Below are 144,179 nucleotides of genomic sequence, written 5' to 3' on the forward strand. Positions count from 1 at the left end.
CATTCCTGCAGGATTTCAGGCTGACTGCATGCATGAAGGCATAAAGCCTCCAAAGTTGTAATAAGAATGCTTTAAAAATAATAGACAGACATAAATCCTAAATCCAAAGGTCCATGTGTAGTGGGGATCTACCAGCATGTTGGAGAGGAATGAAGTCCATGTCCTCTCTGGATCAGGAGGTCAGAGTCAGCAATAAGAGTCCTTCTAAAACTGAAGGAATGAATGATGCAGACCTTCTTAACGGTGCATTAACATGATTTTTCTGAAAACTCTCCCCTCTGAAGGTCAGACGGTGTCAGAGATCATCTGAAACACAGAAACATGAGGAAGGCCCCTGGTCCTGGACCAGATGTGTGGTTCTGGACTTAGACCAGTGTAGCCGTGTCCTCCAGCTTCTCTTCCAGTTATCCAGGGACCCTAATGTTGTAGCCTCATGCTCCTCTCTTGTTTGCTGATTATTCATCAGCTTTGACAGCATGCAGCCTCCCTTTAAACAGAGAGAATGATCCATGATTCTACCCTGCCTCATCAGTTAGTCCTGAGGATTATCAGTTTCTGACCAACAGAACTCAGAGGCTGGCCCAGTCCCAGTGTCCACACTCACACACTCACTGACTTTGAGGCTGAGTCCATGAGGGCTTAGGGCTGTCCCACTGTCAGATCATAAAGAGCATGAGGGATCTCTTCATGCACCCTTTCTGTGAGCGGGCATCTCTGCAGACTTAGCGAGAGGGAATTACCCATAGTTCATTGCATTGTGACGTATGACAGGGGAATGCCCGCTAGCAAATCTTACAACAGTGAAGTGAAAACAGCGAAATTGTAAACCAAAAACATGGAAAGTGCAAAAAAAGAAGTATTTTCTTGTAAAATATGTTAAACAGCCTTCAGAACAGGTCTGTAGGTGAGGCATGCTTGTTTTTATCTTTGTTTTAAACTCTGCGTGATGCCGACTGTCAACAAAAACAAAGGGCTGTCCCATTCCTGCTTCATCAGCCTCATTCACTCCCTTTCCAGGATCAGTCCGTTAGTCCATAAGGGCTCAGGGTTCAGGGTTCAGGGTTCAGGGTTCAGAGATTCAGCTTCTGTCTGTAAACAACCATTAATCAGACTCCCTAACTACATCCACAGGCTCACCACAAGGGGGCGTCCTTCCCCCTCCTCTTTATCAGGGACACTGAGGAGAGCAGCTACCATGTTAGAGTCTGTGATGACACAGCTCTGCTGTCCCTGCTCCAAGGCCCAGAGTCAGACCACAGAAAGACTCTACCTCATTTTATTTCTATGTCATGAAAACTTTAGATTTAAAGCGAGGCTGTCAAGATTCATCTAGTTAATCTCAATTAATCAAGGTCCAGCATTAGTGCACTCCTGTTTCTAAATCAGGACGAATCGTCTGCTTTACTGTCTCAGTGGAAGTCAAAGTCATCTGAACCTTTTTAATGATTTTTTATTTAATTTTCAACCATAACAAGTTCCTTTTTCTGCGATCTTCTGTCTACCAATGACAACTGTCCATATTTAAACAGGAAGTCAGTTAGCTCTAGTTTAAGACGGGGGAAAATAAAAAATGACACAAAACAGTTGAAAATGCAAAATAGTGGAATTTTAAAATGCAATAAAAACAGTGTAATTAATCGCAATTATACTGAAATTCTGTGATTAATCAGATTAATCGGGCTTAAACCTGTTGATGCCCAGATTAAAAATCATTAAAAACTGAGGAGCTGATCGCTGTCTGCAGACGTGAGGGAGAAACGTGGAGAGTTCATCATTCACAGTGAAAATGTTGAGGTTGTTGGGTCACTCCAGTATTTGGCCATGTATTTAGATATTTACTGTCAGGAGGGGGCGACAGAGAGCTAAGCTCTGAATCGTTTCTCAGTCCTGCCATATCTTTTATTCAGAGTCTTCTTGTTTTTCTGCTGGTTTCACAGCCTCTCAGTGAAGCACAGAATCTGGTCTAAGATTTTTGGTGTGAATCAGAGAGATCTGGATCCTCTTAGCAGATCCTTCATAAGGCTGAGAGTTTTCTGGCTTCTTCTGGTCATGTCCTTTAGACTGAATGTTCTCTCTATCCATCAGGACACCGTTGTGATTTGACCTGTCTGTAAAAGCGTCATCTAAAATCCTTCATTCCCTCTGCAGTCAGGGCACTAGAAGCTCCTCAGGTTTCTGTTTTATATCTCTAACGTAATTTTAAGTTAATATGGAATATAACAAAACCAGATTAAGCTATTTAAAAAAATATGTAGTCTTGTGTCATCTTGCATTTTGACTATCTTTGTGCAATCTGAAGATGAGGATTTTCCTCATGTGCTGCACTGAACTGAAGTCAGTGATTCAGGTAAAATTCCTCTCTGAAAGATTCTTTTTGCACTGTAGTAAAATACCACAGAATTTATTAACCCAAATATTACACTTAACTTTTGAAGCAGTTATTCATATTTTAGCATACATTATTGCTAGTATTAGTGCATACTATTAAAATATTGATTGAGAATCGCATACAAGACCCAAATGACATGTTAAATAATACTGATAGCAAATTACAACACTTAAAAGCCATTTTTTACTTGGTTGGCTGGTAAAAAATTTCACTTGCCGGTGAAAAAGTTAGTTTTGGACCCTGTCCTCCAGTCATCCATGAGTGTAATGTTGAATGAAACGTTTTGAGAAAAAAGGGCCTAAAGCTTATTAACCTGTTGATTACAAGAAGAAAAAGGGCTGGGCAATTCATACAAAAATCCTATTTGATCCTTTTAAGCTGAATGGTGAAATGATGTAACTGGCACACTCTAAAAATAAATTCAAGGGCCGAGTTAATGTAACAGTTATACTGAGTTTTCTTACTTAATAAAATCAATGGACATCATTATTCTGAGTATTTGGGTTGAAATGATCAATATTCTTGAGTTAAACCCAAACATGAATCTTTGAGTGAAATCTACAAATTTTAAATAAGGTAATTTTATTAACTCATTGAGTGCCATTGACATAGATAAACATCAAAGTGTTTTTCGGTGGCTGGCACAAGAGGGCGCTCTCACGCTCCCTGTGGGTAATTTTGGGGCTTCTGGGATATGTAGTCAGAACAGTCGGGTATGTAGATCAAAGCCACTGAGATCAGAGCAGGAAGTGGAGACGCTGGAATGGAGGTAATCTAAGCTAAAAGTTCTAAAATATTCAGTATCGGCACAAAATGCCCCCCAAAAAACTGAGGGATCAAGTGGCCAGTTTTGCCAGCAGACGCTGGAAGAAACTTTAAACTTTAGCGTGAGAAATCAGTAACTCGCTGAAACTGATAGCGAGTCCACCATCAGCGCGTTTATTCATCTGCCTCGGCCGGCCAAGAGGCTAAAGAACGCCGCCAGGTCTCCCCCGTGCGTCTGAGAAGAAGGCATCCACTGGCCATCTGGATGCATACAGCGACGACACTTCAGAGACGGACTTTTCAGACCCAGACTCTGAGGAGTGGCTGCCGAGTGAGCGGCGCGGATCTTGTTCCCTGTCCCAGAGCGATGGAGGTAAGTTAACGTCAGGAACCCACTGATTATTCAGACAGATTTATCAGTGAAACCATCACTCATGATCCTGTGATTTCAGGAGCAGACCTGAGAGAAGAGCGAGCCCCACGCAGTTCTACAACACCGTCTGTTGGCAGAAAAAGAGGCAAGAACAAAAAAATCTATATTATAGATTAAATATTATATATAAAACATATCATAGATTATATTACTTCTATAATTTACAGGCAGTGCCAGGGGACACACAAGCAGGAGAGCATGTAGGCGTATTGGGGGGTCCCATGGCAGCCGTCCAGTTGTATTTTGCTGCATTTTGTATTTATGTTTATTTTACAATAAAATAACATTTGTAATACATTTTCAGATGTCTTTTATGTCATTGAAGGCAAAATTATAACTTTCCCAAAAATGCATTTTTCTCAGCTTTCTATAAAAAAGTGTTCTTTGTGGTGAAACTAGCCTCTATTCAACCTCAGATAAATGAAGAACGGAACAAGCTGCAAACAAACATTTTCTCCATGATGAAACAGAGAGATTCTTCTTTCATTTGAGCTATTTGGTGTTTTCAGAGTCACAGTACAAAATATTCTGTGGGTCTTGAAAGATGACTCAAAAGGGCTAAAAATGCTGGCACAAGCCACTTTCCATTTTATAAAAGGGCTGGCACTCAATGAGTTAAAGTGATTGATGACTTGACCAACAGATTAAATTGTTTAAATATCTTTAATAATTTCTGTGTGTTTCGTTGATATATTTGAGTATACACTATGAAAGGTTCTCAGTTTTATGAACAAAAAATGTCAGACAGTTCTAATCAACATTATCAGTGACTTAACTATTCTACCTAAAATAAGTGGGGAGGAAGCGAGTGAGTGAAGTTTTTCTCCAACGGTTCTGATTCAAACGGAGCAGTTTTGCAGGAACAGCTACTCTCAGTCTGACCAAACTTAACACTACAACAAGACTGCAAAGAACTTTTAAACAGTATTATATTTTTACATACACAGCAGTTACAGAAGCAACAACTAAACACACTGTATGGCCAACCAGCTGGAGGCTGTTAAAAAAGGGATTGTTTTAAATAAAAAACCCAAAAGAACTATTTTAGCTCTATTTTTCTGAGTTGATGAACACCTTTTAAGTTTTAGGTAAACAGTACTCAGCCATTGTAATTGTTTTTTGTCCCATGGTCTGGGCATTAGACACGTTTGTACCATGAGTGAGGACACTAACTCAGGGAGTTAATTTCTACCTGTAGGGGGCAGGTAGGATATGCAGTAAATGGTAAACTGAAGATGATGAAAGAGAACTTCATCATTCAAAATGCACTTTTCCCTAACTGTGCTCTGAAGTCATATAAGTTGGACTACATTGGGAGGCCGTAATATTCCACATTAAAATATGTGATAGAAAAAAGGATAAATGTAGTTGATGTTGAACACATAGCTTTATGAAAACATCCCAACATAAACCTACGAGTAATTTTTACTCAAAAAAATCCATTTCTACCACCTAAAAACTTTGAGTACATTAACTCAATTTATGTAGACATAACTGAAACTGTAAGTTAGATTTACTCATTTTTGACGATTTGTTTTACTTAATTCCAAGATTTCAAGACTTTGAAATCTAATCAACATTTTTGAGTGTATTATTTTTTCACTGATTTTATTAAGTAAAGGGCAGTAATATTTTTAGAGTGCATTTATATACAACAGTTATCACCATTCACTGACAGAGAAGTTTTGGTCCACATTACCCAGACTGAGGTTATTATTATTTAACTGAAGAAGGGCAGATTTATCTAAAAAGGAGCATTATTCAAGATATTTCTACATTCCTCAGGCTGAAATATTAAATGTAAATATCTCATAATTCTAAATGGTTTGCTTCACATTTTCATCATAAATACATATTTCTGCAGTGATTACCTGGGAGGATGCTCAGCAGGGCAACGTTGCTTCTTCCTGAAGGTTGTTGTGATCCAGGTCTGTGAGGAGGAAAGAGACAAAGAGGAGTAAATAAGACACCTCAGTGATGGACACATGCAGCAGGTTTATCAGGAAAAAGAAGCCAAGAGGAAATAGTTTCAACATCTATGGTTGATTTTATTGTGACTCTGAGGATTAATGATCCCAGTAGTGACTGTGGCTCTGACACATAGAAACCTGCAGCAGCATGATAAAGAAGTCTGCTCAGTGGCCTCAGAGATTAAATCACTTACTTCTAATAGTCAGATCCATTTAAGATGCCATCCCAGGAGTCTGGTCTGCCTTTGTTTTTTACCATTAACATATTATTTGTTGTTTTTCTATTACCTTGACCGGTTTGGACAGCTAACTTCCTGCAATCTTCCTCAGAAGACTGAAGTAAAAATACAGAGAGAACTGAGAGCACAGGTATGATCACACTACCTCTCTGAAAGTCATGTGACAAATCATATGTAGGAGAAACAGGAAGATCCTTCAGCACGAACAGGAACAGACACCAAAAAAACGTGAGAAAGAAACCTCTACAAGGTGCACACGACCTGTCACAGAAAAGGCTGAACAGCAAAACCTGAAACTGTTCCTGACCACTGCAAAAAGCTAAAATATAAATAAAATCACAACATGGACAGGGAAACACCAAGGTCAGAGAGGTCAGAGGGTAAGAAGTACCACTGATGGATCAGAGAGACCATAGAGCTGTGGAAACATGTGGAAACCAGCCGACAGGACTGTGAACCAGGAGACGAGGGCAGGGTTGGGCAGGTGTGAGCTGAGGTGACTGTGGTATCGTAGCGTCTGCAGCGCTCTGGTGTTAGTCCCTACCAGGTAGGCTGTAGCTGACAGGAGATCATCTTCAGTGAAGAATAAACTCATCCATCATCTCCCTTTGCTTTCTCTGACACTCTGAGCTGTTCTATAGAGGCATCTGACATTAATGTTTACTTAACGTCATGAACGAGGCTCATCCTTGAGTCACACATGGACCTGAGAAACATTTCATGGGTTATAAACAAGTTTAATAAACGTCACTCTGATAATGGTCAGAGATCACACACACAGATGTAGAGAGGAGGAGAGGCCGTACTGAGAGCTGAGAAGTGTGTGTGATAGAAGTCAAGGTGAGCAGGTAAAGTTGTTTGTGATCGGACCCCCAATAAGTCAGAATGCTGTTATATGTGTGTGTAATGTTCTAACAGTAATCTGATTCTGAACAGGCTAATGAGCAGATACAGTCATGGATGAAACTATTGGCACCCCTGGAATTTTTCCAGAAAATTCACCATTTCTCCCAGAAATTGTTGCAATCAACAAATGTTTTTGGTTTACACGTGTTTATTGCCTTTATGTGCATTGGAACAACACAAAAAATCTGAAGAAAAAGACAAAATTGACATAATTTTACACAAAACTCAAAAAATGGGCCAGACAAAATGATTGTCCCCCTTTTAAAACTGTGGGTAAATCATTTTATTTCCAGCATGTGATGCTCATTTAAACTCACCTGTGGCAGTAACAGGTGCTGCAATCTAGAAATCACACCTGAAGCCAGTTAGAATGTCTAAAAGTTGACTCAGCCTTTGTGTTGTGTGTCTGTGTGTGTCACACCAAGCATGGAGAAGAGACAGAAGAGCCCAGAACTGTCTGAGGACTTAAGAAGCAAAACTGTGGAAAAATCTGAACAATCTCAAGGTTAAAGACCATCTCCAGAGATCCTGAGATTCCTTTGTCCACTGTGTGTAATATAATCTTGAAGTTTATAACCATGGAGCTGTGGCTAATCTCCCTGGACGTGGACAGAAGAGAAAAACTGACAAAAGAATGCAACGCAGGATAGTTGGAATGGTGGATAAACATCCTCAGTCAACTTCCACACAGATTCAGGCTGTCCTGCAGACTCAGGGTGCAAAAGTGTCAGCTGGGACCATACGTGGTCATCTGAATGAGATGAAGCGCTATGGCAGGAGACCCAGGAGAACCCCACTGCTGACAAAGAGACAGAAAAAAGCCAGACTGGAGTTTGCAAAAATGTTCCTGAGTAAGCCTCAATCCTTCTGGGAGAACATTTAGTGGACAGATGAGACTAAGGTAGAGCTTTTTGGAAAAGCACGTCATTCTACTGTTTACAGAAAACAGAATGAGGCCTACAAAGAAAAGAACACAGTACCTACAGTCAAACATGGAGGAGCTTCAAGGATGTTTTGGGGTTGATTTGCTGCCTCTGGCACTGGGTGCCTTGACTGTCTGCATTGAATCATGAAATCTGAGACTATCAAAAGATTTTGGGCCGCAATGTAGGGCCTAGTGTCAGAAAGCTGGGTCTGGGTCAGAGGTCATGGGTGTTCCAGCAGGACAATGACCCCAAACATACCTCAGAAAGCACCAAGAAATGGTTGGAGACAAAGCTGGAGAGTTCTGAAGTGGCCAGCAATGAGTCCAGATCTAAATCCCATTGAACACCTATGGAGAGATCTCAGAACTGCTGTTGAAGAAGCACCCTTCAAATCTGAGAGACCTGGAGCAGTTTGGAGAAGAAGAGTGGTCCAAAATTCCAGCTGAGAGGAGTAAGAAGCTTGTTGATGGTTATAGGAAGAGATTGGTTTCAGTTATTATTTCCCAAGGGTGTGAAACCAAATATTAAGTTGAGGGTGACAATACTTTGGTCCGGCCCATTTTTTGAGTTTGGTGTAAAATTATGTCAGTGTTGTCTTTGTCCTTCGGATTTTTTGTGTTGTTCCCATGAACATAAAGGCAATAAACACATGTATACCAAAACATTTGTAATTGCAACAATTTCTGGGAGAAATGGTGAATTTTCTGGAGAAATTCCAGGGGTGCCAATATTTTCATCCATGACTGTCTCTTAGATCAGTGGTTCCTTACTGGTCTGGTTTTGGGACCCACCATCACTCCTTAAGAACAAGCCGCAACCCAAATCAAGGACACTTTTTCAACTTCTCAAATTTATTTAATGAAAAGATAATGCTGGTTGAGCCTGTATCATTGGATACATAGTTAACAGCACTGTTTTAATAATTCAGTCAGTAACACTTCACAACCCTTGAGCTTGAGGATGGTAATAGAGGCACTTTAGTAATAGCCTATTTTCACAGATTTAACAGTGCTTCATGCAAAAATATGACATAAAACAGTGCAACTACTGAGAAATGTCAGAATCCTCAACAATGTGTCCCTTTAGCCGAGTCCTCACATACTGAATATTTAACTAACACAGCACTATTAGAACTATTCAGTCACCTATTTAAGCAACTACTGATGGGTATCAAAAACACCCAGAATTATGTAGCTTTAGCTGAGAATACCCACTTACTGAACATAAAACAACCAGCAATGCATTGTTAAAAATATTACCTTCACTAGCAGTTTATATCTACAAACTCAAAATAAATTGAGCAAAAGTGCAACTAGCTACAGCTCAAGAATAGCTTCAAGTAAAAAAAATCTTGAGATTACCTTATCAGTGGGTAAATACTGATCAACTTTATGCTATGAAGAAAATTAAGCAGCACTCACTTAAACCTGAGATTTAATGCTGACATAATGGAGCTGAGTTGGGGGAATTAATGGGAGAACTGGGGATGTTTGTTGCTGCTGACTAGAGTCTCAAAGCACTGGGTTATGGAGGACAAAGCAGCTCTGAGGTCATGCTCAGTGTCCAGTCTGTTTCTGTGCTTTGTCTTCAGCTGGACCAGAGATAGGTAGTGCTGAATGGTAGGAGGATTGTTACTGCTTCAGTAGCCAGGGAAGGATACTCTTCCATCACAGTGCTGCAGCAGAACTGGGAGAGGCTTACCTCCCTAAATTTCTTTTTCCGTGTGCGGTAACATGACAGCTCCACCAGCTGACTCTCTTCGTTGCTTGGCAACATGACGCTCTCTGTGTTGCTACCAAAGGTGTCCCATATCCAGTCGTCTTCTCTCCATTGCTCAAGAAAGTAGTCATTAAAGCGCTCCTGTAGTTTATTCAGATGTGCCGTGATCGTTTTCTTCATGAGAGAAACTGCTCCTGCACACACGTCTCACATAAACCAGTAAAGCTGCTTTGTTTAAGTCCACTGATTCGTCCATTTGTAATGTAAAATGACCGCTTGCATTAATACAAGCAGTGGTCTTCGTCTGCTTATAGTGTCATTTGACAGAGGTATAGTTTTGAGTTTATGCGCTGCAGCTTGGTCCAGCACCTCTCTCACCATGTCCAGTGCTGCAGGTAAAATTAGGTCCTCTGCGATGGTGTGGGGCTTTTTTGACTTAACAATATGATGTAGCACCCGCTAAGAAGTGCGAAGTGCTTGTTCTTACTTCTGGCATGAAGAAGTAAGGCACTTTTGCGATGTCCTCGGGTCCTGAAGTCGTCTGCGAAAGTGAATAAATGTCGCTTTAGTTTTGACGGCTTCATACTTTCATGAGCCAGCACCTCGCTGCACACAACACATTCAGGTTTTTGTCCTCCTTTGTTCTCAATGTAAGAAAATCCAAATTTCATGTAGTCGGGGTCGTCCTGTGCTTTGCCATGCTGGATTAGCATGAAAACAAACTTCGCAGGTCTTCCTCTGCTGTGAAATGCATCTGTGAGTGAGTGTCAATTATCATTACAATGCATTACCGCCACCTACTGGAACGGAGTGGGAATAGACAGACAGCTGCAAAACCTCCCCTTCAAAATAAAAGCACTGCATCCATTTTATTCTAGAATCTTTTTTTTCCCCAGGCAAAGGCCCGCGAACCACTTTTGGGCCATGACCTACCAGTTAAGAACCACTGTCTTAGATGACTGATCCTACACTGTCCTATCTGTTTGATGTTAATGCTGTTTGCATGAGGAAATAGCTACATAAATGACAAAGCTCAACTTAAAACTGAAGATTTACATTTAATGACACAAGATAATTTCAGATGACACTAATCTTACTACTACAGTTGGAGAGCTTTCTGTCTGTATTAACATATGTCTGTATATACAGAGCTTAACAAATGTATTAGCCCAGCTGTCATCTCTGTCAGAGACCATCCAGCATCATGAAGTGCTTTAATGAGGACTCTTTCATTTTCAGTCAGCTCTCCACGTTTTACCATTTTGAACAGGAATGAGGAATTTCAAACTGAATTTAACCAAATGTGAGCCGGCTCACTGGGCTTCTCTGAGAAGTCAGAAATGAATCAAGCATAACATTCAAGCACTAAAACTCATTTTTCTCTTCAGGAATGACAGTAAATAACTATAATCTGACACATTAATGTAGTTAATTAATGTTCTTTACTATTTTTTCAGTTTTTCTGTAAATCAGTAAATTGTAAAATTCATGGATAACAATAATAATTCTATTCTAGCATTAAAAATATCATTTGGGTTAAAGAGCTTCTACATATTGGTGTATTAACCATTGCAGAAACATCTAAATGATGTTGGTAATTACCAATGCTGTTAATTTAGGACAGCTGTGGCAGAAACCTGACTGTGGTTAGGGTTAGGGTGGGCTAATACATTTGTTAAGCTCTGTATATCTCGATTTGCAAACCTCCCTGTTGCTCTAATTCTCATTCATACCTCTCAGAGGGTTCTTGGATATACTGGGCCAAAACTGGAATTATGACAACATCAAAAAATGTATAGAGTTAAAAAAAAAACCTCCAAAATTGCATTATTTAAGCTTCAGGTTAGTCCCCCTCAGGTCACCATCCACTGATAAAGCTGCCGTGCTGACTTACAGTGAGCATATTGCGTCACTTCCTGTCTCCTGTGTCTCTCTCTGCCAACACGTACATATACTTAACAACACGCTGTATTTTTCAAGATCCCGAAAATCAGTAATGTTTTAGCTTATCGATACTGCTATTGAGTCTCGCAGGCTCCATGATGTAATGCTATTTTAAGATATACCTGGTGTAAAAATATACATCAGTTCTTGCAGGGAGGGAACATAAACTAAAAGCACATCAGTACTGTTCATCACAATAAACCAGAATGAACCTTCAACTGTGGGCTCAGACTCCGCCTGTGCTACTAATGGACACTCATAACAACGTCTTCAACTGCTCCAAGACAGTCTTCTTCTTCATGTGCTCAGATAAATGCAGAAAGCTGCTCCCAAACCTTACAAGCCCAGTTTGGTAAAAATATTAACCCAGTTTAGAAATCTGTGCCAGAATCATAAGAATTGAAGTTAATTAGCCAATTTTACGAGCTGTAGGATCAAAAATATGGCGCGTTCAGGTAACCTCAGTAAATTTGATGACTGTATCCTATATGGTATGATATGTTCAAATGTCCCATACAAAATAGGAAAATTCAGTTTTTGACGAGAAACTTCAGTAAATGTAGCACGAATATGAGGACATTGTTTGTATTTGAGGGATATAAAATAGATGTTACAGACTAAATCAGGACATTTTAACTCAAACACAACTCAGTTTTTACCACTTCTATAGTAAGTCTTAGTCCTCATTTTGTCTTTACTCTAAATTATAGAAAAGTATCATTAGTGTTATTGATAAGGAGTATCGATAACAGTATCAATATTAATAAAAATTAACAATCCCCATCCCTAATGATGACTTATACTTACATCTGAAAGTACAAATCAGACTATAACCCAAAATTATGTATAATTTAAAGACAACACAAATACAACCCTTAGGGTATAAAACAGGATATACAGAAATAATCCATCATCTTTGGATGGCAGTGTTTGCTTTAAAGGTCTAATAGAGAAGTCAGCATTACATCAGTCTGTTTTATTCAGAAAAAGACAAGAACTCAGCGCTGTATGTTCACCTTTCTGAAACAAACTAGCAAAAAAACTCTGTTTAAAAATCCCCCCACATGAAGGTTTAGGAGGGGGAACCCCAGCTTAAAAAGTGAATCTCAGACCCCGATGTAAACGCACCGAATGGAGGAAATGTTAACATAGCCACAGTTTGTATGAAACGGCTGTTTCAGGAAACGAAACATGGACATTATTTCGTCTGCACGCTGCAGATAAGGAGAGGAAAGGGCTCTAATATCACCAGAACTGACACAGAGAGGGTTAAAACTCAGAGACAGAGCGATGATCAGCTGATTGACATCAAACCTTAGAGAGACAATGAAAGAGGGAACGAGAAAAATGTGATGAGAGCAGAAAGATTCATGTCATTCATGAGACCTGATCTACCTGCAGATCTACCTGGGTCACACGCTGGGATTACACCTACGCACACACAATAAACTCTCATTAGTGAAGAGGACTGGTCTGACCTGCTCATAGACCTCTATCAGGCTGGTTACACAGAGGAGGCGGAGCTTCATCTCTCTTTCTGATTGGTTCCCATATTCCTTTACAGTAATAATTTGACCCACAGATCAGCTGATTTGGGACTGAAGGATCTTTCTGATTAATTCCCTGTTTGTCCTGATCAATGGAACACAGACAATGATGTTCGATGATAACATGAGAACATCCAATCAGATCAGAGATCATTCTACAGAGACGACCCCTCAGGAGCAGACTGATGCTCTCTCAGCGTGTAAAGACAGCATCATTCCTACTCTTTATCTACTTTATTAGTGGGGATGCTGACTAAGCATCCACACTATTGATATCCACATCGGCCATCTTGTTTATTAGTGGGGATGCTGACTGTGAGGTGTCCAGCATGGTTTGTGGTCCCTGTCCCAGATATGATTTATTATAATCAGTGTGTTGGAGCAGTAGTTCTGTTGCTAGCCTCCTAGCTAACATTTTCCTCCTTTTGGTGCTGAGAAAACATCTTAATACTTTTTTTTGCTACGCTTGAATATTCACTGCTGACACAACTCTAAAATGTGAGATTTGGAGTGTTATTTTCTGCCCCATCAAATCAAAGACAAATTTCTCCCTCTTTATACAAAAGCAGTTTGTTAGTTTCTGAGTCATTGTTTGATTAGAAAAGATCTCACAGACGGTCAAAGGGGACTCCTGCTGTGTGTTTAAGGGTTTCTGTGGTTCTGACTCGATGACCAGTAAGCAGAATAAAAGTCTGACTTCTACCCTCCTGGTTTTGGCTCCAGGATCTGTCCTCTAATCAGAAGTGAAACTGATATATCAGATCCATTTGTTGGAGACTGTCCCAGTAAACTTTGCACCCAAACGAAGACGCCAGCTCAAACTCAAAAGGAGGAAGTACAGGAACTAAACCAGGATCAACAGTGTGGTTAGATCTGACAGGTCCAGAACTGTCAAACTATTTGTTCATACATTTATACCAAGGTTTACACTTCAAATACAGGAGTTCAGTTTAAGGCTGAACTCATATTGACTGACCTTTGACCTGGGACAGGTTGAGCTGCAGTAGCTCTTTTTTGGAGGTCTAATGTTCAGACAGCTTTGTTAGACATTCATGCTGATTATTTCATTTGACAGCAGAGATCTTAAGGTTTCAGTTTTCATTCCACCCTGTCCCATGTTTCCTGACCTTAAGGAGGTAAAAACCGGCTCATCTTGCCCCACTCTCCCTTACCTGCTCATTCCTCATGCTGCTCCCTGCCTGCCCTCCTCCTCCTCCTCCTCTTCCTCCGTCCTCAGGCTCCATGATCCTGCTCAGCTCGGCTGCAGCTGGAGTCCGGTCTGAGAGATGAGGGTCACCTTCCTGTAGCTTCGCTCACGTTCTCTTTAACTCCACCCACACAGCCTTGAGGGTGTGGTTGGGAGCTGACTGTCCCAGTGACTCCACTTCCCTCCCACAGGTCCATTCCTCTCATTCTGATGGAGGCAGAAAAACACAGTTTAGTCTCATGTTATGACCCAGAATGCACCGATAGTTTAATATTTGTATCCACCATTATCAGCCATCGGCCAAGGAGTATGGCAACAGACCAACCAATCAAAGGAGGCATTTTCACTGGGCAGATGAACTCTTCTATTCTGCTCTTTAAAGGAGACATACTTTGCTTGTTTTTCTGTTTCATTATGTCAATCTTAGATACCTATGGAGTAAAACTGCATGATTTGCAGGTCATAAAGTGCTTTCTGTGCCTCACGATGGCGTTTGCAAAATCCTCATTTACAGCCTCTGCCTGAAACGCTCCGTTTCAGCGCTGTCTCTTTAAGAGTCGCCGACCCCACGTGCCCACTGTCCTCTGATTGGCCAGTTCTGTGAAAGCTTTTGGGGGCAGACCCATGGGCAGGACCTGCGTGTAGTGCACCAGGGCTGTATGTTCACTTTTTTCGCCCATAGCGCTGGTGCTACAGAGGTCGACAATCTTGTAGCACAGAACAAAAAACCTGTAGCACAATACAAATGTTTCTTATAGCTCCAAAACCAACACGTAAACAAAATATATGCGTAGTAAGTGAATGCAGTTGAAAAACGACACCAAAACGGCCTAAACTACAGCTATCAGTTAATGTCTAACGAAGCAAACAGCCAATCACAGAGAAGAGAGACGCTGACGGTTCATTTCCACATTTGGACACAAAACAAAAGCAACCTGCAGGAAACTGACTAACTTTATAGGAGTGTGGTGCTTGAGGATGATTATAACAATGTGATCTGGAAATCAGACCCTGAGATCAGACAGAGGAGAAAGTGAGCTCCAGTCATGCTGCTGTTTGCTGTAATTCTTTTGCTTGTATTCATCATTTTTTTACTTTTGGCAGGACCAACAGACAGCTGATCTTTGTCTGTGTTCATCCTATTTACTTAAACATTAATGTGCTCTAGAGACTGAAGTTTGTTTCCTTGTTCATCCTTAAACTGTGTTTCAAGGACTGAAGTGTTAGGTCTTAACTATATTTATATACTGGTATTGATATCAGCTAAATTTCATTTGTAAACATCCACATATTTTATAAACCCCAATATTGTGCATTTCTAGTCAAACTAAGAAACATAGTAAAGTTTGATGTTCTTATGTGGGCCTTTTTGATGGATTTCTTGCAGGCCAATTCAAAAGGACCAAAGGCCACAGTTGGCCCATGGGCCATAGTTTGGATACCCCTTATTTATTTACTGATACTCAGTAATAGGAAAGCATGTCTAACATCATCAGAAATTCATTAAACACTGTTAGAGTCTGGTCCATACTGTAGTATCACACTGGGGTCTGATGTTTATAGAGCTGGTGTAAATGAACAGATCCTTCTTTTCTCTGTAACAGTGTCATGATAACAACAGTAGCCTACTAGTGGAGTTAAATGGCAAGTAAAACAAAAAAAATCTGTCAGCAAAATGTGGTCGGCATGTTTAAGAGGAGCGCTGCTCTAATCCCAAGTTTTTTATTAAGACACGTAGGCTAGACGATGTTCAAACAAATATCTGCTCGCTTACTTCTCCGTTCTCCTCGTCCTTTCCATTTATGCACGCATGGTCGCAGTGAGTTAGCCGTCAGTGACAGGACAGAGCGCTCAGTGTGCTCTAACTTCTGATTAAAGGTTAATGTATAAACTGATGCATTTTCTCTTAACTAATATCGTAGCTGTTGTGTGGTTAACAAGCCATCACGCGTCTGAATGTCACACACAGGTCTGATATGACACGGACAGACAGGCAGCAGTGTGACGGAGAGATGAGGGAGAGAGACAGGATCAGTACAGCCCCACACTGCACACATTTTATGTTTCTTGTTAGGGTAAAGACACGGCCCTGAGCCTGCCCCGTCTGTATGAGCTGCGGAGTGTGGTCGCTGGAGCGCCAGACGCAGAGGATTACGCACGGCGAGAGGAAAAAACATTCTGCTTGAATTAAAATCAGCCAGAAATATAAAATAAATGGGCTGGGCATGAATTTCATGTTTCAAATCAAAGTGGAATGAAGTTTTAGGGGCAACAAGTCAAACCTAAAGTCTTATCTGCACGTCTGGCATTCAGGCACCTCTCTCACTTTGTCATAGCACCTGTGTGATGAGGAGTGAAGACCTCCTAGCACAGACACATTTTCTTGTAGCATTTGTGACTTATACACTGCCTGGCCAAAAAAAAAGTCGCCACCTGGATTTAACTAAGCAAACAGGTACGAGCCTCCTATTGGATAATTACTGCATGGGCTACAAGTCATTTACCCCCAGCTGATGCCATGAGTTACTTCTCATTTCTTAAACAATGGATTTTTTCTTCCCTAATGGCACGGGCATATTCCAGGATGACAAAGCCAGGATTCATCGGGCTCAGACTGTGACAGAGTGGTTCAGGGAGCGTGAGACATCATTTTCACACATGGATTGGCCACCACAGAGTCCAGACCTTAACCCCATGGAGAATCTTTGGGATGTGATGGAGAAGGCTTTGCGCAGTGGTCAGACTCTCCCATCATCAATATTAAAACTAATGCAACCCTGGATGGAAATAAATCTGTGACATTGCAGAAGCTTATCGAAACAACGCCACAGCGAATGCGTGCTGTAATCACAGCTAAAGGCGGTCCAACCACATGTTAGAGTGTGTGACCTTGTTTTGGTGGCGACTCTTTTCTGGCCAGGCAGTGTATGTCGTACTGTACAGCCCTGTGCACTGTTTTCAAACTCCGCCTCTCCATTCCCTAACCCTAACCCGTGTTTTAAATACGTCCATACGTATTATACCCGAGTCAGACCCGGAGACTTTGGTGAATGAACAGGAGGAAAACCAGCATCGGCAAAGAACGGCACAAGACGTCTCAGTGTGGTAAATGTGACTCAGTAATATGTTTATATGTAGAAATGTAGTCATTTACATATCAGCACAAAATGCTTTGCTAACTCAGTCTCACTATAATAAAGATACCTGCAAAAAAACAACAGTGTTTGATGGACTGATTTACCCCGTACAGCCTTGAATATCAAGTGACATAGCTTAGGTTATCTGTGCAGCTGATTGGGGAGGGGGCAGGGGTGTTTATCAGGCCGATGATTCCCTAAAAAACTTTATTTAAAAGACAGATATTAACATTTCTAAATTCTCTGCATGGTTTGATCTAAAATGATTTTTCACTCTGACAGCGTTTTTCTTGTGCAATGGCCCGCTGATTTTCACATTATTTATCAATCATTAATATTAATTATTTCTTCATATCCAATGAATCATCTGTTGACAAACTACATCCCAGAAACAGCATGAGTTCAGAGAGCTGCAGCTGTCCCACACACAGCCTAAAACGGCCTGTAGCGTGGCGCTTCTTTGGTCTGATCTTTACTGTGTGGCGTTGCTCACTAAGTGAATACAATGTTGAGAATTTCCACCACAAGTTCTGTCCTCCTTATTTCAGTTATTGCCTCGGTCTGTGGAAAGTGTGTGACAATGCCGACTGAGGCTGAAAATGTTTGCTGCCACCCTCACCTTTTTATTTTGAAGTACAATGAAAATCTGATTCTGCAGAGGTTAAACTTAAAGGGGACATTTTATTCAAAAGGTCACCTTTTCAGGCTCTGCTAACAGAAGTATGTGACCCTGGCCTGTCCACAATCCCCTCAAGCACCAGAATTCTGGATTTAGGCTGTTAGAAAGTTTTGCACCTCTTTCCTGGCTGGGTTTGATGTGGGCGGGGCTAATATGACATCATGAACCCCGCCCCTCTAACACTCCAATCTAAAACCACAGAGCAGCTCATCTCAGTCCAGTCTGTTGTTAGCTGATGTCTCTGCCTTTATTGAAAGTTAACAGAAAGTTTTGAATATTTCATATTTAAAAACATTAATCTGATGCATTTTGAGAGAAAAATCAAGCAGAATTACAAGACAGTATGAATGTATAATAAAGTATCTATACATGGTCACATTATGCTCTATAAGAAATGAGACTGACAACTCCTCTCATGAAATGCACAACAGCACAACTTTAATGTAGTCGCTCAGATGTGCAGATGGCCTTTCAGTACGATCATTACGTACAGACCCTGACCATGACAAACCTCAGACCACACCTATGTATGACAGGCTGTATGCTAACCAGCCAGGCCTCTCCATACAGCTCACTGTGCATCAGTGTTTCCAGATACAGCTGATAGTTTACAGCACAAAACTTGTCCAAAAACCGCCAGAATGCACCAAAAAAACGCCCGATAATCAACACTTAGTGCTTTTTCTCCTGACGTATGTACAAAACTGCATTAAAGTCCACTGACAGCCTAAGTACACCAGAATAACTCCTACAACGACAAGCAACAACAGCTCAACAACATAACAGAACTAATCTGTACACTTCATCTCATCATACTGCAACTGGTCAGGGTTAAACACACACGCCACTTTCAGAGAGATAAATAGACTCATCACAATTATCATAGTTTACAGGAGACAGACATGACTGTATGATCTCACCTTTACATGCTGAGGGTTTCTCCTTTAACACCGATGAAGAGCACAGAAACATCTGATCCTAACAGCTGTCTACATCGGCGTGTGTGGCGACTGGGTGTGCAGTTCAATAACATCAGGCTAACTCAGGACTGCTCTCACCAGAATGTTTAGCTAGCTATAATGTATAATACTGAAGTGTTGGACTTTTTACTTCATCAGGACTCCACTCCTCCTGTACAACAGGACGTTTACCAGCTTTGTATAAGTGCTAACTCACTGCAGGCGACTGTGGGCCGTAGCCAACGCCAAAGACAACAAAACTTGCCGTCTTTATGGAGTTTAGCTCTCTTGCAGACACACACATAAAAACACACACGGCACAGCCGTCTCTCGCTCACGCGCTCCCTCCACTGAAGTGGACAGGAAACTCAGAGAGACTGACAGGCTTCAGCGCTGCTGTAAGTTTGATACGTTCAATGTTTGTATCGAATTCAAGGCCCCCTTCAGGTGCAGTTCACCGATAATCTCTGGTATACCTCTATGCCCCCCCTCCCACGTAGGTCACCTATTTTGGTTTCAAAATGGCGCATTTCGCCAAAAGGTGAGTGAATTTCATGCCTGGTTAGCGTAGCATGGGTTCCCTCAGCGTCGAGCCAATGGGATATTTCAACGGGTTTTTGGATTATTGCTGAAAAAGCTCTGTGTTCAACAGAAGTTTATAAAACGTACACGATTTGTTCATAAAGATAATCTTCACAAATTGATAAGCATCATATCTTTGGGGTGTAACGGTACAGAAACATTTCGGTTCGGTACGTACCTCGGTTTTAGAGTCACGGTTCGGTACGTTTTCGGTACGGTGATTGCAGCGGATAAATACATTTTAATTCTTTAATTAAATTGTACTAAAATAAATAGGCTGAATAAATTACATTTAAATTATAAACAATGCTGCGACCTCCCTCCAAAAGTTCCTCAATGATTAAAAACATTAATAAATAAAGACATTTTTGAATAACTAGGTTATTTCCACTGGTATACTGACACACTTATACCCACTCTTTAAACACTAACTTAAATGCATCATCACACAACCACAAGTCAGCTTGTTAAGTATGCAAATTAGCGTCTCTTTTTGCCGATTTCAACATGGACTTCAGCACTGGACTACTTCTTTAACCAGTGGGACCTACTAACAAGTTTGGAGAAGCTTTCACAGCCCATCTTAGAGGATAAAGAGGTTAAAGCTGTGAAATCTGAGGATAACTTTACCTGTGACACAGCTGCAGAGTCCCTCTCTCCTGAGGCTGATAGTTGAAGGTAAAGTTAAAATGACTCACAGAGCCAGAGCACCATCACTATACGGGGATTTCAATGAAGCCGGCGGCTCTTCTAACTCCACACGCGCCATCACTCTTCTTCGTTTGTTTTGTAACTGCTCCTTCTTCTGTAATAACGGTTGCTGGCAGCTTTTAGGCTCACTGCCGCCTCCTGGATTGAAGTGAGAACTCCACTTTTTTTTAATCCTCACTCAGACGTTTTTGTCGTATTACTGCGTGCACCAAACCGTGACGGCTGTACCGTGACGGTACGGGACGAAAACAAATACCTTGATCAGCGTTGATAGCAGGGCACTGTGCTGTCTTTTATAAGCTTCCACAATAAAACAGCTTGACTGAGTGATGGACAAGAGTCTCAGCAGTCAGTTACTGAGGATGAGATCAGCTGATGGAACCAGGACTAGTTTTCTGTCTGTTACCTGGTCAGAGGTGAGTCTCTCTCCTTCACACAGCTCTCCTCTGTCACTCATGGATCATCTGCTGCTCTGCTGAGAGGAAGGACTGGAGTGACGGTGCAGTTTAACAAGCCTGGGCAGCTTCATACGCTCCTGTATGACACATGACAGCAGCATGATTATCAGTTTACATTTTCTCAAAGGGAAAACTCTATCTGAGGCATCAAACAGCATCCAAACAGCCAGATAATATACATCCATAAATGTAGAAGTGTGAAAAGTCTGTCATCTCCCATCAATAAGGGTGGTTCCACACCCATAAGGTCTGCCCTGACCATAACACCGACACGGTCCAACCTGCACCGAATGATCCGGATCAGAACATTCATTTATAAATATCAATATATCAGATATCAGAGAAACACTGTATAATGTATAATGTAATTATAATACACTCATTTCAGTTTGATTCTGTCATTTTGTTGGTCAAAAAAACTCACTGACCTTAACCCTTAACCCTCCTCGGACATTTCTGGCCATTTTTCTCAACTTTTTTTATTTAAACTTGTGATCATTTTGTCAGTTTTACAGCTTGTGGCATTCATTTTTACAGGAACTTGTCTTTCTGGTTTGATTTTTGAAATCCAACATGTTTAACTCTAAAATGTCATTCAGACTCTCTCAGTGAATTTACAACCCTCTGGACACCTTTGAGCATAAATGTACATGTGCAGAAAAACTGCTATTAAATCAGCATACATCAGTGTTGTTTTACTTTTTTCATAAATCTCTTCAACAACTTCAGACCTGCTCAAAACTACCAAACATTCAACAATTCTCAGAATTTTAACCCTTTAAAACTCACACAAAACTCTCCATAATATAACGGGCAAAAATACCAGAATGTGGTGCATGGTCCTACAATGAGGAAACGGTTGAATCTGGTGGAATACGGTAAAAATGTCAAAGTTCACTAGACTTCTTCACACTGAAATGCTGACATTAAAGAATGCATGATTTTATACTGCAGTGACAGTGAGATTAAAAAACCTGGTTTTAATGGAAGTCAATGGAGGCATTTTAGCCTCCGAGATGTAAAGAGGGTACAGTCCTTAACAAATGTATCAGCCCAGCTGTCATCTCTGTCAGAGACCATCCAGCATCATGAAGTGCTTTAATGCAGACTCTTTCATTTTCAGTCAGCTCTCCACGTTTTACCATTTTGAACAGGAATGAGGAATTTCAAACTGAATTCACCCAAATGTGAGCCGGCTCACTGGGCTTCTCTGAGAAGTCAGAAATGAATCAAGCATAACATTCAACCACTAAAACTCATTTTTGTCTTCAGGAATGACAGTAAATAACTATAATCTGACACATTCATCAGAAATATTAATGTGCTTTACTATTTTTTCAGGGGTTTTTTGTAAATCAGTCAATGTGAAAATTCATGGATAACAATAATAATTCTATTTTAGCATTAAAATATCATCTGGGTTAAAGAGCTTCTACATGTTGGTGTATTAACCATTGCAGAAACATAAATGATGTTGGTAATTACCAATGCTGTTAATTTAGGGCAGCTGTGGCAGAAACCTGACTGTGGTTAGGGTTAGGGTGGGCTGATACATTTAAGCTCTGTATATGATAAATGATTGGTGCCAAACAAAGACTGGTATATAATTAAGAAACTGTGTGATTGGACAGAATGATGTCCAGCATTAGACAGGCCCCTCTTTATGTTTTAAATTGACTTCAGAGGTGCAGGTGGGCTTAAAGGGTACGCTCACCCTAAATCAAATCAATGTTGTTGGTAATCTGGGACCCATCCAAGACTCTCGTCACCCGCCCTAAGTAATGAATAAAGATGAGTTTGAGTTAAATCTAACAACTTTAGATGTGAACAGGAGGAAAGGGTTGGGGTCCTAACCGTTAGCTAGCTCCAGTGTTACAGAGGTTAAACTGTCATCCAGAAGGTTAAAGTTCACAAATGTGGTTAAAAGTTCCAACAGAAACTTTTCTGGAGCGTCACTGATGAACTACGGTGGCCTAACAAGCTAACACTAGCGGACATTTATGGCGCGACTCACCTTTCACCTGAGAAACTCATTAAAGAGCAGCACTTCTCCATCCGGCCGCTTCATGCTGACTACTGCAGCTAACGGTCCTACTACTTCCGGTTGGCCCTTCAGAATAAGAGCCCAGTAGTGGACGTACGGCGGAAGACTTTTACTGTGACAGCCGGGCAGTTTATCAATTATGACAGGAAACTTTCTCATGATGTAACCTGTGGTTTAACAAGCTGACATGGAATTAAAAAGAGTCAAGCAAAAATAAAAAGTTACATTATTTTGAATAAGGGTAAAATCATGGCTAAAATATTTACTCTACATTATCACTCTATGGCCTGTTAAGATGTGTTTGATTGAAATGGCTTAGATTTCAGTAAATATGACCTGATGCTGCAAACTCAACACATGACCATTTTCACTTCTTTACAGCCTAAAAAATGTTTAGAAACTCTGTTGGACATAATAGTGTGGAACAGTGTATTTTTGGCAATATAAAATGTTTTAACCTCCATCTGACACAATACAAAAATAACTATAATGATAAATAAATAATAGTTGTATGCAAGTGAAAAAAAAAGAATTTATAATTATAAAACTCTCTTTATGGTAGCAGTATTAGTTTACCAGGGTGTTTAGTTGATTTCCACGTATTTTTCTACATTTTTACCATATTTACTCATATCAACTCAGAAAGTGTCAAAAATGACTCACAAAGGAAATCCTTGAACACATTCATGATGAACAAACACTTAATGTTTCATATTTACAGCAACAGATGAACAGAGGTTTTGATTTGATAAAAAATTAGTCCATTAGCTCACACTGCCTTCATTTTGCTACTCGCACCATAAAACCACAAATCAACCTTTTGGTTGAGCATGTTTTTAAAAAATTATAACATATGTAAAATACGTTTTTTTATGGTATCAAGTAATATAAGTATGTTCAGGAAGGCCTAACACCATCCTATGTATAAAAGTATTCCTACCTTTCAAATATTCACCAAAAACAGTAAAAATATCTTTAATGATTTTCATGGTTGTGACTTCCTGGTTGGAGAGGAAATGAAGAAGCAGACCACTGACAGACACAGTGACACCTGGTGGGTTTTTAGTATAACATACCTCAACCAAGTGGTAGAGTTCGCTCAGTTAGGCTGAGTTAGGTTGTGCACTCCTCTCATTGAAATGTAGGGACTCTAAACCACATGGTGGAGCAGGCATTAAAGGGTTAAGAGAGCCACTTACAGCACAAATGAATTAAAATGTGTTTCTTTGATAAGAGTGGTTATTGTTCAGGTTGATCATAAAATACCACAGTTTAACTTTACAGTTAAACTCAGTGGATCGGTCAGAGGTCAGAGGTCATTCACCTGTTTACTGTTCCCTGACTCCCTGTCAGATCTAGAACCAGCTCCCTCTGTGGTGAAGGCTCATAATCTGTGGACAGGTGAGTGAAGCTGGAGCTCAGGTGACCCCTGTTAGACGTGTGCGTGTTCAGACAGTCATAATTAGGAGGACTCCAGGATCTGGATCAGTCCTGGATGTGTGGGACTGGTTTTAGCTGCAGCGGTCTCACACAGGTGTATTTTCTGGAATCATACCTGAGTTTTATCAGGACAGCCCAACCTGGACGACTGAAGATCTTCATGGATGAACATCTGCTGCCCCCTGCTGGCTGGGAGTTACCACTGAACCTTCAGGAGAAGACCGGCAGGATGTGGTCCACCAAAACAAGATCCTCAGAGTCAGAACGCTGAATTTAAAACAAAACCATCAGTTTAATCAGAGAATCAACCAGCTTTAGAGGAACAGGTCTTTACATCTGTGATTTAATGATGCTGCTGAAAAAGCAGAAAAACAGCAGAAAAGAGCTCAGACACCAGGGATGTATCAGTGTAGGCCTCTTTACACCTGATACCGCTTCACCTCCATAGTCTGCATCCACCAGACCGCTCTGACCCTCTAACGTGGTCTCTGACTCTGGACCAGTATCTCTACATGCTGATCAGAATGAATGGGAGCCAATAAGCCTCCAGCTAAGAGGCTAGGTGCCTCTTTAACAGCTTTTCTCCCTCATCCTGTCATAAACATGCTTCAGAGAACACCGCTGTCTGAACAGGAGGATTCTGGGACTTTTTCATGGTAAATTAAACTTGAAGGATCACAGGTAGGGCTTATGGCAAAAATCAAAATCACAATTTAACTTTTTACCTCGATTATGATTGATGAATGATTATTCCACCCCCAACCGCTGTCTCTGTTCTGAAAATACGTCTTTACTACTTATTGATTAAAATAATTGAAATCAAACCAACAGCTGAAAAGATTTTTTTTGTAAAAAGTCCAGTTTTCCAAGAAATTAGAAGATAACTTGTATTTCTTGCTAACCAAACTCCTTATTTTTATCCTGTTGTATAAAAGGTAGAAAATAACTGAGCTGCTCATATAGCAGTCAGCTCCATGTTTGAGTTTTAGTGGACTAAATCAGAATGAGAGAATGACCAGAGCTACTTCCTCTTAGGTTTACAGCAGGCTACACGGCTCGCAGCACCTGTCTACCTCTCACCTGACTACACAGACAGTAGTTTGTTTTTAGAGGGGTACATTAGAAGAGAGAAGTACAAGAGACAAAAACTGAAATAACTGACACAGCAGGTTTATGTCGGTTAGAGGCTCTAAATGTGGGTTTAGATTAATCTCTAGACATGCAGGCGCTCCATGCAGACACTGTAGCTGCCATGAAATAAAGTATTTGCCCCCTTTCTGATGTTTTTGAATATTAATCACACTTATATGTTTCTGATCATCAAACCACTTTTAATATCTCAAAGAAAACCCAAGGGAATGAAAATCCAACCCTACCTGTGCCTGTGTGAAAACATAACCACCCCCCCGTGAAATCATGAGTTAACTGTGATTAATCACAGTTCTCTGTAAGCTGAGTTCAGTTTCTCTGTCCACACCCAGGCCCGATTACCTCCAGATGAGCTGAAAGCTGTTAAAGTGAAGTCGGTGAAACGCATCACGCCACCATCCAAAGAAATTCAAGAACACGAGAAACAAAGAGACTGACATCTATCAGTCTGGAAAAGGTTACAAAGGGTTTTATTTAAAATTCCATGAAGGTTAAAAACCTGAACGGTCTGTAAAGAGGACCAGCCAGGTTACTGAACATCAGTAAAGCTTCATGTCAGAGCTGAGCTTCAGAGCCTCCTAAGTCCTTTCCTATTCACTTTTCCTCAACCCCGACAAAAGACGTCACAAGGTCAAGGAAAGGAGGGAGTAAGAGGACAGGAAAGGAGGGAGTAAGAGGACAGGAAAGGAGAACTGTGGTGATTAAAGAACCTGACTGCTCTTTCCCTAGGCGGATGTTACGGACGTGACGTGTTTTATTTGTGCAAAAACTACAATTTAACGTTGATGGACTACAAAATTCTCATCCACCACTTGGTGTGTCCTCTGTGTTATGTGCTGTGAATGAGACACTAAAACGTCAGAGATATGAGCTCATTAAGATTTTGATATCCTAAAGTCTCTTCAGGAAGAGGACCTGTGAACATCTAGACCAGCAGAAACCTCTCTCTTAATCTGAACTTTCTGCTAAGTCACTACGACTAGATGAATTCACATTGAATTGTTTTGTTTTATTCCCTACCTATCCATTTTCTCTTTTATTCTCTCGTCTGTTAATTTTATTACAGAGTCTTCTCTGGTTGTTTTTCTTTCAGCTCCTCATGTTTAAAGCTCTATAAACCTGGTATTCCTGTAATTATGATGATAGACATAGCCTAATATTCACCATACAGCAACATGCTGACTCTATCACTTTAGTTGGTTGTGATTAACAAATGTTTATTACTTTTACTTTAATATTTCAAAATAGCAAAACAAAGTTTAAAATACTGACTGATCACTTTACTATTTGAATAAAATGGAAATGAGAAGAAATGAAATTGTGATCATGAGTTGAATGATAAAGTTTTCATGTCTAATATTCCTCTGTTCATCCCTACTGCCTTGTTTATCACATGGATTATACGTTTGACTGAATTTAATGCTTTAAATCGGGGCTAGTAAAGTTACAGTCAAGTTATTCAGCTGTTCTGATGAGCGGTCAACAGGTGTGTCACTTTAAATGAAGTTTACGCAAAGCATTGTGGGTCATCTTTTCATCTCTCCTTTGGTAAAGGATGCTCCAGTGTTTCCTTGGCTAAAGGAGAGAATAAAAGAAATAATGAAGCTCCTTTCCTTTTCAGGTGGAGAATTTGAACGGCCTTTATCATGGCCGACACTGAAATGCTTCCGGGTCGTTTCACTCAGTTAGGAACCTTCCTAAGCAAGATGGACTATTCCAACGGACCCCTGGATTCTCTAACATCCCTCAGGACCAGGAAAGACCCCTCAGGATCAGGATCAGTACCCTCAGGATCAGGACCAGTAAAGGTCCCTCAGATCTCAAACACCAGGACTCAGTTCAGGTTCATTTACAGTTTATTAGTTTATTAAAAAAGAAACGGCAGCAGCGGCAAACAAAAATACAAAAACAGAAAAATAAAATGTGGTGAGACGGAGCGGACGCTGCCGAGGGCTGAGACCGGTACTACTGTTCACACGGACGCACATGGTTTCTGTACGACGGGGCACACACGGTGAGGTAGGAGGGGCTAAAACTAAGGACTACGCCCCCTCCACCCTAAAAACGAATGAGACCACGACTCCAGAACTAACCAGAACTGCTGGCTGCAGCTGGATCCAAGTCTGATATGGAGGGAGGGTTCAGGCAGCCATGATTTTACACAACATAGGGACGCTTCTGAGCATGTGCAGACGCATTGATGCACCGTGTTCAAAACCAGACCACACACCGACTCTTAACGGGTTCCATTTACCTCAAACAGAGATCATTCTAGCGGGAGCAGGAGTCCAGAAGAACTTCAGAGTCTTTCCATAAAGGTTTCACTGGCAGGTTTTTGGGTTTAGTTACTTTCTAATACCACCTTAAGAGTTCAGGTCTAGCTTCATAAAGGTTAACTGTATTCAAGAGTGCTTTAAAAATCTTCAAATGTTTAACCAACGCTGGAGGAAGAACAGAAACACTGGTTTATGTTCACCTCCACACTAAACATGAGAAACATTTCACCTTAAATCTCCTGAAACATTAACCAAGTCTCAAACCTTCCTCACTAAACATGGGACACTTTTCCAACAATTCCACATAAAATGGTGAAAATGGCAATGTCTCCGGCCTGGAGCCTGAGGAAAACTACAGACGATCATTTTAAACATGGAGAGAGAGAGAGAGAGCGCCGTCTGAAGGGCACCAAAATATGAGTGAAGCGGGACAGAACCCTGCAGCTTTACCCTCTATAACGTTTTTATCCAATCAGAGAGCAGCAGCATATTTGCCACTCTAAGCTCTGGGTGATCCAGACTAGCTGTTGTTACTGTGGAATATTCCGGTCTTTCTATGATTTAAGTCAAACGTCTGAAATCTCCTGAACTTTCCGGCCGTGATGGCGTGGAGAGCGGGACAGGTCTGTAGTTAGATGCTGAAGTAGCGTGAGGTTTACCGTGCTCTCGTCTGAGGGAGGTTGGCGCTGAACACGTGGCGTAGAATCGGTGTGTGGTTTGGTTTTAGAACGGCGCAGACTCACCAACACTAACGATACTAACAAGATCATTTATTCCTGATTAAACTTCCTGTTGAAGCAGAAGTCCTCCTGCTCTCACCTTTGACCCTCCAAGTGTCAGAACTCTGTCAGAACGTTTTTAAATTTAACGCTCCTTTTTACAGTCATTCAAACCGTCATTTTAAGGGGCGGGGCTTGAAGTGGACGAGCTTCCTCTCACTGGTCAAATCTGCTGCTGTGGTGTCACACATGTCCAGGTCACGTTCCTATGACTGTACATGCGTGGTGGGGGCGGAGCTTTAAAGTAAACATGAACCTACAGACGAGCAGAGCAAACTGTCCCGTGTTTTTTGGGAGGGTTAGAGCGAGTAAACAGCAGCTCTGCAGACGTGGCGTGATGAAGAGCGCCGCCGTGTTCATGTCTGCATGGAGCTATCGATGCGTGCAGAGGACGAGAACGAACAAAAACCCCAGAAGAAGAAGAGGACGACTCAAACCAGCAGACTCTGCTGAGAGACCACGGCACAATTAATCACCACGGCAACGCACTTTGACCCCGAGGACGTGAAACCCTTTAAATACTGTCAGAACGAGAAAATGAGAAAAACAAGAAGAGTCTTTAAAAGGTTGCTGCAGACGACCGCCACACTCCCACTAACGCATCCGGTACTCCGACGTCTTGGACATCTCACAGAGCTGACCCTTGAAGTCGATGTCGACGGTGAAGTCCAGGTCTCTCTGTGGAAACACAAACACCGTTACCATGGAGACGACAGGTTAAAGACGCCACCAGGACTGATCTAAGGACAGCGGCTCACGTTGTTCTTGACGTTTGGCTTCATGCTGATGGTGCCAAAGATCTCCTCTCCTGTCTTCACGGTCAGGTAATCGTCCAGGTAGAACACCGTCTGCTTCCAGTGAGTGTACGGAGACTCTGGGCCTGAGAGGGAAAAAACAGAGCTGCTGAGAACAGATCAGACAAAAACAGAGCTGCTGAGAGCAGATCAGACAAAAACAGAGCTGCTGAGAGCAGATCAGACAAAAACAGAGCTGCTGAGAGCAGATCAGACAAAAACAGAGCTGCTGAGAGCAGATCAGACAAAAACAGAGCTGCTGAGAACAGATCAGACAAAAACAGAGCTGCTGAGAACAGATCAGACAAAAACAGAGCTGCTGAGAGCAGATCAGACAAAAACAGAGCTGCTGAGAGCAGATCAGACAAAAACAGAGCTGCTGAGAGCAGATCAGACAAAAACAGAGCTGCTGAGAGCAGATCAGACAAAAACAGAGCTGCTGAGAACAGATCAGACAAAAACAGAGCTGCTGAGAGCAGATCAGACAAAAACAGAGCTGCTGAGAACAGATCAGACAAAAACAGAGCTGCTGAGAACAGATCAGACAAAAACAGAGCTGCTGAGAACAGATCAGGACCCTCATTCCTCATGTCCAACCTCTGCTCATCTTCAGACATTTTTATTTAGTCTTTAAAAGCCTTTCAGTCACATTTGAGGCTACCCGCTACAGTTTTAGTCAACCAAAACTCAACATTTTAGTCTCCTTTATTCATCCTAAAGAAAACTAGAGCTGCAACTAATGATTATTTTTTCTGTTGACTAATCTATCAGTAAGTTTTCCGATTAGTGGATTAATCACGGTTGTTTGTCGAACTATTTTGGATCCCCATTTTACGTAAATAGTAGCTGTTCTCCTGCCTTGCAGGTTACAAATAACTAAAGGATGGCTTTCTTTAAAGTGATCGCTATGTCCATAAAAGTAAATAAAGCAAAAAGCCCATCCAAAGTCCAAAAGTACAAATAAAGCTTAAAGTCAACCAATCAAACTTCCAGCCCAAGTGGCTGAACAGGTTATCATTTCTTTGAACTGCAGCGCAGGAACAACATGTCAGCGTGTTCTGGTGTGAGGCTGGCTCTCTTCTTTGAGTAGTAACAGACGGATGAGTTTTTACCGGCCGGAATTTGATTTTACCAATATCAGAAACAATAACACGATGCATCCACACTTGAATTTCCGTGTCGACTCATTTTTATAGTCGACACAAACAATTATGGCGACATTCGCTGCAGCCCTAAAGAAAACTAAACTTAGATTTAGTCAGCACAGATCTATCTTCAGCTAGTCCTGAATCAAATATGAGACACACCCTCTGATTGGCTCCCCCGCTCCTGCCTGAGGCGCCGTGGTCGGCACTGTAAAACCTACACCCTAGAGGTACTCAGTGTGACCTTGAATGTGCTTAGGCGTGTGCTGTGTTCACTGACTGGTGGAGAATCCGGTCCTCTTGTGGCAGCGGGTGAACTCGATGTTGAAGTACGTGACCAGAGCGTGGATGTAGTCGTTCCTCTTCACCTGCAGGCAGAACGGCGAGGTGAAGGTGAGGTCGTCCGCCTTCACCGTGTAGATGTCCACCTCCTGAGCACAAAGGGTCAGAGAAAAGATCAGTAAAAGACCACAGAGTCCGTTATCAAAGAGAGATGAACACCAGGATCCACACACCTTGATGAGACAGGCGCTGCTGACCAGCTGTTTGGGATCGACCACGTCCACCAGGGGCTCCTTAATCGCCACCTCCTTAATGCAGGACATGTCGAAGCCGTACACGTTCTCCCACCCTGACAGACATCATCGAAACAAACATGGAGGACGATCAGAGATTCTGACATGTACAACAGCTCTGAAGAGGTTAAAGGTCAGAATAATCCAGAGGAGGCTCAGACACCTGACTAGACTCAGTTAAAACGACTAGACCGGTCCATTTAAAGAGTTAAAAACGACTAGACCGGTCCATTTAAAGAGTTAAAAACGACTAGACCGGTCCATTTAAAGAGTTAAAACGACTAGACCGGTCCATTTAAAGAGTTAAAACGACTAGACCGGTCCATTTAAAGAGTTAAAAATGACTAGACCGGTCCATTTAAAGAGTTAAAACGACTAGACCGGTCCATTTAAAGAGTTAAAAATGACTAGACCGGTCCATTTAAAGAGTTAAAACGACTAGACCGGTCCATTTAAAGAGTTAAAAATGACTAGACCGGTCCATTTAAAGAGTTAAAACGACTAGACCGGTCCATTTAAAGAGTTAAAACGACTAGACCGGTCCATTTAAAGAGTTAAAACGACTAGACGGGTCCATTTAAAGAGTTAAAAATGACTAGACGGGTCCATTTAAAGAGTTAAAACGACTAGACCGGTCCATTTAAAGAGTTAAAACGACTAGACCGGTCCATTTAAAGAGTTAAAACGACTAGACCGGTCCATTTAAAGAGTTAAAACGACTAGACCGGTCCATTTAAAGAGTTAAAACGACTAGACCGGTCCATTTAAAGAGTTAAAAATGACTAGACCGGTCCATTTAAAGAGTTAAAACGACTAGACCGGTCCATTTAAAGAGTTAAAAATGACTAGACCGGTCCATTTAAAGAGTTAAAACGACTAGACCGGTCCATTTAAAGAGTTAAAAATGACTAGACCGGTCCATTTAAAGAGTTAAAACGACTAGACCGGTCCATTTAAAGAGTTAAAACGACTAGACCGGTCCATTTAAAGAGTTAAAACGACTAGACGGGTCCATTTAAAGAGTTAAAAATGACTAGACGGGTCCATTTAAAGAGTCTCCTGATGTGTGACGTTGGCCTTCCTCTAGGAAGGGTTCAAACTACAGGAGCCTCAGAAATCTCAGATATTCTTGATCCTTGATGCTGCAGCTTTGTCAGGACTTATTTATACGGTCTGAAAGGACAGCAGCAGAATCAGACATCAGATACTGAATAGTTCCTCACTTGAGGAAAGTCCTGGTCTAGTCTGAGCTCTCTTCTGTTCTCATGAGTGAAGGGTTCTGCTGCATTAGTCTGACTCAGTGTTCCTAAACCAAAGAGCCAAACACCCTAACACCTTCACAATCTAAGTGGTGAAAGGTGGCAAAAACAGGTTAAAGTGGCAAAGAATATAAGTGAAAGGTAGCAAAAATGGTCAAACAGCAGCAAAAAAGCTATAAAAAATTGGGGGAAAAGGGGCAAAATAGTCATACAATGGACAAAAAGGGTGAAAAGTACAAAAACTTGAGTTACAGGTGGTCAAAAAGCAGAAAAAAATGAGTAAAAAGTGACTAAAACAGGCAGAAAAGGTGAGGAAAAGGCATTTAATGGCATTAGGAAGCTTGAACAGGTGAAAACTTGCAAAGAAGCAGAAGAAAAGTGGCTAAAACAGATGAAAAAGGGCAAAAATAGGATCAAAGTGGTAAAAATGGGCTAAAAGTAGCAGAAATGGATTAAAAAATGCAAAAACATAAAAAAGGTAAATAATTGCAATGGAAATCTACACAGAACTTTAATTTGACCTGCTGATTAAGTTACTATCACTGAGAGAACAAAAGGACTTCCTCATTTGCGTCATAAACATCAGTCAGGATGTGATTTTACACGTGGATGTGTCTGAAAATGTTGGAAATAAAAAAGCGGATTTTCAAAAAAATAAAACTGATTTCCTAGGGCCCTACATTACCTAACAACTGTTAAAATAAAAACAGCATTTAAAACATTTGGTATTAAAATCACAGTAGGAAACTCTACTACTGTAATCCAGAGGGCGTCGTCTTCCTCTCAACAGAGGATCTGTTAATCCTGCACTGTGATTGGCTGATACCAAGTCCTAAATGTTGACCTTCAGGGCTCTCTGCCAGCGTCCTCCTACAGCAGATTCACCCAGGATTAGACGCTGACTCAGTGTTTGAGGTCAGACGGGATCTTTAACCATGACTACGACTTTCTGGAGTCTAAATATAGCCACTCTGTGACCTTTGACCTCAGTGCTGGTAGTGTTCTAAGTGCAGAACTGTCCTCTACAGTCTTCCTACAGAAGAACGCCAGCCCAGTAGAAGTGTCACGGTTGATCTGAGCGGTGTTAATAACCCAGGCTGGGCTGAAGGACTCACAGTGGATCTTGTAATCCTTGTACTGCCGGTCCTCGATGGCCGTGACGTAGAGAGTCGCTCTGTCTGGGAAGATGAGTCCGTCTGGTTTCTGTGGAAGGAGATGAGGGGAGACTCAGATCACTGAAAACACTCTTACACACACTAGAGCAGGTCCAGTTCTATCCTGGTCTGGCAGATGTGGGCTTTCAGGGCTCATCAGCACCTTTACCCCCTCTAGTACTTGGTAGGGAACAGTCAAGGCCACATCCAGGACACCCCTGACCTGCCTACAGGAAGTCCAACATGTTTGATCTACAGTCTGTTACAGCACATGGGTGAGGTGGACCAATGAGAGCACAGAGCATTGGTGAGGTGGACCAATGAGAGCGCAGAGCATCGGTGAGGTGGACCAATGAGAGCTCAGAAAGACCTGCACGTGCAAAGTCACAAATGTAAACAAACCAAATGTTGAAGAGACAGAACGAGGTCGGAGCTTGGAGATGGACCAATGAGGCAGCGGAAGGCCCGTCCAGGACAGCATCCCTGCTAGGGTGGGGGGTCATGGAGGAGGGGTGCATGGTGGCCAAGTCCATACACCTGTAGTCTAACAGAGCGGTGATACGTACTAAACCTCATTTTACAGCAGGATGGGAGCTTCTTAGAGCAGGTAGAACTCAGAGCTAGGCTGTAGTTCAGTGATGTTTGGACAAGGATGACAAAAGTAGAGCAGAGTGAATAATCATGAGCAGATAAATTAACCAGAGGAGGGGTGAGAGAAAAACATCAGATAGTGGTATCACAGCGCAATACTATATCAGTATCTTATTAATGAATAATCACTTCTATGGTGCGGTAGTTTTGTGGTGGAATTTTGCGCCCTGACCGCTAGCTGGCAGCAGACGCCGCTATATCTGACTCCTCCCTCTCCTCTGTTTAAACCAGACCACGCCAGACGGCGGCTCGTGCTCAGCAGAGCGGCTGCTGCTGTGCTCACAGCTGACGTGTGCACTCATGTTGGCTTCTAAAACGTTCAAGAACAAACTCAGACAGGAGTCCAGTCGTTGGTAACAAATGCCACGCCAGAGTGAAAAACAGACAAATCTGAGAGTTAGCATCATAGCCATAGCATTACAGCTAATGGCTAACATAAGACAAGCCCGCTGAAGCTAACACTAGTTTTTACTCCTGCAACCAGAATTACAGTCAGTACTTGGTTTTATTTATTAGTCTTACTAAGACATGGGATCATCTACATAAAAATCTCCTCATTACCACTGCATCATTAAAAATTAAACACTGACAGACAAAAGCACAGACGTACCAGCCACTTGTCCCTGGCGTAGATGACTGTGTTGAGCATGGACTCGTAGAAGAGACAGTAGCCCATCCATTCAGATATGATGATGTCTACTCTGTCCACAGGAAGCTCCACCTCCTCCACCTTCCCCTTAATGATGGTCACCACTGAAACACAGCAGAAGACCATCAGAACCTCCATCACCGACCCTGGAACCATGAGACAGCATCTCTGAACAACCACTCACCATCATCCAGCTTGTTAGCCTTCACGATCTTCACAGCGTAGTCTGAGATGCTGCTGCACTCGATCTGTGGACAAACAAAGCTTTAACACAGGACCTTTACTGACACACAGACAGGAGTTAACTAGCCTTAACTAGAGCTTTAACACAGGACCTTTACTGACACACAGACAGGAGTTAACTAGCCTTAACTAGAGCTTTAACACAGGACCTTTACTGACACACAGACAGGAGTTAACTAGCCTTAACTAGAGCTTTAACACAGGACCTTTACTGACACACAGACAGGAGTTAACTAGCCTTAACTAGAGCTTTAACACAGGACCTTTACTGACACACAGACAGGAGTTAACTAGCCTTAACTAGAGCTTTAACACAGGACCTTTACTGACACACAGATAGGAGTTAACTAGCCTTAACTAGAGCTTTAACACAGGACCTTTACTGACACACAGACAGGAGTTAACTAGCCTTAACTAGAGCTTTAACACAGGACCTTTACTGACACACAGATAGGAGTTAACTAGCCTTAACTAGAGCTTTAACACAGGACCTTTACTGACACACAGATAGGAGTTAACTAGCCTTAACTAGAGCTTTAACACAGGACCTTTACTGACACACAGATAGGAGTTAACTAGCCTTAACTAGAGCTTTAACACAGGACCTTTACTGACACACAGACAGGAGTTAACTAGCCTTAACTAGAGCTTTAACACAGGACCTTTACTGACACACAGACAGGAGTTAACTAGCCTTAACTAGAGCTTTAACACAGGACCTTTACTGACACACAGACAGGAGTTAACTAGCCTTAACTAGAGCTTTAACACAGGACCTTTACTGACACACAGATAGGAGTTAACTAGCCTTAACTAGAGCTTTAACACAGGACCTTTACTGACACACAGACAGGAGTTAACTAGCCTTAACTAGAGCTTTAACACAGGACCTTTACTGACACACAGATAGGAGTTAACTAGCCTTAACTAGAGCTTTAACACAGGACCTTTACTGACACACAGATAGGAGTTAACTAGCCTTAACTAGAGCTTTAACACAGGACCTTTACTGACACACAGATAGGAGTTAACTAGCCTTAACTAGAGCTTTAACACAGGACCTTTACTGACACACAGACAGGAGTTAACTAGCCTTAACTAGAGCTTTAACACAGGACCTTTACTGACACACAGATAGGAGTTAACTAGCCTTAACTAAAGCTTTAACACAGGACCTTTACTGACACACAGACAGGAGTTAACTAGCCTTAACTAGAGCTTTAACACAGGACCTTTACTGACACACAGATAGGAGTTAACTAGCCTTAACTAAAGCTTTAACACAGGACCTTTACTGACACACAGACAGGAGTTAACTAGCCTTAACTAGAGCTTTAACACAGGACTTAAATGAACATCCCCGTTCACGGCCAGGCTGTTAGGTGCCGGTCAGTAGCAGGTCTGAAGTAAACAAAGAGAAATAATCCGCCGCACACTGAGATAGCCGTTAACTTAAACTTTAGCATGAGTGAACAACCCGTTTCGCCTGTAGCTCATAGATCCTGAACTGAATACCACTGAACCATATGACCTCAAAGAAGCAGAGATTTGAGCTGTTTTTCTGAGATTTACTGATGATTTGTCTTTTCTCCTCTATAGGTGATTCAGAGCCATAGGGGGAGATGAAACAGGTTCCCTAACCTTCAGTAATTTCCCCGCTCTAATCAGTGAGAGGGACAGCTGCTGCGTTCTGTTTACTAATAGTTGAGAGTTAATATGAACTAATGTACTTTTCTGTAACTTGGTTTAACCCAGGACCTTTAACCTAAGACAGATTGATTTAGAGTTTCTCACCCCTATAACCTTCTTGGCTCCAGCTTTAGCGGCGAACATGCAGAGGATCCCCGTCCCACTGCCCACGTCCAGGACCACCTTGTCTTTGAACAGGTGTTTGTTGTGGAACATGGAGTTGCGGTACGTCAGGGTACGGACTTCATCCTTCAGCATCTCCTACAGGAACAGCAGCTGAGGGTTAGCAACGGTTGAATCTTTAATATTTCTGATAAATGGAGCTGGTTTCAGAGTGGATCAGAGTACCTCGTGGATGCCGAAATGGGCGTATGAGTCAAAGTAGTAGTCCTTTGACGTCATGTCCTCGGCCGCAGGCTTGGCTGAGCTCTCCCCCTGAGAAACCTCAACAGAGACCGACAGGTTACAAACAGACATGTATGAACACACCAGCTTTAAAACGAGATCTGATTCAGACCCCATAAAAAAAAAATCACAGAATGTGCCTTTTCTTTGACCTTGAAACTGCCACCAGTGTTTCTCAGCAGGGATGGAGATGACGCCCTCTAACTCATCTCTACCTGTTTCATTACGTTCTTGGACTAAAGAGACTAGACCCTCATGATGAACCTGAAGTCAGACGTGTGTGTTGTATTATCCTGGTACAGGCCATCATGTCTGATTAGTGACGTACTAATGCATCAGTATCAGCCCTGATTCTCAGTCAGAGCATCACTAGTCCTGCTGCACGTCTGCCCTAAACTCCACATCCAGAGGCAGACGGGACATTTTAAAAAACACATAAGATGGTTTTCTGTTTGAGGTTTCGTCCCCAGTGTTTAATGCAGGAATCTAAAGAGAAACTTTTAAAGTAGCACCATCTACCGCTCCCTGTCAGCCATGGAGAAGGCCTGACTCATGCTCTACCCCGAACACTCCCCGCCTACAACCAGGTCTGATACCAGGGAGGACACCGCTGCAGCTCAGACCAGGGCTCTGTAAGGCTCTGTAAGGCTCTGTAAGGCTCTGTAAGGCTCTGTAAGGCTCTGTAGGACCCTGTAGGACCCTGTGGAGCACACAGCGGTTAAATGTCTGCTGTGATCACATGCTGTTAAACCCTCAGAGAAACACCTACGGACTCATCAAGAGGTTAAAATGACTGTTAATCCCCGATAAGACCTCAGGGCCAGCCGGCCTTAAACCAAAACCAGAGTCAGGGCTGTCACCAGACCAGAACCCTAAAGACTGGAGCTAGACTGCATTGGTTAGATGGAGCAGATGTATTTCTGTATTTCTCTAAGTCTCGGTTGAAAACATGAGCTGTTCATTCTAAAAATGTCTGTAGTTTGGCTTTTCAAAGACAGTGTTGGGTGATTTCTGTTCAGTAGCCTGTGTTTTATGATTTAATCTGTTATTAGAAATACTCTCAGTGTCAAAGGGGACTAAACCTTGAAGAACCAATCAGACAAACCCTAGGAAATCTTCTACTCAGCGGCTAAATCCCTGCTTCTGGATTCTTAGATGAAAACCTCCTCAGTCCCCATCCTCTAAACTGTACAGAGCACCAGTGCTGAGGTCGGGATGGACACCAGGCCAGAACGGCTTTAGATTTTTATATGTTTTTATTTTAGTTTAAATAATAAAGCCCTAGTTTGTTTAGCTTTTATTTTGCACAGATGCTCCACTTTAGTTTTAGTGTTAGATTTTTCAGGAATACGGGATACCTGTCAGCAACGAGACTAGGGCTGGGCAAATAATCCAAAATGAGATTAAGTCACAATATGGCTGCTGCAGTTTTCACATCACAGAAGGTATATTATTTCTTTGACCTGAAATTTGTGTCAGAACATCAGTTTGAAACTTATTTAAACATTTGTGAACCAAGTACATCATAAACAGCTGACAGGTTTTCCCTTTTTCCCCTGAAAAGAATTAAAATATCCTGACATGGTCAAATCTGACATTTAACTAAAGTGACTCCTGTCAAATCAGACATGAAACCAATGATACAGGCCGTCAGGATTAACACATGGACATGTTTTTGGGTTCTGTTTTATACCGCAGAAGCCAGAATTAAAGCGAGCTGATGTTTTACATAAAGATTAAAATTATGCACTGACATTAGCCTTATCACAAACAGGTTAAAACGTAAAGTCCACCTTGGTCTGTGGCTAAACTTTAGGGGTGCAACGATTCATCGATCTGGATCGATTCAGTCAAATCGACTCAAAGTATAATAATCAATATCCATCAACATTTAAACCTTATGCTTTCATTCTGAAAGCCCCCCCCCCCCCCGGTTATGACAGTTGCGCCCAGCCACGAGTCACCATGCTGAAGAAACACTGTATTTAAAACTGAAAACTGCAGCATTTTAAAGTCAAACACAAGCGTTTGTTCACTTTGTTAAAGAAAGTTTTTTCAATGTCTCAAACATTTGGCAATAAAATTCTCAAAACGTATCAACATTGTGTTTATTACCTTTCCATACTGTGGTAAGTGGGTTCACAATATCGTCTGATATCGATCGCAGGCCTCTAAATCCAATCGTGGCAGACTTTGTGATATCGGCAAATATCGAACCGTTGTTCTGAGAATCGCTATCGTATCAGGATGAAACTGGTGGTTTACACCCCTACTACACTTCTGCTCCTAATGTGGATCAGACTGAATGAAACCACACCATCAGATCAGGGACAGGTCTGTGAACGCAGCGCTGGGCCAGGAGACGGTCAGACTGATTTTATCATTAACCTTACACCTTTGGCTCGGTCCTAACGCCCGCGGCTGAGCTAGCAGGTACTGCCGCTTCGTTTTAACGTAGCTAGGATGGTGATTTTTAGGTGACTTTTAAGATCCATCAAGGACTTCTTTCCACTCTTCGGGACCTTTGTGGGGTAAATTCTACACACACTGTGGTGTTATCCTCCCCGTCAATACTGAATAACCCCACCGTAGTGTTAGCCTGTTAGCACAGAGGCTGCTTCCTCTTCTTCTCTGGTGCTTTATAGCTTTATATAACGCCTTTACTATCGGTGGATTTTATAGGTTAATATTTTATCAATAGGATAATAAAAATATGTAAAATATATGCAATATCAGCCAATAACTTATCGTTACAGATAATTATTGAGCTTGTCTAATTTAAATATCAGTATTGGTAACAGCTAAAATAAATTAAACCTGAATGTTCCCTCTGCTGCCATCAACAAGAAATCCAAGGAAATTTAGTTTAAAACAACAGCTTTAGTTAGTTTTCATTTCTGTTATGCTCAGATTTTAGTTTCAGTTAACTAAAATTATTTTTCACATAGTTTTAGTTAAATAGATTTAGTCAAATAATTTTAGTTAAATGGGTTTAGTTAAATATTTTCAGTTAAATATTTTCAGTTAACTAGGTTTAGTTAACTAGGTTTAGTTAACTAGGTTTAGTTAACTAGGTTTAGTTAACTAGGTTTAGTTAACTAGGTTTAGTTAAATAGGTTTAGTTAACTAGGTTTAGTTAAATAGGTTTAGTTAAATAGGTTTAGTTAAATATTTTTAGTTAAATAGGTTTAGTTAACTATTTTCAGTTACATAGCTTTAGTTAACTATTTTTAGTTAAATAGGTTTAGTTAACTATTTTTAGTTAAATAGGTTTAGTTAAATAGGTTTAGTTAACTATTTTTAGTTAAATAGGTTTAGTTAAATATTTTTAGTTAACTAGGTTTAGTTAACTAGGTTTAGTTAACTAGGTTTAGTTAAATAGGTTTAGTTAACTATTTTTAGTTAAATAGGTTTAGTTAAATAGGTTTAGTTAAATATTTTTAGTTAAATAGGTTTAGTTAAATATTTTTAGTTAAATAGGTTTAGTTAAATATTTTCAGTTACATAGCTTTAGTTAACTATTTTTAGTTAAATAGGTTTAGTTAACTATTTTTAGTTAAATAGGTTTAGTTAAATAGGTTTAGTTAACTATTTTTAGTTAAATAGGTTTAGTTAAATATTTTTAGTTAAATAGATTTAGTTAAATATTTTTAGTTAAATAGGTTTAGTTAACCATTTTTAGTTAAATAGGTTTAGTTAAATATTTTCAGTTAAATAGGTTTAGTTAACTATTTTTAGTTAAATAGGTTTAGTTAAATATTTTCAGTTACATAGGTTTAGTTAAATATTTTCAGTTAAAAAGGTTTAGTTAAATATTTCCAGTTAAAAAGGTTTAGTTAAATATTTCCAGTTAAATAGGTTTAGTTAACTATTTTTAGTTAAATAGGTTTAGTTAACTATTTTTAGTTAAATAGGTTTAGTTAAATATTTTTAGTTAAATAGGTTTAGTTAACTATTTTTAGTTAAATAGGTTTAGTTAAATAGGTTTAGTTAAATATTTCCAGTTAAATAGGTTTAGTTAACCATTTTTAGTTAAATAGGTTTAGTTAAATATTTCCAGTTAAATAGGTTTAGTTAAATATTTTTAGTTAAATAGGTTTAGTTAAATATTTTCAGTTAAAAAGGTTTAGTTAAATATTTCCAGTTAAATAGGTTTAGTTAACTATTTTTAGTTAAATAGGTTTAGTTAAATATTTTTAGTTAAATAGGTTTAGTTAACCATTTTTAGTTAAATAGGTTTAGTTAAATATTTTTAGTTAAATAGGTTTAGTTAAATATTTTCAGTTAAAAAGGTTTAGTTAAATATTTCCAGTTAAATAGGTTTAGTTAACTATTTTTAGTTAAATAGGTTTAGTTAAATATTTTCAGTTAAAAAGGTTTAGTTAACTATTTTTAGTTAGTCTTAGTGGAGACAGAAACCTCTTTATCTCAAACATTTTTCTGCATTTCCATAGTTCAGGACAGTTTACCGGTTCACTTTAAAGGCTCTCTCTCCTTTAACACACCTATTTAATGACAGGTGTGTCGTTTTTTAAAGCATTTAAGCCCCCTCTCCTACTAAAACCCTGCTTATAGAGTTTTCAACCACGTGGTACCGAAACTGTATCGATTCATCGAGCATTAGTACCGAGTTAGCCTTAGTTACCCAGAGACCGTTAGATTCAGTAATAGCTGATCATTTCTGTGGTAATCGTGACTGCTCTGTTTAATCAGATATAGATCTGGTTAATGATGCTAGTCACCGTGGGAGCAGTTGTCCATTTATGTAGCATCAGCAGCTAACTGCTGCTAACAGTGTAAGCAGACGGAGAATGAGGCAGCATCCACGCTAGCCTCACATGCTAAGATGCTAACACGTTCGTCTCCATGCGGTCCAGCGGGCTGATGAGACTGAGCCGGCCGCCTTTACCCCGGAGAACAGGGCTAGTCTGCGGTCTGCTCCTGTTTAACAGTTTATTGCTGTAGACAGAGATAAAGACAACAGTAATGAAGTCTACGTTAACTCCGAGCTTTGCTGGGTTTTAATGAATGAGCGGCAGACTCAGCACTCTAAAGTTAAAATGGATGATCTCCATTTTCTGTCCACGTAACGCCACAAAGACTGAAGTTGGCTCGGTTTAAACCTTCACAGATGTTCTGCGGAGCCGTTTAAACAAACATGTTAACATCTGAAAGGATAAATAACAGCAGTTCACCGTGGTTCCCATCCTCAGCCCTTACCTCCATCCTCTCTGCTGGTGCCGCCATTTCGGTCTCCTGCTTCACTCTGAGGCTCGCGATCTTCAAAGATCACACCACGTCCCGCCCACGACAGCCAGCAATTACTTCTGATTGGACGGCCGGAAAACAGCGCCTGCTCATTGGCCCACTGTGCTCCGTCACTGATCTGAATATTTCACTGCAAACTTTTTAATTAAATCCTGTCTTTATGTTTGATCAACGCGAGATAATAATAAAATAAAATCAACCATATCAGAAATGTTTCATTGACTGAATCAGCCTCATACAGCTAAAAACGACCTTTATATCTGAACGGAAAGACGTCAGAGGAGAGCTACTGCTTTCAGGTAACCAGGGAATATCAGGATCACACAAACACTGAGCTTTAAAACACTCAGGTTTCAGACTGGACAGAGATCCTTAAAGAGCCAATTACATTTAGTTTTTAAAAATGTCATAGCGTAGCCTGAGATGAATCAATAGAATAAAAATGAAAAATATTAATAAAGAGCATCAGGCTTTGTTTTACTGAGTTTTCCTTTGAAAAACATGTACAATTAGCAGCTTTATTACCCCAAAATAACAAGATGAATGAGCCAGGGGGTAAAAAACAACTAAATGTACCAATAACAACATCAGAATGGAGTACAACAATAATATGGCTTTTTTTCCTAAGAACCTTCTTTAATGTCGAAGTGTAGAGTGTGTAGTGTCTGCAGTCTCAGCTCTGAGTCTGTGTGGATAGGTCTCAGTCTCTGAGTCTGTGTGGAAAGGTCTCAGTCTCTGAGTCTGTGTGGATAGGTCTCAGTCTCTGAGTCTGTGTGGATAGGTCTCAGTCTCTGAGTCTGTGGGGCGAGGTCTCTGTCTCTGTGGGTCTGTGTGGATAGGTCTCAGTCTCTGAGTCTGTGTGGATAGGTCTCAGTCTCTGAGTCTGTGTGGATAGGTCTCAGTCTCTGAGTCTGTGTGGATAGGTCTCAGTCTCTGAGTCTGTGTGGATAGGTCTCAGTCTCTGAGTCTGTGTGGATAGGTCTCAGTCTCTCTGAGTCTGTGTGGATAGGTCTCAGTCTCTGAGTCTGTGTGGATAGGTCTCAGTCTCTGAGTCTGTGTGGATAGGTCTCAGTCTCTCTGAGTCTGTGTGGATAGGTCTCAGTCTCTGAGTCTGTGTGGATAGGTCTCAGTCTCTCTGAGTCTGTGTGGATAGGTCTCAGTCTCTCTGAGTCTGTGTGGATAGGTCTCAGTCTCTCTGAGTCTGTGTGGATAGGTCTCAGTCTCTGAGTCTGTGTGGATAGGTCTCAGTCTCTGAGTCTGTGTGGAAAGGTCTCAGTCTCTGAGTCTGTGTGGAAAGGTCTCAGTCTCTGAGTCTGTGTGGATAGGTCTCAGTCAGGATCAGACATCTGCACTCTGGAATTTTACTCCATTCTTCTTAATAAACTGATCAAGCTCTGTCAGGTTGATCAGGGATCAGGTTTGAACAGTCCTTTTCAAGGCTGCCGAGAAGCATCCCCACAGCACGATGCTGCCTAGAGGCATCCCCACAGCACGATGCTGCCTAGAGGCATCCCCACAGCACGATGCTGCCTAGAGGCATCCCCATGGCACAATGCTGATGAGAAGCATCCCCACACCATGATGCTGCTGAGAAGCATCCCCAAGCATTATGCTGCTGAGAAGCATCCCCACAGCACAATGTTGCAGAGAAGTATTCCCACAGCATGATGCTGCCACCACACTGCTCCTTAGATTACCTTTAACATTATAATGATCGAGGAGTAAAGTTATTATTTACATTTACTCAATTGACTGTAACTGAGTAGTGCTTTTGCACTTTTGGAGCACTTTGATAAATCAGGACTTTTACTTCTACTTCAGACAGTTCTACCCGGAGGAACTGTTCTTTTACAGACAGTTCTACCCGGAGGAACTGTTCTTTTACAGACAGTTCTACCCGGAGGAACTGTTCTTTTACCGACAGTTCTACCCGGAGGAACTGTTCTTTTACAGACAGTTCTACCCGGAGGAACTGTTTTTTTACAGACAGTTCTACCCGGAGGAACTGTTCTTTTACAGACAGTTCTACCCGGAGGAACTGTTCTTTTACAGACAGTTCTACCCGGAGGAACTGTTCTTTTACAGACAGTTCTACCCGGAGGAACTGTTCTTTTACAGACAGGTCTACCCGGAGGAACTGTACTTTTACCGACAGTTCTACCCAGGGGAACTGTTCTTTTACAGACAGGTCTACCCGGAGGAACTGTTCTTTTACCGACAGTTCTACCCAGGGGAACTGTCCTTTTACCGACTGTTCTACCCGGAGGAACTGTTCTTTTACAGACAGTTCTACCCGGAGGAACTGTTCTTTTACAGACAGTTCTACCCGGAGGAACTGTTCTTTTACCGACAGTTCTACCCAGGGGAACTGTTCTTTTACTGACAGTTCTACCCGGAGGAACTGTACTTTTACCGACAGTTCTACCCAGGGGAACTGTTCTTTTACAGACAGGTCTACCCGGAGGAACTGTTCTTTTACCGACAGTTCTACCCAGGGGAACTGTCCTTTTACCGACTGTTCTACCCGGAGGAACTGTTCTTTAGCAGACAGTTCTACCGGGAGGAACTGTTCTTTTACCGACAGTTCTACCCGGAGGAACTGTTCTTTTACCGACAGTTCTACCCGGAGGAACTGTTCTTTTACAGACAGTTCTACCCGGAGGAACTGTTCTTTTACCGACAGTTCTACCCAGGGGAACTGTCCGTTTACTGACTGTTCTTGCCGGAGGAACTGTTCTTTAGCAGACAGTTCTACCGGGAGGAACTGTTCTTTTACCGACAGTTCTACCCGGAGGAACTGTTCTTTTACCGACAGTTCTACCCAGAGGAACTGTTCTTTTACCCACAGTTCTACCCAGGGGAACTGTTCTTTTACCGACTGTTCTACCCGGAGAAACTGTTCTATTACCAACAGTTCTACCCAGAGGAACTGTTCTTTTACAGACAGTTCTACCCGGAGAAACTATTCTTTTACCGACAGTTCTACCCGGAGGAACTGTTCTTTTACAGACAGGTCTACCCGGAGGAACTGTACTTTTACCGACAGTTCTACCCAGGGGAACTGTTCTTTTACAGACAGGTCTACCCGGAGGAACTGTTCTTTTACCGACAGTTCTACCCAGGGGAACTGTCCTTTTACCGACAGTTCTACCCGGAGGAACTGTTCTTTAGCAGACAGTTCTACCGGGAGGAACTGTTCTTTTACCGACAGTTCTACCCGGAGGAACTGTTCTTTTACAGACAGTTCTACCCGGAGGAACTGTTCTTTTACAGACAGTTCTACCCGGAGGAACTGTTCTTTTACCGACAGTTCTACCCAGGGGAACTGTTCTTTTACTGACAGGTCTACCCGGAGGAACTGTACTTTTACAGACAGTTCTACCCAGGGGAACTGTTCTTTTACAGACAGGTCTACCCAGAGGAACTGTTCTTTTACCGACAGTTCTACCCAGGGGAACTGTTCTTTTACAGACAGGTCTACCCGGAGGAACTGTCCTTTTACCGACTGTTCTACCCAGGGGAACTGTTCTTTTACAGACAGGTCTACCCGGAGGAACTGTCCTTTTACCGACTGTTCTACCCGGAGGAACTGTTCTTTTACCTACAGTTCTACCCGGAGGAACTGTTCTTTTACCGACAGTTCTACCCGGAGGAACTGTTCTTTTACCGACAGTTCTACCCAGGGGAACTGTCCTTTTACTGACTGTTCTACCCGGAGGAACTGTTCTTTAGCAGACAGTTCTACCGGGAGGAACTGTTCTTTTACCGACAGTTCTACCCGGAGGAACTGTTCTTTTACCGACAGTTCTACCCGGAGGAACTGTTCTTTTACCCACAGTTCTACCCAGGGGAACTGTTCTTTTACCGACTGTTCTACCCGGAGCAACTGTTCTATTACCAACAGTTCTACCCGGAGGAACTGTTCTTTTAGCGACAGTTCTACCCAGAGGAACTGTTCTATTACAGACAGTTCTACCCGGAGAAACTGTTCTTTTACCGACAGTTCTACCCGGAGGAACTGTTCTTTTACAGACAGGTCTACCCGGAGGAACTGTACTTTTACCGACAGTTCTACCCAGGGGAACTGTTCTTTTACAGACAGGTCTACCCGGAGGAACTGTTCTTTTACCGACAGTTCTACCCAGGGGAACTGTCCTTTTACCGACTGTTCTACCCGGAGGAACTGTTCTTTTACAGACAGTTCTACCCGGAGGAACTGTTCTTTTACCGACAGTTCTACCCAGGGGAACTGTCCTTTTACTGACTGTTCTACCCGGAGGAACTGTTCTTTAGCAGACAGTTCTACCGGGAGGAACTGTTCTTTTACCGACAGTTCTACCCGGAGGAACTGTTCTTTTACCGACAGTTCTACCCGGAGGAACTGTTCTTTTACCCACAGTTCTACCCAGGGGAACTGTTCTTTTACCGACTGTTCTACCCGGAGCAACTGTTCTATTACCAACAGTTCTACCCGGAGGAACTGTTCTTTTAGCGACAGTTCTACCCAGAGGAACTGTTCTATTACAGACAGTTCTACCCGGAGGAACTGTTCTTTTACCGACAGTTCTACCCAGGGGAACTGTCCTTTTACCGACTGTTCTACCCGGAGGAACTGTTCTTTTACAGACAGTTCTACCCGGAGGAACTGTTCTTTTACAGACAGTTCTACCCGGAGGAACTGTTCTTTTACCGACAGTTCTACCCAGGGGAACTGTTCTTTTACTGACAGTTCTACCCGGAGGAACTGTACTTTTACCGACAGTTCTACCCAGGGGAACTGTTCTTTTACAGACAGGTCTACCCGGAGGAACTGTTCTTTTACCGACAGTTCTACCCAGGGGAACTGTCCTTTTACCGACTGTTCTACCCGGAGGAACTGTTCTTTAGCAGACAGTTCTACCGGGAGGAACTGTTCTTTTACCGACAGTTCTACCCGGAGGAACTGTTCTTTTACCGACAGTTCTACCCGGAGGAACTGTTCTTTTACAGACAGTTCTACCCGGAGGAACTGTTCTTTTACCGACAGTTCTACCCAGGGGAACTGTCCTTTTACTGACTGTTCTTGCCGGAGGAACTGTTCTTTAGCAGACAGTTCTACCGGGAGGAACTGTTCTTTTACCGACAGTTCTACCCGGAGGAACTGTTCTTTTACCGACAGTTCTACCCAGAGGAACTGTTCTTTTACCGACAGTTCTACCCAGGGGAACTGTCCTTTTACCGACTGTTCTACCCGGAGGAACTGTTCTTTAGCAGACAGTTCTACCGGGAGGAACTGTTCTTTTACCGACAGTTCTACCCGGAGGAACTGTTCTTTTACAGACAGTTCTACCCGGAGGAACTGTTCTTTTACAGACAGTTCTACCCGGAGGAACTGTTCTTTTACCGACAGTTCTACCCAGGGGAACTGTTCTTTTACTGACAGGTCTACCCGGAGGAACTGTACTTTTACCGACAGTTCTACCCAGGGGAACTGTTCTTTTACAGACAGGTCTACCCGGAGGAACTGTTCTTTTACCGACAGTTCTAACCAGGGGAACTGTTCTTTTACAGACAGGTCTACCCGGAGGAACTGTCCTTTTACCGACTGTTCTACCCGGAGGAACTGTTCTTTTACCTACAGTTCTACCCGGAGGAACTGTTCTTTTACCGACAGTTCTACCCGGAGGAACTGTTCTTTTACAGACAGTTCTACCCGGAGGAACTGTTCTTTTACCGACAGTTCTACCCAGGGGAACTGTCCTTTTACTGACTGTTCTACCCGGATGAACTGTTCTTTAGCAGACAGTTCTACCGGGAGGAACTGTTCTTTTACCGACAGTTCTACCCAGGGGAACTGTTCTTTTACCGACTGTTCTACCTGGAGGAACTGTTCTGTTACAGACAGTTCTACCCGGAGGAACTGTTTTTTTACAGACATTTCTACCCGGAGGAACTGTTCTTTTACCGACAGTTCTACCCAGGGGAACTGTTCTTTTACCGACTGTTCTACCCGGAGGAACTGTTCTTTAGCAGACAGTTCTACCGGGAGGAACTGTTCTTTTACCGACAGTTCTACCCGGAGGAACTGTTCTTTTACCGACAGTTCTACCCAGGGGAACTGTTCTTTTACCGACTGTTCTACCCGGAGGAACTGTTCTTTTACGGACAGTTCTACCCGGAGGAACTATTCTATTACAGACAGTTCTACCCGGAGGAACTGTTCTTTTACCGACTGTTCTACCCGGAGGAACTGTTCTTTTACAGACAGTTCTACCCGGAGGAACTGTTCTTTTACAGACAGGTCTACCCGGAGGAACTGTTCTTTTACTGACAGTTCTACTCAGGGGAACTGTTCTTTTACAGACAGTTCTACCCAGGGGAACTGTTCTTTTACAGACAGTTCTACCCAGGGGAACTGTTCTTTTACTGACAGTTCTACCCAGAGGAACTGTTCTTTCACTGGAGTATTACACTCCTGTAGATTTTTCTCTTCTGTTGACTCTACAGCAGAGAGAGGATATTTCCACCTCCATCAACACTGATGGTGTTTACATGTTTTTGGATTTTCTCTGGTGTTCAGCGAGGCTGCTCGGGTTCTTTTCTCATGTTTCTGCTGGACTGTTGTTTTCAACGTGACAGACTTTTGCTCCATGAGTGAAGTCATCCACTGAGTTAGGGTTCCTGTCTGTGACTTTAGGTGCTCCTAAAGGACTCATAGTCCAGCATTTTCACAGAATATCCTTAGAGGAGACCCACCCTACCACTGTCAGATATTCAACACTTTATCATGTAGTTCAACTAAAGAGCCAGTGTAGATGCTTTTAAAGTGTTCTTCTAACTCTATATGAGTTGAATTGACACTGTCAATTTTTCTGTGTATTTGACTTAATTATAGAAGTGTGACTTACCTGAGCAACCTGGCTGGAGATCTATTCTCTGATTGTTCTTTTCAATAAGGAAAGATCAGATTTTTCTGTAAAACTCCCCAGCATCTACTCAGTACTTAGTACTTTAAATAAACTTTAAATGAAACATGTTTTACTTTAATTAGAGTAGATGTATAGACTAGTGCCTCTACTTTTACTTAAGTTAGTTTTAACCAGGCAACTGGACTTTTACTGGGGTACAATGCTCCTGTACATTTTCCACATTAATATCATGACGGTAATAGATGTAATGCTGTTTATAAGAGTTTAACTCCAAGATTCATATATTACAGTAATGTTCCTGTAATCTGCCTATCACTGTTTATCTATCAGCCTCCTCTGTGACTGACTCAGTTAATTAGGCCGTTATGATAACAGCTGAACTTAGACATTTATAGTAATGATAATAACGATATTAGTAATATTATTATTATTATAGTAAAGATAATAATGATAATAGATGTAAGGCCAACTATTATGGTTAAACTTTAACAGCAGAATATTAAACTAAAGCCCCTCTTATCTGTTTATCAGCCTCCTCTGTGACCGGCTCCCCTAATTAGGCCGTTATGATAACAGCTGAACTCCAGTTCGACCAATCAGCGCACAGCTGCAATCCACAGATGGAGAGGAGCGTGCGCGTGCCCGGGTACGTGGCGCGCGGTCCCGCTGTAGGTTCTTGTGTCACGAGCCTTATCCGAGCCGCGGTGGAGGCTGGAGAATTAACACGGGACATCTGATTTAGCACGTTTAACCTGCGCAGGTGTTAACCTTCATATCGATGTTCGGCAGGTAACTCTGTCCGCGGACTGTTTCCGGTCTCACGGTGATGAATTACAACGTTTGAATGATAGCGCTAGCCAGCTAGCTAGCTAGCTGTTGAGCTAGCTTTACGGTGCGTGACTCGGAGTAACTCAAACGATAAAATACCGGACATTATTTCCACTAACGCATCAACCTGAGCGGATTCCTTCTAGAAACATCCACGCAGCGTGTCTGTGAACCCGAAGCTACTCAGTGCTGGAGGTGTTAGCGCGTAGCTGCTAATCCTAGCCTGATAAGGATTGAATGAAATAACGTTAGCTTGTCATAGCAGCGGAAACGAGCCAGTTAACGGGACAACTTACCGAGTAACCCTAACCCGAGATACCGACACCAGCTAATCTAGTACAGGCTAACCGAGCTAGCCACCCACTGACTCACCGAGCTAACGGTCACTCAGTCCGCTTCATCCGGCTGAAGAGAGCTGCTACACGGCAGGGCGGCCCTCAGCAGCCCGGGGAGAGAGGCTGACCACCGGGCCACCTTACCGGATCTAACCGAGCAGAGAGGCTGACCACCGGGCCACCTTACCGGATCTAACCGAGCAGAGAGGCTGACCACCGGGCCACCTTACCGGATCTAACCGAGCTGAAACCACCGATCCGCCAACATGCCGGCTGTGTCGAAGGGAGACGGAATGCGCGGCTTGGCCGTGTTCATCTCGGACATCAGAAACTGTGAGTCTGATTTCTCCTCTGTCATTACCGCCATTCTGACTGCTGGCTCTGACCTGACTGCCCTCATAAGAGCTGACTTTACCCCTGCAGACTGGCCTGAAGATGGGTACCTAATACATGGGTGCTGTCACCAGAACAGTCGGTTATAACATTACTGTTGCTGTAATAGTCGGTTATAACATTACTGTTGCTGTAATAGTCGGTTATAACATTACTGTTGCTGTAATAGTCGGTTATAACATTACTGTTGCTGTAATAGTCGGTTATAACATTACTGTTGCTGTAATAGTCGGTTATAACATTACTGTTGCTGTAATATTCGGTTATAACATTACTGTTGCTGTAATAGTCGGTTATAACATTACTGTTGCTGTAATAGTCGGTTATAACATTACTGTTGCTGTAATAGTCGGTTATAACATTACTGTTGCTGTAATAGTCAGTTATAACATTACTGTTGCTGTAATAGTCAGTTAAAATGGTGCTAAAGTCAGTTATAACATTACTATTGCTGTAATAGTCGGTTATAACATTACTGTTGCTGTAATAGTCAGTTATAACATTACTGTTGCTGTAATAGTCAGTTAAAACGGTGCTAAAGTCAGTTATAACATTACTGTTGCTGTAATAGTCGGTTATAACATTACTGTGGCTGTAATAGTCGGTTATAACATTACTGTTGCTGTAATAGTCGGTTATAACATTACTGTTGCTGTAATAGTCGGTTATAACATTACTGTTGCTGTAATAGTCGGTTATAACATTACTGTTGCTGTAATAGTCGGTTATAACATTACTGTTGCTGTAATATTCGGTTATAACATTACTGTTGCTGTAATAGTGGGTTATAACATTACTGTTGCTGTAATAGTCGGTTATAACATTACTGTTGCTGTAATAGTCGGTTATAACATTACTGTTGCTGTAATAGTCGGTTATAACATTACTGTTGCTGTAATAGTCGGTTATAACATTACTGTTGCTGTAATATTCGGTTATAACATTACTGTTGCTGTAATAGTCGGTTATAACATTACTGTTGCTGTAATAGTCGGTTATAACATTACTGTTGCTGTAATAGTCGGTTATAACATTACTGTTGCTGTAATAGTCAGTTATAACATTACTGTTGCTGTAATAGTCAGTTAAAACGATACTTTTCCTATAATAGTCAGTTAAAACGGTGCTAAAGTCAGTTAAAACATTACTGTTGCTGTAATAGTCGGTTATAACATTACTGTTGCTGTAATAGTCGGTTATAACATTACTGTTGCTGTAATACTCGGTTATAACATTAATGTTGCTGTAATAGTCAGTTATAACATTACTGTTCCTGTAATAGTCGGTTATAACATTACTGTTGCTGTAATAGTCAGCTATAACATTACTGTTGCTGTAATAGTCGGTTATAACATTACTGTTGCTGTAATAGTCAGCTATAACATTACTGTTGCTGTAATAGTCAGTTAAAACGGTGCTAAAGTCAGTTATAACATTACTGTTGCTGTCATAGTCGGTTATAACATTACTGTTGCTGTAATAGTCGGTTATAACATTACTGTTGCTGTAATAGTCGGTTATAACATTACTGTTGCTGTAATAGTCGGTTATAACATTACTGTTGCTGTAATAGTCGGTTATAACATTACTGTTGCTGTAATAGTCAGTTATAACATTACTGTTGCTGTAATAGTCAGTTATAACATTACTGTTGCTGTAATAGTCAGTTAAAACGATACTTTTCCTATGATAGTCAGTTAAAACGGTGCTAAAGTCAGTTAAAACATTACTGTTGCTGTAATAGTCGGTTATAACATTACTGTTGCTGTAATAGTCGGTTATAACATTACTGTTGCTGTAATAGTCGGTTATAACATTACTGTTGATGTAATAGTCGGTTATAACATTACTGTTGCTGTAATAGTCAGTTATAACATTACTGTTCCTGTAATAGTCGGTTATAACATTACTGTTGCTGTAATAGTCAGCTATAACATTACTGTTGCTGTAATAGTCGGTTATAACATTACTGTTGCTGTAATAGTCAGTTAAAACGGTGCTAAAGTCAGTTATAACATTACTGTTGCTGTAATAGTCAGCTATAACATTACTGTTGCTGTAATAGTCAGTTAAAACGGTGCTAAAGTCAGTTATAACATTACTGTTGCTGTAATAGTCAGTTAAAACGGTGCTAAAGTCAGTTATAACATTACTGTTGCTGTCATAGTCGGTTATAACATTACTGTTGCTGTAATAGTCGGTTATAACATTACTGTTGCTGTAATAGTCGGTTATAACATTACTGTTGCTGTAATAGTCAGTTATAACATTACTGTTCCTGTAATAGTCGGTTATAACATTACTGTTGCTGTAATAGTCAGTTAAAACGATACTTTTCCTATAATAGTCAGTTAAAACGGTGCTAAAGTCAGTTAAAACATTACTGTTGCTGTAATAGTCGGTTATAACATTACTGTTGCTGTAATAGTCGGTTATAACATTACTGTTGCTGTAATACTCGGTTATAACATTAATGTTGCTGTAATAGTCAGTTATAACATTACTGTTCCTGTAATAGTCGGTTATAACATTACTGTTGCTGTAATAGTCAGCTATAACATTACTGTTGCTGTAATAGTCGGTTATAACATTACTGTTGCTGTAATAGTCAGCTATAACATTACTGTTGCTGTAATAGTCAGTTAAAACGGTGCTAAAGTCAGTTATAACATTACTGTTGCTGTCATAGTCGGTTATAACATTACTGTTGCTGTAATAGTCGGTTATAACATTACTGTTGCTGTAATAGTCGGTTATAACATTACTGTTGCTGTAATAGTCGGTTATAACATTACTGTTGCTGTAATAGTCGGTTATAACATTACTGTTGCTGTAATAGTCGGTTATAACATTACTGTTGCTGTAATAGTCGGTTATAACATTACTGTTGCTGTAATAGTCAGTTAAAACGATACTTTTCCTATAAAAGTCAGTTAAAACGGTGCTAAAGTCAGTTAAAACATTACTGTTGCTGTAATAGTCGGTTATAACATTACTGTTGCTGTAATAGTCGGTTATAACATTACTGTTGCTGTAATAGTCGGTTATAACATTACTGTTGATGTAATAGTCGGTTATAACATTACTGTTGCTGTAATAGTCAGTTATAACATTACTGTTCCTGTAATAGTCGGTTATAACATTACTGTTGCTGTAATAGTCAGCTATAACATTACTGTTGCTGTAATAGTCGGTTATAACATTACTGTTGCTGTAATAGTCAGTTAAAACGGTGCTAAAGTCAGTTATAACATTACTGTTGCTGTAATAGTCAGCTATAACATTACTGTTGCTGTAATAGTCAGTTAAAACGGTGCTAAAGTCAGTTATAACATTACTGTTGCTGTAATAGTCGGCTATAACATTACTGTTGCTGTAATAGTCAGTTAAAACGGTGCTAAAGTCAGTTATAACATTACTGTTGCTGTCATAGTCGGTTATAACATTACTGTTGCTGTAATAGTCGGTTATAACATTACTGTTGCTGTAATAGTCGGTTATAACATTACTGTTGCTGTAATAGTCAGTTATAACATTACTGTTGCTGTAATAGTCAGTTAAAATGGTGCTAAAGTCAGTTATAACATTACTGTTGCTGTAATAGTCGGTTATAACATTACTGTTGCTGGAATAGTCAGTTAAAACGGTGCTAAAGTCAGTTATAACATTACTGTTGCTGTAATAGTCAGCTATAACATTACTGTTGCTGTAATAGTCGGTTATAACATTACTGTTGCTGGAATAGTCAGTTAAAACGGTGCTAAAGTCAGTTATAACATTACTGTTGCTGTAATAGTCAGCTATAACATTACTGTTGCTGTAATAGTCAGTTAAAACGGTGCTAAAGTCAGTTATAACATTACTGTTGCTGTAATAGTCGGCTATAACATTACTGTTGCTGTAATAGTCAGTTAAAACGGTGCTAAAGTCAGTTATAACATTACTGTTGCTGTCATAGTCGGTTATAACATTACTGTTGCTGTAATAGTCGGTTATAACATTACTGTTGCTGTAATAGTCGGTTATAACATTACTGTTGCTGTAATAGTCAGTTATAACATTACTGTTGCTGTAATAGTCAGTTATAACATTACTGTTCCTGTAATAGTCGGTTATAACATTACTGTTGCTGTAATAGTCAGCTATAACATTACTGTTGCTGTAATAGTCGGTTATAACATTACTGTTGCTGTAATAGTCAGCTATAACATTACTGTTGCTGTAATAGTCAGTTAAAATGGTGCTAAAGTCAGTTATAACATTACTATTGCTGTAATAGTCGGTTATAACATTACTGTTGCTGTAATTGTCAGTTATAACATTACTGTTGCTGTAATAGTCAGTTAAAACGGTGCTAAAGTCAGTTATAACATTACTGTTGCTGTAATAGTCGGTTATAACATTACTGTTCCTGTAATAGTCGGTTATAACATTACTGTTGCTGTAATAGTCAGTTAAAACGATACTTTTCCTATAATAGTCAGTTAAAACGGTGCTAAAGTCAGTTAAAACATTACTGTTGCTGTAATAGTCAGTTAAAACATTACTGTTGCTGTAATAGTCAGTTATAACATTACTGTTCCTGTAATAGTCGGTTATAACATTACTGTTGCTGTAATAGTCGGTTATAACATTACTGTTGCTGTAATAGTCGGTTATAACATTACTGTTGCTGTAATAGTCAGTTATAACATTACTGTTGCTGTAATAGTCAGTTAAAACGGTGCTAAAGTCAGTTAAAACATTACTGTTGCCATAATAGTGGGTTATAACATTACTGTTGCTGTAATAGTCGGTTATAACATTACTGTTGCTGTAATGGTCAGTTAAAACGGTGCTGAAGTCGGTTATAACATTACTGTTGCTGTAATAGTCGGTTATAACATTACTGTTGCTGTAATAGTCGGTTATAACATTACTGTTGCTGTAATAGTCGGTTATAACATTACTGTTGCTGTAATAGTCGGTTATAACATTACTGTTGCTGTAATAGTCGGTTATAACATTACTGTTGCTGTAATAGTCAGTTAAAACGGTGCTGAAGTCGGTTATAACATTACTGTTGCTGTAATAGTCGGTTATAACATTACTGTTGCTGTAATAGTCGGTTATAACATTACTGTTGCTGTCATAGTCGGTTATAACATTACTGTTGCTGTAATAGTCAGTTATAACATTACTGTTCCTGTAATAGTCAGTTAAAACGATACTTTTCCTATAATAGTCAGTTAAAACGGTGCTAAAGTCAGTTAAAACATTACTGTTGCTGTAATAGTCGGTTATAACATTACTGTTGCTGTAATAGTCGGTTATAACATTACTGTTGCTGTAATAGTCGGTTATAACATTACTGTTGCTGTAATAGTCGGTTATAACATTACTGTTGATGTAATAGTCGGTTATAACATTACTGTTGCTGTAATAGTCAGTTATAACATTACTGTTCCTGTAATAGTCGGTTATAACATTACTGTTGCTGTAATAGTCAGCTATAACATTACTGTTGCTGTAATAGTCGGTTATAACATTACTGTTGCTGTAATAGTCAGCTATAACATTACTGTTGCTGTAATAGTCAGTTAAAACAGTGCTAAAGTCAGTTATAACATTACTGTTGCTGTAATAGTCAGCTATAACATTACTGTTGCTGTAATAGTCAGTTAAAACGGTGCTAAAGTCAGTTAAAACATTACTGTTGCTGTAATAGTCGGTTATAACATTACTGTTGCTGTAATAGTCGGTTATAACATTACTGTTGCTGTAATAGTCGGTTATAACATTACTGTTGCTGTAATAGTCGGTTATAACATTACTGTTGCTGTAATAGTCGGTTATAACATTACTGTTGCTGTAATAGTCAGTTAAAACGGTGCTAAAGTCAGTTAAAACATTACTGTTGCTGTAATAGTCAGTTAAAACATTACTGTTGCTGTAATAGTCAGTTATAACATTACTGTTCCTGTAATAGTCGGTTATAACATTACTGTTTCTGTAATAGTCAGTTAAAACGATACTTTTCCTATAATAGTCAGTTAAAACGGTGCTAAAGTCAGTTAAAACATTACTGTTGCTGTAATAGTCAGTTAAAACATTACTGTTGCTGTAATAGTCAGTTATAACATTACTGTTCCTGTAATAGTCGGTTATAACATTACTGTTGCTGTAATAGTCGGTTATAACATTACTGTTGCTGTAATAGTCGGTTATAACATTACTGTTGCTGTAATAGTCGGTTATAACATTACTGTTGCTGTAATAGTCAGTTATAACATTACTGTTGCTGTAATAGTCAGTTATAACATTACTGTTCCTGTAATAGTCAGTTAAAACGATACTTTTCCTATAATAGTCAGTTAAAACGGTGCTAAAGTCAGTTAAAACATTACTGTTGCTGTAATAGTCGGTTATAACATTACTGTTGCTGTAATAGTCGGTTATAACATAACTGTTCCTGTAATAGTCAGTTATAACATTACTGTTCCTGTAATAGTCAGTTAAAACGAAACTTTTCCTATAATAGTCAGTTAAAACGGTGCTAAAGTCAGTTAAAACATTACTGTTGCTGTAATAGTCGGTTATAACATTACTGTTGCTGTAATAGTCGGTTATAACATTACTGTTGCTGTAATAGTCGGTTATAACATTACTGTTGCTGTAATAGTCGGTTATAACATTACTGTTGCTGTAATAGTCGGTTATAACATTACTGTTGCTGTAATAGTCAGTTAAAACGGTGCTAAAGTCAGTTATAACATTACTGTTGCTGTAATAGTCGGTTATAACATTACTGTTGCTGTAATAGTCAGTTATAACATTACTGTTGCTGTAATAGTCAGTTAAAACGGTGCTAAAGTCAGTTATAACATTACTGTTGCTGTAATAGTCAGCTATAACATTACTGTTGCTGTAATAGTCAGTTAAAACGGTGCTAAAGTCAGTTATAACATTACTGTTGCTGTCATAGTCGGTTATAACATTACTGTTGCTGTAATAGTCGGTTATAACATTACTGTTCCTGTAATAGTCGGTTATAACATTACTGTTTCTGTAATAGTCAGTTAAAACGATACTTTTCCTATAATAGTCAGTTAAAACGGTGCTAAAGTCAGTTAAAACATTACTGTTGCTGTAATAGTCAGTTAAAACATTACTGTTGCTGTAATAGTCAGTTATAACATTACTGTTCCTGTAATAGTCGGTTATAACATTACTGTTGCTGTAATAGTCGGTTATAACATTACTGTTGCTGTAATAGTCGGTTATAACATTACTGTTGCTGTAATAGTCGGTTATAACATTACTGTTGCTGTAATAGTCGGTTATAACATTACTGTTGCTGTAATAGTCAGTTAAAACGGTGCTAAAGTCAGTTAAAACATTACTGTTGCCATAATAGTGGGTTATAACATTACTGTTGCTGTAATAGTCGGTTATAACATTACTGTTGCTGTAATAGTCGGTTATAACATTACTGTTGCTGTAATAGTCGGTTATAACATTACTGTTCCTGTAATAGTCAGTTATAACATTACTGTTCCTGTAATAGTCAGTTAAAACGATACTTTTCCTATAATAGTCAGTTAAAACGGTGCTAAAGTCAGTTAAAACATTACTGTTGCTATAATAGTCAGTTAAAACGGTGCTAAAGTCAGTTAAAACATTACTGTTGCTGTAATAGTCGGTTATAACATTACTGTTGCTGTAATAGTCGGTTATAACATTACTGTTGCTGTAATAGTCAGTTAAAACGATACTTTTCCTATAATAGTCAGTTAAAACGGTGCTAAAGTCAGTTAAAACATTACTGCTGCTGTAATAGTCGATTATAAAATTACTGTTGATGTAATAGTCGGTTGTAACATTACTGTTCCTGTAATAGTCGGTTATAACATTACTGTTGCTGTAATAGTCAGCTATAACATTACTGTTGCTGTAATAGTCGGTTATAACATTACTGTTGCTGTAATAGTCAGCTATAACATTACTGTTGCTGTAATAGTCAGTTAAAACGGTGCTAAAGTCAGTTATAACATTACTGTTGCTGTAATAGTCGGTTATAACATTACTTTTGATGTAATAGTCGGTTATAACATTACTGTTGCTGTAATAGTCAGTTATAACATTACTGTTGCTGTAATAGTCAGTTATAACATTACTGTTGCTGTAATAGTCGGTTATAACATTACTGTTGCTGTAATAGTCGGTTATAACATTATTGTTGCTGTAATAGTCGGTTATAACATTACTGTTGCTGTAATAGTCGGTTATAACATTACTGTTGCTGTAATAGTCGGTTATAACATTACTGTTGCTGTAATAGTCGGTTATAACATTACTGTTGCTGTAATAGTCGGTTATAACATTACTGTTGCTGTAATAGTCGGTTATAACATTACTGTTGCTGTAATAGTCAGTTAAAACGGTGCTAAAGTCAGTTATAACATTACTGTTGCTGTAATAGTCGGTTATAACATTACTGTTGCTGTAATAGTCAGTTATAACATTACTGTTGCTGTAATAGTCAGTTAAAACGGTGCTAAAGTCAGTTATAACATTACTGGTGCTGTAATAGTCGGTTATAACATTACTGTTGCTGTAATAGTCAGTTAAAACATTACTGTTCCTGTAATAGTCGGTTATAACATTACTGTTGCTGTAATAGTCAGTTAAAACGATACTTTTCCTATAATAGTCAGTTAAAACGGTGCTAAAGTCAGTTAAAACATTACTGTTGCTGTAATAGTCAGTTAAAACATTACTGTTGCTGTAATAGTCGGTTATAACATTACTGTTGCTGTAATAGTCAGTTATAACATTACTGTTCCTGTAATAGTCAATTATAACATTACTGTTGCTGTAATAGTCGGTTATAACATTACTGTTGCTGTAATAGTCGGTTATAACATTACTGTTGCTGTAATAGTCAGTTATAACATTACTGTTGCTGTAATAGTCAGTTAAAACGGTGCTAAAGTCAGTTAAAACATTACTGTTGCCATAATAGTGGGTTATAACATTACTGTTGCTGTAATAGTCGGTTATAACATTACTGTTGCTGTAATAGTCGGTTATAACATTACTGTTGCTGTAATAGTCAGTTAAAACGGTGCTGAAGTCAGTTATAACATTACTGTTCCTGTAATAGTCGGTTATAACATTACTGTTGCTGTAATAGTCGGTTATAACATTACTGTTGCTGTAATAGTCAGTTAAAACGGTGCTTAAGTCAGTTATAACATTACTGTTGCTGTAATAGTCGGTTATAACATTACTGTTGCTGTAATAGTCGGTTATAACATTACTGTTCCTGTAATAGTCAGTTAAAATGGTGCTAAAGTCAGTTAAAACATTACTGTTGCTGTAATAGTCAGTTAAAACATTACTGTTGCTGTAATAGTCGGTTATAACATTACTGTTGCTGTAATAGTCGGTTATAACATTACTGTTGCTGTAATAGTCAGTTATAACATTACTGTTGCTGTAATAGTCAGCTATAACATTACTGTTGCTGTAATAGTCAGTTATAACATTACTGTTGCTATAATAGTCAGTTAAAACGGTGCTTAAGTCAGTTATAACATTACTGTTGCTGTAATAGTCGGTTATAACATTACTGTTGCTGTAATAGTCAGTTATAACATTACTGTTGCTGTAAAAGTCAGTTATAACATTACTGTTGCTGTAATAGTCAGTTATAACATTACTGTTGCCATAATAGTGGGTTATAACATTACTGTTGCTGTAATAGTCAGCTATAACATTACTGTTGCTGTAATAGTCAGTTAAAACGATACTTTTCCTATAATTGTCAGTTAAAACGGTGCTAAAGTCAGTTAAAACATTACTGTTGCTGTAATAGTCAGTTAAAACATTACTGTTGCTGTAATAGTTGGTTATAACATTACTGTTGCTGTAATAGTCAGTTATAACATTACTGTTCCTGTAATAGTCGGTTATAACATTACTGTTGCTGTAATAGTGGGTTATAACATTACTGTTGCTGTAATAGTCGGTTATAACATTACTGTTGCTGTAATAGTCGGTTATAACATTACTGTTGCTGTAATAGTCAGTTATAACATTACTGTTGCTGTAATAGTCAGTTATAACATTACTGTTGCTGTAATAGTCAGTTATAACATTACTGTTGCCATAATAGTGGGTTATAACATTACTGTTGCTGTAATAGTCAGTTATAACATTACTGTTCCTGTAATAGTCAGCTATAACATTACTGTTGCTGTAATAGTCAGTTAAAACGATACTTTTCCTATAATAGTCAGTTAAAACGGTGCTAAAGTCAGTTAAAACATTACTGTTGCTGTAATAGTCAGTTAAAACATTACTGTTGCTGTAATAGTCGGTTATAACATTACTGTTGCTGTAATAGTCAGTTATAACATTACTGTTGCTGTAATAGTCGGTTATAACATTACTGTTGCTGTAATAGTCGGTTATAACATTACTGTTGCTGTAATAGTCGGTTATAACATTACTGTTGCTGTAATAGTCGGTTATAACATTACTGTTGCTGTAATAGTCGGTTATAACATTACTGTTCCTGTAATAGTCAGTTAAAACGGTGCTAAAGTCAGTTAAAACATTACTGTTGCCATAATAGTGGGTTATAACATTACTGTTGCTGTAATAGTCGGTTATAACATTACTGTTGCTGTAATAGTCGGTTATAACATTACTGTTGCTGTAATAGTCAGTTAAAACGGTGCTGAAGTCAGTTATAACATTACTGTTCCTGTAATAGTCGGTTATAACATTACTGTTGCTGTAATAGTCGGTTATAACATTACTGTTGCTGTAATAGTCAGTTAAAACGGTGCTTAAGTCAGTTATAACATTACTGTTGCTGTAATAGTCGGTTATAACATTACTGTTGCTGTAATAGTCGGTTATAACATTACTGTTGCTATAATAGTCAGTTAAAACAGTGCTAAAGTCAGTTATAACATTACTGTTGCTGTAATAGTCGGTTATAACATTACTGTTGCTGTAATAGTCGGTTATAACATTACTGTTGCTGTAATAGTCAGTTAAAACGATACTTTTCCTATAATAGTCAGTTAAAACGGAGCTAAAGTCAGTTAAAACATTACTGTTGCTGTAATAGTCAGTTAAAACGATACTTTTCCTATAATAGTCAGTTAAAACGGTGCTAAAGTCAGTTAAAACATTACTGTTGCTGTAATAGTCAGTTAAAACATTACTGTTGCCGTAATAGTCAGTTAAAACGGTGCTAAAGTCAGTTATAACATTACTGTTGCTGTAATAGTCAGTTAAAACATTACTGTTGCTGTAATAGTCGGTTATAACATTACTGTTGCTGTAATAGTCAGTTATAACATTACTGTTGCTATAATAGTCAGTTATAACATTACTGTTGCTGTAATAGTCAGTTAAAACGGTGCTAAAGTCAGTTATAACATTACTGTTGCTGTAATAGTCAGTTATAACATTACTGTTGCTGTAATAGTCAGTTATAACATTACTGTTGCTGTAATAGTCAGTTATAACATTACTGTTGCTGTAATAGTCAGTTATAACATTACTGTTGCTATAATAGTCAGTTAAAATGGTGCTAAAGTCAGTTAAAACATTACTGTTGCCATAATAGTGGGTTATAACATTACTGTTGCTGTAATAGTCAGTTATAACATTACAGTTGCTATAATAGTCAGTTAAAACGGTGCTAAAGTCAGTTAAAACATTACTGTTGCCATAATAGTGGGTTATAACATTACTGTTGCTGTAATAGTCAGTTATAACATTACTGTTCCTGTAATAGTCAGTTATAACATTACTGTTCCTGTAATAGTCAGTTAAAACAGTGCTAAAGTCAGTTAAAACATTACTGTTGCCATAATAGTGGGTTATAACATTACTGTTGCTGTAATAGTCAGTTATAACATTACTGTTCCTGTAATAGTCAGTTATAACATTACTGTTGCTATAATAGTCAGTTAAAACAGTGCTAAAGTCAGTTAAAACATTACTGTTGCCATAATAGTGGGTTATAACATTACTGTTGCTGTAATAGTCAGTTATAACATTACTGTTCTTGTAATAGTCAGTTATAACATTACTGTTGCTATAATAGTCAGTTAAAACAGTGCTAAAGTCAGTTAAAACATTACTGTTGCTGTAATAGTCAGTTATAACATTACTGTTGCTGTAATAGTCAGTTATAACATTACTGTTCCTGTAATAGTCAGTTATAACATTACTGTTCCTGTAATAGTCAGTTAAAACGGTGCTTAAGTCAGTTATAACATTACTGTTGCTGTAATAGTCAGTTATAACATTACTGTTCCTGTAATGGTCAGTTATAACATTACTGTTGCTATGATAGTCAGTTTAAACGGTGCTATATCTTTAATTGTAGTCAGTTAAAACATTAATATTCCTATTATTATAGTCAGTTGAAACAGTACTATTCCTATAATAGTTGGTTAAAACGGTGCTAAAGTCAGTTATAACATTACTGTTCCTATATAAGTCAGTTTAAATGGTGCTATATCTTTTATTAAAGTCAGTTTAAACATTACTATTCCTACTATAACACAGTCAGTTAGAATGGTGCTTAAGTCAGTGAAAACGGTACTATTCCTATTAAAGTTGGTTAAACATTACTATTCCTACAGTCAGTTGAAACGGTACTATTCCTATTACAGTCAGTTCAAACATTATTATTTCTATTATTACAGTCAGTTAAAACGGTACTATTCCTATTAGAGTCAGTTGAAACGGTACTATTTCTATCATTACAGTCAGTTAAGACGGTACTATTTCTATTTTTAAAGTCAGTTGAAACAGTACTATTTCTATTATTACAGTCAGTTAAAACGGTACTATTTCTATTATTACAGTCAGTTAAGATGGTACTATTTCTTTTTTTAAAGTCAGTTGAAACGGTAGTATTTCTATTATTACAGTCAGTTAAAACGGTACTATTTCTATTATTAAAGTCAGTTAAAACGGGACTATTTCTATCATTACAGTCAGTTGAACCGGTACTATATCTATTATTAAAGTCAGTTGAACCGGTACTATTTCTATTATTACAGTCAGTTAAAACGGTACTTTTTCTATTATTACAGTCAGTTAAAACGGTACTATTTCTATTATTACAGTCAGTTAAAACGGTACTATTTCTATCATTACAGTCAGTAAAGAAGGTACTATTTCTATTTTTAAAGTCAGTTGAAACGGTACTATTTCTATTATTACAGTCAGTTAAAACGGTACTATTTCTAATATTAAAGTCAGTTGAACCGGTACTATTTCTATTATTAAAGTCAGTTGAAACGGTACTATTTCTATTATTACAGTCAGGTTAAAACGGGACTATTTCTATTATTACAGTCAGTTAAGACGGTACTATTTCTATTTTTAAAGTCAGTTGAAACGGTACTATTTCTATTATTACAGTCAGTTAAAACGGTACTATTTCTATTTTTAAAGTCAGTTAAAACGGGACTATTTCTATCATTACAGTCAGTTGAACCGGTACTATTTCTATTATTAAAGTCAGTAGAAACGGTACAATTTCTATTTTTAAAGTCAGTTGAAACGGTACTATTTCTATTATTACAGTCAGTTAAAATGGTACTATTTCTATTATTACAGTCAGTTAAAACGGTACTATTTCTATCATTACAGTCAGTTAAGACAGTACTATTTCTTTTTTTAAAGTCAGTTGAAACGGTACTATTTTTATTATTAAAGTCAGTTAAAACGGTACTATTTCTATTATTAAAGTCAGTTGAAACGGTACTATTTCTACTATTAAAGTCAGTTGAACCGGTACTATTTCTATTATTACAGTCAGTTAAAACGGGACTATTTCTATCATTACAGTCAGTTGAACCGATACTATTTCTATTATTAAAGTCAGTTGAAACGGTACTATTTCTAATTTTACAGTCAGTTGAAAAGGAACTATTTCTATTATTACAGTCAGTTAAAACAGAACTATTTCTATTATTACAGTCAGTTGAACTGGTACTATTTCTATTATTAAAGTCAGTTAAAACGGGACTATTTCTATCATTACAGTCAGTCGAACCGGTACTATTTCTATTATTAAAGTCGGTTAAAACAGGACTATTCCTATTAAAGTCAGTTCAAACATTACTATTTCTATCATTACAGTCAGTTAAGACGGTACTATTTCTATTTTTAAAGTCAGTTCAAACATTCCTATTTCTATTATTACAGTCAGTTGAAACGTTACTATTTCTTTTATTAAAGTCAGTTGAAATTGTACTATTTCTATTATTAAAGTCATTTGAACTGGTACTATTTCTATCATTACAGTCAGTTGAACCGGTACTATTTCTATTATTAAAGTCAGTTGAACCGGTACTATTTCTATTATTACAGTCAGTTAAAACGGTACTATTTCTATTATTACAGTCAGTTGAAACGGTACTATTTCTATAATTAAAGTCAGATAAAATGGGACTATTCCTCTTAAAGTCAGTTCAAACATTACTATTTCTATTATTACAGTCAGTTGAAATGGTACTATTTCTATTATTACAGTCAGTTGAAACGGTTCTATTTCTTTTATTAAAGTCAGTTGAACTGGTACTATTTCTATTATTACAGTCAGTTAAAACGGGACTATTTCTATCATTACAGTACGTTGAAATGGTACTATTTCTATTATTAAAGTCAGTTGAACCGGTACTATTCCTATTATTAAAGTCAGTTAAAACGAGACTATTTCTATCATTACAGTCAGTTGAAATGGTACTATTTCTATTATTAAAGTCAGTTGAACCGGTACTATTTCTATTATTACAGTCAGTTAAAACGATACTATTTCTATTATTACAGTCAGTTAAAACGGTACTATTCCTATTATTAAAGTCAGTTAAAACGAGACTATTTCTATCATTACAGTCAGTTGAAACGGTACTATTTCTATTATTAAAGTCAGTTGAAACGGTACTATTTCTATTATTAAAGTCAGCTGAACCGGTACTATTTCTATTATTACAGTCAGTTAAAACGGTACTATTTCTATTATTACAGTCAGTTAAAACGGTACTATTCCTATTAAAGTCAGTTCAAACATTACTATTTCTATTATTACAGTCAGTTCAAACGGTACTATTTCTATTATTAAAGTCAGTTGAACCGGTACTATTTCTATTATTACAGACAGTTGAACCGGTACTATTTCTATTATTACAGTCAGTTAAAACATTACTATTTCTATTATTAAAGTCAGATAAAACGGGACTATTCCTATTAAAGTCAGTTCCAACATTACTATTTCAATTATTACAGTCAGTTGAAACGGTACTATTTCTATTATTACAGTCAGTTGAAATGGTACTATTTCTATTATTACAGTCAGTTAAAACGGTTCTATTTCTATTATTAAAGTCAGTTGAACTGGTACTATTTCTATTATTAAAGTCAGTTAAAATGGGACTATTTCTATCATTACAGTCAGTTGAGACGGTACTATTTCTATTTTTAAAGTCAGTTGAAATGGTACTATTTCTATTATTACAGTCAGTTAAAACGGTACTATTTCTATTATTACAGTCAGTTGAAACGGTACTATATCTATTATTACAGTCAGTTAAAACGGTACTATTTCTGTTATTACAGTCAGCTCAAACGGTACTATTTCTATTATTAAAGTCAGTTGAAATAGTACTATTGCTATTATTAAAGTCAGTTGAAACGGTACTATTTCTATTATTACAGTCAGTTAAAACGGTACTATTTCTATTATTAAAGTCAGTTGAAATTGTACTATTTCTATTATTAAAGTCAGTTGAACCGGTACTATTTCTATCATTACAGTCAGTTGAACCGGTACTATTTCTCTAATTACAGTCAATTAAAATGGTACTATTTCTATTATTAAAGTCAGTTGAAATTGTACTATTTCTATTATTAAAGTCAGTTGAACCGGTACTATTTCTATTATTAAAGTCAGTTGAAATTGTACTATTTCTATTATTAAAGTCAGTTGAACCGGTACTATTTCTATTATTAAAGTCATTTGAACCGGTACTATTTCTATTATTAAAGTCAGTTGAACCGGTACTATTTCTATTATTAAAGTCATTTGAACCGGTACTATTTCTATTATTAAAGTCAGTTAAAACGGGACTATTTCTATCATTACAGTCAGTTGAACCGGGACTATTTCTATTATTAAAGTCAGTTGAAACGGTACTATTTCTATTATTATAGTCAGTTGAAACGGTACTATTCCTACTAAAGTCAGTTCAAACATTACTATTTCTATTATTACAGTCAGTTGAAACGGTACTATTTCTATTATTACAGTCAGTTAAAACGGTACTATTTCTATTATTAAAGTCAGTTGAAACGGTACTATTTCTATTATTAAAGTCAGTAGAAACGGTACTATTTCTCTTATTAAAGTCAGTTAAAACGGTACTATTTCTATTATTAAAGTCAGTTGAAACGGTACTATTTCTATTATTACAGTCAGTTAAAACGGTACTATTTCTATTATTAAAGTCAGTTGAAACAGTACTATTTCTATTATTAAAGTCAGTTGAAACGGTACTATTTCTATTATTAAAGTCAGTTAAAACGGGACTATTTCTATCATTACAGTCAGTTGAACCGGTACTATTTCTATTATTAAAGTCAGTTGAAACGGTACTATTTCTATTATTACAGTCAGTTAAAACGGTACTATTTCTATTATTAAAGTCAGTTGAAACAGTACTATTTCTATTATTAAAGTCAGTTGAAACGGTACTATTTCTATTATTAAAGTCAGTTAAAACGGGACTATTTCTATCATTACAGTCAGTTGAACCGGTACTATTTCTATTATTAAAGTCAGTTGAAACGGTACTATTTCTATTATTATAGTCAGTTAAAACGGTACTATTCTTACTAAAGTCAGTTCAAACATTACTATTTCTATTATTACAGTCAGTTGAAACGGTACTATTTCTATTATTAAAGTCAGTTGAAACAGTTCTATTTCTATTTTTCTAGTCACATTACATTTCTTCCCTGTCATTTTCCATTCTGACTGACTCATCTCATTCTGCTGATGTTAACTCTTCTGACGATAACATGCCTTATATTTGGACACTTTTATTTGGTTAAAACAGTACCTTTTCTATCATTTAAAAGATGGTAATGTGTAAAGTACCAACAAATTCAAAAACAATATTTTTACTGTTATATTTATGCTGAAAATAAAAAAACATCATTCAGAACTGGAAGTAAATTTTTTGCACAATGTCTAAACTGCACAACAACATTGTCGGTGTTTTTTAACTGTACCCTGTCTAGGGGGAAAACATGGGACAGAAAAAGGACAGACGAGTCTGACAGCCTTTATTTGACATGAATAAAGGTACAAATTCCTGGTTTAACAAAGACCTTGGCCAGTCTTGGCATGGAAATGTTCCCGAGGTTTAACCAACAGTTGGCATCATAATAAAACAAATTACAGAAGTTTCCAGAAGGATTTTTTACTACCTACATCTACATTTTCAAACAAGAACTGTGAAGATAAATAGAGCATGTTTAGACAGTATGCAGGAGTTTAGCTACAGTTGTTGATAGTTAAAAACACTTAAATGATGCAGTACTGGAGTCTAGAAGTTCTGTTGTTAAAGGCTAATATCATTAGAGTCATGTTTAAAAGCATCGAATCTGTATTCAGAGTGCACAATTATATCAGCACAACAGATTTTAGCTTTAGAAGTGTGGGTTTTTTTTTTGGAAAGGACATTTCTGCTGATATTTACATTCAATATTTTGGCTGTAAAAACCTGCCAATATAATCTCTAAATTTAGGACATGTAAACAAATAAGTTAGTGGAGTTTAGGGTGGACTAACAGACCTCCATCAGTCAGCTGAAGCCTTTTCTATTCATCAGTAATTAGTTTGTATCAGCATAAACCCAGTATTGTGCACCCCTAATCTAGAAACCAGATTCCAAATGTACTGTTGTGGTGTTCTGATAAGCCACCAGTGGACGGTGCATCATGTCAGAGGAGGTTTCTGTTATTTACTCACCAATCTCACTCAGATGTAGAAATCAATAAAGTTTGACTGTGTTTATACTTTCACAAACACATGGAGACAGACGGCTAGACTGTTACACCAGCTACTCACAACTTCTGGTGTAAAGTCCACACTAAACCCTATGTTGAAACCAGTTCAGTTCTAACTCAGTTCTGGTGTAAAGTCCACTCTAAACCCTATGTTGAAACCAGTTCAGTTCTAACTCAGTTCTGGTGTAAAGTCCACTCTAAACCCTATGTTGAAACCAGTTCAGTTCTAACTCAGTTCTGGTGTAAAGTCCACTCTGAACCCTATGTTGAAACCAGTTCAGTTCTAACTCAGTTCTGGTGTAAAGTCCACTCTAAACCCTATGTTGAAACCAGTTCAGTTCTAACTCAGTTCTGGTGTAAAGTCCACTCTGAACCCTATGTTGAAACCAGTTCAGTTCTAACTCAGTTCTGGTGTGAAGTCCACTCTGAACCCTATGTTGAAACCAGTTCAGTTCTAACTCAGTTCTGGTGTAAAGTCCACTCTAAACCCTATGTTGAAACCAGTTCAGTTCTAACTCAGTTCTGGTGTAAAGTCCACTCTAAACCCTATGTTGAAACCAGTTCAGTTCTAACTCAGTTCTGGTGTAAAGTCCACTCTAAACCCTATGTTGAAACCAGTTCAGTTCTAACTCAGTTCTGGTGTAAAGTCCACTCTGAACCCTATGTTGAAACCAGTTCAGTTCTAACTCAGTTCTGGTGTAAAGTCCACTCTAAACCCTATGTTGAAACCAGTTCAGTTCTAACTCAGTTCTGGTGTAAAGTCCACTCTAAACCCTATGTTGAAACCAGTTCAGTTCTAACTCAGTTCTGGTGTAAAGTCCACTCTGAACCCTATGTTGAAACCAGTTCAGTTCTAACTCAGTTCTGGTGTGAAGTCCACTCTGAACCCTATGTTGAAACCAGTTCAGTTCTAACTCAGTTCTGGTGTAAAGTCCACTCTAAACCCTATGTTGAAACCAGTTCAGTTCTAACTCAGTTCTGGTGTAAAGTCCACTCTAAACCCTATGTTGAAACCAGTTCAGTTCTAACTCAGTTCTGGTGTAAAGTCCACTCTGAACCCTATGTTGAAACCAGTTCAGTTCTAACTCAGTTCTGGTGTAAAGTCCACTCTAAACCCTATGTTGAAACCAGTTCAGTTCTAACTCAGTTCTGGTGTAAAGTCCACTCTAAACCCTATGTTGAAACTATCTCAGCTGGTGGATCCATAGCTGGAGGTCACAGACGTCAACATGACATTAACATGTTCACCACACCCCTGTAGGACAGGAACTATCCAGGTCAGAATCTATCCAGGTAATATCCAGACCTTTTCATTAGGGGTGTAAAATGAAATGATCTGATATTGAATGATTATTGATCATTAGAGTAGAAATGACTGGAACTATGAAAACATCCATCACATCCTGCCACTCACCTCCTTCATCCTGTTTAGATCTGACAGAAACATTTAAACTGTAGCTGATGCTTCAGCACAGCTCAGTGTTCACCATGTTTCCTGTTATATTTTCATTTATTTGTCTTTTAAATGAAGACCAGAAAGGACCCGGTCTAGGACTTCTGCTTCTGTTGTTGTGACATTTGTGGTAATTGTGTTAGATTTTCACTGAAATGGTACTAAAATGTTAAATTCAGGTGTTGTGACATTCTGATGTGAAGGTTTACAGTCTGAGGATCTGAGCTAACAGGTTTTCAGCCTGCTTGGCTCAGACAGGGACCAGCAGGTCCACTTTGATACTCCTGAGGTATTTTCCTGATCCAGGACCCGCGTGTGTGAGCTGTTAGATGCTGGGCTGTGACGCGGCACAGATGGACTCTGTGCTACACAAAGCCACAGTGCTGCTGGTGTGATTTTATCTATCCTGTATCTATGAACATTAGAAACGTGTCTAAGCTGAGGTTTTCTGTCAGTAGTTACTGACCTAATGGATATGAGTAGGTCAGACCAGGATAAAGAGAAATGTGATCAGAGAACCTCTGCTTTATGGCATATCAAACACCTGCTCAGTCTGGGAACACAATCATAATGATAATAATAATGATAATGATAATAATAATAATAATAATAATAATAATAATAATAATATCTTGAATTTATAAAGCGACTTTCAAGAAACCCAAGGACGCTTTACAGGAACACATAGACATGGACAGACTATGTGAGGGTAGGATGAGTGTAAGGGTGGTTTAGTGAAGACTGTAGGCTGTGGTGAACAGGTGGCGTTTCAGACGTTTTTTTGAAAATGTCCAGAGATGGAGCGCTACGGATGTCTGCAGGAAGAGTGTTCCAGAGGGTGGGGGCTGCAGCACTGAAGGCTCTGTCTCCATAGGTTCAGAGTTTGGTTTTGGGCATGGAAGGTAGGCTGGTGTCTGAAGATGGAAGGTTGCGGGATGGTGTGTATGGATGGAGGAGATCAGAAAGGTACTGAGGAGCCAGAACATGGAGAGATTTGTATGTGAGGAGGAGGACTTTGTAGTTATTGTTGGTACATTTTAAATTTCTACATTATTAAGAGTGTGAAACATCTTTGTGTTTCTGTCCTGGGTTTGGTTTTAGTCTGGATCAGGATATGAAATGTCTTTTACTGGTATAAATGTAGATTATTCTGAGGACACTGCAGGAGAATCCCAACATGACCTCAGTCTGACTTTGGCTCCACAAAGACCCAGAACAAGGTCCTACTGGGACACAGTGGTCCTGGACAGGGTTACTGGGAGATGGAGGAGGGATCACTGCGTCTGCAGATTCACTGTCCTAAGTTGTTCTTTATGATTGTTAATATTGATCTGATGCTGTGGATGGGGGATTAAGATCATCATAAATCAGTGATTGATATCATCTGATTATTGATTATTGATGGGGGGGGGGGTCTGAAAATCTCTTTACAGAGAGCCTGACTTACAGAACAGTGTAATTATTATAAAGCATGGCTTATCTTACTGTCAGTTCTTAGAAGCACTCAATGATCACTTCATTAGGTACACCTGTTCAGCTGCTATAATCAGGCAGAGAGAGGAAACGGGTCATTCATGCATGTGGACGATCAGGAGGATCATGACAACGGGGGGGGGGGGGGGGGCGTAACATATAAAAGATTCTAATATGTAGAATACATTTGTAACATGGATTAGTAAATCATGTTTTCCAGGGATCCTGATAATCTTGTTGCCATGCAGCAGTGTGAAAAAGTGTTGATGAAATGTTAGTTTCGGTTTAAAGATCGTTGAATAGCTCACACTAGTTTATTCTGTAAGAATCCCAGGGTAAAAGGCTGGTGGGAAGTCAGGTAAATCCACAGGTAATATTTTCCCATGGTTCAGTCCTTCACAAACAGCTCAGAGAAATCAGACAGAGGACAGGTGATTGTCAATTTAAGCTGTGTAAATAAAGGTTTTCAGCTTACCTGGATCTGAAATCTAAACATACCAAACTAGACTCTTAGTTTCTCTGTAAAGAGTTTCTGATCCCTGTGGTTCTGTTCATCTCTCACACAGAGGAGTTAGACAGGATCAGTCCTGGTGTAAACTCTCTTCTCTCTGGGTTTAAATCTGTTTATTTGACTCTCATCTGTCTCAGGTTCCACTGTTAGCCAGCTCCGTCTTTATTCTCCACCCTGTCAGCGCTGTTATGGAGAGTTAAAGTTATGAAAACATTCACAGTCAGATTTATATTTGCTGATTAGGGCTGTGCATCCGTTTACAGTTATCTGTTAGTGATCTGACCTCATTAATCATGGTTTGGGCTGCAGTAATACACTCTTTTTGTAGTCGAGTACTCTAATAAGAAGGATGACATTTTTTTAATCAGTCACTTTTGCTTTTTTAAGAGAAGTTAACTGAAAATTTCTAATCAAAAATCTCCCCAAAATTCAATCTAACAGAAATGTCTTATTGCAATTGTTTTGTCCTTAATTGTAAATTTGAAATGAATTATAACAAAGGGAGTGATGATTTTATGGATTTCTTATTTTGAAGAAGACAATATATGAAAACAAGGTCAGTTATTCTAGAAATGATTGGCGCTTAAATGTTTGCATTATTAACAGCTCTGCTTAAAAAATATTAAACTGGAATTTAAAACACGCCAGGTCAAAGAAATACTGCACCCTCTGATCTGAAAACTGCTGTAGGTCATATTGTGATTTAATCTGCATTCGATGAATTGCCCAGCCCTACTGACGGAGAAAGCTTCCCTTTTTACCTAAAATAACTCAGACTCCAGTAATGGTCACTGCACATGCTCAGACTGGGATAGTGTTTGCAGCTGTAATGGAAATGTCTTCACATTAAGACTGATCATAGAGTTCCAGCTTCACCTGAGATTTTCTAATATTTCTCTGATGGTGCAGCTTCACTTCATGATTTTGTCCACTCTTATGTGATTGGTTTGAATGTCAGAGGAAACTCAGGTGTGTCATGGTCCTGTTTGATGATCAGGTGTTCTCCTTTATGAAGCTGGTCTCCTCTCAGCCTGTAGTGAGTCCTGTTTGATGATCAGGTGTTCTCCTTTATGAAGCTGGTCTCCTCTCAGCCTGTAGTGAGTCCTGTTTGATGATCAGGTGTTCTCCTTTATGAAGCTGGTCTCCTCTCAGCCTGTAGTGAGTCCTGTTTGATGATCAGGTGTTCTCCTTTATGAAGCTGGTCTCCTCTCAGCCTGTAGTGAGTCCTGTTTGAATTTTAAAGCCGTATCCTCTGTGTTCCTGTCATAAATGATGACGCTGTGTTCCTCTCTGTCCCATCAGGTAAGAGCAAGGAAGCAGAAATCAAACGGATCAATAAAGAGCTGGCAAACATCCGCTCCAAGTTTAAAGGAGACAAAGCTCTGGATGGGTACAGCAAGAAGAAATACGTCTGCAAGCTGCTCTTCATCTTCCTGCTGGGACACGACATCGACTTTGGACACATGGAGGCCGTCAACCTGCTCAGCTCCAACAAGTACACGGAGAAGCAGATCGTAAGTGTCCCCATAGACTGGCTGGTCCTCCGTAGACCGGCTGGTCCTCCCCTTTGTCCTTCTCTGTCCCATACTTATGCTTCTTTCCTTTTTATCTTGTAGATTCTACATTATTTCATTCAGGGTGTGGGCTGGTGTGCCTTTATTGTGGAGGAGAGTGGGATTAGAGAGGGAGGGGTGTAGGGGATAGGTCTGCCTTCATCTGGACCTGTAGCCTCTGTGTGGACATGAGCCACATACCTGCTAAGTAGACTCACTGACCATTAGACCTTTGCCTTTATGGAGATTTCACTGGTACATCTTTGGAGTAACAACCCACAGTAACACTGTAATCCCAGTTTTAAAAGTGATATATATGTTAATATTATTATTAATAAAGGTTCTGAACTGATGGTCCATCTAGCCAACGCCCCATACTGACCATAAACACGGAGGGTCTTTCCTCCGTGACCTCCATCTCTGTCCAGCAGTCCAGTCCACCTGTGGACAGCCTCCTCAGGTTCCAGTCCTGAAACAGCTGACTCACCTTTAAACACCTGAAGTGTCTGAGCTCCACTGGAGTCTGACTCTTCAGCCCTAACACGTCTGTTTTCTCCTCACTAAACCCTGATCAGCCTGGTGGTCCCCGTGATCAGGAGCTGAACCCTGATCAGCCTGGTGGTCTCCGTGATCAGGAGCTGAACCCTGATCAGCCTGGTGGTCTCCGTGATCAGGAGCTGAACCCTGATCAGCCTGGTGGTCTCCGTGATCAGGAGCTGAACCCTGATCAGCCTGGTGGTCTCCGTGATCAGGAGCTGAACCCTGATCAGCCTGGTGGTCTCCGTGATCAGGAGGCTGGCTGATAAGTACCTCACTGGCAGGATTCCAGCTCTGATCTCAGTCATTAGGGATGTTTGGCTAACAGAGAAACCACTAGTTTAACCAGAAATGAAGTCAGCTCAGACTCTGGCTAGTTATTGATAACTATTGATGATGATCAGGTTTATTGAACAGGAAGTATTGATCAGATCCAGTCCTAGATGATGTGATGGCTGAGGTCAGAGTATTTCAGGTTTACACCTGCTCTGTCACGATCAGGCTGATGTCTGTCCATGTTGACTGAACGGCAGATCAATGACCTGTGTGTTATTCTCTGTTTAACCCAGACTACTGAGATCCAGGTCCCTGTGTTTAACCCAGACTACTGAGATCCAGGTCCCTGTGCCTGCTGCTCTGTAGTGAACATGCTGCAGAGCTCACACTGAGCTGTGTGTGACTGTCATGCCTGGTCTGAGCTCCACATCACTCTGATTATTTAAATTATTTCTAAGAATCCGTGTTGGTGGTTTCACTAGTGACAGTATTAGTACCAGTTTACTGCCCACCACTGCTCTCTAACAGTAACAAAAGGAGGATTCTCGTTCCTGCACAGATCTAAATGTTCAGTGGTTCTGAGAGCGTCAGAGCTGTTTTCATCCTTCTGACCAGTCTTTGGGGAAGTGTCAGCAGGGAGGGCTTATGCAACACTCCACATAGAGCTGCTCATTAGAGAGTTGTCCACACATTCCTGTTTAAAGACAGAGCGTTTACAGATGAACACCTGTCCTCAGAGTCTCTCCATCATGATCTGAAGGTTAATGTGACGCTGAACCACAGCGCCCTTGAGAATGACCTTGAACGTGTGAGGTATGAACGAGATCAGTGAATGTTAAAGCAGAACAGAGAGTCAGAAAGTGAACCTGCTTCCTGATTCTGTGCTGGACCGTTTATTCAGGAACAGGAAGTGTTGAGTCAGCAGGAAAATGTCGAGTCAGGATCTTTAGACCGCCTGGATTGTAGGTTTTGAGCGGAGCGACCTCAGGCTGAGGTTTTTCATTGTCTAACCTCTCAGTGAGGACACTAATGTAGAGTAACTGTGACTGAACGTCCCCACTCAGACAGCTCTGACCCTGCACTCTCACAGCCGCTCAGGAAAAGGCTTCATTATGGAGACGGAGAGCAGATGTTGAAGCTGCTGTCTGTCACCTCCTGTTCATCAGAGCGCCACCATAAACAACCACAGCTGTGTCAGTGTCAGAGCGCGGCCGTCAGAGAGCAGGGGTGTCAGAGAGCACGCCATCAGAGAGCACGGCCATCAGAGAGCACGGGCGTCAGAGAGCACGGCCGTCAGAGAGCACGGGCGTCAGAGAGCACGGGCGTCAGAGAGCACGGCCGTCAGAGAGCACGGCCGTCAGAGAGCACGGCCGTCAGAGAGCACGGGCGTCAGAGAGCACGGGCGTCAGAGAGCACGGGCGTCAGAGAGCACGGGCGTCAGAGAGCACGGGCGTCAGAGAGCACGGGCGTCAGAGAGCACGGGCGTCAGAGAGCACGGCCGTCAGAGAGCACGGCCGTCAGAGAGCACGGGCGTCAGAGAGCACGGGCGTCAGAGAGCACGGCCGTCAGAGAGCACGGCCGTCAGAGAGCACGGGCGTCAGAGAGCACGGGCGTCAGAGAGCACGGGCGTCAGAGAGCACGGGCGTCAGAGAGCACGGCCGTCAGAGAGCACGGCCGTCAGAGAGCACGGCCGTCAGAGAGCACGGCCGTCAGAGAGCACTGGCGTCAGAGAGCACGGGCGTCACAGAGCACGGGCGTATGAGAGCACGGGCGTCAGAGAGCACGGGCGTCCAGAGAGCACGGGCGTCCAGAAACGCACGGGCGTCAGAGAGCACGGCGGTCAGAGAGCACGGGCGTCAGAGAGCACGGGCGTCAGAGAGCACGGCCGTCAGAGAGCACGGCCGTCAGAGAGCACGGCCGTCAGAGAGCACGGCCGTCAGAGAGCACGGGCGTCAGAGAGCACGGGCGTCAGAGAGCACGGGCGTCAGAGAGCACACCGTCAGAGAGCACGGGCGTCAGAGAGCACGGGCGTCAGAGAGCACGGCCGTCAGAGAGCACGGCCGTCAGAGAGCACGGGCGTCAGAGAGCACGGGCGTCAGAGAGCACGGCCGTCAGAGAGCACGGCCGTCAGAGAGCACGGCCGTCAGAGAGCACGGCCGTCAGAGAGCACGGGCGTCAGAGAGCACGGGCGTCAGAGAGCACGGGCGTCAGAGAGCACGGCTGTCAGAGAGCACGGCTGTCAGAGAGCACGGGCGTCAGAGAGCACGGCCGTCAGAGAGCACGGCCGTCAGAGAGCACGGGCGTCAGAGAGCACGGGCGTCAGAGAGCACGGGCGTCAGAGAGCACGGGCGTCAGAGAGCACGGCTGTCAGAGAGCACGGCTGTCAGAGAGCACGGGCGTCAGAGAGCACGGGCGTCAGAGAGGACGCCATCAGAGAGCACGTGTAGTTGGTTTGAGAATCCACCAAGAATCAACCTTGGCAGAGACTCATTAGTTTGGTTCATGTCCATGCAGAGTCCACCCTTCTACTGTGGATGTTTTTATTATTCAGGGACGCCAACACTAACTCTCTTCTACGTCCACATCCACTGTAGCTCAGAGGAGGAACTGTCCCCCATGTGATAGTTTTCAGAGAGACAGGAGATGTTTAGGACTGACCTTACAGCCCAACAAGAACCCTGCACTCACATCTCTGTGGACCAGATTTGGGTCCATAAAAACCAGGGTTGGGACCAGTTCTTCATGAAGACTCAGGCGTGATACTGTGGTTAGGAATGCTAATGTTTACACCGATCACATGAACCAGACCTTGGGCTCAGGTGTACTCTGACTGAGGCCCCGCCCCCTAATGTGGAACCAACATCAGGGTCTGTATTTTCAACCCCCAATGATTCAAACACATGAATGTTAGAGTAGTAAACACTGAATCTGTGTAGAGCACAGGACAGGAGTCACTGAGGCATGGCCCTCTGTCTGGTGTTGGATAGAAATAAAAGGGTCTGAGGGTCATCAGTCAGCATGGCAGCAGAAATAATCAATACATCCTTTCATCTCTACATTACTGTTGGGGTCAGGCTGTTCACACATTCACGTAAATGTGTCTCAGTCGCTGCTGTTGTTTGTTTTTTCCTCTCGATCAGTGATAACCTAACACACATCCATCTGGTAAACCTCTCATAGACGGCGTCTGGGAAAGGACAAAGCCTTTGGAAAAAACCTCAGAGGGTGATTGGATGAAGGTTCTGTCTGTCACATCTTTACAACCAATCAGAGAAACAAAACACGTGACGTAGCCGCTCCCGAGGAGTAAACTCCATAGAGAACTGTACAACAGTAACCATGGCAACTGTAGACATGTCAGTACATGACTTTTGTGGTTTCTGAAAAGAAAACAACTCACTGCTGTTCTTTGTTCTTCTTTCAATGAAGAAATGTTGTCACGTTCTGATAAAACTGGCGCTTTAGCAGCATCCACGCTAAGCTCTTCCTCCATAACTGCACTGGTCTCTTGCTGCTGCTTGCTTACACCATGACTCCGCGGCGCTTGAAAGTACTGCCCCTTGTCGCTGATTGGTGCTGTCACTTTCTAACCGGGCCCAAACGGTTCAGACGGGAGCTTTGGAGATGGATTCACCGGTGAGAAACATGGAAACGGGCGAATCCATCTGCTTTGAAGGTTATATCAGTGGTTTAATACAGAATAATTCTTTCTTCTTATGCTGCAGCGTTGAAGTGATTCACAGGTTAGAAACACGTCCAGCCATCCACTAACCAGCCAGCAGGTTAGCAGAACAGGCTTCAGACTTTCAGGAAAGATCAATAATGTGATCGATCAACGAGGAAGGGCACACTCAGCATGTTTTTAGACCTCTAATGCTCGTTTGACTCTCCTTATTCATCTAAAGAGCTCAAACAGAGGTGTTGGTCCATCCTGCTGTCACTGTAGAGGCTGTAGCTGCTGGGTTAGCAGTTTTATTCTTACTGTGTTTAAAAATGTCTGTAACACCATCAGGAGACTAAATATCTGAAACAACCATGGTAGAAACAGGCCTGTCTGTGTCTGATAAAGGCCGGCGTGTCAGAGCTCTGACTCCACACTGACGCGCAAACTCGCAGAGGTGATGTTCTATAGGTGGGCAGGGTGACTTCAGGATGTTCTAGCTCCATCTGCTGGTGATAACACTGAACTACACTCACAGAGGTGATGTTCTATAGGTGGGCAGGGTGACTTCAGGATGTTCTAGCTCCATCTGCTGGTGATAACACTGAACTACACTCACAGATCCAGTCAGCAGGTCTACTATGAGGGTGCTGGTTCTTGGTGAATGATGGAGAGGCAGAGCTTTAGCCATCCTACATCCCAACAGATAAGACTACAACTACCATGATGCACTTTGAGTCAACACCTCTGAGACTGAACCCGACATTAGAGGATGTTTAAGACATACACTGGGCCTGGTGTTTGGTGCAAATCAGATAACATTGTAGAAGGAACGTGAAAGGATATTAAATATTAAGAGGCTAATGAACACATGAAGAGGATATTAAAATATTTGGAGGCTGATAAAGTTATCCAGAGGCTGAAAACGTAGATTATTATATTAAAACAGATAGGGCTGAATGATTGGGGAAAAATCTGATTTTTTTCTCAGTTTTATGATTTAATTTGCATCTTGTGCATTTTTTTTAACAAATCCCAGTAATAAACCATTCTACATGAAAACAACCCATCATCAGATAGACCAGGCCGGTGTGTTAGGATCAAGTTAGATGATACATAAAACAATATGAATGACATACTTAGTTTATCTCCTTCAGTCACACTGAATTATTGACTGATTAGTTTACATTCAGTCTTGTTTGCATCATAAGCCCCACTAGGGCTGATCAGTTCTAAAAAATGATCTTTGATTATTTTGACTCCTGCTGCAGATGTGAACTGTTTTATTAGAGGGTATTTTTATGTCACTCATTATTACTAAGAAAAAAATATACAAAAAATAATGAAAACAGGAGTTTTGCAAACTATTCTAAAAAAAGAAAGGAAGTTTAAATGTTTGCACGGTCACTCTGGCACCAACACTCGCCCAGGCTGGTCCCACAGAGTTTAATGGCTGAGGTCAGGACTGCTGGCAGGACGTTCCCTCCTCTCCATCCCAGATTCTGGAGGTAGTCTCTGATAAACCCCGCTCTGTGGGGGTCAGCTATACACCATACGGCTACGGCGTTACCATGGTTACAGATTCTCATCTCCATATCTCTGCATTGAGATCGATGACACTGATGACAGTCAGACACCTGGTAGTCCTCACCTGGGGAACCTGAAGCTCCAAACAAGAGTCACTAGTAGAATCAGCTGTGTGGGATTGGCACAGAAGATCTGGAACATTTTTCCTGGACCAACCCACATCCTCAGCTCTGCTGCTCATTCCTCACATGTTCACACAGATGTGGCTCCATTTAGGATGATGTTACTCTGCATGGTTTAGTCTTTCTCCTTCTGTTTCTGGCCCTCTTCTTCTTGTGTTTTCTGTACTGTGAAGGTTAGAGAGGCACTTTAAAGCTCAGCTCAGGATGTAAATGCTGTAGTGGACATTATCTAACCTCCTAACAGTCCCTATGGTAGTAAATGTTCATTAAAGACTAAATACATGAAGGCCTTAGAGAACTGGAGTCAGGAAAGGAAGGATGGTTGAAAGCTCTATGCCTGATGTTTTTAACCCTTAAAGGCTCTACAGCAGAGCTCTACTGTGAGCAGAAGTCCTAGTTGAACCTTGTTTTATTGTTGTTTTATGTTTTAAATGTGCGCGTCTGATGTTTTTCACCCTGAAACCTCCGTGGCGTCCTCCTGCAGGGTTACCTGTTCATCTCAGTGCTGGTAAACAGCAACAGCGAGCTGATCCGTCTGATCAATAACGCCATCAAGAATGACCTGTCAAGCCGTAACCCCACCTTCATGTGCCTGGCCCTTCACTGCATCGCCAATGTGGGGAGCCGTGAGATGGCTGAGGCCTTCGCCAGCGAGATCCCCCGGATCCTGGTGGCTGGGTGAGTGGACAGGATGGTTTTGTCTGGTTTTATGTGTCGAAGGTAAATCAGGCGTCTGTGACCGATGGCGGCGGTGTGCCTGTGTTGTCTGCAGGGATACCATGGACAGCGTGAAGCAGTCGGCCGCTCTGTGTCTGCTGAGGCTCTACAAGACGTCTCCTGACCTCGTACTGATGGGGGAGTGGACGTCCCGCGTGGTTCACCTGCTCAACGACCAGCACATGGTGAGAGCTCCTGTCCTGGTTATTGATCTGGATTGACAGAAAAGGTGTCTGACACGATGATGACGGCTGTGTGTGCGTGTGTTTTAGGGGGTGGTGACAGCAGCCATCTCTCTCATCACGTGTCTGAGCCAGAAGAATCCGGATGAGTTTAAGACCTGCGTGTCCCTGGCCGTGTCCCGACTCAGCAGGGTGAGTATCTGAGAGAAATTTGGTGGGAGTCCTGGAACAGACAGAGTAAATGTGTGATTCTCTAGTGTAGTGAAGCTTTAGACCAGTGATACTCAACGTGTGGCTGTTCTCCGTCTTCATTTGAAACATTATTCCCCCAGAAAACGTTAAAAAAGGGGAACTGACTTCAGAAATTATCCATTAGACGTCACAATCAGTTTGAATCCCCACAATAATACAGTTGGCTGTAATTTTCAACCATTATTTTTTTGTCTGTTGTATGTTGTAGATTTATGTTGCCCTTATTTGCATTTTTTGCTTTTATTTCAGATTTTTTGCTACTGTTAATCCATTTTACTACTTCTATCCCATTTTTGCCAACAGTTATTTTGCCTCTTTTATCCTGCTTTTTGCTATTTGCAATTTTTTTTTCGTTTTTTGCCACTTTTTCACCCATTTAAGCCGATTTTGCCATTACATGCCACTGTTTTCAGCATTCTTGCCACTCTTTGCTGGTTTTTGCCCATTTTAGCCACTTTTACACTCATTTTTTGCCATGTTTTTGCTGTTTTTAGCCATTTTTTGCCACCTGTAACTAATTTTTTGGTAAATTCTCATCCCTTTTTCCCACTTACTGCCCTATTCTGACACTTTTTCTCCCTGTTTTGCCGATTTTCGCCCACTTTATGCCATTTTATGCCTACTGTGCCCCTTTTTCGCTCCTTTTTGCCACTTTTTAGCAGCTGTTTGACCATTATTTACCACCTTGTACTTATTTTTATAGCCACTTGAATCAGTTTTTGCCACTTTTCACCACTTAAATTGTGGCTCTGCGAAATTATTTGCCACCTTCTACGAATTTTCACAGTGAAGGCAAATAAAAAGGCATTGGACCCAGTGTCGGAGTGCGTGATGTTTTTTTTTTTGGATTACGGATCTGAAAAAAACGCATCCGAAAATAATGATCCCAGTGTGAAAAGACCTTTACAAAGGCATTTTCAACAGTTTGTCTCTTTGGTTGAACAGGGTTGTTTTAGAGGGTGTTTTCAGTGGAACGGTGGTGTTGTTTTCTCCCCACCCTGCCTACACCTGTCTGTCTCCTGGAGGACGCTGTTAGTGTATTTCTTCCAGAGGCGGTCCAGCAGCAGCAGAGCCTTCCTTTACTTCCTCTCTGACCCCTCTCTTCTACAGATCGTGTCGTCGGCCTCCACTGACCTGCAGGATTACACCTACTACTTCGTCCCTGCACCGTGGCTCTCCTGCAAGCTGCTGCGCCTGCTGCAGTGCTACCCTCCGCCAGAAGATGGCGCTGTGAAAGGCCGTCTGGTGGAGTGTCTGGAGACTATCCTAAATAAGGCCCAGGAGCCCCCCAAGTCCAAGAAGGTTCAGCACTCCAATGCCAAGAACGCCATCCTGTTTGAGGCGATCTCTCTCATCATCCACTACGACAGGTGGGCGGAAATATGAACCAGTCAGGTCACTGTTTATAACCACATCATCATCAGTTTATCTGCAGTGTCTGATGGTTCTAATAGAACATTTAGGTTAGAGCTAATCTGTTCTGCTGATGGACGTGTCATTCCTTTTTCTCTGCAGCGAGCCCAACCTGCTGGTGCGAGCGTGTAACCAGCTGGGCCAGTTCTTGCAGCACAGAGAGACTAATCTGCGGTACCTGGCCCTGGAGAGCATGTGCACTCTGGCCAGCTCCGAGTTTTCCCACGAAGCAGTCAAGACGCACATCGAGACCGTCATCAACGCCCTCAAGGTGGCGCTAAAGACTCAGTCTCTGCACACATCAGGACTAAAACAACATCCTCCAGTCATTAGTGGAGCTGTATTTAACATGCCAACAGTTAACCACACCCAGTAACCTTCTGATCGCTCTCTCTGCAGACCGAGAGGGACGTGAGCGTTCGACAGAGAGCGGCCGACCTGCTGTACGCCATGTGTGACCGCAGCAACGCCAAGCAGATCGTAGCGGAGATGCTGAGCTACCTGGAGACAGCAGACTACTCCATCAGAGAGGAGATGGTGGGGCAGAGACTGAGGATCCATTCAGAGCTCCTCTAACTCCTGTGATCAGATCTGATGGGTGGTGTCTTCCTCCTGCAGGTGCTGAAGGTCGCCATCCTCGCAGAGAAGTATGCCGTGGATTACTCCTGGTACGTGGACACCATCCTGAACCTCATCCGCATCGCTGGAGACTACGTCAGCGAGGAGGTTTGGTACCGTGTCATTCAGATCGTCATCAACCGAGACGACGTGCAGGGCTACGCCGCCAAGACGGTCTTTGAGGTGGGACCAGGCTTCTTTACCATGAATACAGACGAATGAGGACTCCTCTTTAGTGTGGATTTATTCTGATGATTCTGCATCACATCTAAAAACAGCTGTTAGATTCACCTTATTATACAGGTGTGACTTTACCTGATCCACCTGTTGGAGATCTCTATTCTCATGTTGTTACAGATTTTACTGCACAGACCCTGAAGCATCATCAGTAGCAGCTTTTGTGCTCTTAGATAAGATTCTTTTGACTTTATCTTGAGTAGATTCATAGAGCAGTAGTTTCTACCTTGGTAAATTCAGACTAAAGTAACAGGTTGTTCTGGAGTACAGCAGTCTTGTGTTTTTCCCCTCCTGCTGTACCGTGTGGTTTGTTCTTGGTGTTAAATGTCTGTAAGTGTGCTAAAATGCTAAACCAGTCACTAATGGCCGTGTTCCTCTGGTCGTCTGCTGCAGGCCTTGCAGGCTCCGGCCTGCCATGAGAACATGGTGAAGGTCGGAGGTTATATCCTGGGAGAGTTTGGAAACCTTATTGCTGGTGACCCTCGGTCCAGGTACGCCTGTTTTAAGGCTGCTGAAGCATCGAACTGCTGTTGATGATGATGAGTAATAACCATGCTGTCTTCTCTCTCAGCCCTCTGGTCCAGTTTAACCTTCTTCATTCCAAGTTCCACCTGTGCTCGGTGCCGACCCGTGCCCTGCTGCTGTCCGCCTACATCAAGTTCATCAACCTGTTCCCAGAGACCAAGGCCACCATCCAGGAGGTTCTGCGCTGCGACAGCCAGATCCGAAACTCAGACGTGGAGCTGCAGCAGAGAGCCGTGGAGTACCTGAAGCTGTCCTCCATCGCCAGCACCGACGTCCTGGTGGGTGCTGAGGGATAGCCCTGATCGTTAGCTTAATGTCAGCCCTGCGGTCTTCACTGTCGTCGTCTGTCCCCGCAGGCCACCGTCCTGGAGGAGATGCCGCCCTTCCCAGAGAGGGAGTCGTCCATCCTGGCTAAACTGAAGAAGAAGAAGGGCCCAGGAGCCGTCTCCGTGACAGAGCTGGAGGACAACAAGAGGGAGGGCGGGGAGCTGAATGGAGGGGCCGACCGGGGGCCCGACACTTCAGCCATGGCGGCCTCCAACGCGGTGAGCGTGCTCCGTGTATATTTACTGTTAAATTCTTCGACTGTCATGGTCCTAATCCGTCTCTCTGCTCTCCTCCAGTCCACCCCGTCTCCGTCTGCAGACCTCCTGGGGATCCGTTCTGCTGCTCCTGTCGGTGCTGCTCCAGCCAGCGCTGGCAGCCTATTGGTGGATGTGTTCTCTGAGGCGGGGCCTGCGGCGCCCTCTGCTGCTGTGAACGATGACGGCTTCCTCAGGTAAACGCTCTTTATCGGTAGATGTGGAGACGCTGGCATCTGAGACAGAAACATAATCCTGCAGGGATCGATCTGTGAAGAGGAATATTAGATCAAACAAAGTCATCAATAATGTGGCCTCAGATTGAACCATGAAAACACTAGTTAGTGACCAGTCAAACCATTCTACAGTGGCCTTCCCAGTCTGACCTGTTAGCCTCTTATTCAGCCGACTCCATGATGAAGCTTCCTCTCTCAGAAACATGGAATAATCAGAAAGTTAGCGTACCATCAAATCTGGTGTATAAGTCTAACTTTAGTACCTCTGTACCCCATGTGTCCTAAATACCAGTCTGACCAGTATACCAGTATAAATACAGAGACCATTACAGCCACAGGTTTAGCTTCCATCATCCTCCCGATGGAAAGGCTCCTATCAGTGCAGATGGATCTGATTCAGAACAACGCTGACCTGCTAGGGTTGGTGCCACTTTTTACCGTCTTTTCTCTGTTATGAGATCAGAGTGCTGCATTTAAAGAAACGTGGAGTAAACTCTTCAGTAAATAAAGGGTGTGGAGATTCTTCATAAAGAGCTGGGCAGTGTGAGTCCTAGACTGTGAGTCTGTCTCAGCTATCACCACAGGCTGAGTCTAATATTACAGTTAGCTAACTCCATACAGAGGAAACAGACGAGCCACTCAGAAAAAGCTCGCTGTGACTCAGGAAACGGGTTTAACCTCTCTGGAGTCTACTAAAGGAACAGACTGGTTTAAACAGACTGAGGCTGGTACAGCAGGTGGACTTACACTCCAGATGTCCTGTTTAGACACCAGGAGGATCCTCTCTGTCAGTAACAAAGCTGATGAAGAGAACGCATCCCCCTCAGAGTCTGTGATACCAGCAGACGGTCAGGATGATGGAGCTCTGTGAACACTGCAGGGTTTCCTGTCTCTAACTTTGACTTGTGTTGTTGTGTGGCGTGTCTGTGCTGTTTAACTTACACAGCTAACTGTAACGTGTCTCTGCTGTTGGATCTGTCTTTCTTTGCTCTATCTTTGTCTGATGAGGACCTGTCGACCAGGAGACGCTTTAATCACACGTTAGAAACTCTGGTTTTATTGTCTGAAAAACCTCCTTCAGTACATGGTCGGACACAGTGGTTCTGTTAGAGACCGCTGATGTAAAAATTACAGCTAACTCTGAGCCAGACCTTTAAAACAAGAGTTTAACATTTACAGATGTCCTCTCTGCCCGCTAACAAACCGTCTCTCTGATTCAGCCCTGAGGTGTCCCGTAAACCAGCGTTACCTGGATCCTTAACTCACATCAGATCCCATCAGTGGGCCATGCCACAACACCTCCAACTGTTTGGTCTGCAGTCAGACCAGTATAGAGGATCCTGGTCTAACAGAGGCGTTAGTAGGTGGACCTCAGGATGTCAGACCAGTATAGAGGATCCTGGTCTAACAGAGGCATTAGTAGGTGGACCTCAGGATGTCAGACCAGTATAGAGGATCCTGGTCTAACAGAGGCGTTAGTAGGTGGACCTCAGGATGTCAGACCAGTATAGAGGATCCTGGTCTAACAGAGGCATTAGTAGGTGGACCTCAGGATGTCAGACCAGTATAGAGGATCCTGGTCTAACAGAGGCGTTAGTAGGTGGACCTCAGGATGTCAGACCAGTATAGAGGATCCTGGTCTAACAGAGGCATTAGTAGGTGGACCTCAGGATGTCAGACCAGTATAGAGGATCCTGGTCTAACAGAGGCGTTAGTAGGTGGACCTCAGGATGTCAGACCAGTATAGAGGATCCTGGTCTAACAGAGGCGTTAGTAGGTGGACCTCAGGATGTCAGACCAGTATAGAGGATCCTGGTCTAACAGAGGCGTTAGTAGGTGGACCTCAGGATGTCAGACCAGTATAGAGGATCCTGGTCTAACAGAGGCATTAGTAGGTGGACCTCAGGATGTCAGACCAGTATAGAGGATCCTGGTCTAACAGAGGCATTAGTAGGTGGACCTCAGGATGTCAGACCAGTATAAAGGATCCTGGTCTAACAGAGGCGTTAGTAGGTGGACCTCAGGATGTCAGACCAGTATAAAGGATCCTGGTCTAACAGAGGCGTTAGTAGGTGGACCTCAGGATGTCAGACCAGTATAGAGGATCCTGGTCTAACAGAGGTGTTAGTAGATGTGGTGGACCTCAGGATGTCAGACCAGTATAGAGGATCCTGGTCTAACAGAGGCGTTAGTAGGTGGCCCTCAGGATGTCAGACCAGTATAGAGGATCCTGGTCTAACAGAGGCGTTAGTAGATGTGGTGGTCCTCAGGATGTCAGACCAGTATAGAGGATCCTGGTCTAACAGAGGCATTAGTAGGTGGACCTCAGGATGTCAGACCAGTATAGAGGATCCTGGTCTAACAGAGGCATTAGTAGGTGGACCTCAGGATGTCAGACCAGTATAGAGGATCCTGGTCTAACAGAGGCGTTAGTAGGTGGACCTCAGGATGTCAGACCAGTATAGAGGATCCTGGTCTAACAGAGGCATTAGTAGGTGGACCTCAGGATGTCAGACCAGTATAGAGGATCCTGGTCTAACAGAGGCATTAGTAGGTGGACCTCAGGATGTCAGACCAGTATAGAGGATCCTGGTCTAACAGAGGCGTTAGTAGGTGGACCTCAGGATGTCAGACCAGTATAGAGGATCCTGGTCTAACAGAGGCATTAGTAGGTGGACCTCAGGATGTCAGACCAGTATAGAGGATCCTGGTCTAACAGAGGCATTAGTAGGTGGACCTCAGGATGTCAGACCAGTATAGAGGATCCTGGTCTAACAGAGGCGTTAGTAGGTGGACCTCAGGATGTCAGACCAGTATAGAGGATCCTGGTCTAACAGAGGCGTTAGTAGGTGGACCTCAGGATGTCAGACCAGTATAGAGGATCCTGGTCTAACAGAGGCGTTAGTAGGTGGACCTCAGGATGTCAGACCAGTATAGAGGATCCTGGTCTAACAGAGGCATTAGTAGGTGGACCTCAGGATGTCAGACCAGTATAGAGGATCCTGGTCTAACAGAGGCGTTAGTAGGTGGCCCTCAGGATGTCAGACCAGTATAGAGGATCCTGGTCTAACAGAGACGTTAGTAAATGTGGTGGACCTAAGGATGTCAGACCAGTATAGAGGATCCTGGTCTAACAGAGGCGTTAGTAGATGTGGTGGTCCTCAGGATGTCAGACCAGTATAGAGGATCCTGGTCTAAAAGAGGCGTTAGTAGATGTGGTGGTCCTCAGGATGTCAGACCAGTATAGAGGATCCTGGTCTAACAGAGGCGTTAGTAGGTGGCCCTCAGGATGTCAGACCAGTATAGAGGATCCTGGTCTAACAGAGGCATTAGTAGGTGGACCTCAGGATGTCAGACCAGTATAGAGGATCCTGGTCTAACAGAGGCATTAGTAGGTGGACCTCAGGATGTCAGACCAGTATAGAGGATCCTGGTCTAACAGAGGCGTTAGTAGGTGGACCTCAGGATGTCAGACCAGTATAGAGGATCCTGGTCTAACAGAGGCGTTAGTAGATGTGGTGGACCTCAGGATGTCAGACCAGTATAGAGGATCCTGGTCTAACAGAGGCGTTAGTAGGTGGCCCTCAGGATGTCAGACCAGTATAGAGGATCCTGGTCTAACAGAGGCGTTAGTAGATGTGGTGGTCCTCAGGATGTCAGACCAGTATAGAGGATCCTGGTCTAACAGAGGCGTTAGTAGGTGGCCCTCAGGATGTCAGACCAGTATAGAGGATCCTGGTCTAACAGAGGCGTTAGTAGGTGGACCTCAGGATGTCAGACCAGTATAGAGGATCCTGGTCTAACAGAGGCATTAGTAGGTGGACCTCAGGATGTCAGACCAGTATAGAGGATCCTGGTCTAACAGAGGCATTAGTAGGTGGACCTCAGGATGTCAGACCAGTATAGAGGATCCTGGTCTAACAGAGGCGTTAGTAGGTGGACCTCAGGATGTCAGACCAGTATAGAGGATCCTGGTCTAACAGAGGCGTTAGTAGGTGGACCTCAGGATGTCAGACCAGTATAGAGGATCCTGGTCTAACAGGGGCGTTAGTAGATGTGGTGGCCCTCAGGATGTCAGACCAGTATAGAGGATCCTGGTCTAACAGAGGCGTTAGTAGGTGGCCCTCAGGATGTCAGACCAGTATAGAGGATCCTGGTCTAACAGAGGCGTTAGTAGGTGGACCTCAGGATGTCAGACCAGTATAGAGGATCCTGGTCTAACAGAGGCGTTAGTAGGTGGACCTCAGGATGTCAGACCAGTATAGAGGATCCTGGTCTAACAGAGGTGTTAGTAGATGTGGTGGACCTCAGGATGTCAGACCAGTATAGAGGATCCTGGTCTAACAGAGGCGTTAGTAGGTGGACCTCAGGATGTCAGACCAGTATAGAGGATCCTGGTCTAACAGAGGCGTTAGTAGATGTGGTGGTCCTCAGGATGTCAGACCAGTATAGAGGATCCTGGTCTAACAGAGGCATTAGTAGGTGGACCTCAGGATGTCAGACCAGTATAGAGGATCCTGGTCTAACAGAGGCGTTAGTAGGTGGACCTCAGGATGTCAGACCAGTATAGAGGATCCTGGTCTAACAGAGGCGTTAGTAGGTGGACCTCAGGATGTCAGACCAGTATAGAGGATCCTGGTCTAACAGAGGCGTTAGTAGATGTGGTGGACCTCAGGATGTCAGACCAGTATAGAGGATCCTGGTCTAACAGAGGCGTTAGTAGATGTCCCTCAGGAGTTCAGACCAGAAAAGAGTATACTAGTCTAAAAGAGGCGTTAGTAGAGGTGGCCCTCAGGATGTCAGACCAGTATAGAGGATCCTGGTCTAACAGAGGCATTAGTAGGTGGACCTCAGGATGTCAGACCAGTATAGAGGATCCTGGTCTAACAGAGGCATTAGTAGGTGGACCTCAGGATGTCAGACCAGTATAGAGGATCCTGGTCTAACAGAGGCGTTCGTAGTTGGCCCTCAGGAAGACAGACCAGTATAGAGGATCCTGGTCTAACAGAGGCGTTAGTAGATGTGGTGGAGCTCATGATTTCAGAACAGTATATAGGATCCTGGTATAACAGAGGAGTTAGTAGGTGGACCTCAGGATGTCAGACCAGTATAGAGGATCCTGGTCTAACAGAGGCGTTAGTAGGTGGACCTCAGGATGTCAGACCAGTATAGAGGATCCTGGTCTAACAGAGGCGTTAGTAGATGTGGTGGCCCTCAGGATGTCAGACCAGTATAGAGGATCCTGGTCTAACAGAGGCGTTAGTAGGTGGACCTCAGGATGTCAGACCAGTATAGAGGATCCTGGTCTAACAGAGGCATTAGTAGGTGGACCTCAGGATGTCAGACCAGTATAGAGGATCCTGGTCTAACAGAGGCATTAGTAGGTGGACCTCAGGATGTCAGACCAGTATAGAGGATCCTGGTCTAACAGAGGCGTTAGTAGGTGGACCTCAGGATGTCAGACCAGTATAGAGGATCCTGGTCTAACAGAGGCGTTAGTAGGTGGACCTCAGGATGTCAGACCAGTATAGAGGATCCTGGTCTAACAGAGGCGTTAGTAGGTGGACCTCAGGATGTCAGACCAGTATAGAGGATCCTGGTCTAACAGAGACGTTAGTAAATGTGGTGGACCTAAGGATGTCAGACCAGTATAGAGGATCCTGGTCTAACAGAGGCGTTAGTAGATGTGGTGGTCCTCAGGATGTCAGACCAGTATAGAGGATCCTGGTCTAACAGAGGCGTTAGTAGATGTGGTGGTCCTCAGGATGTCAGACCAGTATAGAGGATCCTGGTCTAACAGAGGCATTAGTAGGTGGACCTCAGGATGTCAGACCAGTATAGAGGATCCTGGTCTAACAGAGGCATTAGTAGGTGGACCTCAGGATGTCAGACCAGTATAGAGGATCCTGGTCTAACAGAGGCGTTAGTAGGTGGACCTCAGGATGTCAGACCAGTATAGAGGATCCTGGTCTAACAGAGGCGTTAGTAGGTGGACCTCAGGATGTCAGACCAGTATAGAGGATCCTGGTCTAACAGAGGTGTTAGTAGATGTGGTGGACCTCAGGATGTCAGACCAGTATAGAGGATCCTGGTCTAACAGAGGCGTTAGTAGGTGGACCTCAGGATGTCAGACCAGTATAGAGGATCCTGGTCTAACAGAGGCGTTAGTAGATGTGGTGGTCCTCAGGATGTCAGACCAGTATAGAGGATCCTGGTCTAACAGAGGCATTAGTAGGTGGACCTCAGGATGTCAGACCAGTATAGAGGATCCTGGTCTAACAGAGGCATTAGTAGGTGGACCTCAGGATGTCAGACCAGTATAGAGGATCCTGGTCTAACAGAGGCGTTAGTAGGTGGACCTCAGGATGTCAGACCAGTATAGAGGATCCTGGTCTAACAGAGGCGGTAGGAGATGTGGTGGTCTCAGGATGTCAGACCAGTATAGAGGATCCTGGTCTAACAGAGAGGCATTAGTCGGTGGACCTCAGGATGTCAGACCAGTATAGAGGATCCTGGTCTAACAGAGGCGTTAGTAGGTGGACCTCAGGATGTCAGACCAGTATAGAGGATCCTGGTCTAACAGAGGCGTTAGTAGGTGGACCTCAGGATGTCAGACCAGTATAGAGGATCCTGGTCTAACAGAGGCGTTAGTAGATGTGGTGGCCCTCAGGATGTCAGACCAGTATAGAGGATCCTGGTCTAACAGAGGCGTTAGTAGATGGACCTCAGGATGTCAGACCAGTATAGAGGATCCTGGTCTAACAGAGGCGTTAGTAGGTGGACCTCAGGATGTCAGACCAGTATAGAGGATCCTGGTCTAACAGAGGCATTAGTAGGTGGACCTCAGGATGTCAGACCAGTATAGACGATCCTGGTCTAACAGAGGCGTTAGTAGGTGGCCCTCAGGATGTCAGACCAGTATAGAGGATCCTGGTCTAACAGAGGCGTTAGTAGGTGGCCCTCAGGATGTCAGACCAGTATAGAGGATCCTGGTCTAACAGGGGCGTTAGTAGATGTGGTGGCCCTCAGGATGTCAGACCAGTATAGAGGATCCTGGTCTAACAGAGGCGTTAGTAGGTGGCCCTCAGGATGTCAGACCAGTATAGAGGATCCTGGTCTAACAGAGGCGTTAGTAGGTGGACCTCAGGATGTCAGACCAGTATAGAGGATCCTGGTCTAACAGAGGCATTAGTAGGTGGACCTCAGGATGTCAGACCAGTATAGAGGATCCTGGTCTAACAGAGGCGTTAGTAGGTGGACCTCAGGATGTCAGACCAGTATAGAGGATCCTGGTCTAACAGAGGCGTTAGTAGGTGGCCCTCAGGATGTCAGACCAGTATAGAGGATCCTGGTCTAACAGGGGCGTTAGTAGGTGGCCCTCAGGATGTCAGACCAGTATAGAGGATCCTGGTCTAACAGGGGCGTTAGTAGATGTGGTGGCCCTCAGGATGTCAGACCAGTATAGAGGATCCTGGTCTAACAGAGGTGTTAGTAGATGTGGTGGACCTCAGGATGTCAGACCAGTATAGAGGATCCTGGTCTAACAGAGGCGTTAGTAGGTGGCCCTCAGGATGTCAGACCAGTATAGAGGATCCTGGTCTAACAGAGGCGTTAGTAGGTGGACCTCAGGATGTCAGACCAGTATAGAGGATCCTGGTCTAACAGAGGTGTTAGTAGATGTGGTGGCCCTCAGGATGTCAGACCAGTATAGAGGATCCTGGTCTAACAGAGGCATTAGTAGGTGGACCTCAGGATGTCAGACCAGTATAGAGGATCCTGGTCTAACAGAGGCATTAGTAGGTGGACCTCAGGATGTCAGACCAGTATAGAGGATCCTGGTCTAACAGAGGCGTTAGTAGGTGGACCTCAGGATGTCAGACCAGTATAGAGGATCCTGGTCTAACAGAGGCGTTAGTAGGTGGACCTCAGGATGTCAGACCAGTATAGAGGATCCTGGTCTAACAGAGGCATTAGTAGGTGGACCTCAGGATGTCAGACCAGTATAGAGGATCCTGGTCTAACAGAGGCGTTAGTAGGTGGACCTCAGGATGTCAGACCAGTATAGAGGATCCTGGTCTAACAGAGGCGTTAGTAGGTGGACCTCAGGATGTCAGACCAGTATAGAGGATCCTGGTCTAACAGAGGCGTTAGTAGATGTGGTGGCCCTCAGGATGTCAGACCAGTATAGAGGATCCTGGTCTAACAGAGGCATTAGTAGGTGGACCTCAGGATGTCAGACCAGTATAGAGGATCCTGGTCTAACAGAGGCATTAGTAGGTGGACCTCAGGATGTCAGACCAGTATAGAGGATCCTGGTCTAACAGAGGCGTTAGTAGGTGGACCTCAGGATGTCAGACCAGTATAGAGGATCCTGGTCTAACAGAGGCGTTAGTAGATGTGGTGGTCCTCAGGATGTCAGACCAGTATAGAGGATCCTGGTCTAACAGAGGCGTTAGTAGGTGGACCTCAGGATACTGCAGTGTAACCTGCATCGTATTTTAAAAGTAAAGCGCTACCTCTGACCACTTCCTGTCAGCCAAGATTGTTTTGTTGATACAGCGAGCTGCTACCGATGTCATTACCCTCATGAGTGCAATGCTGTGTTCACGTCTGGCATGGAAAATTGACTACTCTTCCAGTCACAAGGATGCATTTAGGTACCTAAACATGGTACCGTTGGGTTTAGGTGAATCATAACCATAAAAGTACTGACATCGGTAACGTCCCTAGTGTCCGTGGACGTCTGGTTTGACATCGGTAACGTCCCTAGCGTCCATGGTCGTCTGGTTTGACATCGGTAACGTCCCTAGTGTCCGTGGTCGTCTGGTCTGACATCGGTAACGTCCCTAGTGTCCGTGGTCGTCTGGTTTGACATCGGTAACGTCCCTAGTGTCCGTGGTCGTCTGGTTTGACATCGGTAACGTCCCTAGTGTCCGTGGTCGTCTGGTTTGACATCGGTAACGTCCCTAGTGTCCGTGGTCGTCTGGTCTGACATCGGTAACGTCCCTCGTGTCCGTGGTCGTCTGGTCTGACATCGGTAACGTCCCTAGTGTCCATGGTCGTCAGGTCCTCTACACTATGTCTGTTCTTTATCTTGCTGTGTTTGTGACTGTCTTTCGTCTTTTTTTCTCTTCCTCCCTTCTCTCCATTTCCCTTTGTGTGTGTGAATGTGCGTGTGCGCGCGCCTGTGTGTGTTTTGATCTGAATGTGCGTCCGTCTCCTGTCCTCTTCCGTGATTGGACATTGACAGAGATCTGGAACAGCCCACCGAGACCTCTGACTCCCTATTGGTGGAGGGTTCTGGTGACTCGGAGTAAGGGCCTGTAGTTGGATAGAAAACTACAAACATGGCGGCTCTGCTCCGTGTTTGTAGGACAGGCTGTGTGTCTTTAAATGAACATGTGTTGGTTTGAAATTTGAAGTACTGAGGGGGCGGGGCTTGATGCTCATGAGCCGTCTACTGAACACATGAGGGTCTTTCTACTGTGGTACCGGCTCTGCAAAGCTAGCCTTATTCTCCATCATTAATCCTACCTGTGGTTCGGGGCAGTTTATGGAACTACTAATACTGGAACTACTAATACTGGAACCACTAATACTGGAATTATGAATACTGGAATTATTAATACTGGAATTATTAATACTGGAATTACTAATACTGGAATTATTAATACAGGAATTACTAATACAGGAATTACTAATACTGGAATTATTAATACTGGAATTATTAATACTGGAATTACTAATACTGGAATTATTAATACAGGAATTACTAATACAGGAATTACTAATACTGGAATTATTAATACAGGAATTACTAATACTGGAATTACTAATACTGGAATTATTAATACTGGAATTACTAATACTGGAATTACTAATACTGGAATTATTAATTCAGGAATTACTAATACTGGAATTACTAATACTGGAATTATTAATACAGGAATTACTAATACTGGAATTATTAATACTGGAATTACTAATACTGGAATTATTAATACTGGAATTGCTAATACTGGAATTACTAATACTGGAATTATTAATACTGGAATTGCTAATACTGGAATTACTAATAGTGGAATTACTAATACTGGAGTTATTAATACTGGAATTGCTAATACTGGAAATACTAATACTGGAATTGCTAATACTGGAATTACTAATACTGGAATTATTAATACTGGAATTACTAATACTGGAATTATTAATACTGGAATTGCTAATACTGGAATTACTTATACTGGAATTATTAATACTGGAATTGCTAATACTGGAATTGCTAATACTTTGATTACTAATACTGGAATTGCTAATACTGGAATTACTAATACTGGAATTACTAATACTGGAATTATTAATACTGGAATTGCTAATACTGGAATTGCTAATACTGGAATAACTAATACTGGAATTACTAATACTGGAATTATTAATACTGGAATTACTAATACTGGAATTATTAATACTGGAATTGCTAATGCTGGAATTACTAATACTGGAATTACTAATACTGGAATTATTAATACTGGAATTGCTAATACTGGAATTACTAATACTGGAATTACTAATACTGGAATTATTAATACAGGAATTACTAATACTTGAATTACTAATACTGGAATAACTAATACTGGAATTACTAATACTGGAATTATTAATACTGGAATTGCTAATACTGGAATTGCTAATACTGGAATAACTAATACTGGAATTACTAATACTGGAATTATTAATACAGGAATTACTAATACTGGAATTATTGATACTGGAATTGCTAATGCTGGAATTACTAATACTGGAATTACTAATACTGGAATTATTAATACTGGAATTGCTAATACTGGAATTACTAATACTGGAATTACTAATACTGGAATTATTAATACAGGAATTACTAATACTGGAATTATTAATACTGGAATAACTAATACTGGAATTATTAATACTGGAATAACTAATACTGGAATTATTAATACTGGAATAACTAATACTGGATTTATTAATACTGGAATAACTAATACTGGAATAACTAATACTGGAATAAGTAATACTGGAATTATTAATACTGGAATTATTAATACTGGAATTGCTAATACTGGAATTACTAATACTGGAATTACTAATACTGGAATTATTAATACTGGAATAACTAATACTGGAATTACTAATACTGGAATTATTAATACAGGAATTACTAATACTGGAATTTTTAATACTGGAATTACTAATACTGGAATTATTAATTCTTGAATTGCTAATACTGGAATTATTAATACTGGAATAACTAATACTGGAATTATTAATACTGGAATAACTAATACTGGAATAACTAATACTGGAATTATTAATACTGGAATAACTAATACTGGATTTATTAGTACTGGAATAACTAATACTGGAATAACTAATACTGGAATTATTAATACTGGAATTACTAATACTGGAATTACTAATACTGGAACTATTAATTAGGGTCTAACATTAATGGTTGTCCGAATGCCCGGGGCAACTTCAAAAAGCCGACAGGCAAGCACGACTCTGAGCTTTTGTATTCATTAATTTTATTATTTTCCTCTCTTGTTTCTGTTAATACGGAGCCCCTGAGTAGCCAGGTGCAGTGTGTCGCTGTCTCCATTGGCTGAGCGTGTCTGCTGACATGCAGACAGCTGCACAAACTTTAACTAAAAACCTTTATGAAGGAAAACACTGTCATCAGTAAAGATTCATGGTAGGTCACATCAATAAACCTGTTACCCACCTAAAGCAGACAGGCTTTAACTTCCAAATATAAGCGTTTATCATTTTAAATCCGTATTTTATTACTGTCGGATGTGCTCGAAGGAGGAGTGTGTGTGAGAGAAGAGAGCAGAGGAAGTCCGCTGGTGCTGTGTCTCTTCAGTTTGCTCATTCATTAAGGTGTGCTGTCATGGTTAATCTGAAGCTTCCCATTTCCTCGTTTTAATTTTGTCTCCAGCCACATCCTGCCGATGCTCTCTCACACCCAGATCTTTTGCTGATGCGCGTCACACACACGGATCACACGTGGAGATAACATCATATCTAGTGGAAGTTGTTCAAACGTGGGTGTTTAATTGGATCTTTAATGCACTAATGATCATAAATATAGTATAGTATAATAGTCTAAAGAGCAGAAATATAAAACCAAAGCTCCAGCATGAGGCAGGGAGAAACGATGTTTCTGGAGAGCTGCAGGTGTGAGGCAGGGCTGGTTTTAGTCATTTGGAGGCCCAGGGCAAAGACCAATATGAGGCCCCTCCCCCTTTTACTAATGGCCCCTCCCCCTTTAACTAAAGAATTAAAAATGAGTGGAAAAAATTAGAAAGCATCTCTTTTATGTTAATAAAGCCACAGAACTCCAGTAAATGCCCCAGTGTGAGATTTAAATACCCAAATAGCCAACCATCATTCATCATTTTCTTTGAAAAGCATCTCAGAGCTCAAACTCAGCTCATTCTAATATCTTAAAAAATCTTTAGGCCAGGTGAACTTTTTAACGCTGGTGTTGAACCAAAGACTGTTATCTCCAAAATGATCACTTTAAAGGGAATGAAAAGTTTATAATTTATAAAATGATATAAATATGATTTATAAAAACAAATTAAGATCATGAAAAATTGAGATCCAAGGTTTGTCTGATGTCAGTGATAAAATAAATAAATGCTCATTATCAGTGACAGATTGGCTCTTCTGACTCTACACAGACATTTGTACCCCATTTAACCTCATAATTATCCACCAATCCCCTGTTTTATTTCATTTCAACTACAGATTAACTGATTATTATCTACCTTACATTCCCGGTTTGTATTGTGGCTCTCACTAAAGTATTTTTTAGATAATGTGGCTCTTTGGTAGAATAAGGTTGAGTACCACTGGTCTTACTGTTACAGTTACAGGGTGGAACTGTGAAATAGCCCTTTAAAGGGGCACTAATGTAGTTTTGGGGAAGACATTTTTAATCAAACAAGAAAAATCTTCATTTGTTGATTTTCACGTGTCAGCAAAATGTTTTCAGTTTCCTGATGAATAAACCAAATAAAAACAGAAGAAAAGCACCATTTAAGACTTGGTGCATATGTAGCAGACCCCACCTCTCTAGTGTCAGTGTTTTGCTGACCTCATTTTCCTCTGAGAATAGTTGGGTTCATCTGTTAGGAAAAAAATATTTCTGAGTTTGTATTATTACCTTATTAGTATTATAAATATGAAACTCCTGAGTTTGAAATTTCTTTGGAAAACAACCTGGTGCAGCTTCTACGTTGCACTTATCTGTACAAAGTTGAATATAATTTTCAGTGGGCTAACACATAGCTAATAAATACAGTTTTCTTTAGAAAGAAGTGTTGTGTTTTGCTTTCCACAGTCGACAGGCAATGGATTTTAGTTCTAAGTATGTTGTGAGCAAAGTGTATGCACTTGACAGCCAGAAAAAGAACCTCCTGGACAGGGCAAGTAGGAATTTAGATGGGGCAAGTAGATTTGGGAAGCACTTGCCCTGAAGGGCAAGTAGGAAAAAAACCTTAACATCAGACCCTGCTAATACTGGACTTATTAATTAGAGCTGTGAAAAAATATCGATACGGCAATATATTGCGATACTTTGTCATGCGATACAATATCAATACTTCAACTCTTAATATCGATTTTTTTGTAAAAAATGAAAAATATATATTTTAGCTGAGTTGTTAGCAAAATACCGCACCTCCACTGCTGTAGATGGCGCCGAAGAGCTACTCTGTTGTATGTCGCTGCAGCATTTCCTGTAGAAGCAGTCAGAGTGCATAGGTGAAAGGCGCAAACATGGCAGACAAAATAACAACACCTGCACAATTCAAAGCAGACGTTTGGAAGCATTTTGACTTCAAAGTTAAAACGGGGAGCACAAACAGCGAGTAAGAGAAAGCAAAGGACGTTTGCAAGCTCTGTCTTGCTGCCGTGAAACATAGCAGGAACACCACCAATGTATTGTGTGATTTACATATACATCATGTCTATATTTTTCTTAGTTAACCGTGTAGAGTATCACAATATATCACAATATCATGATATCCTGATATATCGTGATACTATCGTATCGTGACCCAAGTATCGTGATGCATATCGTATCGTGAGGTTCTTGCCAATACTCACCCCTGTTATTAATACTGGAATTACTAATATTTAGGGAATTACTGATTCAAACTAGAGTTTATTATGATCATATGATTACTGTCCTCAAGGTGTGTAGAGCTCTGTTTAGAAGCAGCAGAGCTTAAACTGTCATTTTAAATCCATGCTCAGATACAGATTAAATCAAGCTATAATCATGCTGAGTGAAACCAGGGTCAGTCAGTAGTAGTCAGATCCAGTACAACCCCAGGACTCAGCCCAGAACGCCCCAGTTTTGGCTGATTTATTCAAAATGACTGATTTCCTGTTGGAGATAGACGTGGTCTCACTGGGTGTTTTGTAGACCTCCTCAGGCCGCATCTACTCACCAGATTTTAAAAATCGGATTAAAACTTTGACAGAATTTCATAAAAGCATAAAAGGTGGCGCTATTGAGTCAGTCCCTGGGGTCCACTTGTGAAACCTCTTTCAAGCTCTCAGTTTTCATGTAGTCAGTACTCAGGCTGTTAAAGATCAGATCAGCATATTTGCTGTAATAAAGCAGCCTGACCTACCTGGTCCTTCTCAGAGCAGGTGACAGCCGCAGCCTCTGATTGGTCAGATAGTCCATTTCCTTACCCTTTTCAGTGTCGTCCCCGTCGTCTAAACTCCCCTTTATTTTCTAACGCTCTGAAACTAATCTCACCTCTCACTGTGACAGACTCAGATCCAGGTAAACTATCCTGCAGTTTCTCACAGATGCACTCTGTCTAACCTTAACCCTGGTCAGGAGGAACTATCACAGGTTATACTGTCATGGAAAAATACCAGTCTGGTACCAAAACTGGGTCTAGCTGAGCTGAGCCGCTACCACATCATAGAAACGCCCCAGCACAAACACTGAAACACTTCAGCTCTAAAACCAAACTTTATTCTTACAAACAGAGACCAACCTGACGGAGCTCATACAACTCTAAACCCTTCTCCTAATGAGCATTTCTGACCTCTGGGCCTAGTCACCCCTGGGAAAGAGTTCTCAATCTCAGCATGTCCCTATCTAGTTAAATAAAGGTTGAAAAATAAAAATAGACATATTAGCATATAACCGCTGCCCTTAAAGCACACCGCACTGTAGCTGCTGCTACACTAGTCTTTCATAAACCAGGAGCTTCCTGGTTTCTACCAGCTGCTTTTATTGGAGTCACATACTCTGTTCTAACACTTTAGAACACAAACGTTCATGGCATCAAGCTTTCTGTTAGACTACATGTATGTGCTTGTTAACATGTGAAGTATAGAGCAGTCTGTGATTAAGCTACTGAAGCACGCAGGATCTCAAATCAAACAGCTCTGGGGTCAGAATGGAGAAAGAGTTTTACTCAAAAGGGTTATTCTAGTCAAATCAATCTGTATTAATACCTGTTTGATACCATGGCAATAGAAACAGAAGTCCTAGGCATCCAATACGACTAGTTTGTGTTTAAATGAGACACTCTAGGTGGTAGTATAAGTGAGACACTCTAGGTGGTAGCATAAGTGAGACACTCTAGGTGGTAGCTTAAATGAGACACTCTAGGTGGTAGCATAAATGAGACACTCTAGGTGGTAGCTTAAATGAGACACTCTAGGTGGTAGCTTAAATGAGACACTCTAAGTGGTAGCTTAAATGAGACACTCTAGGTGGTAGCATAAATGAGACACTCTAGGTGGTAGCTTAAATGAGACACTCTAGGTGGTAGCTTAAATGAGACACTCTAGGTGGTAGCTTTAATTCAGACACTCTAGGTGGTAGCTTAAATCAGACACTCTAGGTGGTAGCTTAAATCAGACACTCTAGGTGGTAGCTTAAATGAGACACTCTAGGTGGTAGCATAAATGAGATACTTAAGGTCGTAACATAAATGAGACACTCTAGGTGGTAGCATAAATGAGACACTCTAGGTGGTAGCCTAAATGAGACACTCTAGGTGGTAGCTTAAATGAGACACTCTAGGTGGTAGCTTAAATGAGACACTCTAGGTGGTAGCATATATGAGACACTCTAGGTGGTAGCATAAATGAGATACTTAAGGTCGTAACATAAATGAGACACTCTAGGTGGTAGCATAAATGCGACACTCTAGGTGGTAGCATAAGTGAGACACTCTAGGTGGTAGCTTAAATGAGACACTCTAGGTGGTAGCTTAAATGAGACACTCTAGGTGGTAGCTTAAATGAGACACTCTAGGTGGTAGCTTAAATGAGACACTCTAAGTGGTAGCATAAATGAGACACTCTAGGTGGTAGCATAAATGAGACACTCTAGGTGGTAGCTTAAATGAGACACTCTAGGTGGTAGCTTAAATGAGACACTCTAGGTGGTAGCATATATGAGACACTCTAGGTGGTAGCATAAATGAGATACTTAAGGTCGTAGCATAAATGAGACACTCTAGGTGGTAGCTTAAATGAGACACTCTAGGTGGTAGCTTAAATGAGACACTCTAGGTGGTAGCTTAAATGAGACACTCTAGGTGGTAGCATAAATGAGACACTCTAGGTCGTAGCATAAATGAGACACTCTAGGTGGTAGCTTAAATGAGACACTCTAGGTGGTAGCTTAAATGAGACACTCTAGGTGGTAGCTTAAATGAGACACTCTAGGTGGTAGCTTAAATGAGACACTCTAGGTGGTAGCTTAAATGAGACACTCTAGGTGGTAGCTTAAATGAGACACTCTAGGTGGTAGCCTAAATGAGACACTCTAGGTGGTAGCTTAAATGAGACACTCTAGGTGGTAGCTTAAATGAGACACTCTAGGTGGTAGCATAAATGAGATACTCTAGGTGGTAGCTTAAATGAGACACTCTAGGTGGTAGCTTAAATGAGACACTCTAGGTGGTAGCTTAAATGAGACACTCTAGGTGGTAGCTTAAATGAGACACTCTAGGTGGTAGCATAAATGAGATACTCTAGGTGGTAGCTTAAATGAGACACTCTAGGTGGTAGCTTAAATGAGACACTCTAGGTGGTAGCTTAAATGAGACACTCTAGGTGGTAGCTTAAATGAGACACTCTAGGTGGTAGCATAAATGAGACACTTAAGGTCGTAACATAAATGAGACACTCTAGGTCGTAGCATAAATGAGACACTCTAGGTGGTACTATAAATGAGACACTCTAGGTGGTAGCTTAAATGAGACACTCTAGGTGGTAGCTTAAATGAGACACTCTAGGTGGTAGCTTAAATGAGACACTCTAGGTCGTAGCATAAATGAGACACTCTAGGTGGTAGCTTAAATGAGACACTCTAGGTGGTAGCTTAAATGAGACACTCTAGGTGGTAGCTTAAATGAGACACTCTAGGTGGTAGCATAAATGAGATACTTAAGGTCGTAACATAAATGAGACACTCTAGGTCGTAGCATAAATGAGACACTCTAGGTGGTACTATAAATGAGACACTCTAGGTGGTAGCTTAAATGAGACACTCTAGGTGGTAGCTTAAATGAGACACTCTAGGTGGTAGCATAAATGAGACACTCTAGGTGGTAGCTTAAATGAGACACTCTAGGTGGTAGCTTAAATGAGACACTCTAGGTGGTAGCTTAAATGAGACACTCTAGGTGGTAGCTTAAATGAGACACTCTAGGTGGTAGCTTAAATGAGACACTCTAGGTGGTAGCATAAATGAGATACTCTAGGTGGTAGCTTAAATGAGACACTCTAGGTGGTAGCTTAAATGAGACACTCTAGGTGGTAGCTTAAATGAGACACTCTAGGTGGTAGCTTAAATGAGACACTCTAGGTGGTAGCATAAATGAGATACTCTAGGTGGTAGCTTAAATGAGACACTCTAGGTGGTAGCTTAAATGAGACACTCTAGGTGGTAGCTTAAATGAGACACTCTAGGTGGTAGCTTAAATGAGACACTCTAGGTGGTAGCATAAATGAGATACTTAAGGTCGTAACATAAATGAGACACTCTAGGTCGTAGCATAAATGAGACACTCTAGGTGGTACTATAAATGAGACACTCTAGGTGGTAGCTTAAATGAGACACTCTAGGTGGTAGCTTAAATGAGACACTCTAGGTGGTAGCTTAAATGAGACACTCTAGGTGGTAGCATAAATGAGACACTCTAGGTGGTAGCTTAAATGAGACACTCTAGGTGGTAGCTTAAATGAGACACTCTAGGTGGTAGCTTAAATGAGACACTCTAGGTGGTAGCATAAATGAGATACTTAAGGTCGTAACATAAATGAGACACTCTAGGTCGTAGCATAAATGAGACACTCTAGGTGGTACTATAAATGAGACACTCTAGGTGGTAGCTTAAATGAGACACTCTAGGTGGTAGCTTAAATGAGACACTCTAGGTGGTAGCATAAATGAGACACTCTAGGTGGTAGCTTAAATGAGACACTCTAGGTGGTAGCTTAAATGAGACACTCTAGGTGGTAGCTTAAATGAGACACTCTAGGTGGTAGCTTAAATGAGACACTCTAGGTGGTAGCTTAAATGAGACACTCTAGGTCGTAGCATAAATGAGACACTCTAGGTGGTAGCCTAAATGAGACACTCTAGGTGGTAGCTTAAATGAGACACTCTAGGTGGTAGCTTAAATGAGACACTCTAGGTGGTAGCTTAAATGAGACACTCTAGGTGGTAGCATAAATGAGACACTCTAGGTGGTAGCTTAAATGAGACACTCTAGGTGGTAGCTTAAATGAGACACTCTAGGTGGTAGCTTAAATGAGACACTCTAGGTGGTAGCTTAAATGAGACACTCTAGGTGGTAGCATAAATGAGACACTCTAAGTGGTAGCTTAAATGAGACACTCTAGGTGGTAGCCTAAATGAGACACTCTAGGTGGTAGCTTAAATGAGACACTCTAGGTGGTAGCTTAAATGAGACACTCTAGGTGGTAGCTTAAATGAGACACTCTAGGTGGTAGCATAAATGAGATACTTAAGGTCGTAACATAAATGAGACACTCTAGGTCGTAGCATAAATGAGACACTCTAGGTCGTAACATAAATGAGACAGTCTAGGTGGTAGCTTAAATGAGATACTTAAGGTCGTAACATAAATGAGACACTCTAGGTCGTAGCATAAATGAGACACTCTAGGTCGTAACATAAATGAGACAGTCTAGGTGGGTAGCATAAATGAGACACCAGCGTAAATAGTCCAGTTGATCAGGTCCAGGTCTGACTCCACTAGCTGGCTGATTTATTATTCAGTTTGCTCCAGTTATAAACCAATTTTTTTAGTGTTAGAGATATGACCACTGTCTGAAGATGTTACTGATGTGTAAACTGCTTTTACTAACCTCTGCATTTTATCCTCTCCTCTTTCTTCTTCTCTGGTTTTTATTCTTAACGCTCTGATCTCTCTGTTGCTCTGCTCCACCAATCATTTCTTATCTTTACTCCTTCATTCCTCTCCCTTTTCATTTATTCATCCTTTACACTGGGCTCTCTCTCCTGTCTGACTCCTCTCCGTCTCTCCAATTTATCTGTCCCCCACCTCCTTCTCCTCCTCCTCCCTGCCTGTCCCTCTGTCTCTCCTCCCTCTCTCCTCTCTCCTCCTCCTCTTCCTCCTCCTCCTCCTCTCTCCTCTTCCTCCTCCTCCTCCTGCTCCTCTCACCTCTCTTCCTTCTTCTCCTCCTCCTCTTCTCTCTCCTCCTCCTCTCTCCTCCCTCTCTCGTCCTCCTCTCTCCTCTTCCTCCTCCTCCTCCTCTCTTCCTCCTCCTCCTCCCCTCTCCTCCTCCTCCTCGTCATCTCTCCTCCTCTTATCCTCCTCCTCTCTCCTCCTCCTCCTCGTCATCTCTCCTCCTCTCTCCTCCTCTTATGCTCCTCCTCTCTCCTCCTCGGTCTCTCAGCTCTGCTCCTCCCTCTGAGGATCCTGCTGCTCCTCTGCCTGAGGCAGATGAACTTCTCAACAAGTAAGCTCTCTGTCTTTGTGGAGGCTCTGTGCGCTGGGCTGCAGTGCTGCAGTGCTGCATGCTGCCTGTAGGGGGCGTTTAACTTCTGGTCAAATATAAACCATAATCCTGGGAGGTTAATCAACCGTTTATGATAAACTGATGTGAAGTAATGAAAACATTAAAGTTATTCTCGGTTCCAAACTGATGATTTGGTTTATCCACTGTGTTTGTCATCGATCCAGCAGGACTGATCTGATTTAAGATGGCTGCACACCAGACGCCAGGTTTTCCAGTCCTGCCTGTTAAAGAGGGTGTATATCAAAGGTGTTTGACTGTCATAAATCCAGATGGAGAATAATAGTAATAATAATCATACCAACAGCAGGTGTTTCAGGATTACCTGTCAGGTGTAAACTGTGTTGTGTGCAGCCATCTTAAAGGAGCATCAGGTGTGCTGTGATTGGTTGTCTAGCAGATGTTTGACGAACGTTTCTGACCTGCAGGTTTGTGTGCAAGAACAATGGCGTTCTGTTTGAGAATCAGCTGCTACAGATCGGCATCAAGTCAGAGTACCGCCAGAACCTGGGTGAGTGTCATACTGAGGCTCATTCACAGGTGGGCGGGGCCTGTGGGGGTTATGGTCTAATGTAGTCAGCAGGTCTAAGCCGTCTTTTAGCTGTTAGACTCACTGCCAGGACACGGCTGGTTTCTTTTCATCCTCAGACTGACTCTTATGTCTCTGTCTCTCAGGGAGGATGTACTTATTCTACGGCAACAAGACATCAGTGCAGTTCGCCAGCTTCACCACCACAGTCAGCTGTCCTGGAGAACTGCAGTCTCATATCCTTCACGGTTTTAAAGTACGGGGGTCTGAGCTCCCTGACAGGCTGTGTCATCAGAATGTCTGGAAGCTTGCTCCTTTTTCATGTTTTACAGAGAGAGATGAAGTTAGACTGATCTGCCTTCTCTCCTACCCTCCAGTGTTTTCTGTGATTGTCAGCGTGGTCGTCCGTAGATTCAAGTCTGAAGCAGGTGTTTTCATCATTAACCTTCAGTTTAGGTAACAGGATGAAGAATACTCCTCTTAACCTCACAGTGTTGGTCAGAACTCTGGTTCATTCCTTAACAGCCAATCACAGCTCAACGTTCAAAGCAAACCAGTAGAGCCGCTGGTGGAGGGCGGAGCTCAGATCCAACAGGTGCTCAACATCGAGTGTCTGTCCGACTTCTCTGAGGCCCCGCTGCTCAACATCAAGTTCAGGTGAGCTGCTGCTGCTGCTGTATGTGTGATGGGCTCAGAATCAGTGCTCCTGTAGTCCTTAACTCAACAGAACTGTCAGACATTTCTCTGATTTTCCTTCAAACACCAGCTGTCTGAATCCAGGGTGTTTATTTATTTATTGTTTATTTGATGTGGACATCACAGTTACATTGGACAAACCAGATGCACTGATCGAGTGTTTCAGCACAGGTGCTAATTTGCAACACTTGTCCACAGGAGGCTTTTAAGATGATAAAATAATAAAAGTAATAAGAGAAGAGAGAGAAGGAAAAAAGTGCAGTGTACAATAACATCACAACAATGAAAGAGAAGCAGTTTTCCCAGATTAGATATATACATAAGCTGTAGAGCAAAGGCAACATGATCAAGCAATCATCTAGTCAGAGTTATTCATGTGAGCACTGTTGTTTTGATTTTAGCCATTGTTTGAGTCCTTTGTTAAAAGCATTACTACTGGTCTCCAGTTTTAGATTAATGGGTAGAGAGTTCCAAAGTTTTGCCCCTTTTACAGAAAGAGCAGACTGACAGAATTTGTATCTTGGGACAAGACAATCACCGCTGGTGGAGGATCATGTGGCCGCTCTGTGAGAGCTCTGACGCCCGGTGGCCAGTTCAGAAAACAGTGACACATGATTGTTTAGACATTTAAAAAATGATTTAAGAGTACTAAAATTCATAACATGTAGTCACAGCAGTCTGTGTCTGTCTGTAGATATGGAGGAGCTCTGCAGAATCTGACCCTGAAGCTGCCTGTCACCATCAACAAGTTCTTCCAGCCCACTGAGATGAACTCACAGGACTTTTTCCAGCGCTGGAAACAGCTCAGCCAGTGAGTCTGAGGACCAGGAAGTGTCTGTGTGATACCAGTCTGTGTCTGATACTCTGTACGGTTCACGTATCTTCTCTGACCTCATCAGGCCTCAACAAGAAGCACAGAAGATCTTTAAGGCCAATCACAGCATGGACACTGAAGTCCTGAAGGCTAAGGTAACCTCGCCTGTCCTCATTGGCCTGTCCTCATTAACGTCACCTGTCCTCATTAAACTGTCCTCATTAACCTCACCTGTCCTCATTGACCTGTCCTCATAAACCTCACCTGTCCTCATTAAACTGTCCTCATTAACCTCACCTGTCCTCATTAACCAGTCCTCATTGACCTCACCTGTCCTCATTAAACTGTCCTCATTAACCTCACCTGTCCTCATAAACCTGTCCTCATTAACCTCACCTGTCCTCATTAACCTGTCCTTTTAACCTCACCTGTCCTCATTAAACTGTCCTCATTAACCTCACCTGTCCTGATTAACCAGTCCTCATTGACCTCATCTGTCCTCATTAAACTGTCCTCATTAACCTCACCTTTCCTCATTAAACTGTCCTCATTAACCTCACCTGTCCTCATTAACCTGTCCTCATTAACCTCACCTGTCCTCATTAACCTGTCCTCATTAACCTCACCTGTCCTCATTAACCTGTCCTCATTAACCTCACCTGTCCTCATTAAACTGTCCTCATTAACTTCACCTGTCCTCATTAAACTGTCCTCATTAACCTCACCTGTCCTCATTAACCTGTCCTCATAAACCTCACCTGTCCTCATTAAACTGTCCTCATTAACCTCACCTGTCCTCATAAACCTGTCCTCATTAACCTCACCTGTCCTCATTTACCTGTCCTCATTAACCTCACCTGTCCTCATTAACCTGTCCTCATTAACCTCACCTGTCCTCATTTACCTGTCCTCATTAACCTCACCTGTCCTCATTAACCTGTCCTCATTAACCTCACCTGTCCTCATTTACCTGTCCTCATTAACCTCACCTGTCCTCATTAACCTGTCCTCATTAACCTCACCTGTCCTCATTAACCTGTCCTCATTAACCTCACCTGTCCTCATTAACCTGTCCTCATTAACCTTAGCTGTCCTCATTAACCTGTCCTCATTAACCTCACCTGTCTTCATTGACCTGTCCTCATTAACCTCACCTGTCCTTATTAACCTGTCCTCATTAACCTCACCTGTCCTCATTTACCTGTCCTCATTAACCTCACCTGTCCTCATTAACCTGTCCTCATTAACCTCACCTGTCCTCATTAACCTGTCCTCATTAACCTCACCTGTCCTTATTAACCTGTCCTCATTAACCTTAGCTGTCCTCATTAACCTGTCCTCATTAACCTCACCTGTCTTCATTGACCTGTCCTCATTAACCTCACCTGTCCTTATTAACCTGTCCTCATTAACCTTAGCTGTCCTCATTAACCTGTCCTCATTAACCTCACCTGTTATCATTAACCTGTCCTCATTTACCTAACCTGTCCTCATTAACCTGTCCTCATAAACCTAACCTGTCCTCATTAACCTGTCCTCGTTAACCTCACCTGTCCTTATTAACCTGTCCTCATTAACCTCACCTGTCCTTATTAACCTGTCCTCATTAACCTTAGCTGTCCTCATTAACCTGTCCTCATTAACCTCACCTGTTATCATTAACCTGTCCTCATTTACCTAACCTGTCCTCATTAACCTGTCCTCATTAACCTGTCCTCATAAACCTAACCTGTCCTCATTAACCTTAGCTGTCCTCATTAACCTCACCTGTCCTCATTAACCTGTCCTCATTAACCTCACCTGTCATCATTGACCTGTCCTCATTTACCTCACCTGTCCTCATTAACCTCACCTGTCATCATTAACCTGTCCTCATTAACCTCACCTGTCCTCATTAACCTTAGCTGTCCTCATTAACCTCACCTGTCCTCATAAACCTGTCCTCATTAACCTCACCTGTCCTCATTAATCTAACCTGTCCTCATTAACCTGTCCTCATTAACCTAACCTGTCCTCATTTACCCCACCTGTCCTCATTTACCCCACCTGTCCTCATTTACCCCACCTGTCCTCATTTACCTAACCTGTCCTCATTAACCTGTCCTCATTAACCTCACCTGTCCTCATTGACCTGTCCTCATTAACCTGTCCTCATTAACCTCACCTGTCCTCATTAATCTGTCCTCATTAACCTCACCTGTCATCATTAACCTGTCCTCATTAACCTCACCTGTTATCATTAACCTGTCCTCATTAACCAAACCTGTCCTCATTAACCTCACCTGTCCTCATTAACCTGTCCTCATTAACCTCACCTTTCCTCATTAAACTGTCCTCATTAACCTCACCTGTCCTCATTAACCTGTCCTCATTAACCTCACCTGTCCTCATTAACCTGTCCTCATTAACCTCACCTGTCCTCATTAAACTGTCCTCATTAACTTCACCTGTCCTCATTAAACTGTCCTCATTAACCTCACCTGTCCTCATTAACCTGTCCTCATAAACCTCACCTGTCCTCATTAAACTGTCCTCATTACCCTCACCTGTCCTCATAAACCTGTCCTCATTAACCTCACCTGTCCTCATTTACCTGTCCTCATTAACCTCACCTGTCCTCATTAACCTGTCCTCATTAACCTCACCTGTCCTCATTTACCTGTCCTCATTAACCTCACCTGTCCTCATTAACCTGTCCTCATTAACCTCACCTGTCCTCATTTACCTGTCCTCATTAACCTCACCTGTCCTCATTAACCTGTCCTCATTAACCTCACCTGTCCTCATTAACCTGTCCTCATTAACCTCACCTGTCCTTATTAACCTGTCCTCATTAACCTTAGCTGTCCTCATTAACCTGTCCTCATTAACCTCACCTGTTATCATTAACCTGTCCTCATTTACCTAACCTGTCCTCATTAACCTGTCCTCATAAACCTAACCTGTCCTCATTAACCTGTCCTCGTTAACCTCACATGTCCTTATTAACCTGTCGTCATTAACCTCACCTGTCCTTATTAACCTGTCCTCATTAACCTTAGCTGTCCTCATTAACCTGTCCTCATTAACCTCACCTGTTATCATTAACCTGTCCTCATTTACCTAACCTGTCCTCATTAACCTGTCCTCATTAACCTGTCCTCATAAACCTAACCTGTCCTCATTAACCTTAGCTGTCCTCATTAACCTCACCTGTCCTCATTAACCTGTCCTCATTAACCTCACCTGTCATCATTGACCTGTCCTCATTTACCTCACCTGTCCTCATTAACCTCACCTGTCATCATTAACCTGTCCTCATTAACCTCACCTGTCCTCATTAACCTTAGCTGTCCTCATTAACCTCACCTGTCCTCATAAACCTGTCCTCATAAACCTCACCTGTCCTCATTAACCTAACCTGTCCTCATTAACCTGTCCTCATTAACCTAACCTGTCCTCATTTACCCCACCTGTCCTCATTTACCCCACCTGTCCTCATTTACCCCACCTGTCCTCATTTACCTAACCTGTCCTCATTAACCTGTCCTCATTAACCTCACCTGTCCTCATTGACCTGTCCTCATTAACCTGTCCTCATTAACCTCACCTGTCCTCATTAATCTGTCCTCATTAACCTCACCTGTCATCATTAACCTGTCCTCATTAACCTCACCTGTTATCATTAACCTGTCCTCATTAACCAAACCTGTCCTCATTAACCTCACCTGTCCTCATTAACCTGTCCTCATTAACCTCACCTGTCCTCATTAACCTGTCCTCATTAACCTCACCTGTCATCATTAACCTGTCCTCATTAACCTAACCTGTCCTCATTAACCTAACCTGTCCTCGTTAACCTGTCCTCGTTAACCTGTCCTCAATAACCTCAACTGTCATCATTGACCTGTCCTCATTAACCTCACCTGTCCTCATTGACCTGTCCTCATTAACCTGTCCTCATTAACCTCACCTGTCCTCATTAACCTCACCTGTCCTCATTAACCTAACCTGTCCTCATTAACCTCACCTGTCCTCATTGACCTGTCCTCATTAACCTCACCTGTCCTCATTAACCTTAGCTGTCCTCATTAACCTCACCTGTCATCATTAACCTGTCCTCATTAACCTAACCTGTCCTCATTAACCTCACCTGTCCTCATTGACCTGTCCTCATTTACCTGTCCTCATTTACCTAACCTGTCCTCATTAACCTGTCCTCATTAACCTAACCTGTCCTCATTAACCTCACCTGTCCTCATTGACCTGTCCTCATTAACCTGACCTGTCCTCATTAACCTCACCTGTCATCATTAACCTGTCCTCATTAACCTAACCTGTCCTCATTAACCTCACCTGTCCTCATTGACCTGTCCTCATTAACCTAACCTGTCCTCATTAACCTGTCCTCATTGACCTGTCCTCATTGACCTGTCCTCATTAACCTCACCTGTCCTCATTAACCTGTCCTCATTAACCTCACCTGTCCTCATTAATCTGTCCTCATTAACCTCACCTGTCATCATTAACCTGTCCTCATTAACCTCACCTGTTATCATTAACCTGTCCTCATTAACCAAACCTGTCCTCATTAACCTCACCTGTCCTCATTAACCTGTCCTCATTAACCTCACCTGTCCTCATTAACCTGTCCTCATTAACCTCACCTGTCATCATTAACCTGTCCTCATTAACCTAACCTGTCCTCATTAACCTAACCTGTCCTCATTAACCTGTCCTCGTTAACCTGTCCTCGTTAACCTGTCCTCGTTAACCTGTCCTCAATAACCTCAACTGTCATCATTGACCTGTCCTCATTAACCTCACCTGTCCTCATTGACCTGTCCTCATTAACCTGTCCTCATTAACCTCACCTGTCCTCATTAACCTAACCTGTCCTCATTAACCTCACCTGTCCTCATTGACCTGTCCTCATTAACCTCACCTGTCCTCATTAACCTGACCTGTCCTCATTAACCTCACCTGTCATCATTAACCTGTCCTCATTAACCTCACCTGTCCTCATTAACCTAACCTGTCCTCATTAACCTCACCTGTCATCATTAACCTGTCCTCATTAACCTAACCTGTCCTCATTAACCTCACCTGTCCTCACTGACCTGTCCTCATTTACCTGTCCTCATATACCTAACCTGTCCTCATTAACCTGTCCTCATTAACCTGACCTGTCCTCATTAACCTCACCTGTCATCATTAACCTGTCCTCATTAACCTAACCTGTCCTCATTAACCTCACCTGTCCTCATTGACCTGTCCTCATTAACCTGACCTGTCCTCATTAACCTCACCTGTCATCATTAACCTGTCCTCATTAACCTAACCTGTCCTCATTAACCTCACCTGTCCTCATTGACCTGTCCTCATTAACCTAACCTGTCCTCATTAACCTGTCCTCATTGACCTGTCCTCATTGACCTGTCCTCATTGACCTGTCCTCATTAACCTCACCTGTCCTCATTGACCTGTCCTCATTGACCTGTCCTCATTAACCTCACCTGTACTCATTTACCTGTCCTCATTGACCTGTCCTCATTGACCTGTCCTTATTGACCTGTCCTCATTAACCTACAGAAATAAAGGTCTACTCTACTCCAATTGGCTTTCCAGCAGAAGCAGCTTGATCTGGATCAGAACTATCAGATATGTTGGATGTTAAAGATCTAGATCAGGGAGGCTCTAACCTGATCAGGGGCGCTATGATAGTCGTGTTGACATCAGACTTGAGGAGTATTTGGTCAAAGAATCAGTGGTGAGGATAAAACAGTCTGTCTTGTGTGGCAGTGTTAATGTCTCACTAAAACTCTGACTTAAGATGTTAATCGATGGCCTTTTGTACCATGACAAAAACTAGACTGAGACTGACAAAAGTAGATCTGTGATGACTAAAACTAGACTGAGACTGACAAAAGTAGATCTGTGATGACTAAAACTAGACTGAGACTAACAAAAGTAGATCTGTGATGACTAAAACTAGACTGAGACTGACAAAAATAGATCTGTGATGACTAAAACTAGACTGAGACTGACAAAAGTAGATCTGTGATGACTAAAACTAGACTGAGACTGACAAAAGTAGATCTGTGATGACTAAAACTAGACTGAGACTGACAAAAGTAGATCTGTGATGACTAAAACTAGACTGAGACTAACAAAAGTAGATCTGTGATGACTAAAACTAGACTGAGACTAACAAAAGTAGATCTGTGATGACTAAAACTAGACTGAGACTGACAAAAGTAGATCTGTGATGACTAAAACTAGACTGAGACTAACAAAAATAGATCTGTGATGACTAAAACTAGACTAAAATGTAATATAGTTTTTCTCTGACATTCTAAATCTGTGATATTTCTCCACTGTGGGAGATCTGTCAAAAACAACACATCTGTATCTATTCCGCCTCTCAGCTGTAGAAAGCAGGGACCCCAGGTTCTGCAGAGAACACACTACCATGATTTGGTACCAGATTTACTAGTGCATAATAAAAAATAGAACGTCATGAAAAGTTAAATATTTTTGTCCCTCATGTCAGAAAGGTAAACCCATATATTATATAGACTGATTACACATAGAGTGAAATATTTCAACCTTTATTTCTTGAAATGTCGATGATTATGGCTTACAGATAAGAAACCCCAAAATTCAGTGTCTCAAAAAATGAGAATATTGTGAAAAAGTTGAATATTGTAAAGTCATGGTGTCACACCCTAACCAGCTATCCATCCATCCATCCATCTTCCGCTTATCCGAGATCGGGTCGCGGGGCAGCAGCCTAAGCAGGGAAGCCCAGACTTCCCTCTCTCCGGCCACTTCATCCAGCTCTTCCCAGGGGATCCCGAGGAGTTCCCAGGTCAGCCGAGCGACATAGTCTCTCCGGCGTGTCCTGGGTCTTCCCCGGGGCCTCCTCCCAGTGGGACTTGCCCGGAACACCTCACCAGGGAGGCGTCCAGTAGGAATCCGGGCCAGATGCCCGAGCCACCTCATCTGGCTCCTCTCAACGTGGAGGAGCAGCGGCTCTACTCCGAGTCTCTCCCGGATGGCTGAGCTTCTCACCCTATCTCTTAGGGAGAGCCCAGACACCCTGCGGAGGAAACTAATTTCAGCTGTCTGTATCCCCAATCTCATTCTTTCGGTCACTACCCACCGCTCACGACCATAGGTGAGGGTGGAAACGTAGACCAACCGGTAAATTGAGAGCTTCGCCTTTCGACTCAGCTCTTTCTTCACCATGACAGGACCGATGCAGAGACCGCATCACTGCTGACGCTGCACCGATCTGCCTGTCGATCTCCCGCTCCATTCTTCCCTCACTCGTAAAAAAGACCCCAAGATACTTGAACTCCTCCACTTGGGGCAGGATCTCATTCCCAACCTGGAGACGGCATTCCACCCTTTTCTGACTGAGGACCATGGTCTCAGATTTGGAGGTGCTGATTCTCATCCCAGCCGCTTCACACTCGGTTGCGAACCGTTCCAGAGAGAGCTGGAGTTCCCGGTCTGATGAAGCCAACAGGACCACATCATCCGCGAAAAGCAGAGACCCAATCCTGAGGCCACCAAACCGGACGCCCTCGAGCCCCATTCCCAGGCCTGGCTCCAGGAGGGGGCCCCGGTGACCCACGTCCAGGCAAGGGAGATCTGACTCCTTCCTGCCGTTCTGCCATATACGGTCTTTGAGTTGTGCTTCGTCTGGTCCCTCACCCAGGACCTGTTTACCTTGGGAGACCTTACCAGGGGCATGAAGCCCTTGACAACATAGCTCCCAGGATCCTTGGGACACGCAAACCCCTCCACCACGTTAAGGTGGCAGCTCTGGGAGGGGCCCAACCAGCTAACCAGCTAATGAAGTCCAAACACCTGCAACGGTTTCCTGAGCCTTTAAATGGTCTCTCAGTCTGGGTCAGTAGGATCCACAATCATGGGGAAGACTGCAGACTGGACAGATGTCCAGAAGACAGTCATTGACCACCTCCACAAGGAGGGTGAGGTCAAAGGTCATTGCTAAAGAAGCTGCTTGTTCACAGAGTGCTGTATCCAAGCATATTCAGAGAGAGTTGAGTGGAGGGAAAAAAGTGTGGTAGGAAAAGGAGCACCAGTCCTAGACCTGGACTACAGACCAGTCCTAGACCTGGACTACAAATGTGGCATTCCTCATGTCAATCCACTCCTGAACCAGAGACGTCAGAAGAGTCTTACCTGGGCTGTGGAGACAAAGAACTGGACTGTTGTGGTCTCAGTGGTCCAGAGTCCTCTTTTCAGGTGAAAGTACATTTTGCATGTCATTTGTAAATCCAGGTCCCAGAGTCTGGAGGAAGAGAGGAGAGGACCAGAATCCAGGTTGCTTGAAGTCCAGTGTGAAGTTTCCACAGTCAGTGATGATCTGGGCTGCCATGGCATCTGCTGGTGTTGGTCCACTGTGTTTTATCAGGTCAAAGGTCAGCGCAGCCATCTACCAGGACATTTTAGAGACCTTCATGCTTCCTTCTGCTGACCAGCACCATGGAGATGCTGATTTGATTTTCCAGCAGGACTTGGCACCTGCCCACACTGCCAAAGGTACCAAAAGCTGCTTCAGTGACCATGGAGTTACTGTGACTCTGAGCTGAACCCCATAGAGAATCTATGGAAGATGAGAGACACCAGACCCAACAATGCAGATGACCTGAAGGCCGCTATCAAAGCAACCTGGGCTTCATTACACCTGAGCAGTGCCACAGGCTGATCGCCTCCATGCCACGCTGCATTGATGCAGTAATTCATGCAGAAGGAGGCCCAACCAAGTATTGATGCATAGAAATGAACAGACTTTTCAGAAGCCTGACATTTCTGTCTAAAACATCCTTTTATTGATCTTATTAATATTCTCATTTTCTGACTCTGAATTTTGGGGTTTCTTATCTGTGAGCCATAATCATCAACATTTAGAGAAATAAAGGCTGAAATATTTCACTCTATGTGTAATGAGTCTATATAATATATGGGTTTACCTTTCTGACATGAGAGACAGAAATATTGAACTTTAAATGATATTCTCAGTTTTTGAGATGCACTAGTAGGCAAGAATAGAAATGCTTGGACTAAAAGTGACTAAAGACTAAAATATGAGGACTTTTATGGACAAACTTAATGGATAGAAATGACTAGAATGTGACTAAAACTAAAATGCATTTCATTTAAAGACTAAAACTAAGACTAAAATGAAAAATAGCTGCTAAAATGAACACTGCTTGGTTGCCAGTCTTACTGACCCCCTTTCATCATGACAGTCTATGTTCTAAAGTAGGACTGGGTTCAAAAAATCACTTCTCCGATTCAGATTGATTCTATAAAAAAAAATCTGATATGGATTAATAAAAACCAAAGCTGGATCTTTATGTCTTTATGTTTTCACTTTTATGCAGATGATACAGTTATTTACTGCTCTGCTCCAATGCTGCATCAAGCTCTGTCATTTACAGGATGCTTTTAATACTGTGCAAGTCACGTTTAGGGATTTAAAATTGCTTTTAAATCCCGACAAAACAAAACTCATGGTGTTTAGTAATTCAAAGACTAATCCACAGGACTTGCCTTTTATAATTACATCTCAGAGTGACATGATTGAGCTTGTCTCTTCTTACAGATATCTAGGTTTTGTAATTGATGATTCACTGTCTTTTAAACTTCACATTCAGCAGCTTGTCAAGAAGCTGAAGCTGCACCTGGGTTTTTACCTCAGAAATAAGTCCTGTTTCTCATTTGCTGCAAAAAAGAGACTTGTAGCTGCCACTTTCCTACCATTGATTGATTACGGTGATGTTTTGTACATGCATGCATCTTCACAATGCCTTCGCTCTCTGGATACTATCATGGAGCATTGAGGTTTATTACAAATCTTAAGGCCCTAACTCATCATTGTGACCTGTATGCTCAAGTTGGTTGGCCTGTGTTGTCTGTTCGCAGACAAAATCATTGGTATGTCCTCATTTATAAGGCTATTCTTAATTTGCTTCCCTCTTACTGTGTGATTATATCAAGTTGATAAATGTTGGAACTTACAGTCTTCGCTCTGTCTCCCATTCTCAAGACCTATTCTTGCTGTCTGTTCCAAAAGTACGACTTGAAATGGGAAAAAGGAGTTTTAGATATGCGGCTCCTGCTACATGGAACCTCTTGCAGGAGGAGTTGGGCCTGAGGGAGCAGGTCTCTTTGAACCTTTTTAAAAGTAGACTGAAGTTTTTGGAGGATGATGCATCAGTTTGTAAATGCTTTAATGGTTGATTTATTTCTCCTCTGATGTTGAACTGGATATGGTGATCTGCTTTTGTCATTGTTTTGTATCTTTGTCTGTAAATGTGTTCTTTGACGTGCTGCTGTCTTGGCCAGGACACTCTTGTAAAGGAGATTTTTAATCTCAATGAGGCTTTCCTGGTTAAATAACTTTTAAATAAAAAAATAAATAATGTAAGCCTTTTCCCTCTCCTGGCTCCACCAGTCTCAGACTTGCGTCGCTCATGCTGTCTGAAAGTTGACCTGCCATCGGCACTAAAAGCGTTTAGACTCTGATTCAAGGTTGCAATCTCACGCCTAATCATCTAGTTTTGGATGTCTGGGTGCGTCATCAATACGAGCTGGATATCTGTTCCTCAAACGTTAACCTCCACTGGTGCAGCGCGAGCAGCCGACCTTTACGGGTGACTCGCTGGAGGGCGCTCAAGCTGCCGCTGCAGACTGGGCAGACTCACACACACCATAGTGATCGTCTGGAGTAAACCAAGACTGTTTTTGAGCCCCTGTATATGTGGCCCCGTACAGTGTGCTTTATTTATATTTGAATGTTTTTTTACTGGATTTTAACATATTTCACACACACACAGTATGAACATACTCAAGAACACCAATACTTTGCACACATATGTCAATAAAGGTTATAAAATTCATGGAAATAAATAAACTAAAAATGAATTGAAATAATAATATGATAATAAATAAATGGATTATAATTAAAAATAAATAAAAACATAAAAATAAATTAAAATAGATAAATAAAGCTGCGTAAATAATGCAAAATAGCTACATAAATGTGAAAATGAAAAATCACTGGGTCATCGTAATTATTTACTCAACAGGGATTTTCTCAACATACAGTAGAAATGGCTGCCAGAGCTTTCTGAACCTTCCTTCTGAGCCCTAAGTTATATATCTTAGTTGTTCCACCTTGAGATGAGCCACCATGTCCATCATCCACTGCTTATGGGAAGGGGGTACTGTCTTCTTCCATTTAAGCAGGATAGACCGCCGTGCCAGAAGTGTAGCGAAGGCCACTGCTGTGGCACGGGTGGCTGAAATCCTGTAGTCCAGTGGCACCGCACCAAATAAGGCTGTGACAGGGTTCGGTTGAACTTTTATCTCCCATACTGCGGTGATGGTTTTAAAAAGTCCCTCCCAAAAGTCCTTCAGCCTTGGGCAGGCCCAAAACATATGGGTAAGGGTGCCTGGGTCACATTTACACCTAGGGCATTTTCACTTGTACCTGGAAACAGTTTAACAAGCCTGCTATTTGATAGGTGGAGTCTGTGTAATACTTTAAATTGGAGGAGACCATGTCTGATACAAATAGACGAGTTATGCACCCAGCCGACTGCCCTCCTCCATTCTGTTACAGAAAGACCAAAGCCTAGTTCTGCCTCCCACTGCTGTTTAATATGGTCCAAAGAGGGGGTTGCTGCCCCCTGCAACAGCTCATATATAGCAGACACACACACCCCTTGCAAAGCATCCACCTTCAAGCATTCTTCTAACCAACCACTCTGTAGATTTTGAAGAGAAGGAGAAAAATGTTTTTTGATAAAGCTTCGGACCTGCAGGTATCTGGAAAAATGTGATTGTGGAATACTGAGTTTTGACCTTAACTGCTGAAATGACATGAAGTTGCCTTCTCTGAATAAATCCCTGACCAAGCCCACACCTCTTCTAGTCCAGAGCTGAAAAGTTGTGTCAATAAGAGATGGTGGGAAGAGGGCATTTGCCGAGATGGGAGCTAAAGCGAGGCCCTGTTTGCACCCAAAACGGATTCTTAACTGTTTCCATATCTTAAGCGAACCCTGCGTCACTGGGTTGTGCCCAAGTGGGGTCTTACTCAATGGCAGTGGAGCACAAATCAAGGAACTCAGTGCTATGGGGCTGTAGGAACGCTGTTCCATAAGTGCCCAAAGGGGCATTTGTTCCCCCTCAGAAGGCCGCATCAAAAGCTTCAACCTATAGGTGTTAGCTGCCCAGTAGTAATGCGTGTAATTTGGCACGGCCAACCCTCCTTCCCAGTGTGCTTTATTTTACAACCCCCTATTCCTCCGTTTCACAGCTGCCAAAATTACACGCTGATAGGAGTCAGGCCATCAGTGGCAGTACCCAGCCCTGCTCTAAAGGCTGGACCAGTTCTTTAGATCTTTCTGTAAAGAGAAGACAAAAACAACACTACCATGAGTCTGTCCTAATAATTCTGGTAACTTCATGTCCTACCTGTAGCTGCTGGGACTGGGATCGGCCCTGCTGGACAACGTTGATCCAAACCCAGAGAACTACGTGTGTGCAGGTGTGATCCAGACTAAAGGCCAACAGGTGGGCTGTCTGCTGAGACTGGAGCCCAACAAGCAGGCACAGGTAACTGAGACACACCAGACCGTGATCATGTACAGATCTCTGACGGCCCTCGGTCCGGCTCTGACCACCCCCCCTCTGGTCCTGGCTCTCTCTCTGCAGATGTACCGTCTGACTCTGCGCTGCAGTAAGGACTCAGTCTCCAGACGTCTCTGCGAGCTGCTGGCCGAACAGTTTTAGAGCCCACACCACCTGGACCACAGCTCCCATCATCCCCACCAGCCGGCTGTCCCTGCCCCGCCCCCTCCTCCTCCTCCTCCAATGAAGAGTCTCTGAGTAAACAGTTGTAACCTCCATAAGGGAAAGCAGCCACTGCTGCAGCAGTGTCCATCTTCTGTCATTCTTCTGATCCTGGTTTATTAACATGATGCTTCGTTCTGTTTCTGTTGGTGTTTACCTGTGTAGCTGCTGGCCACCAGCCTGTGAGCGTGGGCTAAGAGTGTGAGTGTGAGCGCCTCGTGGTCGTCCTGGGGTCTCATCCTGCCCACCCTGTAGCGCCCATCATAGAAACACGACCACAACATTTCATGAAGAAACATTCCTCTTAAAGGGACGAAGAAGCTGGTTATGAAACGCACACGATCACGAAGGTCCAGCTCACCGTCTTTATCCAATAACATTCCCAGAGAACAGCTGAAGCCCCGCCCCCTTCACCTTAACATTTCCTCCACAGTGGCCCGCCTCTCCCTGATCCAACCTTGTTATTGTCATGTGATTGTGTAAATATGTGCTGCTGTTTATTATCCAAGACATTCCCATCATCACGCTGGTTTAAGGGCGGCGCCATGCGTGGACGGGGTGACGCTGAAAAGACGGCGTTTGATCATTTTGTCTTTAATTATCAAATATCACAGATAAACTCTGGAACACGGTCCAGATCAAACCGAAGATGTCGGCAACCTCTGGAAAGGTGGATCAACCTGGAGATGAGCCACGTCTCCGCCTTCAGCGTCTCTTCCTCAGGTTGCCAACATGTTTGTGTTCGAAGTGGTTGCTCTCTGGGTGGGATCATAAATGCTGACATGCGTATTCTCACGTTCACTGGTGTAGTCTCTCCTTTTAAACTGGAACATTTCACAGCTGTCTGAGGACCTTTTCACTTTGGAAGAGCCTCGCAGCAACAGCACGTGTTTTTGGTTGATTTTTCGTCTTTTCCTCTGAAAGATTCAGGATGTGTTAGTCTCAGAAGCTTCCTAAAGTTCCTCTGCTACATTTCTCTCTGCAGGTTTGGTCAGAAAAATCTGCTGACTATAAAAAGGCACAGCTGTAGTTGGTATCATGCTCAGATTTAGCACTTATTCATGCATCAGAACGTTATTCAAATGCTGCAGAGCGATTATCAGAGGCCAGAGCACTGAGACTGTCCCTCCCTGCTTCCTCACAGCATCATCGTCTTCCTCTGACATCACACTAAAACGCTGGTAGACTCAGACACTAACGTATGTATATCTAATGGGGTAGAAGTTTGCACATCTTAAAAAATGAGGGAAACCTTTGTCATCATCAGTCATTTCACTGCAACCTGATCATCAGCATCTAAAAAGACGACTGACAGTCAAATCTGGAGGGGCGCAGGATGATAAAGTCAGATTTAAGAAGTCAGGAGTTCTGCAGGTTTGTCAGGATACAGAATTTTAAAAGTAATCAGTAAAACAACCGTCTCTTTAAGAAACTCAAGCTGAGGATTTCCTGCTCTCATATCCTGTAACACGACCAAACCGTTCTAGTAATGCCAGGATCCTCTCCTGATTGGTTCAGTCTTTTAACCGCTGATCGATCAGAAACGGTGAATTATCAGAACATGCTGACAGCAGAGGGGGCGGGGCAGGATGTCAGACACCCACATGTCCGAAACGACCACGATGGACTGAGCGTGTGCGTGAGCATGTGGCTGTGAGCGTGAGCAGGTAATAATGAATTAAAAAGAAGCCTCCAGACATTTCTAACCCGTGGTCACAGACGTTCTGACAGGAAGTTGAATTTGTAGTGTAGTCATTCTGTGGATGTGAATGTCTGTGGGTGTGAGTGAGCGTGTGCAGTATCCACTCGCTGTTTCAGCCTCATGTATCGGTGTTAAAGAACCTGTCCAATACCTGTGTTAGAATAAGATTTACTCTGTAATGAAGAAATGTGAAAGTAAAAATAATATGCCATATATCCGACATCAGCCTCCAGTCTCTGTCTATACGTCTGCCTTTAATCAAAACTACAACCTTTAATCAATCACTACAACCTTTAATCCAAACTACAACCTTTAACAAAACACTACAACCTTTAATCACACACTACAACCTTTAATCAATCACTACAACCTTTAATCAAACACTACAACCTTTAATCAAACACTTCAACCTTTAATCAAACACTACAACCTTTAATCCAAACTACAACCTTTAATCAAACACTACAACCTTTGATCAAACACTACAACCTTTGATCAAACACTACAACCTTTGACCAAACACTACAACCTTTAATCACACACTACAACCTTTAATCACACACTACAACCTTTAATCAAACACTACAACCTTTAATCAATCACTACAACCTTTGATCAAACACTACAACCTTTGATCAAACACTACAACCTTTGATCAAACACTACAACCTTTGATCAAACACTACAACCTTTGATCAAACACTACAACCTTTAATCAAACACTACAACCTTTAATCCAAACTACAACCCTTAATCAAACACTACAACCTTTAATCAATCACTACAACCTTTAATCAAACACTACAACCTTTAATCAAACACTACAACCTTTAATCAAACACTACAACCTTTAATCAAACACTACAACCTTTAATCAAAACTACAACCTTTAATCAAACACTACAACCTTTAATCAAACACTACAACCTTTAATCAAACACTACAACCTTTAATCAAACACTACAACCTTTATTCAAACACTACAACCTTTAATCAAACACTACAACCTTTAATCAAACACTACAACCTTTATTCAAACACTACAACCTTTGATCAAACACTACAACCTTTAATCAAACACTACAACCTTTAATCAAACACTACAACCTTTAATCAAACACTACAACCTTTAATCCAAACTACAACCGTTTCTCAAACACTACAACCTTTAATCAAACACTACAACCTTTTATCAAACACTACAACCTTTAATCAAACACTACAACCTTTAATCAAACACTACAACCTTTAATCAAAACTACAACCTTTAATAAACCACTACAACCTTTAATAAACACTACAACCTTTAATCAAACACTACAACCTTTAATCAAACACTACAACCTTTATTCAAACACTACAACCTTTAATCAAACACTACAACCTTTAATCAAACACTACAACCTTTAATCAAACACTACAACCTTTAATCAAACACTACAACCTTTAATCCAAACTACAACCTTTAATCAAACACTACAACCTTTAATCAAACACTACAACCTTTAATCAAACACTACAACCTTTAATCAAACACTACAACCTTTAATCCAAACTACAACCTTTCATCAAACACTACCACCTTTTATCAAACACTACAACATTTAATCAAAACTACAACCTTTAATCAAACACTACAACCTTTGACAAAACACTACAACCTTTAATCACACACTACAACCTTTAATCAATCACTACAACCTTTAATCAATCACTACAACCTTTAATCAAACACTACAACCTTTAATCAAACACTACAACCTTTAATCAAACACTACAACCTTTGATCAAACACTACAACCTTTGATCAAACACTACAACCTTTAATCACACACTACAACCTTTAATCACACACTACAACCATTATTCAAACACTACAACCTTTAATCAATCACTACAACCTTTAATCAAACACTACAACCTTTAATCAAACACTACAACCTTTAATCAAACACTACAACCTTTGATCAAACACTACAACCTTTGATCAAACACTACAACCTTTAATCACACACTACAACCTTTAATCACACACTACAACCATTATTCAAACACTACAACCTTTAATCAATCACTACAACCTTTAATCAAACACTACAACCTTTAATCAAACACTACAACCTTTAATCAAACACTACAACCTTTAATCACACACTACAACCTTTAATCAAACACTACAACCTTTAATCAAAACTACAACCTTTAATCAAAACTACAACCTTTAATCAAACACTACAACCTTTAATCAATCACTACAACCTTTAATCAAAACTACAACCTTTAATCAAACACTACAACCTTTAATCAATCACTACAACCTTTAATCAAACACTACAACCTTTAATCAAACACTACAACCTTTAATCAAACACTACAACCTTTGATCAAACACTACAACCTTTAATCAAAACTACAACCTTTAATCAAACACTACAACCTTTAATCAAACACTACAACCTTTAATCCAAACTACAACCCTTAATCAAACACTACAACCTTTAATCAATCACTACAACCTTTAATCAATCACTACAACCTTTGATCAAACACTACAACCTTTGATCAAACACTACAACCTTTGATCAAACACTACAACCTTTAATCAAACACTACAACCTTTAATCAAACACTACAACCTTTAATCAATCACTACAACCTTTGATGAAACACTACAACCTTTAATCAAACACTACAACCTTTGATGAAACACTACAACCTTTAATCAATCACTACAACCTTTAATCCAAACTACAACCTTTAATCAAACACTACAACCTTTAATCAAACACTACAACCTTTAATCAAACACTACAACCTTTAATCAAACACTACAACCTTTAATCAAACACTACAACCTTTAATCAAACACTACAACCTTTAATCAAACACTACAACCTTTAATCAAAACTACAACCTTTAATCAAACACTACAACCTTTAATCAAAACTACAACCTTTAATCAAACACTACAACCTTTAATCAAACACTACAACCTTTATTCAAACACTACAACCTTTAATCAAACACTACAACCTTTAATCAAACACTACAACCTTTATTCAAACACTACAACCTTTGATCAAACACTACAACCTTTAATCAAACACTACAACCTTTAATCAAACACTACAACCTTTAATCAAACACTACAACCTTTAATCAAACACTACAACCTTTAATCCAAACTACAACCTTTAATCAAACACTACAACCTTTATTCAAACACTACAACCTTTGATCAAAACTACAACCTTTAATCACACACTACAACCTTTAATCAATCACTACAACCTTTAATCAAACACTACAACCTTTAATCAAACACTACAACCTTTAATCAAAACTACAACCTTTAATCAAACACTACAACCTTTATTCAAACACTACAACCTTTAATCAAACACTACAACCTTTAATCAAACACTACAACCTTTAATCAAACACTACAACCTTTAATCAAACACTACAACCTTTAATCAAACACTACAACCTTTAATCCAAACTACAACCTTTAATCAAACACTACAACCTTTAATCAAACACTACAACCTTTATTCAAACACTACAACCTTTGATCAAAACTACAACCTTTAATCAAACACTACAACCTTTAATCAATCACTACAACCTTTAATCAATCACTACAACCTTTAATCCAAACTACAACCTTTAATCAAACACTACAACCTTTGACAAAACACTACAACCTTTAATCACACACTACAACCTTTAATCAATCACTACAACCTTTAATCAATCACTACAACCTTTAATCAAACACTACAACCTTTAATCAAACACTACAACCTTTAATCAAACACTACAACCTTTGATCAAACACTACAACCTTTGATCAAACACTACAACCTTTAATCACACACTACAACCTTTAATCACACACTACAACCATTAATCAAACACTACAACCTTTAATCACACACTACAACCTTTAATCAAACACTACAACCTTTATTCAAACACTACAACCTTTAATCAAACACTACAACCTTTATTCAAACACTACAACCTTTAATCAATCACTACAACCTTTAATCAAACACTACAACCTTTAATCAAACACTACAACCTTTAATCAAACACTACAACCTTTAATCACACACTACAACCTTTAATCAAACACTACAACCTTTAATCAAAACTACAACCTTTAATCAAAACTACAACCTTTAATCAAACACTACAACCTTTAATCAAACACTACAACCTTTAATCAATCACTACAACCTTTAATCAAACACTACAACCTTTAATCAATCACTACAACCTTTAATCAAAACTACAACCTTTAATCAAACACTACAACCTTTAATCAAACACTACAACCTTTGATCAAACACTACAACCTTTAATCAAAACTACAACCTTTAATCAAACACTACAACCTTTAATCAAACACTACAACCTTTAATCCAAACTACAACCCTTAATCAAACACTACAACCTTTAATCAATCACTACAACCTTTAATCAATCACTACAACCTTTGATCAAACACTACAACCTTTGATCAAACACTACAACCTTTGATCAAACACTACAACCTTTAATCAAACACTACAACCTTTAATCAAACACTACAACCTTTAATCAATCACTACAACCTTTGATGAAACACTACAACCTTTAATCAAACACTACAACCTTTAATAAAACACTACAACCTTTAATCAAAACTACAACCTTTAATCAATCACTACAACCTTTAATCAAACACTTCAACCTTTGATCAAACACTACAACCTTTGATCAAACACTACAACCTTTGATCAAACACTACAACCTTTGATCAAACACTACAACCTTTGATCAAACACTACAACCTTTGATCAAACACTACAACCTTTAATCACACACTACAACCATTAATCAAACACTACAACCTTTAATCACACACTACAACCTTTAATCAAACACTACAACCTTTAATCAATCACTACAACCTTTAATCAAACACTACAACCTTTAATCAAACACTACAACCTTTATTCAAACACTACAACCTTTAATCAAACACTACAACCTTTATTCAAACACTACAACCTTTAATCAAACACTACAACCTTTGATCAAACACTACAACCTTTATTCAAACACTACAACCTTTAATCAAACACTACAACCTTTCTTCAAACACTACAACCTTTATTCAAACACTACAACCTTTATTCAAACACTACAACCTTTAATCAAACACTACAACCTTTATTCAAACACTACAACCTTTATTCAAACACTACAACCTTTGATCAAACACTACAACCTTTGATCAAACACTACAACCTTTGATCAAACACTACAACCTTTAATCAAACACTACAACCTGTAATCAAACACTACAACCTATAATCAAACACTTCAACCTTTAATCAAACACTACAACCTTTGATCAAACACTACAACCTTTGATCAAACACTACAACCTTTGATCAAACACTACAACCTTTGACCAAACACTACAACCTTTGATCAAACACTACAACCTTTGATCTAACACTACAACCTTTAATCACACACTACAACCTTTAATCACACACTACAACCTTTAATCAAACACTACAACCTTTAATCAATCACTACAACCTTTGATCAAACACTACAACCTTTGATCAAACACTACAACCTTTGATCAAACACTACAACCTTTGATCAAACACTACAACCCTTAATCAAACACTACAACCTTTAATCACACACTACAACCTTTAATCAATCACTACAACCTTTAATCCAAACTACAACCCTTACTCAAACACTACAACCTTTAATCAATCACTACAACCTTTAATCAAACACTACAACCTTTAATCCAAACTACAACCCTTACTCAAACACTACAACCTTTAATCAATCACTACAACCTTTAATCAAACACTACAACCTTTAATCAAACACTACAACCTTTAATCAAACACTACAACCTTTAATCAAAACTACAACCTTTAATCAAACACTACAACCTTTAATCAAACACTACAACCTTTAATCAAAACTACAACCTTTAATCAAACACTACAACCTTTAATCAAACACTACAACCTTTATTCAAACACTACAACCTTTAATCAAACACTACAACCTTTAATCAAACACTACAACCTTTATTCAAACACTACAACCTTTGATCAAACACTACAACCTTTAATCAAACACTACAACCTTTAATCAAACACTACAACCTTTAATCAAACACTACAACCTTTAATCCAAACTACAACCTTTAATCAAACACTACAACCTTTAATCAAACACTACAACCTTTATTCAAACACTACAACCTTTGATCAAAACTACAACCTTTAATCACACACTACAACCTTTAATCAATCACTACAACCTTTAATCAAACACTACAACCTTTAATCAAACACTACAACCTTTAATCAAAACTACAACCTTTAATCAAACACTACAACCTTTAATCAAACACTACAACCTTTATTCAAACACTACAACCTTTAATCAAACACTACAACCTTTAATCAAACACTACAACCTTTAATCAAACACTACAACCTTTAATCAAACACTACAACCTTTAATCCAAACTACAACCTTTAATCAAACACTACAACCTTTAATCAAACACTACAACCTTTATTCAAACACTACAACCTTTGATCAAAACTACAACCTTTAATCAAACACTACAACCTTTAATCAATCACTACAACCTTTAATCAATCACTACAACCTTTAATCCAAACTACAACCTTTAATCAAACACTACAACCTTTGACAAAACACTACAACCTTTAATCACACACTACAACCTTTAATCAATCACTACAACCTTTAATCAATCACTACAACCTTTAATCAAACACTACAACCTTTAATCAAACACTACAACCTTTAATCAAACACTACAACCTTTGATCAAACACTACAACCTTTGATCAAACACTACAACCTTTAATCACACACTACAACCTTTAATCACACACTACAACCATTAATCAAACACTACAACCTTTAATCACACACTACAACCTTTAATCAAACACTACAACCTTTATTCAAACACTACAACCTTTAATCAAACACTACAACCTTTATTCAAACACTACAACCTTTAATCAATCACTACAACCTTTAATCAAACACTACAACCTTTAATCAATCACTACAACCTTTAATCAAACACTACAACCTTTAATCACACACTACAACCTTTAATCAAACACTACAACCTTTAATCAAAACTACAACCTTTAATCAAAACTACAACCTTTAATCAAACACTACAACCTTTAATCAATCACTACAACCTTTAATCAAAACTACAACCTTTAATCAAACACTACAACCTTTAATCAATCACTACAACCTTTAATCAAAACTACAACCTTTAATCAAACACTACAACCTTTAATCAAACACTACAACCTTTGATCAAACACTACAACCTTTAATCAAAACTACAACCTTTAATCAAACACTACAACCTTTAATCAAACACTACAACCTTTAATCCAAACTACAACCCTTAATCAAACACTACAACCTTTAATCAATCACTACAACCTTTAATCAATCACTACAACCTTTGATCAAACACTACAACCTTTGATCAAACACTACAACCTTTGATCAAACACTACAACCTTTAATCAAACACTACAACCTTTAATCAAACACTACAACCTTTAATCAATCACTACAACCTTTGATGAAACACTACAACCTTTAATCAAACACTACAACCTTTAATCAATCACTACAACCTTTAATCCAAACTACAACCTTTAATCAATCACTACAACCTTTAATCAAACACTTCAACCTTTGATCAAACACTACAACCTTTGATCAAACACTACAACCTTTGATCAAACACTACAACCTTTGATCAAACACTACAACCTTTGATCAAACACTACAACCTTTGATCAAACACTACAACCTTTAATCACACACTACAACCATTAATCAAACACTACAACCTTTAATCACACACTACAACCTTTAATCAAACACTACAACCTTTAATCAATCACTACAACCTTTAATCAAACACTACAACCTTTAATCAAACACTACAACCTTTATTCAAACACTACAACCTTTAATCAAACACTACAACCTTTATTCAAACACTACAACCTTTAATCAAACACTACAACCTTTGATCAAACACTACAACCTTTATTCAAACACTACAACCTTTAATCAAACACTACAACCTTTCTTCAAACACTACAACCTTTATTCAAACACTACAACCTTTATTCAAACACTACAACCTTTAATCAAACACTACAACCTTTATTCAAACACTACAACCTTTAATCAAACACTACAACCTTTGATCAAACACTACAACCTTTGATCAAACACTACAACCTTTGATCAAACACTACAACCTTTAATCAAACACTACAACCTGTAATCAAACACTACAACCTATAATCAAACACTTCAACCTTTAATCAAACACTACAACCTTTGATCAAACACTACAACCTTTGATCAAACACTACAACCTTTGATCAAACACTACAACCTTTGACCAAACACTACAACCTTTGATCAAACACTACAACCTTTGATCTAACACTACAACCTTTAATCACACACTACAACCTTTAATCACACACTACAACCTTTAATCAAACACTACAACCTTTAATCAATCACTACAACCTTTGATCAAACACTACAACCTTTGATCAAACACTACAACCTTTGATCAAACACTACAACCTTTGATCAAACACTACAACCCTTAATCAAACACTACAACCTTTAATCACACACTACAACCTTTAATCAATCACTACAACCTTTTATCAAACACTACAACCTTTAATCAAACACTACAACCTATAATCACACACTACAACCTTTAATCACACACTACAACCTTTAATCAAACACTACAACCTTTGATCAAACACTACAACCTTTGATCAAACACTACAACCTTAAATCAAACACTACAACATTTAATCAAACACTACAACCTCTATAAAAGTCTTTGGTCCCGAGGGTTACCAGCAAGTTGATATAGGCGGATATTTCCAGATGATATATGCTGATATTACCAGATTATATAGGCTAATATTTCCAGATTATATAAAACATTTTTTTCCAGACTATATAGACTGATATTACCAGATTATATAAACCAGTATTTCCAGATTATACAGGCTGATATTTCCAGATTATATAAAACAGTTTTTCCACATTATATAGACTGATATTACCAGATTATATAAAACAGTATTTCCAGATTATTTAGGCCGATATTTCCAGATGATATAGGCTGATATTTCTAGATTATATAGGCTGATATTTCCAGATTATACAGGCTGACATTTCCAGATTATTTAGGCCGATATTTCTAGATTATACAGGCTGATATTTCTAGATTATATAGACTGATATTTCCAGATTATACAGACTGATATTTCTAGATTATATAGACTGATATTTCTAGATTATACAGGCTGATATTTCTCAATTATTTAGGCTGATATTTCTAGACTATATAGACTGATATTTCTAGATTACATAGACTGATATTTCTAGATTACATAGACTGATATTTCTAGATTATACAGGCTGATATTTCTGGATTGTATAGACTGATATTTCTAGATGATACGGGCTGATATTTCTAGATGATACAGGCTGATATTTCTAGATTATACAGGCTGATATTTCTAGATTATATAGACAGATATTTCTAGATTATACAGGCTATTTCTAGATTATATAGACTGATATTTCTAGATAATACAGGCTGATATTTCTAGATTATACAGCCTGATATTTCTAGATTATATAGACAGATATTTCTAGATGATACGGGCTGATATTTCGAGATTATATAGACTGATATTTCTAGATGATACGGGCTGATATTTCTAGATGATACAGGCTGATATTTCTAGATTATATAGACAGATATTTCTAGATTATACAGGCTATTTCTAGATTATACAGGCTGATATTTCAAGATTATATAGACTGATATTTCTAGATAATACAGGCTGATATTTCAAGATTATATAGACTGATATTTCTAGATTATACAGGCTGATATTTCTAGATTATACAGGCTGATATTTCTAGATTATATAGACTGATATTTCTAGATGATACGGGCTGATATTTCTAGATTATATAGACTGATATTTCTAGATGATACGGGCTGATATTTCTAGATTATACAGGCTATTTCTAGATTATATAGACTGATATTTCCAGATAATACAGGCTGATATTTCTAGATTATACAGACTGATATTTCTAGATTATATAGACTGATATTTTCTAGATGATACGGGCTGATATTTCTAGATGATACAGGCTGACATTTCTAGATTATATAGACAGATATTTCTAGATTATACAGGCTATTTCTAGATTATATAGACTGATATTTCTAGATTACACAGGCTGATATTTCTAGATAATATAGACTGATATTTCTAGATTATACAGGCTGATATTTCTATATTATATAGCTGACATTTCCAGATGATACAGGCTGATATTTTGAGATTATATAGACTGATATTTCGAGACTATATAGACTGATATTTCTAGATTATATAGAATGATATTTCTAGATTATACAGGCTGATATTTCTAGAATATATAGCTGACATTTCCAGATGATACAGGCTGATATTTCGAGATTATATAGACTGATATTTCGAGACTATATAGACTGATATTTCTAGATTATATAGAATGATATTTCTAGATTATACAGGCTGATATTTCTAGATTATATAGACTGATATTTCTAGATGATACGGGCTGATATTTCTAGATTATATAGACTGATATTTCTAGATGATACGGGCTGATATTTCTAGATGATACAGGCTGATATTTCTAGATTATAAAGACAGATATTTCTAGATTATACAGGCTATTTCGAGATTATATAGACTTATATTTCTAGATTATACAGGCTGATATTTCTAGATAATACAGGCTGATATTTCTAGATTATACAGGCTGATATTTCTAGATTATATAGACTGATATTTCTAGATGATACGGGCTGATATTTCTAGATGATACAGGCTGATATTTCTAGATTATACAGGCTGATATTTCTAGATTATATAGACTGATATTTCTAGATGATACGGGCTGATATTTCTAGATGATACAGGCTGATATTTCTAGATTATACAGGCTATTTCTAGATTATATAGACAGATATTTCTAGATTATACAGGCTATTTCTAGATTATATAGACTGATATTTCTAGATAATACAGGCTGATATTTCTAGATTATACAGGCTGATATTTCTAGATTATATAGACTGATATTTTCTAGATGATACGGGCTGATATTTCTAGATGATACAGGCTGATATTTCTAGATGATACAGGCTGATATTTCTAGATTATATAGACAGATATTTCTAGATTATACAGGCTATTTCTAGATTATATAGACTGATATTTCTAGATTACACAGGCTGATATTTCTAGATAATATAGACTGATATTTCTAGATTATACAGGCTGATATTTCTATATTATATAGCTGACATTTCCAGATGATACAGGCTGATATTTCGAGATTATATAGACTGATATTTCGAGACTATATAGACTGATATTTCTAGATTATATAGAATGATATTTCTAGATTATACAGGCTGATATTTCTAGAATATATAGCTGACATTTCCAGATGATACAGGCTGATATTTCGAGATTATATAGACTGATATTTCGAGACTATATAGACTGATATTTCTAGATTATATAGAATGATATTTCTAGATTATACAGGCTGATATTTCTAGATTATATAGACTGATATTTCTAGATGATACGGGCTGATATTTCTAGATTATATAGACTGATATTTCTAGATGATACGGGCTGATATTTCTAGATGATACAGGCTGATATTTCTAGATTATATAGACAGATATTTCTAGATTATACAGGCTATTTCTAGATTTTATAGACTGATATTTCTAGATTATACAGGCTGATATTTCTAGATAATATAGACTGATATTTCTAGATTATACAGGCTGATATTTCTAGATAATATAGACTGATATTTCTAGATTATACAGGCTGATATTTCTACATTATATAGCTGACATTTCCAGATGATACAGGCTGATATTTCGAGATTATATAGACTGATATTTCGAGACTATATAGACTGATATTTCTAGATTATATAGAATGATATTTCTAGATTATACAGGCTGATATTTCTAGAATATATAGCTGACATTTCCAGATGATATAGGCTGATATTTCCAGATGATCTAGATTTATAAAACAGTACTGTTCCATCTCCAGTAGATCTTCCCTGAGGAGCTGTACCTTTACTGGGGTTCTATGGTCTGCTAGTTTTCCACCTCTGGCTGCAGCGTTGTGTTCTTTAGGAGTGAAGGAGATGGATCTCTGAGTTTAAAGGACGGAGCTGGACTTACAGAATGCTGCAGCTGTAAGAATAAGATCTTCATACCCTGTGGGGTTTAAGAAGCAGGAGGAGAGGGAACAGACAGAGAGAGAAGAAGAGATCTGTGACACTCAGGAAATAAACATTCATGTTGTTCTGATGAGAACTCAGAGCTCAAACATTACAAACCAAATGAAACCATCAATAACCCAACAGCATCTATCAGCGCTGAGGACATGATGATGATGATGAAGACCTCTCTGCTGACCTCTCTCTCTCTCTGCTCTGACTCCATGATAGGATATGGGTCAGCTCTGACCTGCACAAACACATCAGCGTTCACCCTGTGTGCACAGTGCGCATGCTCACACTCTGCAGAAAACTACCGCTGCATCGAGCACATCTCAATATTACATCATAAATATCATGAATAAAACATATAAACGTTTATATAACAGTGGGTTTATGTTTATGAACTCTGAGGTGTGTCAGTGAGGAGCTGATACAGCAGCAAGAGTGCGCATGCGCGTCTAGCCTTGCTCTGATTGGCTGCTGATGACATCATCCCGCGGTGATCTATTGTTGGACAGAGATGAGCTCATAGTTTAGAGGAGAGGATCTGCAGACAGAGACGGAGACACCGGAGAGCTGCTGCAAGGAAGAGGACTAGACCCAGACCCAGATCCAGACCCGGACTAACAGTGAGTAAAATCAGAGTTCTAGATTTATTCTAACGTTCTCACCATGCTGCTGCAGAAAGAGGACTAGACTCAGATCCAGACCCGGACTAGCAGTGAGTAAAATCAGAGTTCTAGATTTATTCTGACGTTCTCACCATGCTGCTGCAGAAAGAGGACTAGACCCAGACCCAGATCCAGACCCGGACTAACAGTGAGTAAAATCAGAGTTCCAGATTTAGTCTAATGTCATGTCCTGCTGCTGCACAGAGAGGTATGAAAACAGAATAGTGCGTTTTAGATTTGTTGAATTTGTTTTCTCCATGCTGCTGCAGGTTTAACTGTTGTTAATGAATCTCTGACAGCAGGGGGCGCTGCTGAGACCCTCTGACTGTCACAGCTGCAGGATCAGACTAAACCATGCAGGATCAGACCAGAACCTTGCAGAAACAGACTGAAACCCTGCAGGGGCGGGCTAGAACCCTGCAGGAGCAGGCTAGAACCCTGCAGGGTCAGACCAGAACCCTGCAGTATCAGACTAGAACCCTGCAGGAACAGATTAAACCCTGCAGGATCAGACTAGGATCCTGCAGGATCAGACCAGAACCCTGCAAGAACAGACTAAAACCCTGCAGAACCAGACCAAAACCCTGAAGAAACAGGCTAGAACCCTGCAGGAACAGGCTAGAACCCTGCAGGATCAGACCAGAACCCTGCAGGATCAGACCAGAACCCTGCAGGAACAGACTGGAACCCTGCAGGATCAGACCAAAACCCTGCAGGAACAGACCAGAACCCTGCAGGAACAGACCAGAACCCTGCAGGAACAGACTGGAACCCTGCAGGATCAGACCTAAACCCTGCAGGATCAGACTAGGACCCTGCAGGATCAGACCAGAACCCTGCAAGAACAGACTAAAACCCTGCAGAAACAGACCAAAACCCTGAAGAAACAGGCTAGAACCCTGCAGGAACAGGCTAGAACCCTGCAGAATCAGACCAGAACCCTGCAGGATCAGACCAGAACCCTGCAGGAACAGACTGGAACCCTGCAGGATCAGACCAAAACCCTGCAGGAACAGACCAGAACCCTGCAGGATCAGACCAGAACCCTGCAGGAACAGACTGGAACCCTGCAGGATCAGACCAAAACCCTGCAGGAACAGACCAGAACCCTGCAGGAACAGACTAGAACCAAGCAGGACCAGACCAGAACCCTGCAGATTCAGACCATAACCCTGCAAATACAGACTAAAGTCTGCAGGATCAGACCAGAACCCTGCAGGAACAGACTAGAACCCTGCAGGGTCAGACTTAAACCCTGCAGGAACAGACCAGAAACCTGCAGGGTCAGACCAAAACACTGCAAGACCAAACCAGAACCCTGCATAGAACAGATTAGAACCCTGCAGGATCAGAGTAGAACCCTGCAGAACAGACTAGAACCCTGCAGGAACAGGCTGACCCCGGAGGATCAGACTGGAACCCTGCAGGAACAGGCTAGAACCCTGCAGGGTCAGAATAAAACCCTGCAGGAACAGACTAGAACCCTGCAGGAACAGGCTAGAATTTTGCAGTGTCAGACCAAAACCCTGCAGGATAAGACTAAACCCGCATGAACAGTCTAGAGCCCTGCTGGACAGGCTAGAACCCTGCAGGAACAGTCTAGAACCCTGCAGGAACAGACTAGAACCCTGCTGGAACAGACCAGAACCCTGCAGGAACAGGCTAGAACCCTGCAGGGTCAGACCAAAACCCTGCAGGACAGGCTAGAACCCTGCAGGAACAGACTAGAACCCTGCAGGAACAGGCTAGAACCCTGCAGGAACAGAATAGAACCCTGCAGGGTCAGACCAAAACCCTGTAAGACGGACTAGAACTCTGCAGGGACAGACCAGAACCCTGCAGGAACAGACTAGAACCAAGCAGGACCAGACCAGAACCCTGCAGATTCAGACCAGAACCCTGCAAATACAGACTAAAGTCTGCAGGATCAGACCAGAACCCTGCAGGAACAGACTAGAACCCTGCAGGGTCAGACTTAAACCCTGCAGGAACAGACCAGAAACCTGCAGGGTCAGACCAAAACACTGCAAGACCAAACCAGAACCCTGCATAGAACAGATTAGAACCCTGCAGGATCAGAGTAGAACCCTGCAGAACAGACTAGAACCCTGCAGGAACAGGCTGACCCCGGAGGATCAGACTGGAACCCTGCAGGAACAGGCTAGAACCCTGCAGGGTCAGAATAAAACCCTGCAGGAACAGACTAGAACCCTGCAGGAACAGGCTAGAATTTTGCAGTGTCAGACCAAAACCCTGCAGGATAAGACTAAACCCCGCATGAACAGTCTAGAGCCCTGCTGGACAGGCTAGAACCCTGCAGGAACAGTCTAGAACCCTGCAGGAACAGACTAGAACCCTGCTGGAACAGACCAGAACCCTGCAGGAACAGGCTAGAACCCTGCAGGGTCAGACCAAAACCCTGCAGGACAGGCTAGAACCCTGCAGGAACAGACTAGAACCCTGCAGGAACAGGCTAGAACCCTGCAGGAACAGAATAGAACCCTGCAGGGTCAGACCAAAACCCTGTAAGACGGACTAGAACTCTGCAGGGACAGACCAGAACCCTGCAGGAACAGACTAGAACCAAGCAGGACCAGACCAGAACCCTGCAGATTCAGACCAGAACCCTGCAAATACAGACTAAAGTCTGCAGGATCAGACCAGAACCCTGCAGGAACAGACTAGAACCCTGCAGGGTCAGACTTAAACCCTGCAGGAACAGACCAGAAACCTGCAGGGTCAGACCAAAACACTGCAAGACCAAACCAGAACCCTGCATAGAACAGATTAGAACCCTGCAGGATCAGAGTAGAACCCTGCAGAACAGACTAGAACCCTGCAGGAACAGGCTGACCCCGGAGGATCAGACTGGAACCCTGCAGGAACAGGCTAGAACCCTGCAGGGTCAGAATAAAACCCTGCAGGAACAGACTAGAACCCTGCAGGAACAGGCTAGAATTTTGCAGTGTCAGACCAAAACCCTGCAGGATAAGACTAAACCCCGCATGAACAGTCTAGAGCCCTGCTGGACAGGCTAGAACCCTGCAGGAACAGTCTAGAACCCTGCAGGAACAGACTAGAACCCTGCTGGAACAGACCAGAACCCTGCAGGAACAGGCTAGAACCCTGCAGGGTCAGACCAAAACCCTGCAGGACAGGCTAGAACCCTGCAGGAACAGACTAGAACCCTGCAGGAACAGGCTAGAACCCTGCAGGAACAGAATAGAACCCTGCAGGGTCAGACCAAAACCCTGTAAGACGGACTAGAACTCTGCAGGGACAGACCAGAACCCTGCAGGAACAGGCTAGAACCTTGCAGGGTCAGACCAAAACCCTGCAGGACAGGCTAGAACCCTGCAGGGTCAGACCAAAACCCTGCAGGACAGGCTAGAACCCTGCAGGAACAGACTAGAACCCTGCAGGAACAGGCTGGAACCCCAGGGGATCAGACTGGAACCCTGCAGGAACAGGCTGGAACCCCGGGGGATCAGACCAAAACCCTGCAGGAACAGGCTAGAACCCTGCAGGGTCAGACCAAAACCCTGCAGGAACAGGCAAGAACCCTGCAGGGTCAGTCCAAAACCCTGCAGGACAGGTTAGAACCCTGCAGGAACAGACTAAACCTTGCAGGAACAGACCAGAACCATGCAGGATCAGACCAGAACCCTACACGAACAGACTAAAACCCTGCAGGACCAGACCAAACCCCTGCAGAAACAGACCACAACCCTGCAGGAACAGGCTAGAACCTTGCAGTGTCAGATCAAAACCCCGCAGGACAGGCTAGAACCCAGCAGGGTCAGATTTAAACCCTACAGGAACAGGCTAGAACCCTGCAGGGTCAGACCAGAACCCTGCAGGACAGGCTAGAACCCTGCAGGAACAGACTAAACCCTGCAGGAACAGATTAAAACCCTGCAGGAACAGACTAGAACCCTGCAGGAACAGGCTAGAATTTTGCAGTGTCAGACCAAAACCCTGCAGGATAAGACTAAACCCCGCATGAACAGTCTAGAGCCCTGCTGGACAGACCAATACCCTGCAGGACAGGCTAGAACCCTTCAGGAACAGACTAGAACCCTGCAGGAACAGGCTAGAACCCAGCAGGAACAGAATAGAACCCTGCAGGGTCAGACCAAAACCCTGCAAGACGGACTAGAACTCTGCAGGGACAGACCAGAACCCTGCAGGAACAGGCTAGAACCTTGCAGGGTCAGACCAAAATCCTGCAGGACAGGTTAGAACCCTGCAGGGTCAGACCAAAACCCTGCAGAAACAGACCACAACCCTGCAGGAACAGGCTAGAACCTTGCAGTGTCAGATCAAAACCCTGCAGGACAGGCTAGAACCCAGCAGGGTCAGATTTAAACCCTACAGGAACAGGCTAGAACCCTGCAGGGTCAGACCAGAACCCTGCAGGACAGGCTAGAACCCTGCAGGAACAGACTAAACCCTGCAGGAACAGATTAAAACCCTGCAGGAACAGACTAGAACCCTGCAGGAACAGGCTAGAATTTTGCAGTGTCAGACCAAAACCCTGCAGGATAAGACTAAACCCCGCATGAACAGTCTAGAGCCCTGCTGGACAGGCTAGAACCCTGCAGGAACAGTCTAGAACCCTGCAGGAACAGACTAGAACCCTGCTGGAACAGACCAGAACCCTGCAGGAACAGGCTAGAACCCTGCAGGGTCAGACCAAAACCCTGCAGGACAGGCTAGAACCCTGCAGGGTCAGACCAATACCCTGCAGGACAGGCTAGAACCCTTCAGGAACAGACTAGAACCCTGCAGGAACAGGCTAGAACCCTGCAGGAACAGAATAGAACCCTGCAGGGTCAGACCAAAACCCTGCAAGACGGACTAGAACTCTGCAGGGACAGACCAGAACCCTGCAGGAACAGGCTAGAACCTTGCAGGGTCAGACCAAAATCCTGCAGGACAGGTTAGAACCCTGCAGGGTCAGACCAAAACCCTGCAGGACAGGCTAGAACCCTGCAGGAACAGACTAGAACCCTGCAGGAACAGGCTGGAACCCCAGGGGATCAGACTGGAACCCTGCAGGAACAGGCTGGAACCCTGCAGGGTCAGACCAAAACCCTGCAGGAACAGGCAAGAACCCTGCAGGGTCAGACCAAAACCCTGCAGGACAGGTTAGAACCCTGCAGGAACAGACTAAACCCTGCAGGAACAGACCAGAACCCTGCAGGATCAGACCAGAACCCTACACGAACAGACTAAAACCCTGCAGGACCAGACCAAACCCCTGCAGAAACAGACCACAACCCTGCAGGAACAGGCTAGAACCCTGCAGGGTCAGAATAAAACCCTGCAGGAACAGACTAGAACCCTGCAGGAACAGGCTAGAACCTTGCAGTGTCAGATCAAAACCCTGCAGGACAGGCTAGAACCCAGCAGGGTCAGATTTAAACCCTACAGGAACAGGCTAGAACCCTGCAGGGTCAGACCAGAACCCTGCAGGACAGGCTAGAACCCTGCAGGAACAGACTAAACCCTGCAGGAACAGATTAAAACCCTGCAGGAACAGACTAGAACCCTGCAGGAACAGGCTAGAATTTTGCAGTGTCAGACCAAAACCCTGCAGGATAAGACTAAACCCCGCATGAACAGTCTAGAGCCCTGCTGGACAGGCTAGAACCCTGCAGGAACAGTCTAGAACCCTGCAGGAGCAGACTAGAACCCTGCTGGAACAGACCAGAACCCTGCAGGAACAGGCTAGAACCCTGCAGGGTCAGACCAAAACCCTGCAGGACAGGCTAGAACCCTGCAGGGTCAGACCAATACCCTGCAGGACAGGCTAGAACCCTTCAGGAACAGACTAGAACCCTGCAGGAACAGGCTAGAACCCTGCAGGAACAGAATAGAACCCTGCAGGGTCAGACCAAAACCCTGCAAGACGGACTAGAACTCTGCAGGGACAGACCAGAACCCTGCAGGAACAGGCTAGAACCTTGCAGGGTCAGACCAAAATCCTGCAGGACAGGTTAGAACCCTGCAGGGTCAGACCAAAACCCTGCAGGACAGGCTAGAACCCTGCAGGAACAGACTAGAACCCTGCAGGAACAGGCTGGAACCCCAGGGGATCAGACTGGAACCCTGCAGGAACAGGCTGGAACCCTGCAGGGTCAGACCAAAACCCTGCAGGAACAGGCAAGAACCCTGCAGGGTCAGACCAAAACCCTGCAGGACAGGTTAGAACCCTGCAGGAATAGACTAAACCCTGCAGGAACAGACCAGAACCCTGCAGGATCAGACCAGAACCCTACACGAACAGACTAAAACCCTGCAGGACCAGACCAAACCCCTGCAGAAACAGACCACAACCCTGCAGGAACAGGCTAGAACCCAGCAGGGTTAGAATAAAACCCTGCAGGAACAGACTAGAACCCTGCAGGAACAGGCTAGAACCTTGCAGTGTCAGATCAAAACCCTGCAGAACAGACTAGAACCCTGCAGGGTCAGATTTAAACCCTACAGGAACAGGCTAGAACCCTGCTGGGTCAGACCAGAACCCTGCAGGACAGGCTAGAACCCTGCAGGAACAGACTAAACCCTGCAGGAACAGATTAAAACCCTGCAGGAACAGACTGGAACCCTGCAGGAAAAGGCTAGAATTTTGCAGTGTCAGACCAAAACCCTGCAGGATAAGACTAAACCCTGCATGAACAGTCTAGAGCCCTGCTGGACAGGCTAGAACCCTGCAGGAACAGTCTAGAACCCTGCAGGAACAGACTAGAACCCTGCTGGAACAGACCAGAACCCTGCAGGAACAGGCTAGAACCCTGCAGGGTCAGACCAAAACCCTGCAGGACAGGCTAGACCCCTGCAGGGTCAGACCAAAACCCTGCAGGACAGGCTAGAACCCTGCAGGAACAGACTAGAACCCTGCAGGAACAGGCAAGAACCCTGCAGGAACAGAATTGAACCCTGCAGGGTCAGACCAAAACCCTGCAAGACGGACTAGAACTCTGCAGGGACAGACCAGAACCCTGTAGGAACAGGCTAGAACCTTGCAGGGTCAGACCAAAACCCTGCAGGACAGGTTAGAACCCTGCAGGGTCAGACCAAAACCCTGCAGGACAGGCTAGAACCCTGCAGGAACAGACTAGAACCCTGCAGGAACAGGCTGGAACCCCAGGGGATCAGACTGGAACCCTGCAGGAACAGGCTGGAACCCTGCAGGAACAGAATAGAACCCTGCAGGGTCAGACCAAAACCCTGCAAGACGGACTAGAACTCTGCAGGGACAGACCAGAACCCTGCAGGAACAGGCTAGAACCTTGCAGGGTCAGACCAAAATCCTGCAGGACAGGTTAGAACCCTGCAGGGTCAGACCAAAACCCTGCAGGACAGGCTAGAACCCTGCAGGAACAGACTAGAACCCTGCAGGAACAGGCTGGAACCCCAGGGGATCAGACTGGAACCCTGCAGGAACAGGCTGGAACCCTGCAGGGTCAGACCAAAACCCTGCAGGAACAGGCAAGAACCCTGCAGGGTCAGACCAAAACCCTGCAGGACAGGTTAGAACCCTGCAGGAACAGACTAAACCCTGCAGGAACAGACCAGAACCCTGCAGGATCAGACCAGAACCCTACACGAACAGACTAAAACCCTGCAGGACCAGACCAAACCCCTGCAGAAACAGACCACAACCCTGCAGGAACAGGCTAGAACCCTGCAGGGTCAGAATAAAACCCTGCAGGAACAGGCTAGAACCTTGCAGTGTCAGATCAAAACCCTGCAGGACAGGCTAGAACCCAGCAGGGTCAGATTTAAACCCTACAGGAACAGGCTAGAACCCTGCTGGGTCAGACCAGAACCCTGCAGGACAGGCTAGAACCCTGCAGGAACAGACTAAACCCTGCAGGAACAGATTAAAACCCTGCAGGAACAGACTAGAACCCTGCAGGAACAGGCTAAATTTTGCAGTGTCAGACCAAAACCCTGCAGGATAAGACTAAACCCTGCATGAACAGTCTAGAGCCCTGCTGGACAGGCTAGAACCCTGCAGGAACAGTCTAGAACCCTGCAGGAACAGACTAGAACCCTGCTGGAACAGACCAGAACCCTGCAGGAACAGGCTAGAACCCTGCAGGGTCAGACCAAAACCCTGCAGGACAGGCTAGACCCCTGCAGGGTCAGACCAAAACCCTGCAGGACAGGCTAGAACCCTGCAGGAACAGACTAGAACCCTGCAGGAACAGGCTAGAACCCTGCAGGAACAGAATAGAACCCTGCAGGGTCAGACCAAAACCCTGCAAGACGGACTAGAACTCTGCAGGGACAGACCAGAACCCTGCAGGAACAGGCTAGAACCTTGCAGGGTCAGACCAAAACCCTGCAGGACAGGTTAGAACCCTGCAGGGTCAGACCAAAACCCTGCAGGAGAGGCTAGAACCCTGCAGGAACAGACTAGAACCCTGCAGGAACAGGCTGGAACCCCAGGGGATCAGACTGGAATCCTGCAGGAACAGGCTGGAACCCCGGGGGATCAGACCAAAACCCTGCAGGACAGGCTAGAACCCTGCAGGGTCAGACCAAAACCCTGCAGGAACAGGCAAGAACCCTGCAGGGTCAGACCAGAACCCTGCAGGACAGGTTAGAACCCTGCAGGAACAGACTAAACCCTGCAGGAACAGACCAGAACCCTGCAGGATCAGACCAGAACCCTACACGAACAGACTAAAACCCTGCAGGACCAGACCAAACCCCTGCAGAAACAGACCAGAACCCTGCAGGAACAGGCTAGAACCCTGCAGGGTCAGAATAAGACCCTGCAGGAACAGACTAGAACCCTGCAGGAACAGGCTAGAACCTTGCAGTGTCAGATCAAAACCCTGCAGGACAGGCTAGAACCCAGCAGGGTCAGATTTAAACCCTACATGAACAGGCTAGAACCCTGCAGGGTCAGACCAGAACCCTGCATGACAGGCTAGAACCCTGCAGGAACAGACTAAACCCTGCAGGAACAGATTAAAACCCTGCAGGAACAGGCTAGAACCCTGCAGGGTCAGACCAAAACCCTGCAGGACAGGCTAGAACCCTGCAGGAAAAGACTAGAACCCTGCAGGAACAGACTAGAACCCTGCAGGATCAGGCTAGAACCCTGCAGAAACAGACTAGAACCTTGCAGGGTCAGACCAAAACCCTGCAGGAACAGGCAAGAACCCTGCAGGGTCAGACCAAAACCCTGCAGGACAGGCTAGAACCCTGCAGGAACAGACTAGACCCCAGCAGGAACAGACTAGAACCCTGCAGGAACAGGCTGGAACCCTGCAGGGTCAGACCAAAACCCTGCAGGACAGGCTAGAACCCTGCAGGAACAGACTAAACCCTGCAGGAACAGACTAGAACCCTGCAGGATCAGGCTAGAACCCTGCAGGAACAGACTGGAACCCTGCACGAACAGGCTAGAACCCTGCAGGAACAGGCTGGAACCCTGCAGGGTCAGACCAGAACCCTGCATGACAGGCTAGAACCCTGCAGGAACAGGCTAGAACCCTGCAGGAACAGATTAAAACCCTGCAGGAACAGGCTAGAACCCTGCAGGGTCAGACCAAAACCCTGCAGGACAGGCTAGAACCCTGCAGGAAAAGACTAGAACCCTGCAGGAACAGACTAGAACCCTGCAGGATCAGGCTAGAACCCTGCAGAAACAGACTAGAACCCTGCACGAACAGGCTAGAACCCTGC

General features: G+C 41.7%; 4 protein-coding genes across 17 annotated transcripts in view; 2 read left to right on the forward strand and 2 right to left on the reverse strand.

Moving 5' to 3' along the window:
- Nucleotides 1-20,550, reverse strand: part of LOC121503372 (transient receptor potential cation channel subfamily M member 4-like) — an 85,071-nt gene extending 64,521 nt beyond the window's left edge. For 4 of the 8 annotated variants that reach the window (XM_041777738.1, XM_041777735.1, XM_041777737.1 and 1 more), the window contains exons 1-4: nt 20,033-20,054; nt 14,011-14,252; nt 5,459-5,517; nt 3,615-3,654 (exon numbers count right to left, since the gene is read on the reverse strand). In XM_041777738.1, coding sequence (XP_041633672.1) covers nt 3,615-3,654; nt 5,459-5,517; nt 14,011-14,018 — 107 coding nt within the window. In that variant the 5' untranslated portion in view covers nt 14,019-14,252; nt 20,033-20,054. Of the gene's footprint in view, nt 3,655-5,458; nt 5,518-5,751; nt 5,884-14,010; nt 14,253-20,032; nt 20,055-20,519 lie in introns of those variants that run through there. The other 4 variants (XM_041777741.1, XM_041777739.1, XM_041777736.1 and 1 more) reach the window with 3 other exon arrangements.
- Nucleotides 20,551-27,042: 6,492 nt separating this feature from the next.
- On the reverse strand, nt 27,043-42,138 carry prmt1 (protein arginine methyltransferase 1). Of its 2 annotated transcripts, none has more exons than XM_041817156.1 (10): nt 42,044-42,138; nt 36,767-36,862; nt 36,524-36,679; nt 34,671-34,734; nt 34,448-34,590; nt 33,148-33,235; nt 30,714-30,829; nt 30,479-30,629; nt 29,018-29,139; nt 27,043-28,937 (listed from the first exon to the last, which is right to left on the reverse strand). In XM_041817156.1, exons 1-10 carry the CDS (start codon nt 42,068-42,070, stop codon nt 28,854-28,856), a joined length of 1,047 nt encoding a protein of 348 aa, XP_041673090.1. In that variant the 5' UTR covers nt 42,071-42,138; the 3' UTR covers nt 27,043-28,853. The 2 variants fall into 2 exon arrangements, with proteins under 2 accessions (XP_041673090.1, XP_041673091.1); XM_041817157.1 differs by having other exon boundaries at nt 36,767-36,853; nt 42,044-42,112.
- A 7,522-nt stretch (nt 42,139-49,660) lies between these two features.
- ap2a1 (adaptor related protein complex 2 subunit alpha 1) lies at nt 49,661-121,522 on the forward strand. Of its 5 annotated transcripts, XM_041817318.1 has the most exons (23): nt 49,661-50,333; nt 50,377-50,495; nt 73,391-73,602; nt 80,309-80,502; nt 80,597-80,726; nt 80,814-80,915; nt 82,086-82,345; nt 82,491-82,659; nt 82,788-82,925; nt 83,007-83,189; nt 83,637-83,734; nt 83,815-84,046; nt 84,125-84,313; nt 84,392-84,546; nt 93,836-93,898; nt 104,566-104,628; nt 105,114-105,196; nt 105,361-105,450; nt 105,748-105,871; nt 106,605-106,721; nt 106,810-106,879; nt 119,229-119,363; nt 119,463-121,522. In XM_041817318.1, the coding sequence occupies exons 2-23, from the start codon at nt 50,429-50,431 to the stop codon at nt 119,538-119,540; spliced, it is 2,952 nt and encodes a 983-aa protein (XP_041673252.1). In that variant the 5' UTR covers nt 49,661-50,333; nt 50,377-50,428; the 3' UTR covers nt 119,541-121,522. The 5 variants fall into 5 exon arrangements, with proteins under 5 accessions (XP_041673252.1, XP_041673251.1, XP_041673254.1 ...); XM_041817317.1 differs by having other exon boundaries at nt 49,661-50,495; XM_041817320.1 differs by lacking the exon at nt 93,836-93,898 and having other exon boundaries at nt 49,661-50,495.
- Nucleotides 121,523-134,306: 12,784 nt separating this feature from the next.
- Nucleotides 134,307-144,179, forward strand: part of si:ch211-195b15.8 (dual specificity protein phosphatase 8) — a 17,200-nt gene continuing 7,327 nt past the window's right edge. The window contains exon 1 of one of the 2 annotated variants that reach the window (XM_041778599.1): nt 134,307-134,426. The gene's annotated coding sequence lies outside the window, so the exon portion shown is untranslated. Of the gene's footprint in view, nt 134,427-134,512; nt 134,617-144,179 lie in introns of those variants that run through there. The other variant, XM_041778598.1, reaches the window with a different exon arrangement.

The sequence above is a fragment of the Cheilinus undulatus genome, linkage group 21 (assembly GCF_018320785.1).
Source record: "Cheilinus undulatus linkage group 21, ASM1832078v1, whole genome shotgun sequence".
Classification (NCBI taxonomy): Eukaryota; Metazoa; Chordata; class Actinopteri; order Labriformes; family Labridae; genus Cheilinus; species Cheilinus undulatus.

Bases quoted from the DNA above. Each gene is read 5' to 3' on its own strand.
- prmt1 (XM_041817156.1), bottom strand. From the start codon at position 42,070: ATGGCGGCACCAGCAGAGAGGATGGAG. The intron at 36,680-36,766 runs GTACTCTGATCC...CTGTTCCTGTAG, and splicing joins CCCATTTCGGCATCCACGAG to GAGATGCTGAAGGATGAAGT. The intron at 28,938-29,017 runs GTGAGCCGCTGT...GTGTTTCCACAG, and splicing joins AGCCAAACGTCAAGAACAAC to AGAGACCTGGACTTCACCGT.
- ap2a1 (XM_041817317.1), top strand. From the start codon at position 50,429: ATGCCGGCTGTGTCGAAGGGAGACGGAATGCGCGGCTTGGCCGTGTTC. The intron at 93,899-104,565 runs GTAAGGGCCTGT...TCGGTCTCTCAG, and splicing joins GAGGGTTCTGGTGACTCGGA to CTCTGCTCCTCCCTCTGAGG. The intron at 106,880-119,228 runs GTAACCTCGCCT...TCCTACCTGTAG, and splicing joins CTGAAGTCCTGAAGGCTAAG to CTGCTGGGACTGGGATCGGC.